At 43.5% G+C, this 144,179-nt stretch overlaps 3 protein-coding genes across 5 annotated transcripts; 1 reads left to right on the top strand and 2 right to left on the bottom strand.

Moving 5' to 3' along the window:
• Window positions 1–55,692: 55,692 nt before the first annotated feature.
• On the bottom strand, window positions 55,693–80,116 carry ATPSCKMT (ATP synthase c subunit lysine N-methyltransferase). Of its 2 annotated transcripts, XM_004059044.5 has the most exons (5): window positions 80,061–80,116; window positions 69,298–69,587; window positions 66,696–66,833; window positions 65,429–65,479; window positions 55,693–57,836 (listed from the first exon to the last, which is right to left on the bottom strand). In XM_004059044.5, the coding sequence occupies exons 1-5, from the start codon at window positions 80,074–80,076 to the stop codon at window positions 57,630–57,632; spliced, it is 702 nt and encodes a 233-aa protein (XP_004059092.1). In that variant the 5' UTR covers window positions 80,077–80,116; the 3' UTR covers window positions 55,693–57,629. The 2 variants fall into 2 exon arrangements, with proteins under 2 accessions (XP_004059092.1, XP_055223603.1); XM_055367628.2 differs by lacking the exon at window positions 65,429–65,479 and having other exon boundaries at window positions 80,061–80,109.
• A 17-nt stretch (window positions 80,117–80,133) lies between these two features.
• Window positions 80,134–95,175, top strand: CCT5 (chaperonin containing TCP1 subunit 5). Its single transcript, XM_004059040.5, has 11 exons — window positions 80,134–80,642; window positions 84,302–84,362; window positions 84,826–84,990; window positions 86,109–86,307; window positions 88,215–88,407; window positions 88,490–88,639; window positions 90,893–91,012; window positions 91,661–91,846; window positions 92,582–92,719; window positions 93,235–93,415; window positions 94,751–95,175. The coding sequence occupies exons 1-11, from the start codon at window positions 80,538–80,540 to the stop codon at window positions 94,876–94,878; spliced, it is 1,626 nt and encodes a 541-aa protein (XP_004059088.1). The 5' UTR covers window positions 80,134–80,537; the 3' UTR covers window positions 94,879–95,175.
• A 13,775-nt stretch (window positions 95,176–108,950) lies between these two features.
• CMBL (carboxymethylenebutenolidase homolog) lies at window positions 108,951–137,803 on the bottom strand. Of its 2 annotated transcripts, none has more exons than XM_004059047.5 (6): window positions 137,335–137,803; window positions 120,226–120,459; window positions 118,093–118,200; window positions 116,019–116,161; window positions 111,865–111,956; window positions 108,951–110,301 (listed from the first exon to the last, which is right to left on the bottom strand). In XM_004059047.5, exons 2-6 carry the CDS (start codon window positions 120,438–120,440, stop codon window positions 110,122–110,124), a joined length of 738 nt encoding a protein of 245 aa, XP_004059095.1. In that variant the 5' UTR covers window positions 120,441–120,459; window positions 137,335–137,803; the 3' UTR covers window positions 108,951–110,121. The 2 variants fall into 2 exon arrangements, with proteins under 2 accessions (XP_004059095.1, XP_018868775.1); XM_019013230.3 differs by having other exon boundaries at window positions 137,225–137,733.
• Between the last annotated feature and the right edge of the window lie 6,376 nt (window positions 137,804–144,179).

Below are 144,179 nucleotides of genomic sequence, written 5' to 3'. Positions count from 1 at the left end.
CCTGGTCTAGTTGTCCCAGAGCAGGCCTGTACAACCTCCCACCATACATCACAAAAGTGACAGAGAATACTTGTTAAATGCTACGTGCATACATATGAATGCACTGAATCATTACAGCAATTGTTATTACTCCTATTTTCCATATGAGGAAACTGAGGCACAGAAAAATTCAGTGACTTGCCTAGTCCAGCTCTCCTCAGGCATGGAGAAGAGGGACAAGCGAGTCCTCCAGCTGTTAGTCTGGGGCACCACAGCATGCATCCTGCTTTCAGAAATCTCCTGATCCAAAGACGTGCTCTTTCCCAATCTTCTTGAAATGCCCCTAAACTTCAGGAAGTTATGTCCAACATTCTCTCTCTCATGAAGTAAAAAGACGGCTGCTGAAGTCAGCCAACAAATTTGGCCCCTCCCCAGTTTTTGCTTTGACGTCCCTCCCCTAGTAGAGAGAAGGAATACTTGGTCCTTTCGGTTTCCTCCACAATCTTCATCTTCCCGGGCAAAGTTTCCACTGAGCCCACCCATCGAACATGGCCAGATGATAGCCACAGGTCTGAGCCCACCCATCGAACATGGCCAGATGATAGCCACAGGTCCAGCTAGCTGTTTGAAGCCTCAGATGACTGCCACAAGTAAAATGATGCCCTGCGGTCCAGCAAGGGTAAAGCCTTCTCCAGAGTACCTCTTCCAGAATGTTCTCATAAGGTTGAACCTTTCCTGGGTATGCTACGAGCTACCCGAGCAATGCAAGTGATCACCAGGAGTGGCTGGCAACAGGAGATAGGGAGACAGGAATGTTTGTGTTAAAACACCCCCCAAGAGATTTTGACAGCAACCTACCCCTGGGTAAGCTCCAGGAATAAAAATGTGAAATCTCACCTTCCCAGTCTGGTCTTCGTATTTTTTATTTTTTTCTGATGATAGAAAATAAAATATACTCATTATGAATTTTTAAAATTAAATTAAAAGTGAATAAAGTAGAAAGTGGAAAGCCTCTAAAGTCTAGCCTCCTCAAAAAAAAATCCTCAAGTAATAGATGAGTGCATATCTTCTAGAGCTTTCTATACCTACATAAATAGATGTAACATTGGCCACTTAGCCAAGCTATCATGTGTCTTAATGTTCCAGCAGTAACATGGGCTTCTAACACATTGAAAATGTAAATTAACCATTATAGATACTTAAGGTGAGTTGATTTTTATAATAATGGCTGGCTTCTGTATTTTTCCCTATAGTTTTGTTCTGCTATCTCCAGCACAACTCTTCCTGTTCCTACATCTCCAAGCATAAGGTAACAGTTCTGCATGAGTTGGTCAGGTGACACAGATTAAACTGGCCCAACCATGTCCCAGATGACAGGAATTTGTTCTGAATACTGGGATGTCACCCGCCTGGGTGCTTGCTTTAGTGAGATGACAGCATGATACCCTCAGGTTGATGACAAGTGATGGTGCTTATTGTTCGAGAGAACAGATCCAGGTGTCTTGGGTGAGGGAAGGAGGTCCTAGAATCCAGAAATTCCAGGAAGTCTCTTCTTCCCCTATTAAAAAACAAGTGCACAAGGTTTGACAGGACTCATGTGATGGCCATGGGCCCAGCTTGGTAAAAGCCTGCCCTGGAGAATCTAATGGGTCAGCTTAGGGAGATACCACAGTGCAGTCTATGAATCAGGAAGCAGGCCCTCGCCAGACACTGAATCTGCTGGTGCCTTGATCTTGGACTTCCCAGCCTCCAGAACTGTGAGAACTAAAAGTCTGCTCCTTATGAATCACGCAGTCCATGACATTTTGTCATAGCATCCAAATAAACTAAGATACCGCCTCTCTTGTGTACAAAACCTGCCTATGGACCTCTCGGACCTCCATGAATTCCAGGCTAAGAACCCCTGCCTTTAATTAGAGGAAAAAATATTCAGCAATTCTCTGCCATCCCACACAGTTGCCCAACTTTTCCTGGGTTAAAGTGCACTATTATAAAAAAAAAATCTGAAAGATGAAGAACTAAAATGAAGAAATAGCTCTCACTAGGAGAACACCCCATCTAACATCCATAAGTAAGACATGTTTTATCTGTACGGTTGCCATTTATTTTTCTAACTTAGGTAATTCATCTGAACATATTTTTCTTTTCATTTCCAGTCAGTATATGAAAGAAGTTTTAGTTTCATAATTTTAGTTCTTGGGGAATTTGGTAAAATGTACTAGCCATCATATTCTTGGGTTGAATCTTCTCCATAGCAATAAATCTCAGAAAAAAATAAAAGAAAGATGATGCACTGCATCATTTCTGATTCCAATACTATTTCTGGTTTAACATATGACTTTTAGGTCTTTGTTAACATTTTTGTCTAGCTTTGTGCAAATAGATGGGAAAATATCTAATGTGGTACAAAAATATAACTGTAAAATAAAAGCTGTAGGTAAAGCCATAAGCAGGAATAATCAGCTACAAAAATATCTCTCAAGTTGAATAATAGAGTTTTAGCTCAACTATCAATTTTGAGTACAATTACAACCCAGTACTTAGCAGATCATTCAGAAATGGATATTTTACTGTTCTACTTTTCAAATTACAATGTGGAACTTTTAGCAATAAAGGGCAGTTTGAAGAAGTGAAAAGTCATAAAATGGGAAATGGAACATATCTAGCAGGAGTAAGGGGAAAAGGGAAGTGTGAGGAGCGTTTAATGGGGCTGGCATCACTATGGCTTTAGGAAGAGAATCACTTCTGATCTGAATGTCCCAAGAGATTGGGTAATAAAGGAATGCTGGATGAGTTCAATTTAAAAAAAATAGAGTAAATGCTCTGAAATGAATATTGAGGAGAAAAATGCACACTATGTCTGCTAAAATTAAAATTAGTATTGGTAAATTGGAATCATCAATAGAAAAATGCTATGTCAACTGCAATTTAAGGATATGACCACCTGGAAGCAAATACATACTCAGGACAAGTTCATTAAAGTGATTATTTCTCTAAATCTGGTAAAATTCCTATCCAGAAGATATTCCCTATGCTCCAAGCCAAAACAGACAAAGTTGGGCTCAAAAACATCTCCTACCTCACACAAGAAAGAAATTTTAAAATTTCAGTTCATTGGGGAGGGCTGAAGTCTCTGAGGGAGACACTATCTCTAACCACCAATGCTCTGAGCAAACCTACCATTTGCTCCAGAAGAAGACAGCATCCCTATCTTGCCATACAAACAGCCTTGAAAAGTTGGTCCAGAACAAAGGCTGTCAGTGCTGCTTTTGCAAAGACATTCAGAAACGTAAATGATAATTGCACTGACACAGAGTCCTCTTCAACAACAATAGGTGTCAGAAGACAATGGAACAATATCATTGACGTAATAAGAAAAAGCTTACAATTTTATCCCCTCAAGAGTGAAGGCAACATAAAAGTATTGTCAGATAAATGTAATCATTATAACGAGCTATCAAAATTTGGGGATATATGGCTGGGTGCAGTGGCTCACACCTGTAATCCCAGCACTTTAGGAGGCTGAGGCAGGTGGATCGCCTGAGGTGAAGAGTTAGAGACCAGCCTGGCCAACGTGGAGAAACCCCATCTCTACTAAAAAATCCAAACATGCACACCTGTAATCCCAGCTACTCAGGGGGCTGAGGAAGGAGAATTGCTTGAACTCAGGAGGTGGAGGTTGCAGTGAGCTGAGATCACGCCACTGCACTCAAGACTGGGTGACAGAGTGAGACTCCATCTCAAAAAAAAAAAAAAGTGGGGATATAATCATAAAGCAACTGAAAATTACTAATTTCTGCTTCTCATTTTCCCTTTAAAACTACTAGTCGACAAGTCCTTCTACTCCTGGATAAAAACAGCCCTGCGAATTTTCTGGTCACTGTGAGAATGAAAAACTTTTAAAGACCTAAATCACAAAACAAAACATCAATTTCACATTTTAAATATTCAATAAGCATCAAAATTCAAAGTTTGATTCCCAGTTGAAGTTTTTCTCCCTCCCCCAGGTCAGGGTGTTGCAGGTGAAAAACTTGTAGTCAAGGAAGAGGGTAGCATAGGCTCTTCTCCTTTCCCCAGCTGTACTTCAATGCCTCCTCCCTAAATATGGCTTCTGATCCCTCCAGGTCAAGCAGGAAAAAAGAAGAGGCAAGGGCAGCAGGAAGTCTCCCACTGATTAGTATGGGGAAGTGAGCTAGCATCCGTGCTCTCAGGGTTGTGCAAGTGTTTATATCTGACTCTTTTTGTCATGGTGCTTTCAGGGGTCTTCTGAGACTTCCCTCTGCCATCCATAAAAACTATTCATGAAGTTCCCTTGATGAGCATGAGTCTTTTCCAGCAGGTAAAGACCCTTTCATGTCCATCAAGAGAACTACATGAGACTTTCCTGCTCATCAATGGAACTCCTGGAGACCCCTTCTCTGGTCTCTAGGAATATGGTAAGACCTCCATTTTCTCTCTTCTTGGAGACAATTTTCCTCTCCATGTGGCCTCTTGGGCAAGACTTAAAAGGCCACACACTGGCTTTCTTAGGTATATAGTCCATATCTAGTCCACAAAATGCATTCAAACATCCTTTGCCTCCACAAACTCTGGGAAAGTAATGATCTTCCAAAGACGCCCTCTCCCTTGTTGCCAAAAGCCACATCAGCCTGTCTTAGCATTGCAGTATCACCAACCTGACTCAGTCACCATCTATTCTATCTTCCAAAATGCAAGGCATTCATACTACTCTTTTTGGCAGTCCTCTCAAAATGCTTCTTAATTTGCAGTTAGGAAGTTATTTAATAATGTACAGCACTTTCCAAAAGTAAATTATGATCTTCAAAACTCTTCATTTGATTTTTATTCTTCCATTTCTTGTTCTCTCCAACTTCTTTATAAGACATTGATTAGTAGTCAAATTTGAATAGAGTCAAATCTGAATGAGTAGAAAAGCTGGTTTTCTGCCATTTTGTTTTACAGTCCTTTGGAATATAGCTTGTGTCATCTTCATGGCTGGGAAATGTTCCATTTTACCACCTTGTTACACATCAGGTAACTCTTCCTGAAGAGCTATGTATTCTAGCAGGAAAAAAAAAATGAACCCACAGAGAAAGCCTTGTATACAAGGAACAGAAATTGATAGTGTCAATAAATTTAATCATTAATTACCTCAAAGTTACTAATACTGCCATTTTTAAAAAGGATGGGAGTTCCCAGTTAAACATGTGAATTAAACAGATTTATTTATCTTGATTTGCTATTAAAACTCCACTATAGGGACAATAAAGACATTTTTAAGGTCATAAATACACAAGGACAGTGGGGAAGGCAATGACAGCTGAACAGAGATATCAACAAAATATTTGAAGCCAGAAAGCAGGTGTACGTGTATAACAAATTTAAAAGAGCAACTGAAACTGAAATTGATGTGCTTATGAGTGAGAACATGAAAAAGAAGCAAGCTGATTCAATACACACCTCCAAAGACAGGAATTGGGGGCACCTTTGCTGACAGGGCTTGGAGACAAGGATGAAAACAGAAAACTTGGTTGGAAGTCTTTAAAAAGGCCTGTAGACATGAAGTTTCTCTTTAACCCCAGATAACCAGGCAACTCTACCTCCCTTACATTGGCAGTACGCTACAGCTTTGCAGCTCTGACCTCAGTGGCACTGCTGAAAACAGAGGTGAGACCCCTACTGAATTAGGGGATTCAGTGCAAGTGTAAATCCTGAGTTGAGACCAGCCTCCTTCTCCATTTATCTATCAGATTGCTGGAAGTAAGGTTTCTAAACTCCAGTAAGTGACAAGGGTAACCCAGGAAAAGTGACAGCACAGTAGCAAGATCTGCAGACACTGACATTTGAAGGCTCCCAGTGAAATGACCATGTCACTGCATACTCACCATGAAGTCAACAAGCTCCGTCAATGCACAGAGTCCCAATTACCCCATCTTAAAAAATGAGCCACCAGTTTTTCCTAAGAAAACTAAGGAGGCTTTCCTTATATATTTAGAGATCCTTGTCTAGTGGTTTATATTTATTGCTACAGTAACCCTGCATGGCAAATAACCACCAAACCTTACCAGAACAAGGATTTGCTTTTCTTTTCCACAGATCCATAGTTCAGCCATAGTTGAGCTAGGCTCACCTGGGCTCAGGGGGATACTAGGCACTAGAAATCTCTGCCACGTGCTCTTTCTCAAAGGCTGCAGTTGCCAGGCGCAGTGGCTTATGCCTGTAATCCCAGCACTTTGGGAGGCCAAGGCGGGCCAATCATGAGGTCAGGAGTTCGAGACCAGCCTGACCAACATAGTGAAACCCCGTCTGTACTAAAAATACAAAAATTAGCCAGGCGTGGTGGTGTGCGCCTGTAACCCCAGCTACTCAGGAGGCTGAGGCAGGAGAATCGCTTGAATCCGGGAAGTGGAGGTTGCAGTGAGTCAAGATTGCGCCACTGCACTCCAGCCTAGGCGACAGAGTGAGTCTCCATCTCAAAAAAAAAAAAAAAAAAAAAGGCTGCAGTTGATACAGTACAAATCAATAAAGGGCAAAACATAAAATCTAGCAAAGAAAAAGGAAATTCCTAGGATGCTAACAGTTGGAAGTACAAGCCCAATAGCTGTAATGCAATAAGAATACAGTGGCTACAGTCAATAATAACTTAACTGTACATTTTAAAATAACTCAGTGTAATTGGATTGTTTGCACCTCAATGGATAAATGCTTGAAGATATCAATACATGTGTTATTATGTCTTGCATGCCTTTATCAAAACATCTCATGTACCCTGTAAATATATGTACCTACTATGTACCCACAAAAATTAAAAACATAAACAAATCACAGGATGCAAACAGACCTATTGGAACAGGAAGATAGGGCTTATTTTAACAGTTTGAACTAATGGAAACTTGAAATAAAAGGACTTTTTATAAAAGAGCTGATTGAGAGTGTGGAAAGCGAGGAATGAGAAAAGATGCAAGGGAAGAAGAAAAAAAACAATTCCTAATAGAAGGAACTAAAAAACGCACAGGAAAGGAAATGGAATCACTAAAAAATTATTTGGCTCATCTGTGAACCAGATTTACATAGCTAAAATAAAACGTTGAATATGCGAACCCCTCTATCCCTAAATGTGGAAGGTGGAGGGGAAATTATATATAAACCTAAACATGTAATATCTATAACCTCATATATACATAATCAACATTTTACAGAGAGAAGATGTGACGAGGGGAAATGCAGGCATGTGAGGGTTGTATAATAGTATGGCAAAGCTAAATCCTGATCTTTCATAGTATAAAGTCAACAGTAATAAAACTGTAACCTAAAACTGAAAAGCCAAGAAATAGCATTATCTGCATCATATTTAGAATTATAGAGGGAAAGACACGAGAAAACAGCAACAAGAATAGAAAGTGTTTGCTGATGGGAGTGGTAAAAGATGGAGAAAAGGAACACCTTTTTCATTATATAAATTATGCAAAATGCTAACTGCCTTATGTAAAAATTAAATTTAAAAAAAGCAAAATTAAAACCCCAGACAAAAGTAATAAGCTGGGAGGGTATCAATGAGTAAGCAATTTTGTGTTGTTGTTGTTTTACTAGGGAGGAGGAAGAAAATACAGAATAATTCTAACCTCTGTTAGAAAAATGAATAGTCAGAGGTGGCTGGCAAGATGGCTGAATAGGGACAGCTCCAGTCTGCAGCTCCCAGAGAGATCAACACAGAAGGCAGGTGATTTCTGCATTTCCAACTGAGGTACCTGGCTCATCTCATTGGAACTGGTTAGACAGTGGGTGCAGCCCGTGGAGGGCAAGCAGAAGCAGGGTGGAGCATTGCCTCACCTGGGAAGCACAAGGGGTCAGGGAACTCCCTCCCCTAGCCAAGGGAAGCCATTAGGGACTGTAACGTGTACTCCAGCCCAGATACTACACTTTTCCCACGCTCTTCACCACCCAGAGACACGAGATTCCCTCCAGTGCCTACACCACCAGGGCCCTGGGTTTCAAGCACAAAACTGGGTGGCCGTTTAGGCAGACATCGAGCTAGCCACAGGAGTTTCTTTTCGTACCCCAGTGGCGCCTGGAACACCAGCAAGACAGAACTGCTCACACCCCTGAAAAGGAGGCTGAAGTCAGGGAGCCAAGTGGTCTAGCTCAGTGAATCCCACCCCCACATAGCCCAGCAAACTAAGATCCACTGGCTCAAAATTCTCACTGCTCCAGCTTCGTGGAGGGAGGGACATCCACCATTACTGAGGCTTAAGTAGGCAGTTTTCCCCTCACAGCATAAACAAAGCCACCAGGAAGTTCAAACTGGGCAGAGCCCACCGCAGCTTGGCAAAGCCACTGTAACCAGACTGGCTCTCTAGATTCCTCCTCTCTGGGCAGGGCATCTCTGAAAGAAAGGCAGCAGCCTGAGTCAGGGACTTACAGATAAAACTCCCATCTCCCTGGGACAGAGCACCTGGGGGAAAGGGAGACTATGAGCGCAGCTTCGGCAGACTTAAACATTCCTGCCTTCCAGCTCTGAAGAGAGCAGCACATCCCCCAGCACAACATTCAAGCTCTGCTAAGTGACAGACTACCTCCTCAAGCAGGTCCCTGAACCCCATGCCTCCTGACTTGGAGACACCTCCCACCAGGGGTCGACAGATATCTGATACAGGAGAGCTCCAACTGGCATCTGGCGGGTGCCCCTCTGGGATGAAGCTTCCAGGCAAAGGAACAGGCAGCAATCTTTGCTGGTCTGCAGCTTCCGCTGGTGATACCCAGGCAAACAGGGTCTGGAGTGGACCTCCAGCGAACACCAGCAGACCTGTAGCAGAGGGGCCTGACTGTTAGAAGGAAAACTAACAAACAGAAAGGAACAGTATCAACATCAACAAAAAGGACATCCACTCAGAGACCCCATCCAAAGGTCACCAACATCAAAGACAAAAGGTAGATAAGTCCATGAAGATGGGGAGAAAGCAGCACAAAAAGGCTGAAAATTGCAAAAACCAGAACTCCTCTTCTCCTGCAAAGGATCACGACTCCTCGCCAGCAAGGGAACAAAACTGCATGGAGAATGAGTTTGATGAATTGACAGAAGTAGGCTTCAGAAGGTAATAAAAAATTCCTCCGAGCTAAAGGAGCATGTTCTAACCCAATGCAAGGAAGCTGAGAACCCTGAAAAAAGGTTAGACAAATTGCTAACTAGAATAACCAGTTTAGAGAACAACATAAATGAACTGACAGAGCTGAAAAACACAGCATGAGAACTTCGTGGAGCATACACAAGTATTAATAGCCGAATTGATCAAGTGGAAGAAAGGATATCAGAGATTGAAGATCAACTTAATGAAATAAAGCATGAAGACAAGATTAGAGAAAAAAGAATTAAAACAACAAACAAAGCCTCCAAGAAATATGGGACTATGTGAAAAGACCAAACCTACATTTGATGGGTGTACCTGAAAGTGACAGGGAGAATGGAACCAAGTTGCAAAACATACTTCAGGATATTATCCAGGAGAACTTCTCCAAGAGAGGCCAACATTCAAATTCAGGAAATACAGAGAATACCACAAAGATACTCCTCGAGAACAGCAACTCCAAGACACATAATCATCAGATTCACCAAGGTTGAAATGAAGGAAACAATGTTAAGGGCAGCCAGAGAGAAAGGTGGGGTTACCCACAAAGGGAACCATCAAACTAACAGCAGATTTCTCTGCAGAAACGCTACAAACCAGAAGAGGGTGGGGGCCAATATTTAACATTCTTAAAGAAAAGAATTTTCAACCCAGAATTTCATATCCAGCCAAACTAAGCTTCATAAGTGAAAGAGAAATAAAATCCTTTACAGACAAAGAAATGCTGAGAGATTTTGTCACCACCAGACCTGCTCCTGAAGGAAGCACTAAACGTGGAAGGGAACAACCGGTACCAGCAACTGCAAAAACATACCAAATTGTAAAGACCATCGATGCTATGAAGAAACTGGAACAACCAAGGGGCAAAATAACCAGCTAGCATCATAATGACAGGATCAAATTCACACGTAACAATATCAACCTTCAATGTAAACAGGCTAAATGCCCAAATTAAAAGACACAGACTGGCAAATTGGATAAAGAGTCAAGAACCACTGGTGTGCTGTATTCAGGAGACCCATCTAACATATAAAGACACACACAGGCTCAAAATAAAGGGATGGAGGAATATTTACCAAGCAAATGGAAAGCAAAAAAAAAGCAGTGGTTACAATCCTAGTCACTGATAAAACAGACTTTAAGCCAACAAAGATCAAAAAAGACAAAGAAGGGCATTACATAATGGTAAAGGGATCAATAAAACAAGAGGAGCTAACTATCCTAAATATATATGCACCCAATACAGGAGCACCAAGATTCATAAAGCAGGTCCTTAGAGACCTGCAAAGAGACTTAGACTCCCACACAATAATAGTGGGAGACTTTAACACCCCACTGTCAATATTAGACAGATCAACAAGACAGAAAATTAACAAGGATATTCAGGACTTGAACTCAGCTCTGGACCAAGCAGACCTAATAGACATCTACAGAACTCTCCACCCCAAATCAACAGAATATACATTCTTCTCAGCACCACATCACACTTATTCTAAAATTGACCACATAATTGGAAGTAAAACACCCCTCAGCAAATGCAAAAGAACGGAAATCATAACAAACAGTCTCTCTGATCACACTTCAATCAGCTTAGAACTTAGGATGAAAAAACTCACTCAAAACTACATAACTACGTGGAAACTGAACAACCTGCTCCTGAATGACCACTGGGTAAATAACAAAATTAAGGCAGAAATAAATAAGTTCTTTGAAACCAATGAGAACAAAGACACAATGTACCAGAATCTCTGGCACACAGCTAAAGCAGGGTATGAGGGAAATTTATAGCACTACATGCCCAGAAGAGAAAGTAAGAAAGATCTAAAATTGACACCCTAACATCACAATTAAAAGAACTAGAGAAGCAAAAGCAAACAAATTCAAAAGCTAGCAGAAGACAAAAAATAACTAAGATCAGAGCAGAACTGAAGGAGATAGAGACACGAAAAACCCTTCAAAAAATCAATGAATCCAGGAGCTGGTTTTTTGAAAAGTTAACAAAATAGACCACTAGCCAGACTAATAAAGAAGAAAACAGAGAAGAATCAAACAGACACAATAAAAAATGATAAAGGGGATATCACCACTGATCCCACAGAAATACAAACTACCATCAGAGAATACTATAAACACCTCTATGCAAATAAACTAGAAAATCTAGAAGAAATGCATAAATTCCTGGACACTTATGCCCTCCGAAGTCTAAACCAGGAAGAAGTCAAATCCCTGAATAGACCAATAACAAGTTCTGAAAGTGAGGCAGTAATTAATAGCCTACCAACCAAAAAAAGTCCAGGACCAGACAGATTCATGGCCGAATTCTACCAGAGGTACAAAGAGGAACTGGTACCATTCCTTCTGAAACTATTCCAACCAATAGAAAAAGAGGGAATCCTCCCTAACTCATTTTATGAGGCGAGCATTGCCCTGATACAAAAACCTGGCAGAGACACAACAAAAAATAGAGAATTTCAGGCCAATATCTCTGATGAACTTCAAGGCAAACATCTTCAATAAAATCCAGCAGCACATTAAAAAGTTTATCCACCACAATCAAGTTGGCTTCATCCCTGGGAAGCAAGGCTGGTTCAACATACACAGATCAATAAATGTAATCCATCATATAAACAGAACCAATGACAAAACCACATGATATCTCAGTAGATGCAGAAAAGGCCTTTGACAAAATTCAACACCCCTTCATGCTAAAAACTCTCAATAAGCTAGGTATTGATGGATCGTATCTCAAAATAATAAGAGCTATTTATGACAAACCCACAGCCAATATCATACTGAATGGGCAAAAACTGGAAGCATTCCCTTTGAAAACTGGCACAAGACAAGGATGCCCTCTCTCACCACTCCTATTCAACATAATATTGGAAGTTCTGGCCAGGGCAATCAGGCAAGAGAAAGAAAAGTGGGTATTAGAATAGGAAGGCAGGAAGTCAAATTGTCTCTGTTTGCAGATGACATGATTGTATATTTAGAAAATCCCATCGTCTCAGCCCAAAATCTCCTTAAGCTGATAAGCAACTTAAGCAAAGTCTCAGAATACAAAATCAATGTGCAAAAATCACAAGCATTCCTATACACCAATAATAGACAGCCAAATCATGAGTGAACTCCTGTTCACAATTGCTATAAAGAAAATAAAATACATAGGAATACAACTTACAAGGGATGTGAAGGATGTCTTCAAGGAGAACTACAAACCACTGCACGAGGAAATAAGAGAAGGCACAAACAAATGGAAAAACATACATGGTCATGGATAGGAAGAATTAATATCATGAAAATGGCCATACTGCCCAAAGTAATTTAAAAATTAATGCTATCTGTATCAAGCTACCATTGACTTTCTTCACAGAATTAGAAAAACTACTTTAAATTTCATATGAAACCAAAAGAGAGCCTGCAGAGCCAAGACAGCCCTAAGCAAAAAGAACAAAGCTGGAGGCATCACGCTACCTGACTTCAAACTATACTACAAGGCTACAGTAACAAAACCAGCATGGTACTGGTACCAAAACAGAGATATAGACCAATGGAACAGAACAGAGCCCTCAGAAATAACACCACACATCTACAACCATCTGACCTTTGATAAACCTGACAAAAACAAGCAATGAGGAAATGACTCCCTATTTAATAAATGGTGTTGGGAAAACTGGCTAGTCATATGCAGAAAACTGAAACTGGACCCATTCCTTACACCTTATACAAAAATTAATTGAAGATGGATTAAAGACTTAAACATAAGACCCAAAACCATAAAAACCCTAAAAGAAAACCTAAGCAATACCATTCAGGACATAGGCATGGGCAAAGACTTCATGACTAAAGCACCAAAAGCAATGGCAAGAAAAGCCAAAATTGACAAATGGGATCTAATTAAACTAAAGAGCTTCTGCACAGCAAAAGAAACTACCATCAGAGTGAACAGGCAACCTAAAGAAAGTGAGAAAATGTTTGCAATCTATCCATCTGACAAAGGGCTAATATCCAGAATCCACAAAGAACTTAAACAAATTTACAAGAAAAAAAACAAACAACTCCATCAAAAAGTGGGTGAAGGATATGAACAGACACTTCTCAAAAGAAGATATTTATGCAGCCAACAAACATATGAAAACAAGCTCATCATCACTGGTCATTACAGAAATGTAAATGAAAACCACAATGAGATACCATCTCATGCCAGTTAGAATGGCAATCATTAAAAAGTCAGGAAACAACAGGTGCTGGAGAGGATGTGGAGAAATAGGAATGCTTTTACACTGTTGGTGGGAGTGTAAATTAGTTCAACCATTGTGGAAGACAGGGTGGCAATTCCTCAAGGATCTAGAACCAGAAATACCATTTAACCTAGCAATCTCATTACTGGGTATATACCCAAAGGATTATAAATCATTCTACCATAAAGACACATGCACATGTATGTTTATTGTGGCATTATTCACAATAGCAAAGACTTGGAACCAACCCCAATGCCCATCAATGATAGACTGGATAAAGAAAATGTGGCACATATACACCATGGAATACTACGCAGCCATTAAAAAAGGATGAGTTCATGTCCTTTGCAGGGACATGGATGAAGCCGGAAACCATTATTTTCAGCAAACTAACACAAGAACAGAAAACCAAACACTACATTTTCTCACTCATAAGTGGGAGTTGAACAACGAGAACACATGAACACAGGGAGGGGAACATCACACACTGGGGCCTGTCCGTGGGTGGAAGGGCAGGAGGCTAGGGGAAGGATAGCATTAGGAGAAATTCCTAATGTAGATAACAGGTTAATGGGTGCAGCAAACCACCATGGCACGTGTATAACTATGTAACAAACCTGCACGTTCTGCACATGTATGCCAGAAATTAAAGTATAAGAAAAAAATATATAGTCAATTATAGTTTTTAAAATAACCACTAAAAAATGGAAATATAATCTATGGATTTCAAAATAACAGAAAGGTTAAAGGAAGACTATAGAAAACTTTATTGATTCAATAGAAAGAGGAAAGCAGCAAGAAAATGCGATAATAAACAGAAAACAGAAGACAATATGGTAGTAATAAGTCCAAACATGTCAGTAATAACAAATAATGTAAATAATATAGTCACTTATCAAGAAAGAGACTTTAGATTTTTAAAAATTTAACTTAACCTACCTAAAGGTAGGATTGACAGCAAATTAGAGTGTTGAGCAGTGGTTTTTGTGATGCCTGAGGCTATACCCATTCTTCTTAAATTACCTAGAATGGTAAAGACCAGTAAGTGGCCTTTGGCCCTTCCTCAATACATAGTAAGAGCAGAGATGCTGATACCCCAAGAAACAAGAGCTTAAAGGCCAAGAAAATCATTTTTTTCTTTTTTTTTTTTTTTTGAGGTGGAGTTTCACTCTTGTTGCCCAGGCTGCAGTGCAATGGCACGGTCTCAGCTCACTGCAACATCTACCTCCCAGGTTCAAGCAATTCTCCTGCCTCAGCCTCCCGAGTAGCTGGGATTACAAGCACCCGCCACCATGCCCGGCTAATTTTTGTATTTTTCATAGAGATGGGGTCTCACCACGTTGGCCAGGCTGGTCTACTCCTGACCTCAGGTGATCCACCCACCTCGGCCTCCCAAAGTGCTAGGATTACAGGCGTGAGCCACTGTGCCCAGCCCCCCTTTTTTTTTTTTTTAAAGACTGAGTGTCACTCTATTGCCCAGGCTGGAGTGCAGTGGCGCAATCTCAGCTCACTGCAACCTCCGCCTCCGAGGTTCAAGCAATTCTCATGCCTCAGCCTCCCAAATAGCTGGGATTATAGGCACCCGCCACCACGTCCTTCTGATTTTTGTATTTTTAGTAGAGATGGGGTTTCACCGTGTTGGCAAGGCTAGTATCAAACTCCTAAGCTCAAGTGATCCACCCGCCTCAGCTTCCCAAATTGCGGGGATTACAGCCGTGAGCCATTGCTTATTTTTTAAAAGAAAACAAACATGAAAACATACATTATCTGAAGCAGAAGGATTATTTAAAAAGATACAAAAATTTTAAATAGATGTAAGTCAATAAAAATAAGCAATGGGGAAAAGACTCCCTATTCAACAAATGGTGAATGGTGCTGGGATAACTGGCTATCTATACACAGAAGAATGAAACTGGACCCCCACCTATCACCATATACAAAAATTAATTCAAAGGCCGGGTGCAGTGTCTCATGCCTGTAATCCCAGCACTTCGGGAGGCCAAGGCGGGTGGATCGCCTGAGGTCAGGAGTTCGAGACCAGCCTGGGCAACGTGGCGAAACCCTGTCTCTACCAAAAATACAAAATTAGCCAGGTGTGGTGGCACATGCCTGTGATTCCAGCCATTTGGGAGGCTGAGGCAGGAGAATCACTTGAACCCAGGAGGCGGAAGTTGCAGTGAGCCGCAACTGTGCCACTGCACTCCAGCCTGGGCAATGGAGTGAGACTCCGTCTCAAAAATAAATAAATAAATAAATAAATAAATAACTCAAGATAGATTAAACGCTGGGTGCGGTGGCTCATGCTTGTAATCCCAACACTTTGGGAGACCGAGGTGGGTGGATCACTTGAGCTCAGAAGTTCAAGACTGGTCAGGGCAACATAGCAAAACTCCATCTCTACAAAAAATATAAAAATTAGCCAGGCACAGTGGCATGTGCCTGTAGTCCCAGCTACTCATGAGGCTGAGGTGGGAGGATCACTTAAACCAGGAATGCAAAGGCTGCAGTGAGCCGAGATCACACCACTGCACTCCAGCCTGGGTGACAGAGCGAGACTGTGTCTCAAAAAAAACAAAAGATAAATTAAAGTCTTCAACATAAGACCCCAAACTATAAAAATCTAGAAGAAACCCTAATATCATAATACTCTTCTCAATATCGGCCTTGGCAAAGAATTTATGGTTAAGTCCTCAAAGGCAATTGCAACAAAAACAAAAATTGACAAATGAGACATAATTATACTAAAGAACTTCTGAACAGCAAGAGAAACTATCAACAGAGTAAACAGCCTACAGAATGGGAGAAAATATTCCCAAACTATGCCTCCAACAAAGGTCTAATATCCAGAATCTATAAGAAACTTCAAACAACAGCAAAAAATAAACAACCCCATTAAAAAGTGGACAAAGGATATGAACACAACAGACACTTCTCAAGAGAAGACATACAAAGGCCAATAAACATGAAAAAAACATTCATGAACACTAATCGTCAGAGAAATGCAAATCAAAACCACAATCAAATACCATGTCACACCAGTCAGAATGGCTTTTGTTAAAAAGTCAAAAAATAGCAGATGTGCACGAGGCTACAGAAAAAAGGGAATGCTTATACACTATTGGTAGGAATAAGTTCAGCCACTGTGGAGAGCAGTTTGGCTCTTTCACAAAGAACTGAGAGTTAAACTACCATTTGACCCAGCAATCTCACTACTGATTCTTTACCCAAAAGAAAATAAATTGCTCTACCAAAAAGACACATATACTCATATGTTCACAGCAGCACTATTCACAGTAGCAAAGACATGGAATCAACCCAGGTGTCCATCAACAGCAGGCTGCATAAAGAAAAGATGGTACACATGTACCATGGAATACTACACAGTCATAAAAAAGAATGAAATCATGTCCTTTGCAGTAACACGAATGCAGCTGGAAACCATTATCCTAAGTAAACTAACACAGGAAAAGAAAATCAAATACTACATGTTCTCACTTCTAAGTGGAAGCTAAACACTGGCTATTCATGAATATAAAGATACCAACAGACACTGGGGACTACTTGAAGAGGGAGAGAGGGAGGAGGCAAGGGTTGAAAAACTACTGGGTACTACGCTTACTACCTGGGTGATGGGATCAATCATACCCCAAACCCCAGCATCAAGCAATATACCCATGCACCAAACCTGCTCATGTATCCCCCGAATCTAAAATAAAAGCTGAAATTATTTTTTTTTAAAGAAAGAAGATTTAGAAAAAAAGAATAAAGTTTTCCATAGGGAAAAATATATAGAAGTCAATTTCTTCCTCATGCTATACACAATAATAAATTTTGGGTGGATTAAATATCTAGCTGCAAAAAGCAGGAGGTGTTTTCCCCAAGGAAAATTTCTAAAGTCTATGTAGGCAGTTGCCTGCTCAGACTAGAATGTATGTCAACAATTCAGAATTACTTTTTTGAAGATCCCAATCTCTAGGTACATTTTTAACTGTAATCAAACAACTCATATACGAATGTAAATCTTCTCATTTGCTTATAACCAATAGCAGAGAAAAGCTTGCATTGGTTTTGAATCACAGAGCTCGTGAATCAGAGATAGGAGGGTTAGGCTGTGTAAGGACGAAAAAGTGGTATCTGCTCCTCACCCATTACAAGCGTCATAGCTGACACTCCTATAGCAAAATGTTAACAAGAGGAAAGCACAGCAAATGTATTTAATAAAAGGTCTACAGGACATGGAAACCTTCAGAAATAAAGACCCCAAGACCCAGGTGAGAGGTGAAGCTAGCTGGGTCGGGTGGGGACTTGTGGGTCAGGTGGGGACTTGGAGAACTTTTCTGTCTCACAAGAGGATTGTAAAATGCACCAATCAGTGCTCTGTAGCTAGGATTGTAAAACACACCAATCAGCTCTCTGTGGCTAGCTAGAGGTTTGTAAAATGGACCAATCAGTGTTCTGTACAATGGACCAATCAGCACACTGTAAAATGGACCAATCAGTGCTCTGTAAAATGGACCAATCAGCACTCTGTAAAAGGGACCAATCAGCAGGACATGGGTGGGGACAAATAAAGGAATAAAAGATGGCCACCCCCTCCCCCCCACCCAGCCAGCAGCAGTAACCCGCTCAGGTCGCGTTAGGTAGCGCGTAAGCTTTGTTCTTTCTGTCTAAACAATAAATCTTGCTGATGCTCACTCTTTGGGTCCCCACCACCTTTAAGAGCTGTAACACTCACCGTGAAGATCTGCGGCTTTATTCTTGAAGTCAGCAAGACCACGAACCCACCGGAAAGAACCATCTCTGGACACATAGGAAAAACCGTGTGTTTCTATGCTAAATCTGATGAAAGGAGTGGATAGTTGTGGAGAAACACAATTGGATAAAAGGGTATGACCTAATGCCAGTATACTAGGCGGAGGGGAGGAGAACCTAGCAAGGCTTGCGGGGATTCTTCTTGGACTCTCTGTGTGTTGCATTCTTTCTCCTGGATATGGGACAGGACTCCTCTGTAATGAGGGTTTTCTACCTTCAGGGCAGTGGCCTGTCTAGGTTTTAAGACTTGCTTTGTGGGAGAGAAGTTGTCTCTGTGACTTACACAGGAAAAGAGGAATTCTTAGGGAAGATAAGAGGAAGAAAGGAGAGTGAGGTGTCAGAAGGACCCTGCTTCTGAGGCCCTCCCAATCTCCTTCAGTCCAAAGTTTTCAGCACACCAAGATTACATAGTTTGGGGTACCATGTTTTAAGTCCGAACAGCCATTAAGAACTCTGGTTCTGGGCCAGGCATGGTGGCTCATTCTTGTAATCCCAGCACTTTGGGAGACCAAGGCTGGCTGATCTTTGGAGACCAGCCTGGCCAACATGGTGAAGCCCCATCTCTACTAAAAATACAAAAATTATTCAGGCGTGGCAGTGCACGCCTGTAATCCCAGCTACTTGGGAGGCTGAGGCAGGAGAATTGCTTGATCCCAAGAGGCAGAGGCTGCAGTGAGCCAATATCACGCCACTACACTCCAGCCTGGGTGACAGTGAGAATCTGTTAAAAAAAAAAAAAAAAAAAAAAAAAACCTCTGGTTCTGGAACCAGACATTTTTCAAGCCCAGTTCTGCCACTGTCAATTCTTGTGACCTTGAATGAGTTGTCCAATTTCTTTAAGTCTCAGTTTCTTAATTGTTAATATGGGGATAATAGCAGCTGACAGACCAAATGAGAAAATACCCACAAAATTCACCCACAGCCCAGCACATCCTGAACTCCTCAACAAATGTTAGCTCTCATCATTGAGCAATGGGAGCCGATAAAGACACATGGTCTCAGATGTTGTCTGGGGTCTGCTGAGGAGCAGAAGCTGAACACAAGCTCTCCAGGCCCCCTGGGGATGCACCTTTCTCACTCTGGGAATGCTACCAAGAGTCCTGATTGGAAACTTGTCCCTAATTCATACGGCGGCTGCCCACCTGGCCCTGAAGAACATCCAACAGATGCTTGGAGCTCAGGCCAGGAGTGTGGCAGCCACCACCTCCTGGGCCCCCACTGCTCTGTCATCTGCCCCCACCCCCCAGTCTACTTCCAGGTCAGACTTCCCAAATCACAGCTTTCATCAATGATTGCAGTTCTCTACTCAAATACCTGTTCCAGGCTGGGGACCGTGGCCTGTAATCCAAATGCCTTGGGAGGCTGAGGTGGGCGGATCACATGAGGCCAGGAGTTCAAGATCAACCTGGGAAACATAGCAAAACCCCATCTCTACAAAAAGTTCTTAAAAATTAGCCAGGCACAGTGGCACATGCCTGTATTCCTAGCTACTCTGGAGGCTGAGGTGGGAGGACCACTTAAGCCCAGGAGTTTGAGGTTACAGTGAGCTATGATCACACCACTGCACTCCAAACTAAGTGAGACCTTAAAAAAAAAAAAAAACAAACCTGTTCCATCTTGTCTTGTGCCTGATATCGAGGGGCTTCTATAGTATGGCTCCATCTTACTGAACCAGTCTTATTTATTCCCCTACTCCACATCATCAAACTTCTCCTTAGACCAATTACTCTTACTCCCTGCTCTGTGAATATGCCACCCTCACTTCTGCCTCTCAGCATTTCCCCAGCCTGAAGTCTCTCCCAATCCTCTGTCTCCCCAACCTGATCTAGTAGCATAGGTACTGCTAGAACCTATAGGCAGAATGTCTGGAATCTGTAACCTCCCAAAAGCATTAAAAAGAATAAAATCTAATGTAGAACCCTCTGCTTTTCTTTGATTCATTTGTAAAATATTAGGGTATATATCCACAATACTCATCATACCAAAGCAAATTACAAATGGATCAAAAATTTAAATTTTTTATACAAAAAATTGGCCGGGCGTGGTGGCGGGCGCCTGTAGTCCCAGCTACTCGGGAGGCTGAGGCAGGAGAATGGCGTGAACCCGGGAGGTGGAGCTTGCAGTGAGCCGAGATCACGCCACTGCACTCCAGCCTGGGCAACAGAGCAAGACTCCGTCTCAAAAAAAAAAAATTTTAAATTTTTAATGCACAAAAATAGTTGAAAAGGAACATGAGCAAATTCTCTTATGCTCTCAAAGTAAGTAAATCCTTTCTAAGCATGACACAAAATTCATCGCTCTACATTCCTTATCTGTTGTCGATTCTTTTTCACCACCCCTCCCTTCTAAAGATTCTTCATTCAATAGAGAAGCAAAGAGCACCTTGCCCCAGAACTCTCTCCCCACAGCACCCAGTGTGGTTCTGAGTTATCGTCCTCCAGGGAGAGGCCCTGTGGGGGATGAGAGACAGAAGAGAGGAGACATTATTTTCCAGAGAGGACTGGGAGCAGACGCACTGGGAGACGCGAGACTGGCGCTCCTGGCCAAGTCCTGAGAAGCAAGTGCATTGCATTGCATGCAGATACATGATGAAAGCTTCCTAGAGATTCCTGGGAATGAGCATGTCACAACCTTCCACTGCAGGGCTTCTGGCTGAGATTTTTGGTGCCATCTTCCCTGACCTTTCAGGTTTTTGAGCAGAGAACCGCAATCATTAGCCAGGCGCAGTGGCTCACGCCTGTAATCCCGGCACTTTGGGAGGCAAAGGCGGGCGGATCACGAGGTCAGGAGATCGAAACCATCCTGGCTAACACGGTGAAACCCCATCTCTACTTAAAAGTACAAAAAATTAGCTGGGTGTGGTGGCGGGCGCCAGTAGTCCCAGCTACTCGGGAGGCCGAGGCAGGAGAATGGCATGAACCCAGGAGGCGGAGCTTGCAGTGAGCGGAGGTCGCGCCACTGCACTCCAGCCTCGGAAACAGTGCAAGACTCTGTCTCGGAAAAAAAAAAAAAAAGAATTGCAATCATTGATGAAAGCTGTGATTTGGGAAGTTTGACCTGGGAGTAGACTGGGGGATAGGGACAGACGACAGATGAAGGCCTGACTTCCCGAGGCCTTCCAAGGATGTGTAAGCCCTCACTCCTTTTATTAAAACCTTTAACACCAGAACTACAGAGAGTAGCTTCTATTTTCCTGACCAACCCCTGTCTGATACATTTATCTTTTGGGAATTTATCCTACGGTACTCTCACACACGTATAAAATCACGTATATTAAAAAACAAAACAAAACAAAACAAAACAAAACAAAAACTCGGCTGGGTGCGGTGGCTCATGCCTGTAATCCCAGCATTTTGGGAGACCGAGATCATCTGAAGTCAGGAGTTCAAGACCAGTCTGGCCAACATAGCGAAACCTCATCTCTACTAAAAATACAAAAACTAGCCAGGCGTGGTGGTGCGTGCTTGTAATCCCAGCTACTCCGGAGGCTGAGGCATGAAAATCGCGTGAACCCTGAAAGGCAGAGGTTGCAGTGAGCCGAGATGGTGCCACTGCACTCCAGCCTGGGCAAAAGTGAGACTCCGACTCAAAAAAAAAAAAAAAAATCATTATTTATAATAGCAAAAGATTGGAAACAGTCTTAAAGTATATCAATGATGGGCAATTTAAAATATCATGATGCATCCGTAGGACAGAATGCTATTTGCCGTTAGAAAGGTACAGCGCTTCATGTAGCCATGTGGACTGATCTTCAAGGTAGGGGGAAACCCACAAAATTCAAATTAGCTTACATTGTATGCCACTATTTGTACAATGTGTACAATAAACAAAGGCACAGAATATCTCCCGGAATATATATAAGAAACCAGTGACCCTGAGTGCCTTGCGGGGAAAGTTATGGAATTGATGTCCAAGAGTGGGAGGTAGAGCTACGTTACTCCGTACACCCTTTTTCACTCCTGAAAATTCTATCATATGGATATATTTGCCAAAAATAAAACAACTAATTAGTTATAAGATTACATGATCTTTATGAAATGCCAGCAAGGCATCTATAGACAGAACAACATACTTTTCTTCCCTTTTTTTATTTCTCAGATTTTAAATTTCTTCCTGAAACTTAAAACAAATTAGAAATAGGGAATTTGACCTTCTTGTTAGAGTATGTGGGAATAATGCCTGTTTGCCTTTTGGAAGATTAATTTCCTGCATCCACTTACACTGCCTAAAGCATATGCCCCAACAGATGAGGGAGAAGCTGGATTGAGATTTAAATGCTTCCTTGTCTTGTTCCAATACAGGATTACTTAAATTTCAAATCCATGCACTTTAACTTATTGAGTGGAAGTGCCTACTGTCTTCTGGGTAATAAATTCTGGAGATTGATTTGGTTCTTCTCATATCTTCTAATTAAAAAAGAATAAACTAAAGCAGGGATAACCTTGATTACTTGGGAACAAAGTCCAATTTTTTTTAATTTGCCACTACTCTCATCCTTGCCTAAAAATTGGAAGTCCTAAGTGGATACCCTCCACTGAACAGTGACCATTTACATTCCAAGAACACTACTAAGGCTGGAGCTGAATATCATGAGTCCTAAAAATTCCAGATTCACTATTCACGATCCCAGAGCTGTAATAAAATATCTCACGATTCATCATATAAATATCGCTATTTTAACTCTTCTGTAAGACCTTTTCTAACTATTCCAGCAAAAGCCTCTTATTCCTTCTTTAAACCCCTGTAATATTATATATAATTACAGTAATTATCAATATTTTGGTTTTATATCACTTAAAAAATTGGCCATTCGCCAGTATACTCAAATATATTTAGATGGCCATTTTTTAGTATTATTACTATTAATAGTTTCTAGACTGTGATAAAGAGAAATTTTCTGGCTACTTCTGATAGTTCCACATAAAGACAACAGATATGTTTTCTTCTGCTCTGTATAAAATATCTCCTGTCTTTCCAGTTACATGTGTCAATAACTCCACCTGCCTTTTTTTACTTAAGTAGTTTTGAGCTGGGTTTCTCTTGAAAAGGCAGGATCCTTGACAGCTCCCACTCCCACCCTTCTTCTGTTGAACCAGAGGTGCGTGCAGCCACACACAGCTCTCCTTGGAGCCATTCTCCTCACTCAAATCCCAATAAAATAGTCCCCCAAATATTGATGATAACTTCTACACCTCACTTTGGTTGTTCTTCCTTCAAATTCTGCCTCAGGTGCCTTCCTGGCTTATCCAAGTGAAACTGCAAGGGACCTAAACCACTTTCAAGCACTGAAGGAAAAAGGTATATTGCAAGAGATTAGGGTTGAATTGTGTCACCCAAAAAGATATCCCCATGACCTAACCCCAAGACCTGTGAATGTGACCTTATTTAGAATTATGGTCCTGCTGGGCCTGGTGGCTCACACCTGTAATCTCAGCACTTTGGGAGGCCAAGGTGGGCAGATCATTTCAGGTCAGGAGTTCAAGACCAGCCTGGCAAAACCCCATCTCCACTAAAAATACAAAAATTAACTGGGTGTAGTGGTGCGTGCCTGTGGTCTCAGCTACTCAGGAGGCTGAGGGGGAGAATTGCTTGATCCAGGGAAGCAGAGGTTGCAGTGAGCCAAGATCACACCACTGCACCCCAGCCTGGGTGATAGAGCAAGACTCCATCTCAAAAAAAAAAAAAAGAAGAAGAAGAAGAAACAGGGTCTTTACAGATGTAATCAAATTAAGATGAGGTCATTAGTGTGCGTCCTAAATCCAACATGATTGGTGTCCATATAAAAAGATAAGAGACACAGATACCCACACATGTAGAGGAAAGACAATGCGAAGAGATGCTGGGAGAATGCCACATTGCAACAGAGGCAGAGATTGGAGTTCTGCATCTACAAGTCAAGGAATGCCAGCAATTGCCAGCCCTCACCAGAAGCGAGGAGAGGCATGGATGGGACAGATTATCTCCCTCAGAGCCCTCAGAAGGAATCAGTCCTGCTGACACCTTGATCTTGGGCTTCCAGCATTCAGAGCTGCGAAAGAATGCGTTTCTGCTGTCTTAAGGCACCCAGTTTGTAGTACTTTGTGACAGCTGCCCTGAGAGACTCATACACAAGGGTGCTGGGCTGCCTTCTCATGCTCAAAGGCAGTATGAACTTGTCCTTGACTATCACAAGACCAGGTGGCCACACACAGCCAGGCCCTTGAGCACTGCAGGCTGCCTTCTTTTCCTCTAGGCTCTATTCCCCCTTCCACATCTGCTTCATTCCTCCCTCTCTCAACACAACTTTCCAGAGGGGCAAGGCCATTCTGTCAACAACTCCATGCTTTGTCTCTTAGAACTTCTGCCACTACATAGAGACTGATTCAACTCTGTAAACACTGGGTAAAAAAATCTAGGGAAGGGCCCAATTTGGGTCAAGAGCCCTCTTGAGCCAACCAGTTGTGGCAGGGGAGACATGATCACACTGCACAAAATAGTTTCTTGAGCAAATGTGGCAGAAAACATCTTCCAGAAGCTTCTAGAGGAAAGGGACAATGCTTTTAGACTTCGGTGCTACCTTCTCCCTCATATGCAATCCTTCCCAAGAGTTCCCTCTTCAGTCTCTCCCCACCCCCTCACACACACACACACACACACACATCCTTGAGGTCCTTTGCTTTCTGAAGTATTGTTAGAGAGAGCAAACATTCAACCATACAAAGGACAAAAATGTATTCCATTCTATAGAATCTTTTAAGCTAATCTTAACTTTTTATTATAGCAGTATACCAGACTATATTCTTAGAATTTTATCAATAAGCTAGTGGAATTACATGTGCTAAAAGTTTTTTATAAATCTTATTACTTAAAAATGTATGCAGCAGGTATTTCTCCGGTCACTACACCTCGATTTTACAACTGTTGATGGCTGCCCTTGTTCCTGGTTTGTGGTTCATGTTTGTTCAAGCTAAACATGCTCTAAAGATCCACTGGAGGACTCTGCCTTCTTAGCATCAATCTTCCTGCTCATCTGTTGCAGTCCAAAGCGAATGGAACTGACATTGTGGATCTGAGGCTCAGGCTTGGCTCTGATGAATATATAACCCTTACCTTACTAGAGGCAGCCGAGTGGAGAGCCATGAATGGTTTTAAGAGAATCCATCACCACTACTGACAAATTAACTTGAAGCATGTTCTTCTGACAGAGATTCAATAGCATCACCTTTTAATACAAAGCACAGCTCAGTGATTGCTGGGCATCCTCGGATGTCAGCTCTACTTCTTTATTTACTGAAGGACAAAACCCAATACAGTGAATTAATTGATCACACCATACAACTGAATTCTATGAGGATTTTGGAAATTTTCCCTACCGTTAATATTGATTAGATCACTCAAAATAGACTAGATTATGCCACAGTAATAAACAATTCCAAAAATTCATTAACTTTAAACATTATTTCTCACCCATGCCCACAACTATTGCAGATTGGCTGGAACTCTGCTCCATGTCATCTGCATTCAGGAACACAGGCTGGCTCACACTCTACCATCTGGAATGTCACAGATTGCAGTGACAGGAGGAAGGGAACACGGCAAATTGTATTTTAGCTCTTAAGGGATTGATTCTGCCTAGAAGAAACACCTGTCATTTCTGCTTACATTTAATTGGCCAAGTGAGCCACATGACCGTTCCTACATCCAAGGGGACATGGAAGTATAATCCTGCCATGCTGGAATATTGGTGAATGTCTGGAGTCCTCATGTAGCTACAATCCACCTCTCCAGTCACCAAATGATCAGTTCAGTGTTTCTTTCTTGAGCAAAATTCATTTATTCTCTCCCCAGGAGAGACAACTCAAAAGTCCCATTCAGTCACAGATCAAGTACCTCTGGGTAATGCACGGTACTATCTTCATCAGGAGCATGTTAGTTTGCTAGGGCCCCCATAACAAAATACCACAGACCGAGAAGCTTAATAAAACTTTATTTCTCAAAATTTTGGAGGGTGGAAGTCCAAGATCAAGGTATCTTCAGGTTTGGTTTCTCCTGGGTCCGCTCTTCTTAGCTTGCAGACGGCCGTCTTCTCACCATGTCCTCACCTTATTTTTCTGTGTGCATGCATTACTGGTGTCTCTTCCTCTTCTTATAAAAACACCAGTCCTATTGGATCAGGGCCCCCCACCACTTATGACTTGACTTCATCTTAATGACCTCCTAAAGGCCCTGTCTCCAAATGCACTGGAGGTTAGGGCTCCAACATATGAATTTGGGGGGACACAATTCAGCCTGTTCAGGTGATACCCAGTCACTAAACTGGGCCTGGATGTGGCTCCTCTTGTTCTGGAGAGTTATGCAGTAAAAAGACAAGTTACCTACCCCACACACACCTAACTTACAAAGATGAAACAGGGAACAGATGACTCCAACAAACATTCCTCTTTGGAAAGAGGAAAAATGGGAGCTATACAGCAGACACTGGCCTTTAGCCACTCTGAAATAGCTTGAACCAATATTGGGAGGTCTACCCTAGGTCTGAGGATGTCAGCTCAGCCCTTAAATACGCTCTGTGCGCCTTGTTCTCCATAATTCTCCATGGCCCCAGCTTTCTTTTCCATCATACTGTCTGACACATCTGAAGTAGGCATCGGGGAATACATTTTGCTTGATGTCCATACAGCTTTCTCAGGCCACTTCCAACCCTAAATGTTTGGTGATCCAAGGGTTCTTTTAAGTCTTTAATACTTGGAATCTCTTTTAATTCAGTCTGGTGATTCCTTTGGAGGTACATCTCTTACAACAACTTAATCTACTTCTTAGCATTGGATTTCAGAAAATTCCAGGTGCCAACAGCCACATTCATGGTTCCCTTCAAGACATATTGTAATGGATAATGTTAGGCATCAACTTGAATTGAAGGATGCCTAGATGGCTGGAAGAGTATTGTTTCTGGGTGTGTCTGTGAGGGTGTTGCCAGAGGAGATTGACATTTGAGTCAGTAGACTGGGAGAAATAGACCCACCCTCAGTGTGAGTGGCACCATCCAGTTTGCTGCCAGCATGACTAGAACAAAGTAGGCAAAGGAAGGTGGGATTCGTTTGCTTGCTTAGTCTTCTGAATCTTTCTTCTTCCCATGCCAGATGCTCGCTTCCTTTCCTGCTGCCCTTGGACATCAGACTCCAGGCTCTTCAGCCTTTGGACTCTGGGACTTGCACCGGTGGCCACTCAGTGGGTCTTAAGCCTTTGGCCTCAGACTCAGGGCTGCGTTGTCAGCTTCCCTGGTTTTAAGGGTTTTGGACTTGGACTGAGACACACAACTGGCTTCTCTCCTCCAGCTTGCAGACAGTCATCATGGGACTTCACCTTCTAATTGTGTGAGCCAATTCTTAATAAACTCTGGTTTATATATACATATATCCTATTGTTTCTGTCTCTCTGGAGAACCCTAATACACATGTCTTATGTGGATCTTTACTCTGGTACATGTTAGTCTTTTCCGACGTTTTAATAATGGTGTGATGGCCATGGAAATATATTCAGTTGAATGGTTTTTAATAGTAGATATATAGATCATGCTCTTCTCTGCAAAACTCAGTTTTAATATTTTTTATTGCCAAATGGTTCTCTCAATTTTATCCTATACTGTTTGAAATCTAAAATCAGATTGCGCACAGTGGCTCATGCCCGTAATCCCGGCACTGTGGGAGGCCGAAGTGGGCAGATCATCTGAGGTCAGGAGTTTGAGATCAGCCTGGCCAACATGGTGAAACCCTGTCTCTACCAAAAATAAAAAATCACCTTGGCATGGGGTGTGTGCCTGAAGTCCCAGCTACTCAGGAGGCTGAGGCAGGAGAATTGCTTGAACCTGAGAGGCAGAGGCTGCAGTGAGCTGAGATTGCACCACTGCACTCCAGCCTGGGCAACAGAGCAAGCAAGACTCCACCTCAAAACAAAAAAAAGTAAAAAAATAAAAATAAAATCAGTCAATCTTTCCAACATTGCAATTCTGAAATGCCCCATTAATTCCTGCTTGGAATCCAGCTGATTCTTTCCTGAACATGTCTTTTGTAATACCTTGTCAAATGCAGCCAATAGAAACCAACACACATTACTAATATTGTGTTTTCCTGCCTCTTTCCCTAGAGCTATAAATTTATTAGCATATAATCTGCCTTCCAAGTCACTGTGGGCAACGTTTTAACCAAAGTTTTTGTCTTTCAGACTTTATAAGTTTCTTCACTGCCTACCACTTGTCCTGCAAGCCAATGACAAACTATAATTTTTTGTTATATTGGCACCCCACTCCTGGTAGCAATATTTGTATTAGAATAAGCTAAATTATACTAGTAAGAAACAACACCAAAATGTCTATGGCTAGAAATAATAAATAATTCTTTCTGTCTCAAGTTACATGTTCATTATACATCAGCTGGTGGGAAGCACAGAGCAGATTCAGCTCCACGTCACCTTCACTAATTGATGGAGTTAACCAAAGACTCCACAACCTGGAACTATTATGGCAGGAAGAAGTGAATTTAGTTGCTGCACTAGATCTCAAAGACTTCTGCCCACATTTTACTGACCAAATCAAGTCACATTGCCATACCTACTTTCAAGAGGTTGGGAAAGTCTAATCTTACATGTGCCTGGAAAATACAGTATCAAAATAGTAAACAGTCCTTATGTTTATCACCGTTGTTTTTTTTTTTTTTTAGATTGAGGTTCTTAAGAATAAGCTCCAAATGAACTTTCCACAAGACTACACCTAAAAAGGGAACACCAATTTTCATCTGTGTTTCTACATGTGTAAGGATACCTAGGACCATTTCCCGACTGATCTTAAAAATGCATGTTCCACTGGTTTTGAGATGCTATGTAAAACCAGAATTGTGTTTCCTAATAGTTTTTTTTTTTTTAAGGTGGGTAAAAATTTCAACAGACTTCTTCACTGCAGAACTACTCAGGAGCATCTCATGGAGCTAGAATACCTTGAAATACACTTTAGAAAAAAAATGGCTTTCATTTTGAAAAATATAATTCAATAAGTGAACTTAACCTGTGTTATATAATAAGTTTTGCTTCTCAGGTGACTTTACCCTGAGATTGGTTCTTTTGAAAGATACGATCCATGATGTCCAAAGAATTACCTATAACTAGAGAAGATCTCTCTGTGTGTTGTGGAGCCAGCTTTAGCATGCCAGAGTTACATATGCTGCACTTCTGTGACTTAAGCAGGCATCTGCCGGCTAGTGTAAAAAGACTTGATGTTTCCATATAGATAATTATCCCATGACAGATTCTCTATGCTGTCTACTTCTGACCATAGATGAGGCAACTGTGTGAGATTGAGCCTCTTCTCTTCTACACAATGCTGAGGTTGCCCTTTTCAAAGTTCTCTTCCCATAAAGATTACCTTACCATTTGTATTAATGAGATTTTATTCACTTAACAATAGAAGAAAGGTACACCTATATTCCATAAACTCCGTGGGCCTGACCCAAACTCACCTGTGCAGCCTCATTGATTCTAACCTACTCCACACATCTTATCTATTACTGGAGGCGTTCTTGGCTTTTGGCCACAGTGTAACTACCATGTACTGGATTTCTCTATGGAGCACAAGGAGGTTATCTACTCACTTAAAGCTAGTTACCATTGTGTTTATGACTTTAGAAATGCACGACTGATTTATCTCCTGATACTAAACTGCATTATGAACAACTTAATGTTTGACACATTTTCCAGAATGAATTTCCTCTCTTTCTGTTGTCTTGCTTTATTTACTTCAAGAAGAACATCGAGAGCTTACTCAAGAAGGATAATGCTCCATGGTTATGTCTTCTCTGGGAGTTGCAAACAGGACTCAGCCTGCCTGCCAAGCATATGCATATGGGTATTCCAATGTGAAACAGAAGCTTCACTGATCAGTGAACAGAATGAACCACAGCTGCTAGTTTAGATCTGGCTCAAATCAGAAGTTGTGACTTTTGCCATTTCCAAGGGCTGGTTAAAGCTCTGATTCATGCATGAACCACCCAGTCCATATGGGGTAGGCAACACAGCTTGAGCTGGAACATTCTATTCAAATTTTATTGAGTCCAGGAAAATAGTGCTTCTCATACCAATCCATCCTCATTTTTTGATGATTACGTGAATAGATGAATAGCATAATTTAAAGCTACATGCTTTTAATCTCTGAAGATACAATCAGATTTGCTTTAGGTAAAATTTGCAGACAGCTGCGAAAAATCACCCTTCCAACCAAATGACCCATCTTTATCTCTTTTAAATGAAGGCATTAGTCTCTGGCAGTCCCCTACCTTGCATTAATATGCCCTCAGGAATAAGTCATCAAGCCTATGCTTCTCAAACTTTCCCACTAAGGCACCCCTGACAGACAGTAAGGTGTATTAGTAAGAAGAGAGTATGGGTGTATTAGTCCATACCTGAAACTGGGTACTTTATAAAGGAAAGAGGTTTAATTGACTTAACAGTTCTGCATGGCTGGGGAGGCCTCAGGAAACTTAGAATCATTGTGGAAGGCGAAGGGGAAGCAAGACACATCTTACATGGTGGCAGGAGGTGGTGGGGGGGAACTACCACACTTTAAAACCATCAGCTTCAGCTCTTGTGAGAACTCACTCACTATCACGAGAACAGCAAGGGAGAAATCCACCCCCATAATCCTATCATCTCCCACTAGGCCCCTCCTCTGACATATGGAGATTATAATTCGAGATGAGACTTGGGTGGGGACATAGAGCCCATAAAGCCAGACCATACCAAAGGTAGCCAAAAGGGAACCCAGGAGGCATTTCTGAAGAGGGCAGAATTCCTCTGAAGAAGTTCCTCTTTTATCTTCTTTTTTTTTTTGAGACAGTCTCGCTCTGTCATCCAGGCTGGAGTGCAGTGGCATGATCTTGGTTCACTGCAACCTCTGTCTCCTGGGTTCAAGCAATTCTCTACCTCAGCCTCCCGTGTAGCTGGGATTACAGGCACCTGCCGCCATGCCCCACTAATTTTTGTATTTTTAGTAGAGACAGGGTTTCACCATCTTGGCCAGGCTAGTCTTGAACTCCTGATCTTGTGATCCACCTGCCTTGGCCTCCCAAAGTGCTGGGATTACAGGCATGAGCCACCGCGTCCGGCCCCCCTTTTATCTTATAAATGTAAATAAATTTTGTGTTCTACTCTGTAAATATTTATGATTATTTTAGTATGATATGAAATACTGACTGAAGTACATATATCACTCAGAGTCAGGTCAAGAAACAGAAACCATGCCCATTATTTTAACAGAAAATTTAATAGAAAAAGTTGATAACCAAGTATTGGTGACCTAAAAAAAATGTAGAAAGAGGGTACTGAGGTAGCAATGCAGAAAACAAAACAACTAACACACTAGGGCTGGGGAACAAAGGGAAGATTTAAGGATTATTAAACCCTGGAAGCAGAAAGGAGGGGCCCCTGAGGGCTGGGCCATGTCTCTGAGGAGGGGACGTGAATGACTGGTGTGGGTGTTTCTGTGGGGATCAATGAGGCTGGTTCTGAGCATGTGGGAAAAACTGCAATGTGAAAGCAACCGCTGCTACTGAAACATCTGATTTTTCCAGCGAGGTAAACAATTGTCACTGGGCTTTGGGGTCAGTCAGTAACAGGAAACAGACTAGAAGAAAGAGATCCCTTCCTCCTTTTTCCTCCAACTTGCTGGCACTATCTAGCGCCCCCTCTTGGCAGAACCGAAAAGGGAGCAGCTGGTAAAACAGAAGTGTATTTCCAGAGTGTCAGCTACAGTCTCACAAAGCTAAAACACAATAAAGCAAGGTTGAAGCTGAGAGGCAATAACTTAATCATCAGCCCAATACTCAGTTGTTTTCCAATAATAGTTCTAGTTGAATTGATGCACCATATTTATTCAGCCTATGCCTTCATATGCCTCTGCCAAACATTTTACAGACTTGACAATGCACTGGCTTTGTCTATTACCAGCCTAGCATGAATTAGCTTAGGAGGCGTTTAGCAAGGGCCAAGGACACCAGTATTCCCATTCCAGTTCAGCCACTTTTTTATGACCTGGGACACACCACTTTCTCAGTTACCTCTTATTGAACACGAGGGAGTTGCATCAAATTCTCTTCAAGTCTGTTCCAACTTTGTAATTACTGGAGATTATTATGGGAAAGCTCACCTTTTATAAGCATGACTTTTGTGGAAAGGGAAGTCCAAAACACTGAGATTTCTAAGACTTTGTTGCGCATCCAGACATAGCTAAAGGGTAGGGATTGGGAGGAAAAGAGCCTTAGAAAGGAGATGTGGGAGAAGGAAACAAAAGCGGGATTAGAAAGGTGCTGAAGAGAAACCCATAGGGGTGTTAAGGGGAGAGCAGGTATGGGAGCAGAGGAGAGCACCTGGCATTTCTGGGATTTGGATTACCCGAATTTTGCTTGATAGTTCATCTTATGATTTCTGGTGGTTGTGAAATGTAAGCTTTGTGTGCTCTGTAATTCTGTGCAGCAACAAGATAGAATGGCACAGGTCTACTCAGGTGACAGCCAACCTTTCTTCTGTAGTAAGGAATTAGAGTCCCAGTGTTGAACACCTAATCCTCTCTTCCCTTCAGGGCTGTAAAAATGGAGAGTGAGAGACCTGCACATCTTGCCATCTGCCACAAGGCATTTCTTAATCCAACTCCCTTCATCTAGATGAAATACTTTGTGCTTGGCAGAATGGTGTTATTTCAATGTAATGTACGTGTAACCTACTCCCTTGCCAAGGAAAGATTGCTTCTAACTAGATCACAGAAAAGACAGGTGTGAACCAAATGATAGACAACGTTTCGCCAGACTTTGTGTGTTTGGTGTTAACGCCTGAATGCTAACGATTCCCCCTAGAACTCTCCCTTGAACTTGGTTACAAAACACTCTGTAATTAAATATCCCCTTTAAGATATCATGGCTAATTTAATGAGGGCCAACCCCACTATAACAGATTGTTAATCTGAGCTGGTAGAGTTTTTTTCTCTTTGTTGCATCTTCAAGAATTTTTATTACTGTAAGATAGTTGGTAATATTCTTTATTAGGCTGATACGTTTTGAATTGCTTTTCATTTTATTATCACATTAGTTCCTTCTTAATGGTTTTACTAGAACTCAGAAGTCTCTGGAGTTTTAATAACCTCTCTTTTTTCTGTACTTATAGTCATGGAATTAATTTTATAAAATCACGATCCTTCATTGAATATGTCATTGGGCCAAAAGAATAAAATTCGATAAGAAGAATTAGACCTTGAAGAGTGACTGACGATTCATCATGCTACTGATTTTTCACTTTGAGACTTTCATTTGCTTTGCAGCAGCACATTTCTGTTCTTTCCACCTCTAAGAATATACTTTAGGCTGAAGAATATTTTGGAATTCTTTGAACTGAGGATTATTAAACTTTTTTATATAAGCTGAATTTTTTAAATATAGGAAAGTACATATTCTTACTCATCTAAGAATACAACTCTTTTGTAGCTGGCTTTGTTTAAAGAAGAGATAACAATAAGGTGAATTTTTAAAATCATCAAATTATCAATCAACCAATTTTCTTAGGATCTTATTTTCATGTTTATCTTCCTTGATCCATAGTGGTAGCAATTCTCTCAAAAATAAATATCTACTAATTAAAGTCCTGAGATCAAAACTCCTTTATTAAATATAATTTAATTGGTGTGAATTAATATTAAAAGAACAAAATGTCACCTATAACATAGTCTGAAAGAACAAAAATTGTAAATCACTTTTTATCTTAGCCATTGCCAAGCAATGAGACTATCAAGTGGAAATCAGTAGTCAAATTTTCAAAGAGGAATAAATAATTAAGTGCCTGATAACAATATTAAGAATTGGGTGAATTAAAATCATAGTTACAAAAGATTCATTATCAAATGAAGGATTATTTCAGGTGATAAGAAACTTCTTTTACAGGTATATAACTGAATACATACATTGCTGCTACAGTCTCTCTGGCACCAGCAAATTAGAATATTATTACCCTCGTGTCACAATTTCTCCTCTAAATCTAACACATAATGGATGTGCAATAAATGTCTACTGAATGAATGGTTTTGTGCAGTTAATGGGTTTAATCAGTTAAAAGAGAACTGAGCTCTTCAAACATAACCCCTTGATCAGACAAAGCCGCAAATTTTGCAACTTGTCAATTATTGATGGATTTGATCTTTTAACAATTCATTTGGGAAGCTGAATTATCTCTAAAGATATTTAAATAAGTAAACTATTAAGGTGATAACCAAACTAAGACACAAACTATTAATATGTTGGTTCTTGACACATATAAAACTAAACACAGATTTTAATTTCTTCAAAAGCATCAGGTATCCAAATAGCTTCACTGGTAAAAATCTACCAAATGTTTAAAGAAGAATTAACATCAATCCTTCACAAACTCTAAAATAAACTTCAAAAAATTGGAAAGGAGGGAACACTTCTGAACTCATAAGCCCAGTATTACTGTGATTCCAAAAACAGGTAAAAAAGTCATAGGAAAAGAAAACTACAGACGAATATCCTTTATGAGTCTATGCATAAAAATCCTCAACAAAATACAAGAAAACTGAGTCCAGCAACATATAAAAAAATTATTTACCATAACCAAATGGGCTTTATCTTAGGAGTACGAGTTGATTCAATATATAAAAAACAATCAATGTATTAAAAATACACTGTACTACTTAATAGAAGAAAAAAACACCATATGATCTTCTAACAGAAACGGAAAAAGTATTTGACAAAATTTAACACCCTTTTACAATAACGATGTCCCATAAATCAGGAATAGAAGATAACTTCCTCATCCACTCACCACTTCTATTCAACATTGTATAGGAAATTCTAGCCAAGGCAATTAGACAAGAAAAAGAAAAAAAGACTCCAGATTAGATGACATAACCTTATGTATAGGAAATCCTAAGAGATCCACAAATAAACTATTAGATCTAATAGATGTGTTTAGAAAGGTTACAGGACAGGGCATGGTGGCCTATGCCTATAATCCCAGCACTTTGAGAGGTTGAGGTGGGAGGATCACTCAAGCCCAGGAGTTTGAGACCAGCCTGAGCAACATGGTGAGACCCTATCTCTATGAAAAATAAAATAAAATAATTAGTCACGCGTGGTGGCATACGCCTATGGTCCCAGCTACTCAAGAGGCTGATGCAGAATTGCTTGAGCCAGGAGGTCAAGGTTCCAATGGGCTATGACTACGCCACTGCACCCAAGCTAGGGTGACAGAGCAAGACCCTGTCTCAAAAAGAAAAAAGAAAGGTTACAGGATGCAAGATCAATCTGCAAATTGCATTTCTATACACCAGCAATGAACGATCTGGAAAAGCAATCTGGAAAATAATTTACAATAGTATATATTTAGGAATAAACTTAACAAAAGAAGTGGAAGATTTGTATGGGAAGACTACAAAACATTGTTGAAAGAAATTAAAGACCTAAGTAAAGGGAACAACATCCAATTTTTGTGAAGCATAAGACTTAATACTATGAAAATCTGGTTATGTTTTAAAAAGTGTATAGAAGGTTATAGCAGTTAAGCAAAGATGAAAATGAAAACTCTAAAAATCATACTTTGATTAAAGTCACATCTATTTTACTTAGGGAAATAATTTTTATCATCACTTTTCTATATCATACAGTGTTAACATAAAAATGTATCACATCAAAGCTACATTTCTGTAGGGCAATGGCTAATAAAATGACCCCAAATATCACTCTATCTTCCTCTTTTGTTAGGATAATTATAATAAAATATTCTGCAATTTTATTTTCATTAGCAGGTAAATCACAAGTATTCTTTTGTTATTATTATTATCATTATTATTATTATTTAGAGACAAGGTCTCACTCTGTCACCCAGGCTGGAATACAGTGGTGTGATCACGGGTCACTGCAACCTCAAACTCCTGAGCTCAAGCAATCCTCCCATCTGAGCCTCTCAAGTAGCTGGAACTACAAGCATACACCACCATGCCCAGGTAGATTTTTTTTAGCAATAGGATCCCACTGTGCTCTCCAGACTGATCTTGAACTCCTGGCCTCCAGCGATCCTCGTGCCTCACCCTCCCAAGTAGGCGTTTATTCATTAATTTTGCCCCACTGACTCCCTTTTCTCAGCAAGTTTCACCATTTTACAAAATATTAATACTGGATCAGTGATGTTTAAATAAAGCGCCAGCCATAGTTATGACAGTATTTTCAGAGACGGAGTTCTTTTCTTCAGTTTCTGCACCTTGCATCTATTCACTGACTCACTGAAAATTTTACACATTTTACAAATTTTACCATTTACACATACTGTCTGTGTATGTATGTGCTTAATTTTGTAAAAACAATTACAATCAGGTCAAGGAAATAACTGTAATCAAATGTTCACTAAAGTGAAGATCGATCTCAAAATATAATTATAAAAATACAGCTTAATTCTCTCATAACCTCAGATGTACAAATTGACTACAAATCTAAAGACCAATCTTTTATTCTTCCCCAAAGGCAGTGAAAAAGACTAAAGAGGCTCCTGAAGCTTTAAAACACTGGAGGATAAAATTTCCATTATGTTTAATATCATTCTAGCAGTGATACTCTGGATCTGTGATAGATTTTAGAGGGCACTGAACGTATTGGATTTGAATTATAATGATCAAATCTATCAATCATTATCATAATAGATTTCTTAATTAAAACACATTATAACTATAATGGTTATCATACCTTTCTTATAAGAAGTCTGCTTTTCAGACTTCCATCACTAATCCATGTAAAAGGAGGGAGGCAACAGATACTATTAATAATATCTCCATTTCATATTTTAAATAGACAGAAATGAAATGCTTAGCACAATGTCACCTGACATCACAAACATTTTTAACACTAGGCCAAAGGAGAGAGAAAACAAGCATAACAAACTAAGTATTTGGCACCTGTCATTCAGGGACTAAAAATTTCTACTCTAGGTCAAAGATTTTACAGGTTGAATGTGAACATAACAGTATTAAAGTTCATACAAGTATCTCTGAACTGGAATGACATTTAGATGTTACTAATACAAATGGTATAAAAACACTGAAAATGCCCTCTTTGAAACAATAGCAATGAAAAATATAGCAGTTCCTACAAAGTTTAAGAAAGTTGTTCATAAGGGCCAGGCACAGTGGCTCAAGCCTGTAATCTCAGCACTTTGGGAGGCCGAGGGAGTTCGAGACCAGCCTGACCAACATGGAGAAACCCCGTCTCTACTAAAAATACAAAATTAGCCAGGCATAGTGGCGCATGCTTGTAATTCCAGCTACTGGAGAGGCTGAGGCAGGAGAATCGCGTGAACCCAGGAGGCAGAGGTTGCGGTGAGCCGAGATCCGCCATTGCACTCCAGCCTGGGCAACAAGAGCAAAACTCCGTCTCAAAAAAAAAAAAAGAAAGAAAAAGAAAGTTGTTCACAAAGATTTGAAGTTGTCAACAGGAGAATTTTTTGAAAATAAAGGAGATAAAGAAAAAAATATTTAGAGCTAGCACATACCTACATATTTTCTCACCATCCCACTATCTAGCATACAGTCAGAGAGCTTTTTTCTGCAAATGGAAAATTTCACATGAATATAGGCAAATTGGAAACCTAATTCAGTGATGACACTATTTTCACACTTTTTAAATTTCTTATGGTATTGATAAAAGATATATATTTGTTCTGGTAGTTGCCTTCATATATTTATAGTGCCTTTACACACCTTTCTTCTTACCATTTTACTATCCGCTTTTCAGTCTTCACTGGAATCCTTTGACTGCCACATATTAGCTATATAATAAGCAATGGTCTTTTACCATTTTCCCCTTTCTCTCTTTTTTCCTATATCTTGGTGACATTTTTTTCAACTTTGTCAGAACCTATGACTTTTGCATATTTTTTCTACTCACATTTCCACTCTAGTTTTAGTCTTAATTCTACAATAAAATATATTAAATTGGCATCATTAGTCCTTTTGCTAAAATTTCCCTAGTTGTTTGTAAGTTTGATGAAGCTCCTCTTCTGGTAGACACCTCAGAAAAGGCTCCTGAGTACAGTATTCCCTGAGTTCCTGTACATGTAGAACTATTTTTATACAGCTTTGATTCTTAATGAACAGCTCAACTGAATGTAAAATTCTTGGCTTGCACTTTCTTTCCTTGAGTTTCTTAAAAATGTTGCTTCACTGTTACTTTGCTTTGTACACTGCTATTGAGAAAGCTAATGCCAGCCTAATTTCCTTACCCTTCTAAGTAATATTGTCTTTTTGCATGGAGGCCCTGGGGAATTTTTTCTTTGTCTTTAAAATCTAAAAATTTTACTACACTATTATAGCCTAGAGTTGATTATTCCATTCCATTGTTCCAGGCATATCATGGGCCATTTCAATATTTAGATTAAGGTTTTCTCTTATTTCCAGAAAGTTTTCTTGAAATATAGTTTTAAGTATTAGACCTGTTTCATTGTTTTATTTTTCTTCTTCTTCAAATATGCTTTCATTTATTCTTCTTTCTTGAAATATAGTTTTAATATTAGTTCCAGTCCATGGGTGGTAGTAAATCTTCTTCTCTTTCTCCTCCTTTGCTTCCTCCTCCTCCTCCTTCCTCAGTATCATCTTCTTCATCTTCATTGTCTTCTTCTCCTTCCGTCCCTCTTCCTCTTCTTCAGTTTTACAAATGTTACATCTGCTTTGCCTCTCTTCCAATTCATTCACTTTCTATCTGACCCTTTTTACTCCTGTCTTTATCTCATTATATTCTTGGTTGTTTGCCTACCTGTTATATTCTTGGTTGTTTGCCTACCTTTATTTAATGGTCTTATTAAAATTTCCAGGTACAAATAGCTTCACTAATAAATTTTACCACTGCTTAAAGAAGGAATGATAGCATTTGTGTGTCTAATTCTACATAAACTCTATCAGAAAAGAGAAAATAAGGAAACACTCCTGAACTAAAATGGCCAGCATTGCCCTGATACCAAAACCTAAAAAAGACCTTCGCAAGAAAAAACTAAAGATCACTATTCTTTATGAATATAGAATACGAAACTTATCACCAAAATATTAGCAAATGAAATCAAGTAATCATAAGAAAGATTATTCATTATATCCAAGTGCAATTTATCTTCGCAATACACGGCTAGTTCAACATTCAAAAGTCTATTAATGTCATTCATCACGTCAGCAGACTAAAAAAGAAAACATGCGATCATCTTGACAGAAACAGAAAAAGCATTGTGAGGAATGCTTTTAATCAAATGATTGACATCAATTCATTATTTGTAAAACCTCAGCAAACTAGGAATATAATAGAACTTTCTCAAGCTGATAAAGATCATGCTCAAAAAAACTACAGCTAAAGTTAACATAAAGCTTCATGGTGAAAGATTGAATACTTTCTTCCTAATACACGATAAAAGGCATGGATGTCTTCTTTCCCCGCTCTTATACAACATCAAAGTGAAGATCTTCACCACGGCAATAAGGCAAAAAAAAAAAAAAAAAAAAAGAAGGCATACAGATTAGAGAGGAAGAAATAAAACTGTCCCAATTTGTAAACAAAATTGTGTATATTAAAAATCACAAAGACAGCTTGGCCAACATGGCGAAACCCCATCTCTACCAAAAAATACAAAAGTTAGCTGGGCATGGTGGCACATGCCTGTAGTCCCAGATATTCGGGAGGCTGAGGTGGGAGAATCGCCTGAACCCAGGGACAGAGGTTCCAGTGAACTGAGACCACACCACTGTACTCCAGCGTGGGTGACAGAGTGAGACCTTGTCTCAAAAAAAAAAAAAAATCATAAAGAATCTACAAAGGAACTACTAGTAAGCTTAGCAAAGTCATGCTCAATATATAAAAATATATAAATATGTAAGTATATAAAAATCAGTTGTAATTCTATGTACAAGAAATAAAACAATTCTAATTACAAACTGAAGTTTTTTAAATACCATTTACAATAGTACCCAAAACATAAAATACTTAGGTATAAATCCAAAAAAAGTGCAAGATTTATATACTGAAAACTATAAAACACTGATGAAAAATTTTAAAGACCTAAATAAATGTGAGATAGACCATGTTCATAGATTAGAAGACTCAATATTGTTCAGATATCAATTCTCCCAATTTAATAGATTTAATGTAAACCCTTTCAAAGTCCCAAAGACTTTCTGGTAGAAGTTGATAAGAAATGCCAATGAAAAGACAAAGCAATTTCAATATCGAAAACAATGTTTAAAAGGAACAAAGTTGGAGACGCACCATCCAATTTCAAAATGTACTATAAAGCTGCAATACTTAAGACTGTATAGTATTAAATAAAGGATAGACACATAAATCAGTGGTACAAAATATACAGTTCCGAAATAGACTCACATTTACTTTGGCCAATTAATTTTCAACACAGATGCAATGGCAATTCAACAGAGAAAGAATAGTCTTTTGAACAAATAGTACTGTACCAATTGGGTAGCCATATGCAAAGAAATAAACCTTAATCCATACCTTATCCCATAAAAACTAACCCAGAATGAATCATAGGCCTAAACCGTAAAACCTGAAACTCTAAAACTTCTAAAATTACACATAGAAGAAAATCTTTGTGACTGTAGCAAAGATTTCTTAGATACGACACCCAAATACAATTCATAAAAGAAAAGACTCATTAAATTTGACTTCATCAAAATTAAAGACTTCTGCTTTGCAAAAGACACTATTAAGTGAATGAAAAGAAAAACTAGGCTGGGCACAGTGGCTCGTACCTGTAATCCCAACACTTTGGGAGGCCGAGGCAGGAGGGTTGCTTGAAGCTAGGAGTTCAACACCAGCCTGGGCAACAAAGCATGACCCTGGTCTCTATTTTAAAAAGAGAAAGGAAGAAGGGAAACAAAAAAAAAAGAAAGAAAAGCCCACAAACTAGGAGAAAATATTGGCAAAACACAATGAGCCAAGCGTGGTGGCTCACATCTGTAATCCCAGCACTTTGGGAGACTGACGCGGGCGGATCACCTAAGGTCAGAAGTTTGAGACCAGCCTGGCCAACATGGTGAAACCCCATCTCTACTTAAAAAAAAATTTATATATACAAAAATTATCTGGGCATGGTGGCACACACCTGTAGTCCCACCTACTCGGGAGGCTGAGGCAGGAGAATTGCTTGAACCTGGGGGGTGGAGGTTGCAGTGAGCCGAGACTGGGCCACTGCACTCCAGCCTGGGTGACAGAGTGAGACTCCATCTCCCAAAAAAAAAAAAAAAAAAAAAAGTCTGATAAAGGATTTGTATCCTAAATATATAAGGAATTATCAAAACTCAATAGTAAGTAAACGAACAACCCAATTTTTAAAATAGTCAAAAGATCTGAACAGACACTTCACCAAGGAAGATCCATAGGTAGCAAGCAAGCATATGAAAAGATGCTCCACAGAGTATGTCATTAGGAAAATGAAAAATGAGACCCTAATAAGAAACCAGTACATCAGGACAGAAGGGAGAAAACTAAGAAAACCAAGTGCTGATGAGGAAGCACAGCAACTGGAGCTGTCGTACACTGCAGGTGAGAATGCCAAATGGAACAGCACACTCAGGCAGCTTGGTGGGCCAGGCCCAGGGGCCCCTGCTCTGTGCAGCCTGGGGTGGAATTGTATGGTTTGGCTGTATCTTCACCCAAAATCTCATCTTGAATTGTAATCCCCATAATCCCCACATCAAAGGTGGGACCAGGCAGAGGTAATTGGATCATGGAGGCAGTTTCCCCTATGCTGTTCTTGTGATCATGAGTGAGTCTCACGAGATCTGATGGTCTTATAAGCGTCTGGTATTTCCCCTGCTTGTACTCTCTCTCTTCTGCCCTGTGAAGAAGGTGCCCGCTTCTATTTTGCTTTCTGCATGATTGTAAGTTTCCTGAGGCCGCCCCAGTAACGCAAAACTGTGAGTCAATTAAACCTCTTTACTTTATAAATTACCCAGTCTTGGGTATTCTTCATAGCAGTGAGAGTGCAGACTAATACAGGCAGCAAGCAAGCATATGAAAAGATGCTCCACATAGTATGTCATTAGGAAAACACAAAATGAAACCCTAATAAGAAACCAGTACATTAGGATAGAAGGAAGAAAACTAAGAAAACCAAGTGCTGATGAGAATGCAGAGCAACTGGACTGTCAAACACTGTGGGTGAGAATGCCAAAGGGTACAGCACACTCAGGCAGCTTCTCATAACATTCACATACAACCCCACTTACTTACCCAACGTCAACAAAAACTCACGTTCACAACAGAAAACCTGTATGCAAATGCTTATAGTGACCTTATCCATAATCATCAAAATGGGGAAAATCCAAATGTTTCCCTACTGGTGAATGGATAAACAGACAGGTACATCCATACAATGGACCGCTACTCATTGATGAAAAGTAATTAACATGCAACAACATGGATGAAACTCAAATGCATTATACTAAGGGAAAGAAGCTGGACTCAAAGGGCAATCACATTCTGTGTGATTCCACTTATGCGGCCTTATAGAAAAGGCTAAACTAATTGCACTCCAGCCTGGGCAACAGAGTGAGACTCCGTCTCAAAAAAAAAAAAAAGAAAGAAAAGGCTAAACTATAGGGACAGAAAACAGATCAGTGGTTACCAGGAAGTAGGAGTTAGAGACGAGCTGACTTAGGGGGCACAATGGAATTTTGTGGATAATGGAATTTGTCTACCTCTTGATTGTGGTGATAGTTATGTGACCGTATGAATTGTTAGAACTCACAGCACTGTAAACCAAAAAAGGTGAATTTGTCTCTATGTAAATCATACCTGTTTTTTTAAGTATATGACTTTCATATTCTTCTGTTAACACCTAGAAACATTAAACTAAAACATTCCTACATAGCACTTACATAACTTATCATTATCAACCTACACTCAGAAGATATTTCTATTTTCTCAGGACAGAATATTGGTTTTTCTGAACAAAGGATTGAAAACTGAAAGCAAATACTATCAAGCCCACTTTGAAACTTTCTCCTGCTGTGGGGAAAAATTGCCTATAAATTGCAAATCACTGTCCTTCATCATTTCCCTTCACACACAAATTGAGCAGTAAAATCCTCTTTCTTGTTTTAATTTCAGCAATAGTTCATTTGCTTCTGGGAAAGAATTCATCATAATCAATCTGATTATTTTCATGTTTGCTAGCAGTTTGCATGATTTGACCAATAGTCATATGGATAATCTGAAATATTTGTTTGTTCATATCAGTCTAACAATAATCCATTATGTTCTGTAGCAAATTCTTTATGCCTGAAAAAAAAAATCAGAATCATCTGTTTTAATGCAAACTCACCTGACACAGGATAAAATTCGTCTTAAATGGCATTGAGTAAAACCAACCTGAAGAAATAATCACCAAATGACTGAAGACACAAAACACCTACTCGTGAGCCAAACCATGAAGCAGAATAAAATGTAAATCTATCACGTACTTATCTCATCTCAGAGAACAGCTGAGCACTCAAGCTTTTCTTCTTCTTTTTGCCTAAGTGGGTGGAAATGTTTTCCTTTCGTTTACTGGAAACAAAAGTGATGCCGCATCAGCAGATAGACTACAAAATAAAACATTAAAAAAAAAAAAGATGATGCCTAGTTAATGGAAACAAGGCACACGACAGGAGACTCCATTAGGGCATGAATTTTGCAATCAAAAACTGTATTGGGAGGCGGGCTCAGTGGCTCACACCTGTAATCTCAGCACTTGGGGAGGCCGAGGCGGGCAGATCACCTGGGATCAGGAGTTCAAGACCAACCCAACCAACATGGTGAAACCCCGTCTCTACTAAAAATACAAAAATTTGCCAGGCATGGTGGCACGTGACTGTAGTCCCAGCTACTAGGGAAGCTGAGGTAGGAGGATCGCTTGAATCTAGGAAGTGGAGGTTTTAGTGAGCCGAGATCGCACCACTGCACTCCAGCTTGAGTGACAGAGTGAGACCCTGCCTCAAAAAAAAAAAACAATTGTATTGGGGAAAATGTACATGTGGAAAGAAAAGGCCTATGATCCTATCAAGGACAGAAAGAGCACACAGCACATGCCAGGACCCACGGGGCCCAAGATGCAATATAGATAGGACAGCCAAAAATACACCAAGTTAGCGGTGGAGGGAGCATGAGAGAAGTCAGCTCAGCCAACCAGTGAACAGGAATAAAACCATTAAGTGGAAAAGAATTCATAAATTGTAAATAAAATCAGAAACATGATCAATGTGAAATAAAGAATTCTATTTTTGGAACTCACCCTCCCCAAAAGACATGTTTTGACACATCATAAATGAAAAATGTTAGTAGAGTGAAATGTTCTCTCAATCAGTCATTATGCTAAGAGAAAATTTGTTATTAAAAATTCCAGTTTGGACTAATTGGACTTTAGTTAGGTCCTTATAGTCAAAAGAGAGAAACAGAAGCTAGAAGAGAGCATCGAGTAGATTATTAGCTAAATAAACAATCAGCCAGGTGCGGTGGTCCCAGCACTTTGGGTGCCCAAGGCAGGTGGATCGCTGGAGCCCAGGAGTTTGAGACCACCCATGGGCAATATGGAAAAACCCTGTCTCTACAAAAAAAAAAAAAAAAAAAAAGTAAACCTTAGCCGGGTATGGTGGCGTATGCCTATAGTCCCACCTACTCAGGAGGCTGAGGTGAGAGGATCAATTGAGCCCAGGAGGTAGAGGCTGCAGTGAGAGGCTGCATGATCACACCACTGCACTCCAGCTTGGGCAACAGAGGGAGAGCTGTCTCAAAAAAATAAATAAGTATATAAATAAACAATCTCCTAAGAGTGCTTAACAATAGCACAAATCTGATACAATTTGTCAGCTAGGGAGGTCTCAGGTGTCTGATCACAGCCCTGTCTCAACGTTTGTGTCTGTTCCTCTCAAACAACATAGACAAGAACACTGATCACATGGTTATTAAAGTCGCATGTGGCATAAAGTACACAGAGATAATCAAATGATTGATTAAATTTACACCCCAAAAGCCCTAAATAACCCATAGCAATGGGGCAAATCTAACATGATGAAATTTAAAAAGGAATATATTTCAGGTTCCTCACTTGCTTCAAAAACATAAAACCCACTTGGGTCAAAAATAATTCCACTTAACGTGGTTTATATAAGATATATTATGTGGCATATGTGGCTTATCAGAAGCATAAGCAGAAATTCCACATAAGTTGAGAGTGTGATGTCCCAGCCTCATTCAAGAGCAAGGAAAGGGGTGGTCTGTTCTCCTCTGCACTAGGTGGGCCACACCAGCGGCTGTGTCTGGCTCTAGGAGCCACATTCCAGAAAGACTATTTACAACCTAGCTTCTGTTAAGGAGAGTTACCAGCCTAGGGGACCATTGGGTTATGTAAAGAACTGTAAGAACAGAAGATTGGGGACACGAGAGACCTTCCGGCATTCCAAGTTCTAGCCCATAGTGAAAGTGTTAGATTTGCTCAGCGTGGTCCCCAAAGGGTGAAATTAGGGCCAGTGGGTGGCAAATGCTAGACAGCCAGGTTTTAGCCAGGTATAGGAAGACATTTCCAAGCTAGGTGTGGTCCCTGTAATCCCAGCACTTTGGGAGGCCGAGGTGGAAGGATCACGTGAGCCCAGGAGTTCAAGGCCAGCTTAGGCAACATAGTGAAACCCCATCTCTATAAAAACTTTTTTTTTTTAAATTAACCAGATATGGTGGTGTGTTCCTGTAGTCCCAGCTACTCAGGAGGCTGAGGCAGGAGGATCTCTTGAGCCCAGGAGGTCAAGGCTGCAGTGATTGCACCAATGCTCTCCAGCCTGGGCAACAGAGCAAGACCCTTTCTCCAAAAAAATAAAAAAGAAAAGAGAAAAGAGGACGACATTTCTGACAGGGGTGCCTCAAGGTAAAACAGGCTGCCTTAAGAATTGGGAGCAAATTGCCAGTTTCTGGACACATTTCTGCAGAGGCTCCAAAACCACAAAAGAAATATTTTAGATGAGGGCTGATGGTCATTTGGGGTTAGGAACCTAAAGGTTCCTCTAGGTGCTGTTTGTGTGTGTCATTTGCTCTTCACCCAATATGTCCACTTTAGACAATACAAAAAGCAAAAGAGAACGTGTCTTGGCTTTTATCCTGCTGTCAAAATCTGGTGCGGGGCATAACCAGTTCTAAAAGGTAGCATTAAACTTTCAGAGAAGGCAAGAAAGGACAATGGGGGCCAGGGGACAGGGAGGGCCACTGGAAACCAGACATCACCCACCATGGCCAGGGGATGGGAAGGACCCACCGAGAAGGGGGGTTCTGCCCAAGGCTGCTCCCTCGCTCCTCCACGCTGAGTCTGAGGCCTTTCCCTGCCCACCCGCTGTCTGCCTCTTGCTAACTTTTTTGATTCTTTAAGCTGCTGCCCTAAATCTCACAAATAGTGTGTTTCTGTCTTTTTATTTTATTATAAAAACATAACAGAAAAAAAAGGGAAAAGAATAGTTTTTTAAAAATCAAATCATGAACTATTTGCCCAGTGCAAGTCATCTGAAATGCCCTTCTCCATCTTCAGGAAAGCTTCGCTCTGAATGCTAGTGGATTTGCCCTGAACTACCCCAGCTCTGATTTCTGGAGCATTATTTACTACTGTACATGGTCACGACAGTTCAGTCTATTTCAGTCCCACAGCAACACTGAGTATTTCTCTCTTCCACACTTGCTTTAAAAAGTTGCAACTCATATGTGAATCAAAGCTAATCTTCTATGTAAATGTGCAAGCCTTCAAAACTTTTTATTGAAAAGTCATAAACACAGTAAAAAATGCAGAAAATATTTTAAAATATATAATGAAGAAGAAGTCTTCCTCTCAGGTCCCAATCCCCATCCACCTTCCCCAAAGGCACAAGTGATGACCAATTTCTTGTATTAACCTATGCATAGATTATTTCTTTATTTTATTTATTTTTGTTTGTTTTTTTTTGAGATGGAGTTTTGCTCCTTCACCCAGGCTGGAGTGCAGTGGCATGATCTTGGCTCACTGCAACCTCTGCCCCCCGGGTTCAAGCAATTCTCCTCCCTCAGCCTCCTGAGTATCTGGGATTACAGGCACTTGCCACCACACCTGGCTAATTTTTGTATTTTTAGTAGAGATGGGGTTTCACCATGTTGGCCAGGCTGGTCTTGAACTCCTGACCTCAGGTGATCCGCCCGCCTCAGCCTCCCAAAGTGCTAGGATTACAGGCATGAGCCACCGCGCCCAGCCTGCACAGATTATTTCTAACATGATATGCAAGTGCATGTGTATGCTCACACACACACATGTGTGCATGCATCAACACATGAACACTCTTTTTCACATAAATAGAAGCAACTCTCACAATGTTCTGCCCTTGTTTTTGCACTCAACAAGGTGTGCTACACTTGTCACTATAACACCAATTAACTCACACACCACTGGCATGCAGAGGAATGATGTCAGAGTAACCTGCAAGTTGCATTGGTTCACAGGCAATTTTTTCTAGGCAAGGGAAGCTTAGCTTTGAATTACGAGTGTAGAATAAGAACCTTCAGCAAGAAAGGAAATGGCTCTCCACATGAAGCTCTTTCAGTAGTGTCTTAAGAAAATGTAAAAGGAGTGCCTGCAAGGCCCCAGAGAGGGGCACCCCACCTTGCCAGTCCCTACCTTGTCGGTCCTGGGCTTGCAACAAGGTGTAAATCCTTCAGTGCTCATGTGCCTGTCATCTCCAAAGCAGCATCCCCACGCCATTATTATTATTAATAGTATCATCATCCCCTCAAGCAGTTTCAGCTCCACTGAGCTACCTGCCTGGACTGCCCAAGTTACCTCCTTGTGTACCAGGGTTGCTTCTGTCAGTGTTCAGGTTTGGAAGTTGCACATGTCTCAAGAGGGGTCCCAATAACGCTGCCTTTTCTGTAGAGCTGGTTGTTTAATGTGTGCCGGGCAGAGTGCATGTGATAGCAGAGAAGGCTGTATCTTGGGAATCCCATGTGAACTGGTGCAGGTCACTGGACAGTCTTCCTCACAGCTGCTCCATACACTAGCTGTGTACTTCACTAGTCTCCAACCAATGCCCGTCTAGGCTGCATGCAGTGACTTACTAATTAAATGATGCTGTAATTAACCTGGAAAGACATGGTTATGAACTGAATTGTGTTCCCCTCCAGAATTCATATGCTGAAGTCTTAACTCCCAGGACCTCAGATCATGGCTGTATTTGGAGACAAAGTCTTTAAAGAGGTAACTACAGGGCCGGGCACAGTGGCTCACGCCTGTAATCCCAGCACTTTGGGAGGCCAAAGCGGGTGGATCATCTGAGGTCAGGAGTTCGAGACCAGCCTGGCCAACATGGTGAAACCCTGTCTCTACTAAAAATACAAAAAACTTAGCCAGGCACGGTGGCAGGTACCTGTAATCCCAGCTACTCGGGAGGCTGAGGCACGAGAATTGCTTGAACCTGGGAGGTGGAGGTTACAGTGAGCCAACATTGTGCCACTGCACTCCAGCCTGGGTGACAGACTGAGACTCTGTCTCACAAAAAATAAAAATAAAATAATAAAGATATAATTAATATATTAAATATAATAAATAAAATAAAAATAGCAATATGTAATCTAACACTTAAATCAAAGATCAGTGGACATGTGGAAAAAAAAAAAAAAAAGCCATGTGATAAAATCACAAAGAGTAAGTGCCTGGGATGAGGCGTAGGAAAGCAGAAAGGGAAAATCCCCTGCAAGGTGGCAGCTTTACCTGCCTCACAATCCTGCTAACTGCTAGCTGTGCTTTACCTGGATTTAGCCTAATGCATCACGTCACCCTGTCGCTCCTTTAACGCCCACAGTCCACACGAGAAACACTACAAAGCCACTTTACAGCAAACCCTATCGGACCGTGCACTTTCATGTACCACCCAGTGTGGGATGCACATGCATTCTGTGAAATTATTCTGACATTTGGATTCTTTTAAAAAATAATTGTGCGGTCCACTTTTTCATCCCACGATATTACAGAGAAGAAAGCTAACTTGATTCCTTCTTTCCGGCTTTGAATTAAACCTAGTGATCAATGAATTATTGTTTTATCAATCTTTCCTGGATAATGTTCACACCATAATATTAAATGAGAAAAAGACATCTAATTTCCCTCACCTATAAAAGTTATATGATCTTTCTGCTCATGTTCAATTTGCATCAGTCCATTGAGTCACAAGTGTTCCAACTCCAATACAATCGTGACGTGTCGTTATTACAGAAGCAGCTCATTCTGAAGGAATAAGGTGTTCTGCCTAAGAGGAGTCCCAGATAACTCAAGTTTGCTATTGGAGCACAGGAACTTGATTGTGTTATTTAAATGCAGCTATCCTTACATTTATATCAATGTACATTTTTCTATTTAAACATATAGCCCGCATTGTCTTTGGGAGATAATAAGTTCCTTGTGTTTAATAATTGCCATGGCAAGTGGTATTTCCATTCATCATAAAATCACTTATTTCATAGTGGAGTTCTTCCAGGAACATGACACTCAATGTAATCAGATGAGGAGACAAGCCAAGACGTTCTGAGGTTCAGTGGCAGCTCTGCTCCTGCTGAACTCAGGGCCAAGGCCCCACTGGCCAGTGGATGGAGTGAGCCCCTAGCTTAGTCTTATGCCTCAGGACGGGGGCCTGCTCCCTGGACTCAGAGAAAAGCCTGACTGTTATTCTCCCATCTCTCTCACAGCCATTGCCATTCCTCTGGCCTCAATCTCATGACCTTAATTCTATGTGCCCAATCTTTCTGTTCCCTAAATTCTCAACATGGAAGCTGACATCTCATCTCTTCCTGCCAGCCACTTTGCTGGCCAGCCTACAGCCTGGCCTGCTTTGGCTCAGAGGCCCAACACTGATCCCATCAGTTGGGGAAGGGCTGGAAAGGGGCAAGGTTTGGTCCTCATAAGGCTGCTCCCTTGGCAATGAAGCAGTGTCACTTAAAAGAGGATAAGACACCACTAGTGACATATTCCCACCAGGGGCTTCAAGAACAGTCCCCCAGTTCTAATTGGCATGGAGTAAGCATCACTGTGTTAGCTCCAGCTAAACCCTCTGGGATCTGACAGACGCCAACTTTCTCTTCTGAGCATCCACACTTCCTGGCTGGATTCTGATACAGTTTACCTTCATCCATCACCTTTGCCAATATTTTGCCTACTTTGTTAGGCAATACCAGAGTGAAAAATTGCCACAGCCCCCTAATGTCTGGGGGGATGCTAGGTTTAGATGGAGTTATGTGACACACTTTTATTGCCAAAGGCTGCTTTAGTGCCTCACAGATCTTCCGCGGAGGTCTGCCGAAAGGATTCAGGTGGCCCTGCTCAGACTGGAAAACTCCTCAGGGTAATTTTAGGACTCCATGCCTGCCTGTGGATGGATCCCTTCTACAACATCCCCACCAAGTGGCTGTCCAGCCTCTGCTCTGCATCTCCAGGAAGAAGGAACTACACCCACAGGCAACGCATTCTAACTTTTAATGACTCTGTTAAGACGGTACTTTGTACTGAGCTTAAATTTCATATCCCTTCAACATCCACCCAATGACCCTACTTTGCCCCCCAAAGCCAATCAGAACAGGTTTACTTCCAGGGGAGCAACTGAGTGTAACAAAGACCTGGTGCTCCTGTGTCTGGCTGTGATTCTGAGCAAGTTAACTACCCTTGATTTAAAAAAAAAAAAGGAAGACAGGGCTATGTCCCTGAGGAGGAGAAGGGTATACAGTGCATGGAAACCCCTGGCACACAGTCATGTCCACTACCTTCCTTTCATCTGCATGGCAGCCCTGCAGATATGTGAAAATATCTGCCTCCAAACATCCTCTCGTCCAGAGTAAACATTCACAGCCTCTTTAATTGTGCCACCTAGGATATGTTTTCAAGGCATTGACCATCCGGAATGTATTTCTGTTGATCAGTGTGGCTTCTGTTCCTTTTTTCTATTTCTAGTTTTTTATGTTATCCATTCTAAACCATTATTAGTTTATGGACAGGCCATACCAAAGGCATCCCCCATTGTGAACCAGGAAGGGGAGGCTCAGAGGAGACCCCACCCAAGAAGACCCCCCCATGGAGGGATGGTGCCAACTCTACCCCCAGTTGCCACCCACAGGACAGTGGAACTTCTGGAGCCTCTTTAGCCAACCAGCTGGACTGTCATGCTAGAGGTATGGTTGGCCTCTTCCCGGCCATCCCACTGGAGAATCCTTTGGAAGTATGGCTCCCTCCACTTCCCACCCTAATGAGGGCTAAGGAGATGTTGACTAGAGCTGGGAGAAGAGTGGATTGTGCCAGTGCTCAGGACTGGGGGTGGCTCTTCTAAGTTACCAGCTCCTATACTTGGTAACCCTATCTGCCAAGAACGGCAGTCTGAAAGTGACCTTGGTTTCCCTAATTCCTTTCTAATCCTGAGAAATAGTCTCCTCACCTATAAAGCTCCCTGTGGTATGAGGACATGGCTGAGGCTATGCTGTGGCTTGCCCATACCCCTAAGAACAGGAAGACCTCCTGGGGTGACTGGTGTTCCTCAGGAGCCATCTGATCACCTGGGAAGTCTGGTCCAAATGCACAGCCCTCTTGACTTGGTAGAGTTCCCCCAGACACCACTCCTAGGAACTACTCTGTGAGTGGGGCTCCCTCCCCCGGGAATTCTCCATCCCTCACATGCTCCAGACGCACCTTCCAGTCCTCTAGTCCTCTCTGGGTGGAGACAGTAGCCTCTCCATGCCTGCACTGCACACTGTCGGCTCCCCTTGCCCCAGGTCAGCCTTACAACCCTCCTTCCTCCTTCAGGATGATGTAGGGTGCAAATAACACAACATTCATGTAAAAGCAGCATAAAACATGGGCTTATTACTTCACATAACAAGACGTCTTGCAGTACGAGGCTCAGGGTCAATGCAGCAGCTCAGCAGCATACCCAAGACCCAGGGTCGTTCCATCTGTCTGCTCCACCAGCCTCGGTATCTTGGCTTCCATCTTCACTTTTCCCCGTATGGTTACAGAGTGGCTGCTAAAGCTCCAGGCATTACCGTCCTACATAGCATGTCCAAAAACAGGAAGGATGCTTGCTCCTCATGTAACACCTTCTATTAGCAACAAAAGCCTTTCCCAAAGCTCCGAGCAGACTTCCCCTCAAATCTCATTGGCAGGAACCAGGTCACATGCCCACAGCCCACCCTAACACCCATGGCAAAGGGGAATGGAATTGGGTAATTGATAGGGCCTCTCTTCACTGAGCACATTGATCCTGACACCTGAGAAACGGAGGGCTCTGCTGGCAAGACAAAGAGGCGGGGGTAGGAGGCAGGCAGTGTCTGCACACCGCCTTCCCAGCCCCCTAGTGTCCCTGCTCCAGGACAGGCGAGCTGGGTCAGAGGCCTACAGATGTTACTGCACAGCCAGGTGAGAACAGCTCCATGGTCCAGATGACTTCAGGCATCTTAATGAAAGGCTGGTCAAACTAAGGCACATAGGGCCCCAAGGGTACTTCTTGTTCTTCTGTTTGTTGACTTAAGTAGACTCCCGAAGTATGCACTGCAATGACTATGGTTTTTCCCAGAATGTGCTCAGCCAGTGATAAGCTAAGAAATAAATGCAACAGCACAAGCTCAGAAGACTCCTGGACTTCAGAACACTTATTTCTTCACAGCCAGGTCTTTAACACCTTTGGCCACCAGGGAAAGTACTTTGGGAGGGGAATGGAATCCAGCTGCATGGCTTAAATGTCAAAAATCTTGCATTTCTTCTATTCTGTTGAGCTGTAATGTATGTTGTGCATACCATCTCCCAGCAATGATGAACACAGTGTATCTGGAAGAAAGTCTCATTTCTTAACTCTTTTGAACTTGCTCTCTCCTGCACTTAATGGAGCTCAGCATCTGAGGGAGTCTGAACACCAGAATTAACCGAGGGTCTGAGGAGTCCACCTGAGACACCTGGGGAACACAGGGTTGCATTCCTGGGGGTCATGCTTTTGGAGGAAGATGCATTCAGATGGGAGATTGCTTAAGTCATCAGCCCAAGTGTTCATGGAAACCCCCATGTCTGTTTATCACAGGTCCTATTAGGCTACATCACCCCTAAACTACACTTCTTTTGTTTTCAATTTTATCGAGTTAGCATTGGCCCCTGATTTCAATCTGTACCTGCATTTATAAATCCTATTTTTGACAGCCAGCACAGTAGCTCTCATTCCCTGATTCATGTCATGTACAAATTTGATCGATGTCCTTAACCCAATAACTGATAAAAATTTAAATCAGAGAAGCCACACTAACCTCTGCAGGAAAATCCTTACTGTACAGTTTACTTAACAAGCCACAACTTCAAAAAGCAATTAAAGATCCTGCAGACTCCAAATCACAACACTTCTATGAAACAGCCCATTTGAGGTTGAGAGACAAGCATCATCTAATTCTTGTGAAACTAAATGCTAAGTTATTAATAACTTAATTAAAAACAAAAATGCTAAGTTATTAATAACTCTGCACATAGCTTGATGCCTGTATTAGCCTGTTGCCATGCTGCTGATAAAGATATACCTGAGACTGGCCAATTTACAAAATAAAGGGGTTTAATTGGACTTACAGTTCCACATGGCTGGGGAAGCCTCACAATCATAGGGAAAGGCAAGGAGGGGCAAGTCACATCTTACGTGCATGGCGGCAGGCAGAAAGAGCTAGTGCAGGAAACTCCCCCATACAATAACCATCAGATCTCGTGAGACTTACTATCATAAGAACAGCATGGGAAAGACCTGCCCCCATAATTCAATTACCTCCCACTGGGTCCCTCCCACAACACATGGGAATTCAAGATGAGATTTGGGTGGGGACACAGCCAAACCATACCATTCCATCCCTGGCCCCTCCCAAATCTCATGTCCTCACATTTCAAAACCAATCATACCTTCCCAACAGTCCTCCACAGTCTTATCTCATTTCAGCATTAACTCAAAAGTCCACAGTCCAAAGTCTCATCCAAGACAAGGCAATCCCTTCCACCTATGAGCCTGTAAAATCAAAAGCAAGTTAGTTACTTTCTAGATATAATGGGGGTACAGGCATTGGATAAATACAGCCATTCCAAATGGGAGATATGGGCCAAAACAAAGGGGCTACAGGCCCCATGCAAGTCCAAAATCCAGCACAGCGGCAAATCTTAAAGCTCCAAAATGATCTCCTTTGACTCCATGTCTCACATCCTGGTCACACTGATGCAAAAGGTGGGTTCCCATGGTCTTGGGCAGCTCCAACCCTGTGGCTTTGCAGGGTATAGCCTCCCTCCTGGCTGCTTTCATGGGCTGGTGTTGAGTGTCTGTGGCTTTTCCAGGTGTACAGGGCAAGCTGTCAGTGGATCTACCATTCCGGGGTAGGCCCTCTTCTCACAGCTCCACTAGGTGGTGCCCCAGTAAGGACTCTGTGTCGGGGCTCTAACCCCACATTTCCCTTCCGCACTGCCCTAGCAGGCCTCACTGCCCATGAGGGCCCCGTCCCTGAAGCAAACTTTTGCCTGGGCATCCAGGCATTTCCATACATCTTCTGAAATCTAGGCAGAGGTTCCCAAACCTCAATTCTTGACTTCTGTGCACCCAGAGGCTCAACACCACATGGAAGCTGCCAAAACTGGGGCTTCCACCCTCTGAAGCAACAGCCCGAGCTGTACCTTGGCCCCTTTTAGTCATGACTGGAATGGCTGGGACACAGGGCACCAAGCCCCTAGACTGCACACAGCACAGTGACCCTGGGCATGGACCACAAAAACATTTTCTCACAGGCCTCCAGGCTTGTGATGGGAGGGGCTGCCATGAAGACTCTGACATGCCCTGGAGACATTTTCCCCATCGTCTTGGGGATTGACATTCAGCTCCTTGTTACTTATGCAAATTTCTGCATTCAGCTTCAATTTCCCCTCAGAAAATATGTTTTTCTTTTCTATTACGTTGTCAGGCTGCGAACTTTCCAAACTTTTATGCTCTGCTTCCCTTATAAAACTGAATGCCTTTAACAGCACCCAAGTCACCTCTTGAATGCCTTGCTGCTTAGAAATTTCTTCTGCCAAATACCCTCAATCATCTCTCTCAAGTTCAAAGTCCCACAAATCTCTAGGGCAGAGGCAAAATGTCACCAGTCTCTTCGCTAAAACATAACAAGAGTCACCTTTGCTCCAGTTCCCGACAAGTTCCTCATCTCCATCTGAGACCACCTCAGCCTGGACCTTATTGTCCATATCACTATCAGGCTTTTGGTCAAAGCCATTCAACAAGTCTCAAGGAAGTTCCAAACTTTCCCACATTTTCCTGTCTTCTTCTGAGCCCTTCAAACTGTTCCAACCTCTGCCTGTTATCCAGTTCCAAAGTTGCTTCCACATTTTCGGATATCTTTTCAGCAACATACCAATTTACTGTATTAGTCTGTTTTCACGCTGCTGATAAAGACATACCTGAGACTGGGCGATTTACAAAAGAAAGAGCTTTAATTGGACTTACAGTTCCATGTGGCTGGAATATCTTACATGAATGGTAGCAGGCAAAAAGAGCTTGTGCAGGAAAACTCCCCCCTAAAATAACCATCAGATCTCATTAAACTTACTCATTATCATGAGAACAGCACAGAAAAGACCTGCCCCCATAATTCAATCACCTCCCACCAGGTCCTTCCCACAACATGTGGGAATTCAAGATGAGATTTGGGTAGGGACACAGCCAAACCATATCAATGCCTCTATAAACCCACCAGAACACTTCTAGAAAATGTTGAACACCTCTGAGGCCCCACAGAACCCTCCTCTACCCACATCTTCATGGCAAGGAGCTACCATGGATCCCCCTCCGAGTGTACCCAGACCAGTTACAGGACTGGCTACAGTGGAAGGCAACTGAGAAGCATAGAGCAAGAGCTGCCCTCCCACTAAAGCCACACACCACAGAAAGAACTCATTCTTCATAAGGAGACTGGAGCTACTGGAAAAGGGACAGACACTAGCTGCCAAAAACCTGGCTGAAGTCCACAACATCACATCCCCTCATCTCAGACTCACACAAGTGCTCTCTACACCATCACACTGTTTACTTCAGAGAACTCCACACACACAAAGATTCCCTTGCTTATTTGTTTGTCTCTCCTTTCCAGAATAGGAATTCCATGAGGCCAGGGGCTTTGCATGTCTATTCACCGCAGAATCTCAGAGCTTCTTCTACAGTAGATACTGATTACATATTTGTTGAATGAATGAATGAATGTGTCCCCAGATGTTTCTCATTTAAATGAAAATGATCAAACTGACCAATTTTTATAAGTTTAGTTAAAGATGTGACCATCTTACTTCATTACATCTCCATTAAGACAGTTTGGTATTTCAGTTACAGGTGTATGACTGGGAGTTCAATTCTTTTCCGTGATAAGTACGAATGACTCAAGCTACCATTCAATATTCACTTTACAGATATATGAAGCTTGTCTACTCACGTTCAAAGGTTTTCCTTAATTCATCTTTTATCTAAATCAGTCAAGTCTCTTCCCATAAATGAGAAATATTAAATAAGTGGCAGCTCTCAAGAAATAAAAAAGTGACTAGCAGAAATAATCTTCAACTTCTGTGAATAAGATTTTTCTCAGTGTCTAAAATAACAAACACCATTTATGAACCAAAGACTAGGTGCCATGAGTTTTAGAAATTGGTCCCCACTCCGCTGTTGTGTGTACCATTATCCCAGTGGCAGAGATACACAGAAAGCCAAGGCTCAGAGGCAGTAAGTCATGGGTCCGAGGCCTCTTGCTGATGACAAAACTGGAATCTGAACCCACGTCGGGCTTACATTTACACATACATGTATACAAATGTACACATATACAGCTTAGATTCCATAAAATACAGTAATCTAGTGGTGGAACAAATTATTTCTAATAAATGTTATAAAATATAAACACCTTTCTGAATCCTTTAGAAAATTAATTTTGCCATGAAGTACAAAAAGGAAAGAGATACAACTTAAGTATGAACAAAGTTATAGGATACTGCAAACAGTTGGTAATATATACTGTCTTTAAAAATCATTTCTCCTTATCAAGGCATTAAGCCATATTGTTTATAATGTGAAGAGCTATTGGCATCTTATTTTCCTACCCATAACCATGACCATCACTTATTCATCTTTTCATGCATCCAGGTGCATGGAAAGGCAGTAAGTACAATTTTAAGAAAATAGCATCAAAAGCAGATTTTAAATCTACCTGTTTTTCTTCTGTTTGTTTTCTCCAACAGTTAAGGAAAATAATAGTAATTTCTCATTCCAAACCAAAGACAATTACGCTCCTTTGCTAAGGACACAGCTGTAAGTCTCTACAAGATCAGGGAAGACTACAACATTTCAGAAAAACGCTCCCAGTAAAGTTTATGCTTGAATGGGCGGCTGGAAATGCATCGATGTACAGGGCCTCTTTTCACAGCCTCTAAAAGTGCTCGCATCATATGCCCACACTGTGTCTATCCCCTCCCCCGTGACGTGGTCTGGAGTCCAGTGTGGGAAAGGGAACCGGCAAGCAATAACTCGTGCATCATCCTCAAGTTCACGTTCAAGTTTCTTCTCCAACTGCAGCATCTGTGGAGAGTAACAGCTATTATTTCAGTGAGCAGTGAGTCAGAGGAAATGATCCCAAAATTTCCTCTGTTTTTAAGAGTCCCTGAAAATACCTGGGCAAAAATGACTACTTGTTAAAAAGAGCACTCTGGGACACAAACACATGAACAAACAATCCATTGAAATACAGAAGATACACTGACAGCAGTTGTAAGAACATCTTCTAGTATTTATTATAAAATATGCCATTTTTAGCAGATGTCTATCATAGATTTATAGTTTTCTAAATAAAATCAGGATGTGGCAGTAATTTTAATAAGAAGCAGTTTTAAATAACGTACTTCAACACTTCAATATACCTAGTCTCATATATTTAAGACATTATTTTTCCACCATTTTTTAAGAGAGAGGGGTCTTGTTATATTGCCCAGGCTGGTCTCAAACTCCTAGGCTCAAGCAATCTGCCCACCTCGGCCTCCCAAAGTGCTGGGATGACAGGCATGAGCCACTGCGCCCAGCCACAGTTTTGCACATTTTTAACATCTCTGAAATCAGGACACATCACACAACACTAATTGTCTTAGAATTATAATTAGCAATTTTTTTGTTTCTCAATAGCAATGGTGCATCCTAAAATCAAGATCTACAGTCAATGAAATGTGGTATAGTTAGACCATGAAAAAAGATACACAATTCCACCAACTGGAAATATCATGAAATATTTCATAATTTTTAAAAATGTATCCATAATATACTGATAATGAATTTCTTGATAGCCTAACTTATACCACCATTGCACCATTTTATTATCAATCTACCAATAAAGAGTTTTTATTATTTGCTAAAAGTATTGATATTTTAATTACATCAGCAAATTAACAACTACTTAAAAATTTATCTGCAGATCCTAAAAATATATTACCACCTTCACCACCTTCACCACCTTCACATCCTAAAAATAAATTTTTTTCTACTTTCTTCTTTTAACTTGCTATTTTGGGATAATTTCAAACTTCCAGAAAAGTTGCAATAACAGAACAAAGAACTCCTGTATACCTATACCCAGGTTCAAATAATTTTTTTTTTTTTTTTGAGACAAGATTTATCGCCCAGGCTGGACTGCATTGGTGTGATCTTGGCTCAATGCAACCTCCACCTCCTAGACTCAAATCATCCTCCCACCTCAACCTTCTAATTTTGTAGAGATGGGGTTTTACCATGTTGCCCGGGCTGGTCCGGAACTCATGAGCTCAAGCCATCTGCCCGCCTCAGCCTCTCAAAGTGTTGGGACTACAGGCGTGAGCCACTGCACCTGGCCTACAGGTTTACCGATTTTCAACATTTTGTCACATTTGTTCTCTTCCTCTCTCTTTGAACATTTTTTTCCTAAACCATCGGAGAAAAGGTTGCATACAATACGCTCCTTTACTTCCTTAATACTTCAGTGTGTATTTTCTAAGAAAAATATTTTCATACATAATCCCAGCACAGTTATATTCAGGAAATTTAACATTGTATTCCAATATAATAATTCCAAATAACACTGCGATTCTGTCATTGCCCCAGTAATGTTCTGTATAACATTTCCCAAGGGTATGATCCAGTCCAGGACCATTTTTGCATTTAGCCATAACATTCCTTTGGTCTCCTTAGACGGAAAACAGTTGCTCAGTCTTTCTTTGGTTTTCGTGACAATAACATTCTTCAGTTATTGGACCGAGTGGCCCCGGCGGTGGGTCCTCTGATGTATGCTCATGAGCAGTGCGGTGTGTGGTCTTTGGCAACACCCCACCTGTGAAGCTGTGAACTTACCAGGGCTCCACAGACACCCAGGAGGCCCTTCTGCTCTTGATGATGGCAGTAACCACACAGTGAAGGTGGGATCCGGTGTCTCCATTGTGCAGTTGCTATTTTTGCTTTTATAATGAGTAGTTTGTGGGGAGATGCTTTGGGATGATGTAAATCCTGTTACTCATCAGACAGTCCCTACACTTGAAATAGCACTCACGGACGATTCTGGCCTGAATCAATCTGCTAATTCTGTCCTTTCTTCTAGATGCACAGTTGGCATTCTACCGTAAGGAACGGCTTTCCCCTCACCTGCTCTGCCTCTCTCTGTCTCCTTATCTACCGATCTGCTATAAGGACAAACACCTATATTCTTATTTCATTTGATGGGTTACAATCCATTATTGTCCTTGTGTATTCGAATGCTCGAATTCTCCTAATTTGGCCACTGGGAGGCTCTTGCCGCTGGCTTCTCTGTCCTTTGGACATGCTGTTATCAAATACTGTGAGCACTCCCTTACATTCAGGCTCAACAAAATGTTCCTGGCTTTTGTATCTTCCCTTCCACAGTCCTGATTCAGCCTTTTTCTCAAAGATTCCTGGTTCCTCTTAGTGAGAAGTGATATTTAGAAAACAAGATCTAAGCAAAAATTACTCCTCTAAAAAGAAACAGATTAAATCAAGATGAAATTGATAGGGCTTCTATGATGGTTTTATTCCTGGCCTATATCTTATAAAAGTGCTTAGAAAAACTCTTCTACATGACCTATGGCTGGAATGAACCAAATTCTAATTCTTCATTAGAATCAATGGCGAAGATAACACAGAATAAATTCTATTAAGGATGGAGGAATTTCTATTCTTTTAACAGCCAGTATAGGATTAAAAAAAAAAAAGTTTTGTTCCTTGAGGGAAAAATTAAATAAGCAAAGAATGAAACAATATGTGTTTTTCCAAAATATCAGAGATTTCTTATGGTAATTTTGTTCATAAAAAGGATAATTGTAAACTTATTCATGATGCTATTATTCTTTTCTCTTTTATAGTTTCTTTTATTTCCAAATGATTGTCATATGCTAAGTCAAGATAAACCTAAAAATGAAAGGAGCTATTTCCATCATAAGAAATTAACTGACTAAATTACACATAAATATGCAACGAATCTGGTGCTTGATATCACACACAAAGAGAAGCCGTGATGTGTCATGTCTGTGTAATGGAATTCAAAATTATTCATACAATTATAGGTTTCAAAGTGGCATGAACTCATCCTATTCTAATTACGTCTACAAAACTTTAAACATAGTTCTGAAAGGTATAAGATAACCCAGCCCTGCCACACACACAGGTCCCGCCCCCCAGGAACCCCGGTTTCACTGGGCTGCCAGGGTAACTCACTCCTGGCACTTCCTCCTCCCCAGGCTCCCCTCTCAAGTCCTACCTGTTGCCCCTAATTTCCCAGACCTCTAATGCCAGGGTCCAGAGCTCAGGCCCTCAACAGCTCATCCTCGTGCTCCCCAGGGAATCTCAGCTACTCCCAGGCTCCATCTGTGCGGATGCCCAACAAACCTACATCTCCAGCCCACCCTCTGGCCCGAACCCCAGACTCCTTCTCACCCACCACTGCCAGCCTGATGTCATGTACACCCAAACTTCACATGCCCATGCTGACTTTCCCAGCCAGCTCCGCCTGCACCTTCCCCAGCATAGTTCAAAGCAACTCCAAGCGTGTGGCAGGATGGCCCAGTGGTCTAAGGTGCTAGACACAAGCTTCCACTTCCCAAGGCAACTCCAAACTTCCAGTAACTTGGGCCAACACCCTGGGGTTGCCTGTGACCCCACTTGTGTCTCTCTCCCCAACGTTAGATCTGCCAGCTAGTCCTGTGGATTTTATCTTCACAATGCACACAGAATTTGACGCTTCTCACCAGCTACTCTGTGGCCTGGACACCTGCAAGAGCTTATAACCTGTCTCCCAGCTTGTACCCACCCCTGCCTCCACATGGCAGCCTGTGACCCTCCTCAAGCCCAGCCAGCCCTGCATTCCTCTCTGCTCACCCAAGGCTCCTGCCCTTCCAAGGGCTGGTGTCCTTCCCATCCTGCTTCCTCTCTGACCTCCCCACGCACACTCATGCCACACCTGCCTGCTTGCCGCACCGCCCCCCACCCTGCCTGAGGCACTCTTCCCTGCACGCCCCCTCCCTAACCTCAGAGGTCACCTTTGCAGGGATCCTGTCCCTGCCCCACCCCGCCCTTGCTTTGCTTTGCTCCACAGCACTTTTGCTTCTGCTTTATGATGCATCTTCTACAGGCGTCTCATGTAATATCTGCTCTCCCCACTAGCATATGAGCACCTGGGGCAGGTGTGTTTTCTCTTGTATTCACTGAAGTATTCCAAGCGATTAGAACAGAGCTTGCTATAGTGGCCACACTTGTCAAATGAATGAAGGAAAGAAGGAAGAAAAAGTGATTCAGCTATGAGTTATTTTTCTTCACTAGAACATAACGATAATACTTTTGTTCATCAGTTCATAAAAGCCAAGCATGGTGGCTCACACCTGTAATCCCAACACTTTGGGAGTCTGCAGCGGGAGGACTGCTTGAGCCCAGGAGTTTGAGACCAGCCTGGGCAACATAGTGAGACTCTGTCCCTACGAAAACTAAAACCATTAGCTGGACATGGTGGCATACGCCTGTATTCCCAGCGACTTGGCAGGCTGAGACAGGTGATCGCTTGAACCCAGGAGGCTGGGGCTGCAGTGAGCCAAGATCACGTTCTACTGCACTGCAGTCTGGGCAACAGAGTGAGACTCTGTCTCAAAAAAAAGAAAAAAAAAAATTCATAACAGAATTTGTAACTAAAATTGGTCATTCTTTGAAGTTATGAAAGTAGATAGCTTTCTGGGAAAAGTATAAATAATGGGTATACTTAGACCACATTCATTCATTCAACAACCGTCTACTGAGTGATGCCTGTGCCAGTGCTGCGGTGCTGGAGGCCTGGGCCAGCTAGAAGAAGAAAGGCCTGGTCCCTGCCCCTGAGCTGATGGTGCAGTGCACACAGCTAGCACTGTCGAAGCCTTCAGACAAAGAAATGCACAATAACCATCTAAGGACAGGGCAACAAGGTACTATATGAGAGTAAAGCGGGCCGCTGGAGCTCGCCTCATTGTCATTAAGGACTGCCTTGCAGAGGAAAAGACAGCTGGCCCATGAGTGGTCAGTGCTGTTCGACGAAGTCCAGAGCCACGGGGACCACAGTCAGAAGGAAGGAAACACCCCAGGCTCTGGAAAGAGCAGCAATGGCGAGGTCCAGGGGGCCGAGAGAAGGACGGAGGGCTGGTGCAGAGAGCTGAGGGCAGCATGGCCCAGGGGAGGCTGGAGGGGAGCAGGGGCCACTGCACACCAGCCTCAGGGCCACAGTGAGTGTTTGGGCCTTATCCCTAAAAAGAGCAAGAAGTCACAGAAGGGTTTTACACAAGAGCAAGGCTGATCTGCTCTGCACTTTGAAAAGATGCTCTCAGTGCATAAGCTCATGTTAAACATGGATGTTCACAACCCCACAACTGGCTTGACCAGATCCAGATGGGATTCCTGCTCCTTTTTAGATAGATACATACTTGTGTGGAAATGCTAGGGCGCCTCTGATTTTGAGCTACAACTGCACAGAGCTGTTAGGGATCATCAGTCTGGTATCAGAAGCAGGGGTGAGGGTTTACAGCCCCAGAGATTCCTGGCTCTGGACCTCCCCAAGGCTCCCCTGGCTCTCTGAGTATCTACCTGGGCATCAGCAGGGAACGTCACATGGCATGCTGGCTTTGTGGAGTCACCCAGCCACGGCTGGGATGGTCGACTGGCACAGCACACGTCCCCTCCCCTCATGGCCTCCACTGAGACACAGCTTGATGAAGGCTGAAAGTAGGGGCCTCCACACACAAAACTTAGCCTTGCAAACCAACAGAAGCCATCCCAGCCTCCGCACCCCTGACCGACCCACCAGCATGAAGACAGCAAGCTGGCCAAATCTCTATTACAGGGAACGTGTACACTTTGTATCTTTCATCTGCTCCCCTTTCTCCTTGGGAATAGTGAAATGGTACATGTTCCTTATTTCAGATTTCTCTACATACAGAAGAACGGACAGTAATCACAAAAGTATTCATAAATAATAAGACTCTTATTTCCCCTGATTGAACAGCTCCATAAAGTGAGTCAGTCTACTTCAAACATGGTAAGAAGCACCCGGAGTCGGCTCCACAGGTCCTGGAGTGACGATGACTACCAAAGGCCACTGCTGCCCCCCGCTGGGACAAGTAATCCTGATTTCATCATCCTGCCTCTCCACAATGCATGGAATTTCCAGTAAATGCTAACGTTCTATTTTTATAAAGCACAGATTCAAATTAAAGTTACTTGTCTCCAAAAAGCTAACAATTCCATTTTAGAATGAAAGCCCAAACATCACAGGTAATAAATCACCATCAAAATTACATATCAATCTATGATCCCAATCAGTTTTTTAAAAATGACCAGGGAGTGTGCCCTTCTACCTCATTTCACTCCTATAAGAAAAGGCTGAATACCAAAGTTTGGTCTTAATTTTAGGCCTAATGAGAATTATAAATGTACAGGATACTGTCACTTTCAAGAACATTTTACAAGACTGGGCACAGTGGCTCACACCTGTAATCCTAGCACCTTGGGAGGCCAAAGCAGGCAAATCACTTGAGGTTAGGAATTCAAGACCAGCCTGGCCAACATGGCAAAACCCCACCTCTACTAAAAATATAAAAATTAGCTGGGCGTGGTGGCAGGTGCCTGTAGTCCCAGCTACTCAGGAGGCTGATGCAGGAGAATTGCTTGAACCAGAGAGGTAGAAGTTGCAGTGAGCCAAGATCATGCCACTGCACTCCAGCCTGGGCAACAGAACAAGACCCTGGCTCAAAAAAAGAAAATATTTTACAAAAGCATTTCTAAATTATATTTTAAAAGTAAAGAATATGGCATTATACTGAAGGTCTTAGTAGTAGAAATACATTTCTCAAGCACTGAAATGTCTTATACAAAAATGTGGGTATTAATTAAAAAACAAAATTAAAAAAGGTAAATTGTCTTTTTAAAAAATTAAAACCCTATCAGCTATATCACAGCATTTTAGCAAACATTCGATTCTGCCAATTTTATTATGGCTACAATGATAGACTTTGAAAAGTGAAAAGGGATTTCTTTCCATGGTCTGTGCACCAGCAATATAGTAAAATCTTCCCACCATGACCATCCTTCCAAAGGCTAAGGAGGGCCATTTTCAGTACAATACTGTGGCATTTTCACTTTTGAAAGTACATAATCAAAGTTCAATACGCCATCCTTTAGCAAATCAGTAAACTGAGGTAAACTGAAACTACTCAATGCTCATCCACCCAGAAAATTATCTTCCTTCCAAATGGGAGGAATGATCAATTCAGAGGGAACGTCCCATTAACTTTCCGGAGCGATTTCAGCGAAGTGGAAGTGAGCGGCTGTGAAAACTGCAAACTACATTAGACACGGGACCTCAGAAAGCAGTTTCCAAACTGGAATGTTTAAGGCTTAGGGAAATCATTGAGAATTTAATCTGAAGCCAAAGTTTAAAAGTATGACTGAATCTTTTATGATTAAACTTCTAAGACTCTGAAGTATTTTATTAAATCAATGAACTGAAATCCAGTGTTCCCTAAAATCTCTGGGAGGCCATCACCCTCACACGGGTGAGTGGTGGTGTTGTGGCTGGAAGGGCCTTCAACATCATCTAACCCCAAACAGAGAGCAGGAAAGTGCATACTCACCATCTGAGGCACACCGAAAATAACAACGTTCGAGTACTGCGAAAAAGTAACCTGAACAAGGTGGGAAAACAATCGGTAGATTAAGTGCAAAAAGCCAAACGTGAAGCCTAACTTGTTTCACAGAAATGGGTAGCAGTTTTCCATTTTACCAAACGGTGGGTTTTGATAAACTCCTAAGAACAGCGGCCCTCCTTAAGATTTCACAAGGAAAAGAACAACATGTTCATGCTTTCATTAATTTTAATTCAATCCATTACAGTTTTCCAAACGCTTCCCTGTAAGTCATCCCATCTCATCCTCAGGGTGACTCCATGCAGGGCACGCCCCAGTGGTCATGCGTCAGACAGCTAGTGACCACACTGTGACCCCACTGTGACCAGCTGGTGGCACCGGGGCCACGTGTTCCCGCACCAGTCCACTCTATACCACCAGCTTCACCAGAACACAGGAGACTTCAGAACCATCTGTTTTTTGTTGTTGTTGAACCATCCTTAAAATTTGAGTCCCCCTTCTCTTCCCTAAAATACTATGTAAAAAAGTGCAATGAAATGGTCTTTAGTTGAAAAACTGGGGGGAAATATGCTTTGCCAGTTAAAATTCTTATTGCCCAATAAGTCTTATTTACTCTATAGAGAGATCGTTTATGCACATATGGCATAAAAAAACAATGCAAGTAAAACTCAAGTGAATTTTTGTAAGCTACTGATGACAATATTACAATGGAAAATTCTTATTTAAGAAAAAGCATTTTATGGAACATTCCTAAAGCAAAATTACAGGGCATTTTTAGAGTTTTTAGAGTACAAATAAATTTGGAAGTATCTTATACTTTATGAGGATAAGAAATAACCGTGACAGCACGATTCTCCAGCAACCATCTCTGTGTCTCTCTAAATATACGAATATGCATACACACACTCACACAGGCACGCTAATGGAAAAGTCTAATATTTATCAATAATAATTTATAGGATTTCCAAATGAGATGAAAAATCTCATTATTTTGTAAGAAACAGAAATGACAACATTTTAATTCAGTAAATAAATTCTTGGAATTCACAAGACCTATCATATAAAAACTTTAAGCTTCCCTCTAAAGGAGACTATTTGTAAAATGTATCAATTTTACATATTTCATTATGCCAGAATATTCACTTGGATTTTAATTATTTTTCTTTTAATACGTTTTTCAGTTCTCAGTCATACTAATTTTGAATAATAAAATTTTCCCTTGGATTTCTCTAGGGCCATTCTCTGCCTTACATACCTTCCACAAATCTGAAATATAAAATTTGGCAGATCCATGCACACCTTCTCGCCAAGCGCGGTATCTGGAATACCAAACTAGCCATGGGTTTAATTCATAACCAACTGCTGTGAACCCTTTCTTCGCAGCCGCTATGACCTGTGGAGAGAGGCAGGATTTATTCAAAATAAGAAGAAAAAATGAACATACATGGTCAAACGATATGAATATTTCCTATCGATGGTTTAAACATCCAATCAAAAAGCACCTCCCATGACTAAGACATCATTTTAAAATGTGTCTCTAAAGCGATATAGCTTTGTGGACAAGGTAATAGTCAACCCATGTGACTTAGTTTTCTTGATTGGTTAAAGACTTCACCTCAAGTATCAGAATAGACATTCAGGTTCACTTGGAACACCTCTATAATTGATTCTAGGTCAGCCAACCCCCGGGGAGGTCGAACAAAACATTGCTGAAAATCCACTGCATCTCTCCATCAATGGGCTAGCACAGCAGCAGTGAAATGAAAGTGTCTGGGAGGATGGTTTTGTGAACAAGTAATAATATGCAATAAAAATAACCTGTCAATGAAAAATCTGCAATTAGTTACATATTTCCTTTGTAGTTAATGACTGTTCACTCAAAACTGAAAACAGGTAAAAGTAAAATGAAATGAATCCCAATAACATCAACTGTGGAATCCCACTGGCCTCCGGAGAGTGGGAGGGATGTGGGGCAGTCCTGGGTTCCCTCTGCCTGTTCTGTCCTGCCCCATTCTTTAAGGTAGCATCCCTTGACTCAGCTGTCCCACCTAAGATAGTTCCCAAGTACTACAGTGCTGCAAGAAAACATTTTCTCAGAAACCACAAAGATACTTTTCAAATATGTAAAGCATTCAAATATGGATTTTAAAACTTTCTCCTTGACTTATTGATATGGTTTGGCTCTGTGTCCCCACCCAAATCTCATCTTGAATTCCCATGTGTTGTGGGAGGGACCTGGCGGGAGGTAACTGAATAATGGGGGCAGGTCTTTCCCATGCTATTCTCATGACAGTGAGTAAGTCTCACAAGATCTGAAGGTTTTATAAGGGGGAGTTTCCCTGCACAAGCTCTCTCCTTGCCTGCCACCATCCATGTAAGACATGACTTGCTCCTCCTTGTCTTTCACCTTCCACCATGATTGTGAGGCCTCCCCAGCTGTGTAAAACCGTAAGTCTAATCACCTCTTTATTTTGTAAACTGCCCAGTCTCGGGTATGTCTTTATCAGCAGCATGAAAACAGACTAATATATTTCTTTTTTTTTTGAGATGGAGTCTCGCTCTGTCACCCAGGCCGGAGTGCAGTGGCGTGATCTTGGCTCACTGCAGCCTCTGCCTCCCAGGTTCAAGCGATTCTCCTGCCTCAGCCTCCTGAGTAGCTGGGATTACAGGCATGTGCCACCATGCCTGGCTAACTTTTGTATTTTTAGTAAAGAAAGGGTTTCACCATGTTGGTCAGGCTGGTCTTGAACTTCTGACCTCGTGATCTGCCCATCTCAGCCTCCCAAAGTTCTGGGATTACAGGCATGAGCCACCGCACCTGGCCACTAATAAATTTCTTAGAAACAAATAGTGGCTCCCAGAGGGTGAGGGGAGGAGGGGAGTAAAAGGTTATTATTTAATCAGGGCAGAGTTTCAGTTTTGCAAGATGAAAAGAGTTCTGGAGATGGGTGGTGGTAATGATGGCACGGCAACGTGAAAGTGCTTCACACCCTGAACTGTACACCTGCACATGGTTAAGATGGTAAACACTACGGTATGTGTATCTTAACACAATTTTATAAGTAAAAAAAAAAAAAAGTTAATTAAAAATATCTTAACTTTCTAACCTCCTCCTGATTATTCCAGCTCAGAATCACAAAACCGTCTCTATGTCTGCAGGAGCCAGTGAAAGGTGATAGAGCCCTGCTGGCCTTCACACTAAATGCTTCCATAGCACCAGCCTTTCCCACTGCTGCTGGAACTTTTCAGCTCATCACTGGGATGAGGCTAAGGATGGTGCCACCCTGCCCACAGAGGAACCTGCTCTGAGACACCCACTTGCCCCTCAGTGGCCTTTTGTCTTTATTTATAGGTGCCCAACTGGGGTCAAGTGAGAGAAGTTCATAAAAAGACTGATCTTCGGCTTAGTGAGGGTTAATCACCAGCTCTTTCTTATTTTAACTCTATATTACCCCAGGAATTATTACTTATACATGGATAAATACAGACAAATGTAGAAGCAAACAACTATGGGGCAAAAATGTAAAGGAGCAAAATGCCATGATTTAACATATTTCTTCTCATGCCACCTCTGTCGGCCCACGTATTTTAACAGACAATTTGATAATTACCAGTTAACTGTTCTTTTTCACCTGGCATGTCTACAGCACACTTCCTCCTTTAAGAACAAATTAAATCTGGGAAAAATGAATTCCAAATACGCTGGTAGTTGAATAGTTTGGTCAAACAAACACAAAATGAAATGAGCACTCTTTCAAGCTGTCAGATTTAGTAAGTCTTTGTGTAATCCTTACTAAATGTAAAGCAGAAATTTTAAGTTCTGGTTCCAAACCTTAAAATATTTTAGCAGAACTCACAATGCGTCCGTCGCCACTACCGATGTCTACAAGGGATCCTCTTCGGCATTGCAACATTTTCACAACATTTTCAATCTGCTTCGTAGTTGCAGGTACAAACGGCAAACAGACTTTTCGAAGGGCTGGCGTTACAAACGGCGTGGCTACAGCGTACACAGCCACCAGGGTCCCACCCACAAGCCCAGTAAGTAAGAACCCCCAGTTGCTTTTCTGCAAACTGTTGACTTCAAAACTTGCAGGTAGAACATGTCTTGACTGACTTTCTTCTTTAAGTGTTTCTAGGGGTATACCTAGATTGAAAGCAAGCAGAAGAGACACATGTAGCACCAAATCTGAAATCCAAGAGAGTATTTTTTTCTACAATTCTCATTGACAAATAAACTCATGCTTTTTAAAGGATAATTTAGCTGAATACAAGCTAAATGTCAACTGTAGAATCCCACGATAAGTTCTAAATCCTATTAAGATATTTTGAAGAACATTATTCAATACTATGAGAAGACTAAAATCTTTTCTTTTCAACGTACTGATTTTTTGTGTGTCTAGGAGTCATCCTTAGAAAACAATGTATTCAAACTTATCGAGTAATTTATTAATTTAATATCCATTAGTACAAGTTTTAATCATGCACTACATATTTTTATGTTCTGAACTAACAAAGCCTCATAAACAAATAAGCATAAAGATGTCTAATTATTACCCAATTTCAAGTAGAATTAAAGGATTCCACATCAAATCTGGTCTGGCATCTACAATCCAGTTTCACCAATACAATTTTAAAGTAATAGAAGAGACAAACATCAGGTTTAACCAAATATCTTAAATAAGTATGGTAATAAAGAGACTTTTACGCGGATCCAAAAAGAACAAAAAATAAGGCCGGGCGTGGTGGCTCACGCCTGTAATCCCAGCACTTTGGGAGGCCAAAGCGGGCCGATCACGAGGTCAGGACATCGAGACCATCCTGGCTAACATGGTGAAACCCCGTCTCTACTAAAAATACAAAAAAAAAAATTAGCCGGGCGTGGTGGTGGGCGCCTATAGTCCCAGCTACTCAGGAGGCTGAGGCAGGAGAATGGCATGAACCCGGGAGGCGGAGCTGACAGTGAGCCGAGATCGCACCACTGCACTCCAGCCAGGGTGACAGAGCGAGACTCCGTCTCAAAAAAAAAAAAAAAACAAAGAATAAAAAATAAGATCATCATTTTAGTACTACCATAAACATAAAATAATGCAGACCCCAATCACTGATTACAAAGAAATGAATGGTACCTTAAATATCCTTTTGAGATTTGTCCTTTAAAATGCATTTAAATGGGATCTCAAGATTTTGAAATTAATATTGACGAAACTGATTTTAAAATTGATTAACGAGGATCACAGTACAGGAGGTAAAAGCAGGACTCCTCCAGAGCCAGCCGAAGTTAGGCTCCCAGCTCTGCCACCTCACTAATGATGGGACCCTGAATCCCTTGTCCTTACTGAGCCTGTTTTCTCATCTGCCAAGTGGGGGTCACAGGGATATTGTGAGGATGAAATGAGTGGATGGAGGTAAAGCACTTAGAACAGGGTCGAATGCAGTTATAGGTTTCCTATAACTGCTGTAAGAAATTGCCACAAAATTAGTGGCTTAAAATGACACCACTTATGGCCAGGCGCAGTGGCTCACGCCTGTAATCCCAGCACTTTGGGAGGCCAAGGCGGGCAGATCACCAGAGGTTGAGAGTTCGAGACCAGCCTGACCAACATGGAGAAACCCCATCTTTACTAAAAACACAAAATTAGCCAGGCGTGGTGGTGCATGCTTGTAGTCCCAGCTACTTGGGAGGCTGAGGCAGGAGAATCGCTTGAACCCGGGAGGCAGAGCTTGCAGTGAGCCGAGATCACACCATTGCACTCCAGCCTGGGCAACAAGAGTGAAACTCCATGTCAAAAAAAAAAAAAAAAAAGAAAAGAAAATCACGATTTATTATCATACAGTTCTGGAGGTCAGTCTGAAATGAATTGGCAGGCCTGCGTTCCTTCTGGGGGCCCTCGGGCAGGTTTTCTTGTCTCTTCCTGCTTCCAGAGGCTGCCCACATTCCTAGGCTCTTGACCCCACATCACTCCAATCTCTGCTTCTGTCCTGACATCACCTTCTCTCACATGCCTGGCTCCCTCTTAATTTATAGGAACCCTCATGATAACACTGGGCCCACATAAATAATCCAAAATAATCTCCCATCTCAAGACCATTGATTACATCTGTACAGGTGCAGGAATTAGAATGTGGACATTCCTGGAGAGGACATTTTTCTTCCCACCACACTCATGAACTATGGCAATCTATTCTAGTGCAGTACAAATTTGAACCCAAGACACACAGAAAGCTGGCACACAGCAGTGGGTCACCCTCAGGGCAGCCAGCCAGTCGCCAGCATCCCCCACTCAGCGCAGCTTTGTTCTTGATTCCTGAAGCCCCTTAAAATGAGTTGTAAAACTGATTTCACAGTGGAAAACCAACTGGGTCAGGGGAGGGGGCGGTGGGAGGAAGAATGCTACTAATGCTAGTGCTAGTATTAATGCTAGTGATGGGGGTAAAGAAAATTAACTTTAAGAAGGCGATGGCATTTGATAGAAAGCAAAAGCTTTAAATAATTTCAGTTATAATTTTGGCATTTTACGGAGGAACTTACAGGCATACCTTGGAAATATTTAGTTCCAGACCACTGCAATAAAGTGAGTATTGCAATAAAGCAAGTTACACAAATATTTTTGGTTTCCCACTGTATATAAAAGTTATGTTTACACTATACTGGAGCCTATTAAGTGTGCAATTGCACTGTTCAAAAAACAATGTATGTACCTTAATTTTAAAATCCTTTATTGCTTGACATTTTGGTCTGATTTATCTTCGAAAAATTTTTTTTAATTTTTAAAAAAGAGTCTATTGCTAAGAAATGCTAATGATCATCTGAGCCTTCAGTGAGTCATAATCTTTTCACTGGCGTAGGATCTGGCCTTGACGTTAATGGTTGCTCACTGATGAGGGTGGTGGTTGCCGAAGGTTGGGGTCGTTGCGGCAATTTTTGAAAATAAGACAACAATGAAGTTTGCTGTATTGATAAGACTCTTCCCTTCATGAAAGATTGCTCTGCGGCATGTGATGCTGTTTGATAGCATTTTACCCGCAGTGGAACTTCTTTCAAATTTGGAGTCAATTTTCTCAAACTCTGCCCCTACTTTATCAACCAAGTTTATAAAATATTCTAAATTCTTTGTCATCATTTCAACAATGTTTACAGCATCCTCACTAGTAGTAGATTCCATCTCAAGAAATAACTTCCCTTGCTCATCCATAAAAAGCAACTCCTCATCCACTGATATTTTATCATGGGGTTGCAGCAACTCAGTCTCATCTTCAGGCTCCACTTCTAACTCTCTTGCTATTTCCACCACATCTGCAGTTACTTCCTCCACTTAGGTCTCAAAGTCATCCATGAGGATTGAAATCAACTTCTTCCAAACTCCTATTAATGTTGATACTCTGACCTCCTCCCATGAATCATGAATGTTATTAATGGCATCTAGAATGGTGAATCCTTTCCTGAAGGTTTTGAATTGACTTTGCCCAGATCCATCAGTGTAATCACTATCTATTGCATCTCTAGCCTTAAGAAATGTATTTCTTAAATAACAAGACTTAAAAGTCAAAATTACCCCCTTGATCCTTGGGCTACAAAATGAATGCTGTGTTGACAGGCATGAAAACAACATTCACGTCCTTGTACACCAGAGCAATTGGGTAGTAACTAGGTGCATTATCAATGAGCAGTAATATTTTGAAAGGAATCCTTTTTCTGATCAGTAGGTTTCAACAGTGGGCTTAAAATATTCAAAAATCATGCTGTAAAGAAAGGTGCTGTCATCCAGGCTTTGTTGTTCCATTTATAGAGCAAGGCAGAGTAGATTTAGCATCATTCCTAAGGACTCTGTGAAGTAAGCATTGGCTTCAACTTAAAGTCACCAGCTGCACTGACCCTTAACAAGAGAGTCAGCTTATTCTTCGAAGCTTTGAAACCAGGCATTGATTTCTCTCTAGCTTCCAATAGAAGGTTGTTTCATCCATATTGAAAATCTGTTGGCCAGGCACAGTGGCTCGCGCCTGTAATCTCAACACTTTGGGAGGCTGAGGTGGGCGGATCACAAGGTCAGGAGTTCAAGACCAGCCTGACCAACATGGTGAAGCCCAGTCTCTACTAAAAATACAAAAATTAGCCAGGCGTGGTGGCACACGCCTGTAATCCCAGCTACTCGGGAGGCTGAGGCAGGAGAATCATTTGAACCCGGGAGGGAGAGGTTGCAGTGATCAGGCCACTGCACTCTAGCCTGGGTGACAGAGCAAGACTCCATCTCAAAAGAAAAAAAAAAAAAAAGAAAATCTGTTTAGTGCAGCAACCTTCATCAACAATCTTAGCTAGATCTGCTGGATAACTTGCTGTGGCTTCTCCATCAGCACTTGCTGCTTCACCTTGCATTTTCATGCTCTGGAAATGGCTTATCTTTCCTTAAACCTAATGAACCTACCACTGCTAGCTTCAAACTTTTCTTCTGCACCTTCCTCACTTCTCTCAGCCTTCAGAGAACTGAAGAGAGTTAGGGCCTTGCTCTAGATTAGGCTTTGGCTTACAGATATGCTGTGGCTGGTTTGATTTTCTATCCAGACCACTCAAACTTTCTCCATACCAGCAATAAAGCTTTTTCACTTTCTTATCATTTGTGTGTTCACTGGAGTAGCACTTCTAATCTCCTTCAACAATTTTCTCTTTGCATTCACAACTTGGCTAACTGTTTGATGCCAGAGGCTTAATTTTCAGTCTATTTCAGTTTTCCACATGCCTTCTTCACTAAGCTTAATAATTTCTAGCTTTTGATTTAAAATGGTAGAAGTGTGACTCATTCACTTGAACACCTGGAGCCCACTGTAGGGTTATTAATCAGCCTAATTTCAATGTTGTTGTGTCTCAGGAAATAGGAGGGCCCAAGGAGATGGAGAGAGATAGAGGAATGGCCAGTGCAGCAGTAGGAACACACACATTTATCGATTAAGTTCACTCTTATTTGGGCATGGCTTGTGGAGCCCCAAAACATTTACAATAGAAACATCAAAAATCCCTGATCATAGATCACCATAACAGACATAAAAATAGTGGAAATTTTGAAATATTGCAAGAATTACCAAAATGTGACACAGAGATAAAAAGTGAGCATGATGCTGTTGAAAAAATGGTGCGAACAGACTTGCTCCACGTAGGGCTGCCATAAACCTTCCATTTGTAAGAAGCACACTACTGAATGGGGCATGTTGGTTCATACCTGTAATCTCAGCTACTCAGAAGGCTGAGGCCAGAAGATCGCTTGAGCCCGGGAATTTGAGACCAGCCTGCGCAATAATAGCAAAATCCTATCTCTAACAACAACAAAAAAGTGCACTATCTGCAAAGTGCAATAAAACAAAGTATGCCTCTGTTTGCTCAAGTGGTAGTCGTGCATTTATTTAAGAAAAGTCAGCCAGGCATAGTGGTTCATGACTATAATCCCAGCACTTTGGAAGGCCGAGGCAGGAGGATTGCTTGAGGCCAAGAGTTCAAGAGCAGCCTGGGCAACATAGCAAGACCCCATCTCTACAAAAAATAAATTAGCCATGTGTGGTGGCATGCACTTGTAGTCCCAGCTGTTTGGGAGGCTGAAGCGGGAGGATCACTTAGGCCCAGGAGGCTGAGGCTGCAGCGAGCCGTGATCGCACCATTACATTCCAGCCTGGACAACTGAGCAATACCCTGGTTGTCAAAAAAAAAAAAGTCAAGGCACATTTGTACATGTGTCATGCCCTCTATAAAAAATTATCTTGTGGACATTCCAATTGTACAGTACAGCAGTTAAGAGGATTTGGGTTACACAGTTCTGGAGTCTCAGAACTTAATTAGTTGTTTAACACAAGGTAAGTTGTTACTAAGGCATGGTTTTCTCCTCAGTAAAATTTGGAAATAATTTGTTTAAACACAATTCAAGCTGGGCATGGTGGCTCATGCCTGTAATTCCAGCACTTTGGGAGGCTAAGGCAGGCGGATCATGAGGTCAGGAGATTGACACTATCCTGGCTAACACAGTGAAACCCTGTCTCTACTAAAAATCAAAAAAATTAGCCGGGTGTGGTGATGGGCGCCTGTAGTCCCAGCTACTTGAGAGGCTGAGGCAGGAGAATGGCGTGAACCTGGAAGGCAGAGTTTGCAGTGATCCGAGACCGCGCCACTGCACTCCAGCCTGGGTGACAAAGTGAGACTCCGTCTCAAAAAAAATAATAAAATAAAATAAATAAACACAATTCAAAATTGGCCAGGCACAGTGGCTCATGCATGTAATCCCAGCACTTTGGGAGGCTGAGGCGGGTGGATCACCTGAGCTCAGGAGTTTAAGACCAGCCTGGGCAACATGCCAATACCTCATCTCTACCAAAAATGCAAAAAATTAGCCAGGCCTGGTGGTGTGCATCTGTGGTCCCTGCTACTTGGGAGGCTGAGGTGGGAGGATTGCTTAAGCCTGGGAAGTGGAGGTTGCAGCGAGCCAAGATCACACCACTGTACTCCAACCTGGGTGACAGAGTGAGACCTCATTACAAAAAAAAAAAAAAAAAAGATTTTGCAATAATACTATCCTCATAGGATTCTTGGAACAGGTAAATAATGTAAACAAAGCACTTAGCACAAGCCTGAGAGGCTAAGTAATGACTATTAATTGCTATTATTATTCTCAATACTATCATATGCAAGGAGGGGCTCAATTTTTAACAGCTTTGAGATACAATTCATATACATACAATTTGCCTGCTTAAAGTATATAATTTAATGTTTCTTTTTATATTCAGATATATGCAACCATCACTAGAGTCAATTTTTGAACATTTTTATTACCTCAAGAGGAAACCCCTTATCCTTTAGCTATCACCCCCACATCCACCCTCTATCCCCCAGCCCTAAGCAACCACTAATCTACTTTTTGTCTCAAGAATCCCCTATTCTGGGGCCTGGCACAGTGGCTCACGCCTGTAATCCCAGCACTTTGGGAGGCCGAGGTGGGCGGATCACTTGAGGTCAGCAGTTCCAGACCAGCCTGGCCAATATTGTGAAACAACAACTCTACTAAAATACCAAAAAAAATTAGCCAGGCATGGTGGTGCACACCTGTAATCCCAGCTACTTGGGAGGCTGGGGGCAAGAGAATCACCTGAACCGGGGAGGCAGAGGTTACAGTGAGCCAAGGAGCCAAAATTGCACCACTGCACTCCAGCCTGGGAGACAGAACAAGACCCTGTCTCTCAAAAAAAAAAGAAAGAAAAAAAAAAAGAATCCCTATTCTGGACTTAAAGGAATGGAATTGTATAGTGTGTGGACTTCTGTAACTGACATTTTTTACTTAGCATGTCTTCAAGATTCATCCAGGTTGCAACTTCTATCAGTTCTTTATTTCTTTTTATGGCTTAATAATATTCCATTGTATGGATATGCCATATTTTTGCTTACGCATTTGTTCACCAAGTTTATTAAACAAACACAAGTCAGATGACCCAAATTTCATTTTTCACCTGTATAGATATGTACCTTTCAATTCAACCAGCAAAAGATATAATAAAAAGTTTCTGTTCTTCACGGCCTCCCATCTAGGCAGATGAGGGGTGGGGTCCAGGAGAGGCAGACACAGGGCTGGTTGTGAGAAATGCTGTAACACAAACAAAACACTACAGGCATATGGGAGAGGCGGAGGAAAGACTGATTCCAACAATGGGACCAGTGAGGTGTTGGCAGAGAGAATATTTGAGCTGGAGCCAAAAGCAGCAAGCCTTGGAACCAAGGTGTGGAAGGCAGAGAAAGCCTTTCTGGAGCACAGAGTGAGAGACAAACAGGAAGGCAGGCCTCTGAAGGCCAGGCTGAATGTGTATTTTATTCTATGTGCACTGTGATGAAACTTTTTGAGCAAAGTCACTATAATATTTGTGTTTTTAAGAAAGGCAACACAGGGGCAATGAGTCTCTTGATGAAATCATTCTATTTTCTGTCCCAAGTTTTGATGCCTGCAAGTCTTGCAACGTAACAAACATTTGCATGGGGAAATCAAGATCCATACCCATTGCTGGAGCTTTGGAAGAAGTTACTATGTACATCCAATATAGGATGTACAATATAGGATATACATTGTTAGCTCCATTCAGCAAAAACAATTGATTCCTTTTTGCGATGGGGTCTCACTCTGTCGTCCAGGCTGGAGTGAAGTAGCACAATCACAGCTCACCACAGCCTTGACCTCTCAGGCTCAAACGATCCTCCCACTTCAGCCTCCCAGGTAGCTGGGACTACAGGCACATGCCACCACACCCAGCTAATTTTTTAAATTTTTTTCTTTAGAGACAGGGTCTCCCTATGTTGCCCAGGCTGGTCTCAAACTCCTGGGCTCAAGCAATTCTCTCGCCTCAGCCTCCTAAAGTGCCTCCATGCCAGGACCTGTATTGATTCTTATCAGTAAAAATCAGGCCCTGAATATTCAAAACTAAAATCAAGACTGTTTCTACAAATCCTTCTAACGGAACATGTTCAGACTCCCAGACTATCCTATATATAAATGGCAAGAACTTTCTTTCAGGTGTTCTTTGGAACAAGGAGCCATTCTATTAAATAATGGCTGCAGTGGCCACTGGCTACTTTCATTGAGCACTTAGTAGTCCATCCTTGAAAGTCAAACACAGAATGAGGTTAACTTCTACTGTGTCCAGGCCCTGCTTGCTTATTGACTTCTAATATTGGTTGAAAACTTCAATTTTTAGTGGCAGACTTGGATCAGCTGAAGCTAGAGGCAGTGACAGATGTACAATAAGGTACCCAAGGTTCTTATCCAAGTTCAAGCCAAAAGAAAAAGGCCAAGAAGAGAGAAGGAGCCTGTTTGGAATAGTAACTAGCCACGTGTTTAAAGCGGGCTTATATCAGAATGTCACAACTCATAAGGACTGTTCATTGTGCACTTGTATGTGCATACCTGTTTAATAACTACAGCATATGTTATGTCCCTTTAGCATATATTCTTATGTCCTTAAGAAGCCTTTCTTATTCTAGTCTAATGTCATTTGTGTCCTTTTGACATACATGAGCTATTGATATTAGGAAAAATCCTCTCTCACTCCCCAGTGTTTTGACAGGGAATAAACTACACAGAGGATGCCATAGGACATTCTATTTTTCACAACAATCGAAGGAGCCAAATGAATTGCAGAAGTCACCATTTTTAATGAGGAAACACTGAATTGGCAAAGCTAATGTGAAATAAGACCTGACTCCAAAATCTAAAATGTCCTTGAAGCATTACCCTAGGTCTAGCGCGTAACTATGCCAAGCATGAAGAGTTAACAGATCACCAACCACCCCATGACAGTCAGTCCTCCCTGTTTTTAGAGACAGAATCTCGCTCTGTCGCCCAGGATGGAGTGCAGTGGTGCGATTATAGCGCACTGTAAACTGAACTCCTGGGCTCCACCCATCCTCCTGCCTCAGCCCCCGGAGTAGACGGGAACACAGTCGCCAAGTCTGTTCTTGAGTTTCAGGCCAGGGTCAAATGTTATAGTGCATGTATTCATTTCAGCACTTATTGAGTGCCTAATAAAGTCTGGGAATAATACAACTTTATTAGTTAAGTCCCTGCCCATGGCAGTAGGGGAGAAGCAAGGATGGAAACCCTCAACAAATAAATCTAAACCTATCAAATATTAAGTCATGATCTTGGAGGGCGGGGAGGAAGGCAGCATAAGAGATTTAGAGGACAGCTGCGGTTGCCAAGATCTTTCTGAGGCAGCATAATACAGGGCTTAAGAGTGAGACCTGCCGGGCACCGCGGTGGCTCATGCCCAACACTTCGGGAGACCTAGACGGGTACATCACTTGAGGTCAGCAGTTCGAGACCAGCCTGGCCACTACGGCGTTAACACCGTCTCTACTAAAAATACAAAAATTAGCGAGCGTGGTGGTCTGTGCCTGTAGTCCCAGCTGCCTGGGAGGCTGAGGCACGAGAATCACTGGAACCTGGGAGGCGGAGGCTGCAGTGAGCCGAGACCGCGCCACTGCACTCCAGCCCGGGCTACAGTCTTGTCTCAAAAAAAAAAAAAAAAGAGTGTGGGACCCATTGCATCAGGCTGTGTAACTGTTTCTTACTAGCTGTATAACAGTGGCAAGTTACTGAACCATTTGTGCAAAATGTTAATTTATTTACCAACACTGTGTTCAGCTTGCCAGGCACCGTTCTCCTTGAATCTCACAGCAGCCCTGTGAAGGTAGGCACTACTGTTACTACCGTCACTTTGCAGACAGGGAACCCGAGGGACAAAGAAGTTAAGGGATTTCCTGAAAGCCACAGCTAGGAAGAGCGGCAGAACTGCGATTCCAATCCATCAGTGTGCCTCCACTATCCCTATTCCTTAAGATCGTGCCAAAGGCTGAGTCACTTGCACTAAGTAGCCTAGAACAGTCTCTGGGGAAACGCGCCCGCCGACAAGGATCGCCAGAACCGGCGCGGGCACGGCGCGGCGACCAGGAGCTCTGGTCACCGAACGCCAGGCTGGAGGCCAGAGCAGCCGCCCGCACCCGGTCACCGCCTCGACGGTGGAGACCTCAGCTGACCGCGAGCCCCCGGCCCGCCCGCACCCCTTCTCATGCCCCCAGGAGCCCGCCATGCCGCTCCAGCCTCACCTCCTCCTCCCTCCATCGCGAGATTTCCAACAGCGTTTTAAAAAAAAAAAAAAAAAAAAAAAAAAAAAAAAATACGGAAATGGGTCCTACCATCTTCTCGGAGCCGGAGTGCGAAGAAATGAAGAAATAGTGCTTTAAGTCAATGAATTCCTCCTTGGGACCCACTATCGAGAAACTATCAGTGGTAACGTTTTAAAAAATGACAAATTCAATCTGCGCTTGACTTGTGTGTCCTAAGATTTCCACTAAGTGTCTTCAAACCTCCCCCCACGGCTTCCTGGATAATAGAAGTTCCCGAAGGCCGCCGATTCCAGAAGATACTGTCTGGCGTGAAATTAGTCTCAGTAGAAACATAAGTCCCGCGCGTCTTGTGCTGCGCGTGCGCAAGCTTTTGGGCCCTCCCGCGAGAGGAAAGTGCGTTCTCGCTTCCGTAGCGGTTTCCGCCGGTTGGGGGAAAGTAATTCCGGCTGTTGCACCATGGCGTCCATGGGGACCCTCGCCTTCGATGAATATGGGCGCCCTTTCCTCATCATCAAGGATCAGGACCGCAAGTCCCGTCTTATGGGACTTGAGGCCCTCAAGGTAATGGCACAGGGACCTGCTCGCGGTGGGCTAAGGGGAGGTGGCCGAGGCCGTGGCTCTGCGCCTGCGCGAGCTGAGGAGCGGCTCTGCCATGTGCTCCCCGGAAAGGTCGAAAATCTTCCTCTCCCTGCGGTCTGCGGCAGCTCAGCCCGCTTACTGAGCTTGGGAGAGGCCGGCGCCTAATCCTGGGCTCGGAATGTGGGGGCCAGCCAGGCTGGGCCGCCAGCGCCCTTCGGAGCTGGGCGGGGCCGCTCAGTCCGGTCGCCCGCGGGAGCAAAGCGGGACCGCCTCCCCGCCCGGCTCCTCCAGCCTGACGGCCGCGTGGGACTGCGCTCCAGTGGGAAGGCGCCGGGGAGATGCTCTGTCACCTGTCGGTTAAGGCGCTGCTGCTTAACCTTTCGCTGGTCCACCCGCAACGGCCCTTCCGTTTTCTTTGTCACTCGTAAGGGTGTGGTCACTTAACAGGGTGTTTCATTTCTGAGTGCTTTTTGCCCACCCTTGAGGAAAAATAGCGAAGAGTGAAAAACGGACGCACATAACCGTAATACAAGGTGATGTGCAGTGAGAAGGACAGCTACGGAGAGGGTGCAGATAAGCGTGGTGCTGGAGGACAGCTTTAGATCGGGGTGAGAGGTAGCATTCTAGGGAGAGGAAACGGAAGAAGTAAAGGCTTGGGCAAGAATGCGCATGGCACGTTGTAGAATGGAAGAGCCATCCGGTTTTAATGGAGCACTGACTTCTTTAACTTACAATAGTTCCCGAAGGTGGAAGCTATTGAATGCCCAACATGGAAAATACGACGTTATCTTTGGGGAAGAAGGGGAGCCATCGAGGGGGTTTTGAGCAGAATTTCAGTAGAGCTGCACTTCAGGCAGCAAAGCTTGAGATAGACCGAAGGGAATAAGGAAGACCAGAGGGGTTAAAGAAACCAGGGCAGGGGTGCAGGTAAGAAACATCTGAGCACCAGACGTTGACAGAAAATGGAGAGGAAGGGACACTCCGAGAGGGCCTTCAGGGTTTGTTATAAAGTGAATTCATAATAGACCATTCCACTAGGTCTCTCAGGTGTCCCTGTTCACTTAGTGTCTTGGAGGTTTACTTACGCAAAGTCAGAAACAATACAGTTCCCTCATGGACTCTTTGTTTGACTTAGTGCTAGTTACACAACCTCTCGGAACCTCCTTTTCCAGGGGAGGTGATAGGCCTCCGTCAAGCTGAAGACTTGACAGTGATATTAAATGGAGTGACTTAGAGGGGCTGCACAGTGGTTGACCCATGGTAGGCACTCTGTATTTGTTTCCTTTCTAGAAAGAAAAAGTTTCAAGCTACTTGTATTATGTATTCCATTTTATTTTCCACTTAACAGGGACCTGCAGAGAAAATAACATCCAATACACACACCTGGTGTAACAACATAACTAAAACTAGGTTGTTTTGCATCAGCCATTTTGTTCTAACTGCATGCATTTGTGCCCAGAAGTCGCACACTCTGAGACAGGGTTATTTTACAAGACTGGGGACTTGGGCCCAGAGCAGTTGAGAAATTGTTCTAAAGAGCAATTGCTACTAAAGAGCATTACCATGGTCAGGGCCACCGCTGTCAGAGTCAAAGCCAGTGGTCTAGAGCAGCATTCTCAAGTTTGGCATATTGACATTCGAGGTCGGATCATTCTTTGCTGTGGGAGCTCATTTGGACAGTAACCTGGGTGTATAAGTCTCTTAAAAGAGTTGGATGCTGTTGGTAGGCATCCTGTGAGTGTTGAGGCTCAGCAGTTTAGGGATATACACTTGCTCCCTGACCTCATAGAACGTCCAGCTAACTTGAAGAACCAAAATATATGGAAATTGAAGGCAACGGTTAAAGAAATGTATAGGCCAGGACGTGAACGTTTTAATGGTAACGGTCACAGTTCTTTCTCTCTGGTCATTTAGAGCCTTAAAGGTAATATGTATTTTGTTGAGATTCTTCACTTATTTAACACTTAACTGTATAATATTTCACCTTAAAAATGCAGGCATTGACCGGGCGCGGTGGCTCATGCCTGTAATCCCAGAACTTTGGGAGGCTGAGGCAGGAGAATCGCTGGAACCTGCGAGGCAGAGGTTGCGGTGAGCCGAGATCACGCCACTGCACTCCAGCCTGGGTGACAGAGTGAGACTCCGTCTCAAAAAAAAAAAAAAAAAAAAAGGTGCAGGCATTAGTTGGCTTAGGAAGGAATCATATTCTAAAATCCTGTAACCTAAAACAGAGCAGGCTAAGTTTCCAGGCCAGCCAGCATAATTCTGTTTTATCCATAATATGTATTATGCCTTGATGTTTGAGACTCTTCCCTCTGGAAACACACAGAACTAGCAGAAGGAAGAAAAAGGTTTTTTCCACGTTGCCGAGCAGTAGGGCAAAATAGATCTCGGGATTTCGGGATCTCTCCTATTTGCCAAATTCTTTACATCCTTTTCTTTCTGCCTCTTGCTTTCTCCTTAAAAATAATAATAATAATAATTCTATTACTCAATTTGGTAGCTAAATGTGAAAAAAAAAAACAGGTAACTTTTTTATTATCACTTTGACAGCTACTTACCTTCCTTAAGAGGGCCAGTTGCAGGCGGGTGTGGTTGCTCAAACCTGTAATCCTGGCACTTTGGGCAGCCAAGGCAGGTGGATCACCTGAGGTCAGGAGTTAAAGACCAGCCTGGCCAACATGGCAAAACCCTGTCTCTACTGAAAATACAAAAAAAAATGAGCAGGGCGTCATGGCGCGTGCCTGTAATCCCAGCTACTGGGGGGCTGAGGCAGGAGGATCGCTTAAACCCGGGAGGCGGAGGTTGCAGTGAGCTGAGATCATGCCACTGCACTCCAGCCTTTTTGAGACACAGCAAGACTGTCTCAAAAAAAAAAAGGCCAGTCAGTAACTTTGATCTATAAATATAATTATTGGGATTTCAGGTGGGTGGAGGAAGATTTTTAAAGCAAGAGCAGTTTTTCTTTTTATTTTGTAATGGGGTCTCGCCATGTTTCCCAGGCTGATCTCAAACTCCTGGCCTCAAGCAATCCTCCTGCCTCAGCCTCGCAAGTAGGTGGGGTTGCAGGCTCTAGTACTGCATCCAGCTCAAAAGATTACAATTCTGCAGTAAATCATAGTGTGACAGTAAGGTGTTGTATGTTTACAGTTGGACTGTTTCTCATGAGTACAGGCCCCTCCTTATCTGCAGATGGGGAACCCGCAGATGTACAAGCCTAGATGCAAGGGACTTGAGCATCTGTGAATTTGGGTATCCTCGGGGGCTCCTGGAACCTGTTCCCCATGGATGCTCAGGGAGGACTGTGTTGCACAGTGGTCTTGCAAGGCCTGTAAGGTCATAGTCATACTGTCCCTCTTCTCAGCTGTAAATGGGCTGGTAAAAAAATCTGTCTCATTAATGTGTTGAAAATTCAGTGAGATAACACAAAGCACTTGGTTCTCTTTCTTTACGTAAGAATTGCTTATTAAAACTGGAGTCGTAAATGTTATAATACTTAAACCTGTCTGTTGCCCCTTAAATGTAGAAGCTTCTAGACAATAGAAACTAAGTCATAAGCGATTTTTGTAATCATCAGATGTGTGCTTTTAACCATTGAAATTATATGTAACAGTGTTTGCTTTTTCTGTTTGTTTCATTAGTCTCATATAATGGCAGCAAAGGCTGTAGCAAATACAATGAGAACATCACTTGGACCAAATGGTAAGAGTCCACCATTCCGTGTTTTTTAGCAAAAGATTTAAGTCATAAAACTGTCAATACAAACCTCTGCAGAAAGGTGGAGTATTGAGGGGAGGCATCTTACTTCCTTAACACAGCCAAAATTTTTTAGTGTATTTCAGATTTTTTAAACATGGTTATAATCGTGTGCAATATTAGGTCAGACCTTTTTTTTTTTTTAACATGTAACATCATTTCATTAGCATTTTCCAAATCATAGTTGTCTTTTGAGATTAACATTATACTTAATGATGCTCCATAATTTTTTGCCAATTATGTTAGCCAATCTAAAAATGCCTTCATGCAGCTACTATTTTGTGTATGTTGAATTATTTGTATATAATAAATTGCACAGATAAGAGCTGGGTCAAGAGGTCTTTTTTTATAGTTTGTGATATTGGTTGCCAGTTTTTTGCCCAAAGCCTACTAAACGTTGTTTTTTTAGGGCTTGATAAGATGATGGTGGATAAGGATGGAGATGTGACTGTAACTAATGATGGGGCCACCATCTTAAGCATGATGGATGTTGATCATCAGATTGCCAAGCTGATGGTGGAACTGTCCAAGTCTCAGGATGATGAAATTGGAGATGGAACCACAGGAGTGGTTGGTAAGAAAAGACAAAACATCCTTTCTCATTTAAGAGATGTCATTTAAGACCACAGGGCTAACATGCCTGCCGAGATTGTTGTCTCTGAATCAGAGCATGAGGAGACAGACAAATCCAAGTTGAAAACATGCTACAAAACAAATGTCCTGGACTTTCAAAACTGACAGTGTTACAAAAGAACAGAAAGAGGGCTGGGGATTGTTAGGCTTGGAGAAATGTGTAATGATTGATTGGACACTGATTTTGTTTGTCTTTTAAGCTATAAAGGATGTTTGGGAAACGTGGAAGAATTTGATTTTGGATCATGTACTGCAATGCTGAGTTTCCTGAGTGATCTGTGACCATTATATTGCAGATGTGTAGGAGAATGCCCTTCTTCTCAGCTGTATACCTAAATACTTAGGAGTGACATGTCATGGTTTCTGTAACTAATTCTCAAATAGTTGAACAGAAACAGTATGTACATGTAGAGAAAATGTGGCAAAACGTTAATAAGTAAACTGGTATTCATTTTAGTATTGTACCTTTTTTTCCTGAAGATTTGAAATCTTTAAAAAGTTGGGGAGATTGAAGACAAAATATCAGTAAGGTTACCTTTTCTGCAGATGAAATTTGAATTCATTCAACAAATATTTATTGGATACTATTGTATGCCAAGCACTGTTCTCGGTGCGCTTGGAGAGCTGTAGATTTAAACAAAATTCATCTTTGTGACCCTAAAATGAGGAGAAAGGAGGATGGGGGTGGGGGGAATAAATAATAAACACGTTTTAGTCTTATCACCAGGGTGAATTTCACTGAATAGACCCTGGCCCAGGAAACATAATAGCGTTTTACCTCTTAGAAAAATGTTCTTTTTACATTATATTCTTTAGTTACGTTCTTCACATCACTGAGGGTTGAATGTTCATCCGTAAGAGGACACATGTCCTATTCAACCTTCACTAGAACTAAAACGAGGCTTTCTTTTAAAAATAGAGGGCTTCTGCCTCTAAGATGACTTGCAGCTTAATTCTAGAAGCTGCTTCTTTCCATGATAGCATCTAACTTGTGCTGATTATACTGAAAGTGAAGTTTTGTTGTTTGCCTGAACTGATTGTCTGCTGGCTTATTTGCAGTCCTGGCTGGTGCCTTGTTAGAAGAAGCGGAGCAATTGCTAGACCGAGGAATTCACCCAATCAGAATAGCCGATGGCTATGAGCAGGCTGCTCGCGTTGCTATTGAACACCTGGACAAGATCAGCGATAGCGTCCTTGTTGACATAAAGGACACCGAACCCCTGATTCAGACAGCAAAAACCACACTGGGCTCCAAAGTGTACGTTTCAGTAGATGATATGATTACACATTTGTAGAGGAGGCAGTTTGTTTGCCATTTCTTAAAGGCAACACAAAATGACCACTGGTGGATTTGTATCGATTTGATTATTTCTTTTGATTACTTGGTTTTGCTTTGTTTTTAATGTAGATGTAGACAGATGCATTTTGTATTTAAGTTGAGAACTGAATTTCTAAGTTCAGGTATAAATCCCCTTGACAATATTTGCAAAATACAGTTATTTTAATTTAGCAGAATAGGTTGTGTTAAAAATCAGCTAAGGCTGGATGCAGTGGCTCATACTTGTAATCTCAGCACTTTAGGAGGCCAAAGCAGTAGCTTGCTTGAGCTCAGGAATTGAAGACCACTTCAATTCAGCAACTCCAGCAACTTCAGCAACTCCAGAGGCTGAGGTGAGAGGTCGAGGCTGCAGCAAGCCGTGATCATGCCACTGCACTCCAGCTTGAGCAACAGAGCGAGACCCTGTCTCAAAAAAAAAAGTCAACTAGAAAGGGTCCTACCTGGAGGATATGTGAATTTTCTTAACACTTCTTTCTATAATTTCTTTGCTGGGGAGCCATTGGGGGTGGGTTCCACTTTTTATTCAGCAAATTGCCGATCCAAAATTATAATTTAGTAAAGAGAGTCTTGAAAGCGACTTGTCTCTGGTGTTTTCAGCGTTCGTGTAATGTCCGTTTGCCAGGCTTACTGCCAGGTCTTATGGGCACTAAGACACAGCTCTTCTCCCAGGAGACTCTAAGCAACCTCAGCCAAGGGGTGCGCTGAATATGTACAATGCCAAAGACTTAAGGTCTGTTGCCATAATATAACATAAAAATCCAGTGTAAGCTGCTTTATTACATTATATTAAATCAGTGAGAGAGGTTTTCAATTGTGTGCTTGTGGTGGTTTTAGCAAAAAGGAATGAGGGATCTTCTAAACTCAGAGTAGTCAGGGAAAATGCAGGAAAAGTGTCTGCTTCTGTTGCCTTTTCCCCTGAGCAAAGCCTGTGTTAGAGCAGAAGCCTTCAGCAATGCCTGCTGTCCTCGTCTAACCACACATCTCAGCAGAGACTAGCTCCCTAGGCAAGAGTGAGTACCCTAGGGGTAGCCTCTTGTCACAAGTATAACACTTATTTTCTCATGAAAGGAGGACATCATTACTTGAAGTGTACAAATCTCTTTTCTTGTTGCTTTATAAGTTGGCCTTGTTCTGTTTGCAAGTATTAAGTCATCTACTTAAGATACAACATGTTTACTTTCATGGTTCTCTTTTATAGATAACCTATGATTTCAGACATTATTTCAAGTGCTAGGTTTCCCTAGTTGTTTTTCTTGGCTCAAAAATTAATTTATTGAGCTGTCTATTCACATGTTTCAAAGCTTTCAAAAAGGTAACACCCTCCATCTATAATGGATGTTGTGGTGAATTCTTGGAAAGTTTAAATGCCCTGTCCAGTCCTTTCAGTTCCTGGTCAGTGCTACACTTCACTGAGATAAGAGTGACTCTTCGTGAGTGATTACTTACCTTTCCCATTCTGTTCTGAACTTGTAAAATAGTAACAGTATTCTGTAAAAGTGCTGCATTCTAAGAAGACCTTAATTCATGCCAGACTACAGTGGTTTCTTGAGTACATTCATAATGGAAGGAAATAGTAAATTTCAGAGTTAGCGAAAATAAAGATGTAATTTTTTCCTATCTAAGTATACAGTCCTCTTTAGGGCCCATGGATCACAGGTTAAGAATCTGCCCCAGACTGTTGAAAATGCAGGTTGAGATGGCATTCCCCTCTAGAAGACTCAAAACATCATTTGATTTATATCTTTGAGTAACATTGTGTTATGTGGCCTGCTTTGGTTGCAGTAATTGTGAAACCAATGAAGTTTGTTTTGTGGTGTTTTCCTCAGGGTCAACAGTTGTCACCGACAGATGGCTGAGATTGCTGTGAATGCCGTCCTCACTGTAGCAGATATGGAGCGGAGAGACGTTGACTTTGAGCTTATCAAAGTAGAAGGCAAAGTGGGCGGCAGGCTGGAGGACACTAAACTGATTAAGGGCGTGATTGTGGACAAGGATTTCAGTCACCCACAGATGCCAAAAGTGAGCCATTGCATCTCACAGCTTCGCACTGTTGGTTAACTCTTAATTCCACCAATTAAAATGTCTTTATGTTCCCCCATAGAAAGTGGAAGATGCAAAGATTGCAATTCTCACATGTCCATTTGAACCACCCAAACCAAAAACAAAGCATAAGCTGGATGTGACCTCTGTCGAAGATTATAAAGCCCTTCAGAAATACGAAAAGGAGAAATTTGAAGAGATGATTCAACAAGTAAGTCTTACCAGAGTCCTCAGTGGAATTTAAACTCCCAAAGGATACAGTTAGTTAGGTTTGGTTAGTAAATATGTGTAGTCTTTCTTCGGTTCTAAAACATACACAGGAAAAAACCAAATTGCATAGAAAGGCATAAACAGGGAAGAATTCTAATTTTGTCTTAAAATGGTAGCGTGTTCAGGCCAGGTGCAGTGGCCATGCCTATAATCCCAGCACTTTGGGAGGCTAAGGCAGGCAGATCGTGAGGTCATCGAGACCATCTGACTAACACGGTGAAACGCCATTTCTACTAAAAACACAAAAAATTAGCCAGGCATGGTGGCAGGCACCTATAGTCCTAGCTACTCAGGAGGCTGAGACAGGAGAATCGCTTGAACCCAGGAGACAGAGGTTGCAGTGAGCTGAGCTTGCACCACTACACTCCAGCCTGGGCGACAGAGCAAGACTCTGTCTCACAAAAAATGGTAGTGTGTTCAGGGTCCTGAAAGAAGTGACCCTGTTACCTAAAGCTGTGCTTTCAATTGTACATATTATATTTGCCCTCCTGGACAAATTTAACGTAGCTTACCTTGCCTTTAAGATTTCTGACTATACCTTTTAGGCAAGAGTTAATGAGTAACTGGAGTTAAACCAGAATGCACTCATAGTAATCCCAGTTCTTCGCTCATTTAAGTCTAGTTTGGGTTCATGAATACCTTAGCGTAGGTGTGCTTTCTCTCTGACGTAGCAACTCCTCTTTGGGGGCTCCGTCCTTGGGAGTTGAAAACACCAGTACTCAAGAAGACAGGAACGTGGGTTGGTTAGGGTATTATTTATCATAGCAAACCAACTAGAGACTATTTTCATGTCTGTTCTTGGGAAAGTTGTTGAATGTACTCATTGATGATACGGTTCTTTGTGCCTACGACATACCAGGCTCTGTTGTAGGCACTAAAGGTACAGCAGGGAATGAAGCCAAGCTCGTGCTCTTGAGACACAGATAAGGGAAAGGTGGGTACAGCTCCATTACAGACACTGGTCAGAGACGTGACCTGTAAGGAGAGGCCAACATTGGGTGAGAGCAGTGCCCCTGGGGGAGGAGCATTCCAGGCTGAGGACAGATGGGGATGCTCTTGAGCCAGGAACATTGTTGGCTTGTACAAGGAAGAGCCAGCCTCAGGGATTGAAGCATGCTGGTAGGAGCTTATACATAAAAGGCCCTCATCTGGGCCGGTGGGACAGTTTTCATGAGAATGGTGCCTCAGCTGTGCTGGGGGGTCACAGATAAATTGAGAGTCCAGGGATGTTACTGGATCATGCTGGTGAGGCGCAGGTGGCTGAGAATGAGAAAGGAATGATGATGGGGCTAGATGCTAAAATGTTAATGAGAGGCAGGGACCCAAAGAGGAACATTGTAGGTGACTGAGGAGCAAGAAGGACCCCTCTCCTGTTCTGAGCACGTGAGAGGGAAAGCAGCTGCCATCTGAGGAGGGTTGCAGGGGCAGGTTGGTTTTCAGGGGTTGTGATGGAGAGATTGTATAAGGAGGCTGCTGTTCTGGACTGAGTTCCAGAGGGTCAGGGAAGGAAGAGAGGGAGAGCCAGGCAGTAGCAGGTGGTCTGGGAGGCCTGATGGAGACAGGTAAGCCAGAGTTGTGGGGCACGGTGTGGCAGTCCCAGGTGAGCACCAGAGGTGGGGTGGGTAGCCTGATCGTTGCCCTCCTAATTGGGAAAAGTGACTTTGCCATTCGCAGGTCGGGGTGAGGGTGCTTCTTACTGGAAGCAGGGTTGCCTCTGTGAGTGCCCGATTAGTTTATGGATCCACTGAGGATTGTCCACACAGGTGAGACAGGCAAGTTGCAAGTGGTTCATAACATTGTTTGTTTAAAACATACTCAGGTGAAACTACTCTGTAGGTGTTTGTGACAGGACAGAGCTGTTAGCTGTTTCCCCATGGTTGGGGAAGGGTGTTAGCTTTGTTGACGTTTCTGTGGGTTTTGCCTCACTGTAACAATAGGATTCAGCATGAATTACTGCTTGTGGTTTTTAAAGCATAAACAATGAGGTGATCCCCACTGATAAAATATTCACTATTTAGAATTTGGAACTGACAGAAAAGTGGACACTTGTCTATTTCCTTCCTTCTCTTTCCTTTGCTTTTGTGTTTGAGTGCACCTGCCTTACACCCAACTGTGCCTCTCCTTTTTTCAAACATTGTAATGAAGAATAAATACCCACTTTCTCTTAATACGATTGTGGTGTTTCTTTTCCCAGATTAAAGAGACTGGTGCTAACCTAGCAATTTGTCAGTGGGGCTTTGATGATGAAGCAAATCACTTACTTCTTCAGAACAACTTGCCTGCGGTTCGCTGGGTAGGAGGACCTGAAATTGAGGTAGGATGTTCCACGTGAAGAGACTTTGAGAAGTAGGGGTTCAGCTTATGTGTTGAGGGGTGTTTTGATAGCCCTGCCTTAAATAACTGCATCACGCCAAGGCTGGCAGATGAGGGGAGGGTGAGCTGGGAGAGAGGAAAGCGCTGGAATCTTTGTTACTGTTTGGATAACAGTGCTGTGTGTTTCTGGTGTTCCCTGGCATTTTGAAATTCTCTCCCTGTGTTGTCTCACTTGGCCCTGTCGTTGACTTACTAAGGCTGGAAGACCTGGTCTCATCCAAATACTAATGGCAGTCCCAGGCAACGGTGCCTCGGTGGTTCTCACTGCAGCACAGTGCAAGGAACGTGCAGGCTGGGTTCCCAGAGTGAGGGAGGGCTGCACAGAGGGGAGATGAGGGTATGAGCTTAGGGGACGGGCGCCGGGTGATAGATCCGTTCAGCACCAAAGCCCCAATCAAGACGTCCAGCTCAAGAACCTTGTTACCTAGCAAGGTGCTTTGGGTTGAACTGGAGATGTCTTGGTCAAAGTGGGGCAGCAGTTCTAGTGAACAAGTTGGTCTTAGATCAAGTTTTGCTCATTTGTGGCCCAGTTTTGAAAGTTAACTTCACCAGTACTGTCTTCGTCCTTCTCCCTGACCGCCCCAATTAGCTGATTGCCATCGCAACAGGAGGGCGGATCGTCCCCAGGTTCTCAGAACTCACAGCCGAGAAGCTGGGCTTTGCTGGTCTTGTACAGGAGATCTCATTTGGGACAACTAAGGATAAAATGCTGGTCATCGAGCAGTGTAAGAACTCCAGAGCTGTAACCATTTTTATTAGAGGAGGAAATAAGATGGTGAGAATTCAACTATTTGTCCTATACTGTTGCTTATTTTGCTTCATGGTCTGGCTTGTTTGCCTGTGTGTATTTAACAGAGACACAGTCACCATAAGAAAAATAATCATGTTTCTCAAACAATGATGTATCATGGTGTAAAATTACTGAAGACCATGTTAAATTGTTAATTTCACAAGGCACATTTGTCTTTCTGCTGTCCCTTAGAGTATACAATATACACTATGAGATTTTTATATCTTTTTAAATACTTAAACACAGTTTAAATATTCAAGTCCTGGATTTTAGAATGTTTGATACAGTTACATTAGGGGTTGGTTAAACTGCTAGTCCTAGCAACATAAGACTCATTTTAATTACAATATGGTATTATTACCAAGGATGACTTACATCTGTCCCTTAGGTAGAAAAAGGGAACCCAAGTGAATAACCATTGACGATCTCTGTTCTTTGAGAATGAGTTTTTAGCACATTGTGATAAATCTTTGCGAGGTTTGTCAGTTTTTGACTCTTGCTTGACCGTGTATCCTAGAACGAGTCACTGGCCGCCTCTGCCTCTTGAATTTTGTTAACTACATTGCAGGAAGGAAAGCTAGAAAGATAAATATTATCCGATAGTGGAGGCCATCTAAATATTAGAGCACAGCCTCTCTGTCTTTAAAAAGGTGCCAGATACTTGGCTCTAAATTGACTAGATCTTGATCACATTAATTCAGGCAAAGCTGTTTTCCTTAGATCATTGAGGAGGCGAAACGATCCCTTCACGATGCTTTGTGTGTCATCCGGAACCTCATCCGCGATAATCGTGTGGTGTATGGAGGAGGGGCTGCTGAGATATCCTGTGCCCTGGCAGTTAGCCAAGAGGCGGATAAGGTAAGGGATATGTGCAGACTTAGTGAAAGACTCAGGCCTCGCTGATGGTGGAGACTGTGAAGCTGCGGAACAGCGAGGTGCTGGATGCAAAACAAGCATCATGAGCTGTGTGTAGGTGACAGGTGTTTTAATCTAAGTTAATTCCCACGTTCCTGTATTCAGATTCTGGTTACCATAAACTAGCATTTCTCAGCTGTTTTCAGCCAGTTCGTCCTTGAAATAATAAATCTATAGTCTTTTAATGTTATTTGAAATTCAAAATTAATATTATAACTTAAAAATAAAGCCATAAGAGCTGCTGTATTTTGAGACATCTCTCACATGTATGTATACCCTCTGCCTGTATTCTGTGGTGACATTATAATATTCTGATAGATACAAAAATAAAGACACCCTATTCTTACAATTCTTTGTGAGCTGACTTTTCAAAGTATGTGGTACAGTTGTGTTTTCAAGGTGCTGCTGGGTTGTTTTGTTTCGCCAAGTGCACTCACCATACCTCTGTACCTTTCCAGTGCCCCACCTTAGAACAGTATGCCATGAGAGCGTTTGCCGACGCACTGGAGGTCATCCCCATGGCCCTTTCTGAAAACAGTGGCATGAATCCCATCCAGACTATGACCGAAGTCCGAGCCAGACAGGTGAAGGAGATGAACCCTGCTCTTGGCATCGACTGTTTGCACAAGGGGACAAATGGTGAGGAGCTGTCACGCCTCTGCGTGGGGTGTCTGATTTAAACTGAATAATTATCCACTGTATGTGCTGTGAGATGATGGTGTCTTTTTAAATATGTAAGCCCACTTCAGGTGTTCAAGTCCTGAATTTTAGAATGTTTGATTGCCGTAGGAATTGGTTAGGCTACTAGACCTAGCAACATAAGACTCATTGTAATAACAGTAAACTGCATATGGTACTATCACCAAAGATGGCTTAGGTTTTAATCTCTGGTTTTTGGGAAGTAATGTCTTATTGCTGTTTTTACACAAATGTCTGTCAGTGGGCAGCATATATATAACAGCTCTGAAGTGGGCTTTAGTTCACAGTTCACTGTGTGGTTAATCCTGCACACTGTGGAGTGTTTTCTAAATGTAATACTATAACCTCTGTAGCCACTTGTGTAGCTCAGCTCCCAAAAAGATATGGTGGCTGTAGCTTGTTGAAACAATGGTCTCAGGCATTTCTGTACTAAATCAAGCCATGTCTGTAATCCATCCACAGAATGACAGCTTTTGCTTAAAGGTATAGGTACATTCTGCTTTCCATGCTCATATTCCAAGGGTTTCAATAGTAGCAACTCTTTGTGAGGCAAACATGTAATGTTTCTAACTTGAATGCCTGGTTGTGCTCAAATTTAGCATTTCTAGGGCCGGGCGCAGTGACTCATGTCTGTAATCCCAGCACTTTAGGAGGCCAAGCCGGGTGGATCACCTGAGGTCAGGAGTTTGACACCAGCCTGACCAACATGGTGAAACACCATCTCTACTAAAAACACAAAAATTAGCCGGGCCTGGTCAGGGCAGGCACCTGTAATCCCAGCTACTCGGGAGGCTGAGGCGGGAGAATCGCTTGAACCTGGGACGCAGAGGTTCCAGTGAGCTGAGATCGCACTGTTGTACTCCAGCCTGGGCGACATCCGTCTCCAAAAAAAAAAATTAGCATTTCTAGATCTTTCTTGGAAATATCTTACATTTCAGCTGTGGTCAGATTCACTTACTTTAGATTTCCTAAGTTAGGGTATGGATACTTTGTGGGATAAGATGTTCCTGAAAAATGTCACCCTGTAGCTAGTCATTGAAGACAGTGCCCTCCCAACAGCTCTCTTTACCAGGTGCGAGTTCCAGAGTGTCCTTGGAAGTAATGAAATTACATTCATCTGAAAATGAAATATAACTGAAATTAGTGGCTTCCTGCTTGGCTTCCAGGAGTTTGTATTTCTTAAGTCTTACTGTGATTCCCTAAATCAGAAAGAGCTGGTTATTGATAGTTTATTGTATGCTATTTTAGGATAATCAATGTCCTTGTATTTTTCAGATATGAAGCAACAGCATGTCATAGAAACCTTGATTGGCAAAAAGCAACAGATATCTCTTGCAACACAAATGGTTAGAATGATTTTGAAGATTGATGACATTCGTAAGCCTGGAGAATCTGAAGAATGAAGACATTGAGAAAACTATGTAGCAAGATCCACTTCTGTGATTAAGTAAATGGATGTCTTGTGATGCGTCTACAGTTATTTATTGTTACATCCTTTTCCAGACACTGTAGATGCTATAATAAAAATAGCTGTTTGGTAACCATAGTTTCACTTGTTCAAAGCTGTGTAATCGTGGGGGTACTATCTCAACCGCTTTTGTATTCATTGTATTAAAAGAATCTGTTTAAACAACCTTTATCTTCTCTTCGGGTTTAAGAAACGTTTATTGTAACAGTAATTAAATGCTGCCTTAATTGAAGGGGTTTGGGTGGATTTTTTTTTCTCACAATAAGCTGTAGGGACTATTTTAACAGCTTAAACATGAGCTCTCAAGATGCACTTTCGTATTGAGAGGAATATGGGCTTGATCCTCTTCCTATCTAAATGGGTGGGCCATTTGATTGTAGAGGGTCCACCACAGAATTATGGGATGCCTTAAGTGCTGTTACTAGGTTGCTCACAGCCTAACCTAGCATGTTGTTTAGGGCTGATGGAGACCCATGTGAGCCTTTGCTTTCCTCTGGCCCCGGCCCCACCCTGAACACAGCTCATGCAGAATCAGGACCAGCATGTGCAGAGCTGGCCACCAGCACAGGCTTAGGGCAGTTCAGAACCCACTTGTTTTCCTATCAGAGGGACACAGTTAAGTGGAAGTTAAAGTAAATTACAGGAAATAAGGGAGAAATCTTGCAGTTACCATGTTCAGATAGAGTGACTGAAATTAATTGTACTTACTGAAGTATTAACTAGCTAACAGTGATGGGCCAAGACACTCTGAGAACTCGACCGGGATTGTCTGTTCTCACAACCCAGTGAGGCAGATACACTTTCTTACTGCTCACATCTTACAGGTGAGTACTAATAATTTGCCAGCATCTCACCACCAGCAAGTAGTAGGGCCAGGTCAATCCCAGGCAGTCTGACCCCAGAGTGGCCCAGCTCATCCCCTACCCTATTCTGTTATTTGCTTGTTAATGAGTCTCTAGATTTTCTAAAGTAATGTTTTTTAAAGAGCATCGTGATGATAAAGTTCATGATGAACTTTATCACTAGTTATGCCACCTTAACTAGTCAGATTTCCTAGAATTAGGAAATGGTGACTTGTCTAAATTTGTTTAAGTGATGAATTTGGGTTACCTTCTCATGTGAACCTGGAGATTCACCAGTCTTAACTTTTGGGTCATTGTGTTTTCTCTACATTCATGCATTGGATGTTTTTCTAAATAACTCCTGTGGATTTAGGAATGTGTGCTAATAGCAATCTTCCTAATTTTCATGTTTATATGGAACTATGCAGTTGAGTATTGAAAGCTTTAAACTGAGTTTATTTATGAGGACTGAGTCTAGCCTGCAGAGAACATACAGCAGCCTTCTTTGGACCACAGTCTTATCCGAGGGGTCTGTAGTTGTATCAGAAGAGCCACTAAACCAATCCCCCTTTCCAAAATTGAACCTCACAGACGTTCCTGTTTTTGGAATTGAGAAACTGGTCAATGAACAGGAAGACTTAGAGATGTTTCACAAGCCTTTGATTTTTGTTTCATTTATTTGTAATAAACCTCTTCCCCGTGATGTCTTTTATTTTTCACGTTCCAGATCACTCACGTTTTATTTTGCTCAAGGGTATTTTGGCCACACCCTCTCCTTCCCCATGTGGAGCAAAAGCAACTTAGGGTGCTTGACCCAAAGGCTAGATTCCCACGTAAGTCCTCATGTATTACTGCTGGTTCCCGATTTCTACACCTGCTGGATTCATTGGAGGTTTGTTAAATGTCCTGTTTTTAATTTCAGCCTACTCAATTTCTATGTGGGGGTGGTTCCAGGATGTCCTATAGGTACCAGATTTCATGGATGCTCAAGTCCCTGATAAAAATCATGTGGTATTTGCACATAACATACATCCTCCTGTATACTTTAAATCATCTCTATATTATTTATAATACCTAATATAAATGATATGTAAATGTCATACTGTATTTAGGGAGTAATGACAAGAACAAAATCTACACGTTCAATACAGATGCAATTTTTTTCTCTGAATGTTCTCAACCTGAGGTTGGTTGAATTCAGATGAGGGTCAACTCTGCAAGCAGCCGCTGTGAGGCACAAATGTCACAGGGAGGGCTAAGAGGCCCGTGTCTCTGTTACATTGGACTGAATTTCTTGACTCTCATATTCTTTCTCTAGGTGAAACAGCTCCAACAGACTGAGGGTTGGGGGGTGTGGCCAGAGGAAGGTGACATGGTAGTAACTGACTAATCAGTACTTTGTAAGCATGGAGAAGTTTCTCCAACCTAGGTGTTCCTTGCAGGCAGCCTTGGCAGAATGGGGTCATCTAAAAGCACCAGAAAAGTGGGGACCAAAGGCAAATGGCCGAGAAAGTGTTGAAGGGCAGGAAAAGTGGGGGAAACACGACAAGGTAGTAAAAATATAAATGTGTGTGCCCTATCACTGCTCTAAATGGTTTATGTACATTAAAACTGCTTTTCAAAGTCTGCTCCATGGATCCCTCGGGGTCCTGGGTCTTTCCAAGGGGCCTATGAGGTCAAATGTATTTTCCTACACTGAAGTTACTGCCCTTTTCACTGTGTTGACTTCTGCACTAATGGTGCAAAAGCAGTGACCATTAAAACCACACCTTAGTGTGAGTCAGGTAGTGGCACCATACACTTTCAAAAAGAAAATCATTTTTTTGGCCAGGTGCAGTGGCTCGCACCTGTAATCCCAGCACTTTGGGAGGCTGAGGCAAGAGGAGTCACTCTAGCCCAGGAGTCAGAGACCAGCCTGGGCAACATACACCCTGTCTCTACCAAAAATAAGTTAGTTGGGCCTGATGGCATGCTTATGTGGTCCCAGCTACTTGGGAGGCTGAAGTGGGAAGATCCTTTTGAGTCCAGGAGGTTGAGGGTGCAGTGAGCCATGGCCACACCACTGCAATCCAGCCTGGATGACAGAGCGAGACTCTTTCTCAATAATAAAGGATGAATCTTTGACATTGCATAATGAAATGTGTCAACAACCGGAAGATCTGCTCACTAGACCAATATTTGCCAAATATGCATATGATGTTACAGCATCATGCACAGGTACCAGACCTTTTCAAGATGTAAGATGGACCAGTGTGACAGAAGAAAGTGTATTCAGTCTATCACTTGTTGGGTTTTGGCGCAACATCGAAGAATATCCAGTTTTGTGAAAGGCAATTAAAATACTTCTCCCTTGTCCAACTACATACCTGTGTGTGGCCAGATCTTCATATTCCAGAACATGCTGTGGCCAGGCACAGTGGTTCATGCCTGTAACCCAAGCACTTTGGGAGGCTGAGGCAGGAGTATCGCTTGAGCCTAGGAGTTCGAGACCAGCCTGGGCAACAAAGTGAGACTCTGTCTCTACACAAAAAAAATTGTTTAATTAGCAGGGCATGGTGATGTGTGCCTGTAGTCTTATCTACTTGGGAAGCTGAGAAAGGAGGATCCCTCGAGCCCAGGGGGTTAAGCTGCAGTGAGCCATGACCATGCTGTTACTGGCGTTGAATCTGTACAGGTCTGCAACAGCCTCAATTCTCGCCTCCTCAGAAGAAAGAATTCGGCTGAGGGGCATAACACAGGAGAGACCAAGGCAAGTTTTAGAGCAGGAGTGAAAGTTTGTTAAAAAGCTTTAGGCCAGGCGCGGTGGCTCACGCCTGTAATCCTAGCACTTTGGGAGGCCAAGGTGGGCAGATCACTTGAGGTCAGAAGTTTGAAACCAGCCTGGCCAACGTGGTGAAACCCCGTCTCTACTAAAAATACAAAAACATTAGCCGGGCATAGTGGAGGAGCCTGTAACCCCAGCTACTCAGGAGGCTGAGGCAAGAGAATCGCTTGAACCAGGGAGGCGGAGGTTGCAGTCAGCCGAGATCACATCACTACACCCCAGCCTGGGTGACACAGCAAGACTCCGTCTCAAAAACCAAAAATAAAAACAAAAAGCTTTAGAGCAGGAATGAAAGAAAAGTACACTTGGAAGAGGGCCAAGTGGGCAACCAGAGATCCAATGCAGGGTTGGGCCTTTCAACTTGGGGTTTTATATGTTGGCGTACTTCCGGGGTCTTGTGTTACTTCTCCCGATTACACCCCTGGCATGGGCTGTCGCATACACAGTGGCCTGCCAGCACTTGGGAGAGGAGCAGGGCAGTGTGTTTACTGGAGTTCTATACATGCTCACTTGAGGCCTTCTTCCCTTACCAGTCTAGCATTCCAGTTAGATGACGCCATTTTGCCTCTTAATGCGCATGCTTGAGCCCACCTGTCCAACTCCTGAGATGTTGTCAGGAAGCTGCTCATCACCAGTTTCAGGTGTTTTCTATCTATTGGGAGCCTGCCCTTCCCAGGCACCGGCTGTGACCAATTATTATTTTAGGGAGACAGTTAACATCTGCCTGACCGTCACCTGAGGGTCAGCTGGCATCACCTGAGGGGGCAAAGGGTTAGGGGCCACTCTTTCTGCCCTGCTCATGCCTGACTAGCTACCTACTGTTAACAGTGTCACTGCATCCTAGCCTGGTCAACAGGGTGAGACCCTGACTCAAAAAAAAAAAAAGTTTAAAAGAATCCTAAAACCAAAACATTTGATCCTCATCATAATCCTAGTCATTGACAAGTCCAAGAGACACTGCATAATTTGAATGGACCACTCCCTTATGGAAATAAACTTTTTAACTCTATATAGTTTTCAGTATAAGCAGCTGAAAAGGTGCACTTAGCAGGATGTCTTATTTGTCACATGATCTTGACGCCTACTGCAAAGACACAACTGAAGCCAGCAGTGTGGTCTTTCAGCTCCTCGGCTCCCACTTCGTTTGCAGCAGTTCATCGTCCCTCACCTCCTGTGAGAGGCAGAATTCTCAACCTGTGCTCCCAAGAGCCCATCTGGTTATTCCTTGAGGCACTGATCTAGATACTGAGAAGGGACTTCACGGATTTCATTAAGGTTACCAATCAGCTGACCTTAAAAGAGGGCAATTATCCGGGTGGGTCCAATGCAGTCACACAAGCCCACAGGGGCTCACAGATAAAGGTGAAAGATACAGCAGGAGACTCAAGAGATGGCGGCCTTGGCCAGGTGCGGGGGCCCACACCTGTAATCCCAGCACTTAGGAAGGCCGAGGCAAGTTGATCACCTGAGGACAGGAGTTCAAGACCAGCCTGGCCAACATGGCAAAACCCTGGCTCTACTCAAAATGCAAAAATTATCCGGGCATGGTGGCAAGTGCCTGTAATCCCAGTTACTCAGAGGCTGAGGCAGGAGCATCACTTGAACCCTGGAGGCGGAGGTTGCTGTGAGCTGAGATCACACCACTGCCTGGGTGACAGAGGGAGACTCTGTCTCAAAAAAAAAAAAAAAAAAAAGAACACCGTGAGGATTCCACATGCCATTGCTGGCTCTGAGATACAGGGACCATGTGCAACGACTGGAAGCTCTGGGAACTAAGTGTGGCCTCCAGCTGACAGCCAGAGAGAAAACAGGAACCCTGATACTACAGTCGCAAGAAACTGAATTCTGCCAAAAACTCAAATACACTTGGAAGAGGCTTTTTCCCAGAGCCTCCTGACAGGAACCCAGTGAACCAACACCTTAATTTTGGCCTTGTGAATCCCACAGCAGAGCAACCAGCCAAGGCTTCTGAGGTACAGAACTGTAAAGATAATAAATTTGTGTGGTTTAAGTTGCTATGTTTGTGAAAATTTGTCACAGCAGCAATCGGAAACGCATATGCTTCTGTCTTGCCTCAGTCGGGGAGGGGAGAGGGAAGGGTACCCTCCTCCTGCCCGAGACAATTCCAATGTCCCATTGATTCCATCTCTCAGAGCTTGTTTCTCATTTCTGCATCTGAGATTGTCTTTAGTGCTCCTCAGGATGCGTTCTGGACTTATAGTAGGACTGCACTGCCCAGATTCCTTGTGGTTGGATGTGGTTCTGTGACTAGTGAGGGTCTCAGAATACAACATCCCAAAATGAAGGCTTCAGAAGCAGCTCTCTCTGACCTCCTTCCCTCCTGTTTCTGGCCCTTCATTCTGCCCTGAAGCTGAAAACCAGAATCCCTCTTCCCCTAGGTGGTCATAGAAACCAGAACCTCTTTCCCTCAAAGCCAGCCACAAAACCTAAAACTATTACTCTAAAACCACCCCCTGCTGCCACTTCCCTGTAAAAACTGGCCATAAAGAAATTATCTGACCTATCTTGTTTGCCCGTAATTCATAAGACCCCCATTCCAGAGAGGGTCCTGTCTGATAACCAGAAGGAAGAAATGCTGCCCTGAGAGGCCAACAAGAGTCTCACCAGGCCTTGCTGGGGCCCCCACTCAGTCCACTGGCATTAGATCAGACCCTTTTTCTCCAACCGTATTTCCACGTGCTCCCCACACTTTGTTGAACCTAAGCAAAAAAATGGACAGTTTTGTGGCTCATGACTGTAATTCCAGCACTTTGGGAGGCTGAGGTGGGAGGATCACTGGAGCCCAGGAACTCCAGCCAATCTGGGTAACATAGTGAGAGTTCATCTCTACAAAAAACTTAACCGGGTGTGGTGGCACGCACTTGCAGTCCCAGCAACTTGAAAGGCTGAGGCTGGAGGATTGCTTGAGTCCAGGAGTTGGAGGCTGCAGTGAGCCATGATCACACCACCACACTGCAGCCTGGGTGACAGAGCGAGACCCTGTCTCTAAAACAACCAATCAGTAAAGGACAATTTCCCCTGTGTCTTTGGGTCATCGTTCTGATGGCTCCCATGTCACATAAAACTATGATCAAATAAATTTGTATGCCTTTTTTCCTATTAATCTGCCTCTTGTCAGTGACTTTCAGAGGGTGATACGGAAGTTTTCCCTTAACCCCTACACTAGTACAGTCCAGTGTCTGTGGCAGCAGTATGATTTCCAGGTTAGAGCATGTACATGCCAAGGCAAGACCCTTCAAGGCTCGCTCTTCTGAGCACACAGCACAGTGCACTATTCAAGGCAGTGGCTGCCCCATCCGCTGAGGCTCCCCGGAGGTGAAGATGATGTAAGTCCTCTGGCAACACGCAAGAGACATGGAACATGGTAAGAATCCAGCTCTTTGCTGGTTTAGACCCTGAGAATAGGCTCCTCCTGTCTGGAAATCTCTCTTACCTGCACACACAGCCTCCCCTCCTCTGTTAGCACTTTCCAGCATGAATCTCACCTTAAAAAGCAAAAACCAGCCAGGTGCAGTGGCTCACACCTGTAATCCTAGCGCTTTGAGAGACTGAGGCAGGAGGATCACTTGAGTTCAGGAGTTTGATACCAGCCTGGGCAACACAGTGAGACTCTGTCTCTTAAAAAAAAAAAAAAAAAAAAAAAAGCCAGGTGTGGTGGTATGTACCTGTAGTCCCTGCTACTCAGGAGGCTGAGGAGGGAGGTTTGCTTGGGCCTGGGAGACAGAGGTTGCAGTGAGTGGTGATTGGAATACCGCACTCCAACCTGGGCAACACAGCCAGATCCTGTCTCAACAAAAAAAAAAGAAAAAAGAAAAAACCAAAGCATAGGAAAACAAAACCCTTCAACTGTGTCCCCTGGAGCCATCCCTTCCTGTTCACTCCGTTACTCTGCAGCACTGTTGTCAGCCCCCCTTCCTCTCCTGCCTTCCACCTTCTGCTCCCTCCACCCACAGCGATGGTCTGTGGACCCCACCCTTCATAGAAACCACTCGTGCTGCAATCACTGTGTCCTTCTGCTGCAAATCCCTGGGGTGCTCTCTGAGTTGGAGTCCTCTTTCTCACACACACAACCTTTTCCTGTCTTTTTTTAAAAAAAAATTCTCTTCCTTTTTGAAGCTCCTCTGGTGACTTTCCTGGAGCTCTGCCCTCTAGTTGCTCCTGCATCCCTGGCTGCTCCCCACCTCTGGCCTTCCCCCTCTGCGGTTGCCACTTAATATGCATTCAGGGAGAACTACCCTGGGTCCACCAGCATTTACTCAAGGGTGAGGCATGCTGATGACACTTCACCTACTGTTACCGGTGTGAATCTGAAGGGTCTACATCAAATCAAATCCTTGCCTCCTCAAATGAAAGAATTCAGCTGCGGGTCGTAAGGCAGAGGGACAGACTGAGGCAGGTTTTAAAGGAGGAGTGAGAGTTTATCAAAAAGTTTTAGAGCAAGAACGAAAGAAAGCAAAGTACACTTGGAAGAGGGCCAAGTGCCCCGTTTGGTCCATGACTTGCAGTTTTATACACTGGCATGGTTCTGAGGTTTGCATTTCTTTTCCCTTCCAAGGGAAAACTCAAACTCTTCCCTTGGAGCAGGCTGTCCACCATCTTGCCTCTTAGGGTGCATGCTTGGGTCTGCTTGCCCAAATCCTGAGATCTTATCAGGAAGCTACTGATCACCAGCTTCAGATGTTTCTATAGGGAGACTGCCTTTCCCTGGTGCTGGCTGTGACCAAGTATTATTTTAGAGAGACAGTTTAACAATCACCTGACCATCGCCTGATGGCCACCTGACATTCCTGGGGAGGTAGACCTCTCCTGCCCTGCCTATGTCTTCCTGACTACCTACTCTAACAATGCACCCCTGCAGAGTTATGTTATTTTACTGAGTTTATAGCTTTTACATTGAGAAAAACTGAGGGTCAGAGAAGCACATTGCCCAAACCCACAGCAAGCTAAACATGAAGCATGGATACATCCAGCTTTTCCCTCCTGAGCCTCCTCTTCTCACCCTCGTCTTCCTCGCACTCTCCCTCTGCCATACCTGCCACAGCCACCTCATGGATGACTCTCAACATTACAGAGCCACATGGGTCTCATACAACTGCCCCCCACAACAAGCCTCCACACTCCTCTTCATAGCCCACCAAAGCCCAGCTCTGTCCAGAGGGAGCGCACCCCATCCCTGGCTAAGTGAGTCAGGGTCTAATCCAATCCCGTCACCAATTCCCCTTCAGCTGATGCCCAGGTCCTCGGCCTCTCCCATAACACACGGGGCACACAGCTGGGGGATCTCCCTCCCTCGCTAAAACAGAGGTGCAGGAAAGAGCTCCTTCCTTCCCTTCCTGTTGTGGCTGGGATTTGTAAGGCCCTAGGGCCCAGAGAATGCAGGCACCAACCCGGGTCCTGACACCAGGAAACCCCCAAACCACCTGGGATCCCTGGAGGACTGTGTGGGAGATACTTAAATGTTACCCTCTTAGACACTGTGAGTCGGGTTTTCTGTTATTTGCAGCCCAAGAAAACTCAACTGATATTCCAGGCTGAACCAAAATTAAAATCTGTTTCCTCACAGCCCGCTTCTCTTCAGGATTCTGTGCTGGATAATCTCTAAGCCAACCTCAGGGTCTTGCTTCTTGGTGTCCTCTCAGTCTCTGCAGTAAAAGCAGTTGCATCTCTCAGCAACTCTCCACTCTGCTGCCTCGGTCAGTGTATTAGTCTGTTCTCACGCTGCTACTAAAGACATACCTGAGACTAGGTAATTTATAAAGAAAAGAAGTTTAATTGACTCACAGTTCAGCACGGCTGGGGAGGCCTCAAGAAACTTACAATCATGGTGGAAAGGGAAGCAGGCACATCCTTCTTCACATGGCAGCAGCAAGGAGACATAGAGTGTGAAGTGGGAGGAAAGCCCCTCATGAAACCATCAGATCTTGTGAGAACTCACTCACTTTCATGAGAACAGAAGGGAGGTAACTGCTCCTATGATACAATTACCTCCCACCAGGTCCCTCCCACGACACGTGGGGATTATGGGAACTACAATTCAAGATGAGATTTGAGTGAGGACACAGCCAAACCACGTCAGTCAGGCTCACATCTCTGCTTTCTGTTACTGTGCTCCTTCCCTCTCCAGAGGGGCCGAACTTTAATCTTTCTAAAATGCAAATACCATTGATAAGTTCTGCTGCTCTCATCTAAAGGCCTGAAAAGCACATCCCCACCCTGGGACTCAGAGGGGCCAGCCCTACCGGGACTGGCTGCCCTTCTACAGAAGAAGGGGTGGGGTGATCCTGAGGCCGCAGGCATCCTTCTTGCTTGGTCTTCCAGAACAGGAATGCACTGAGTTTGCAGGTTGCTGGCGCCCCAGGACTGATAAGACTTTGCCCACATTGGCCAGGCATTGGGATGAAAACAGCCCCAATCTGGAACTTAAGGAGAATTAAGGTCTCACCTGATGGAGGGAGCTGCCTGTAGGGCCCAGGCCTGCATGTGAGGGAAAAGAAATGGCCTTTTTGGTGTCTGCAGACATGGAGAGGGGCTAAGCGGAGGCACAGATCTAGGCTTGAGGAGTTTGCCAAGTAAATAAATGATCTGGCTGTAATTGAGAAAAACCATGTTAACCAAAAAGCGACCAAGGCAGCTGTCAATCCACAGAGGTTTATTTCGCCAAGGTTGAGAACACGCCCACGAAAACAACCACAAGCCACAGAAACATCTGTGAGCTGTGCTTTTTCCAAAGGGGGTCTGGGGCACGGCAATATTTAAAAAGGCAAGGGCAAGCAGGAGGGAAAAGACGGGGGAGGGAGGCAGTGAGGCAGATGCCCGCATTCTTGTGAGGCTCTGAGTCTCAGTAAATCTACATTTTACACGTGAAAAAAGGAAGCACAGGAAAAGTCAATTATGCATTTGTCTCAGGGATGATTTCTGGTCTTGTCTTTGTCCTCTCTGTGAGGATCACCTGGTAACTGACATCGTCAGGGTGAGATCCAAAAAACTTGTTTCAGGGCTAGTTTATAGGGGGTGGATGTAGCCTGAAAGATCTAGCTGCTCACAAGGAATTTCTGTGTGAGCACTCTGGGAGCGAGGCCATCTGGGGAGATGTGTGGCCTTCCATGGTTGTGGGATCCTGGCTTACGGACGAGGCTCTAACACAGGGTTGTGACATTGCAGCTGTCTGTTTGGGAAGGAAAGGAAGGCAGTATTGCGCAGTTCCCAGGCTGAACTTTCCCTCTGGCATAGTGACTTTTGGGTCCTGAGCGTCTATTTTCTTTCACAACCAGCTGCAGGGCTGCCATAAGGCGGACAAACAGGATTAATGGAAAGTCAACAGGATGCAGTTGGGGATGCGAATCTTCCTCGCCAGTATAGACTTGCAGGTGTGGCCAGTGACTACCCTGCTACAGGGTTAGCACTCCTGGGGAGGTCAACTTCTCATTTCATTTTAATTCACTTAAATTAAAAAACTGAAGCAGTGTAAAATACTTCTCCTGGGCTGGGCGTGGTGGCTCATGCCTGTAATCCCAGCACCTGGGGAGGCCGAGGTGGGCGGATCACTTGAGGTCCACTTGAGACCAGCCTGGCCAACATGGTGAAACCCTATCTTTACTCAAAATACAAAAATTAGCTGGGCGTGGTGGTGGGCGCCTGTAATCCCAGCTACTCCGGAGGCTGAGGCAGGAGAATCACTTGAACCCAGGAGGCGGAGGTTGTAGTGAGCCAAGATAGCACCACTGCACTCCAGCCTGAGCGACAGAGCAAGACTCTGTCTCAAACAAACAAACAAACAAACAAAAAACTTCTCCTGAAAAAACGACAAGAAAAAATATTGTGGAAAGCTCTGTTGATCCCACCACACTCGGATCTCTGTTCAGTGTGTGCTAGACCCTCTGACCTCGATGCTGTCAGTACTGCGATGACAGTGACACAGCCAGTAAATTCACTTAATTTAGATTGACGTCATTTTGAAACGGATACGCTTTTGCTTCAAAGTCAAACCAATTATTCTAAAACAAATGAAGCAGTTTTGTCAATGTGGGAGGTGAACTGTAAAGGAAATGACTTTTGATGCTAGACTCAGTTATCGGAAAACTTAAATATGTAAATCTACTTTTCTCAACTGTAAATTTTGTGAAATCTAAACACAAATCAAGTACTTTTTTTTTTTTTTTTGAGACAGGGTCTTGCTCTGTGGCCCAGGGTGGAGAAAAATGGCACCATCTCAGCTCACTGCAACCTCCACCTCCGGGTTTAAGCGATTCTCCTGCCTCAGCTTCCCAAGTAGCTGGGATTACAGGTGCCCACCACCATGCCTAGCTAATTTTTGAATTTTTAGTGGAGATGGGGTTTCACCATGTTGGCCAGGCTGATCTTGAACTCCTGACCTCAAATGATCAGTCCACCTCAGACTCCCAAAGTGCTGGGATTACAGGCATGAGCCACTGTGCCTGGCCAAATCAAGTACTTCTGATGAAAAGTTAGCATCCAAATTGAGATATGCGTAAGCAGAAAATACACACCAGATGTCAAAGATAGAGGACCAAAAAAAAAAAATACAAAATATCTCACTCATGATTCGTTACATTGATTACACACTGATGGAACATTTGTGATAAATTGGGCTAAAATGCATTATTAAAATTAATTTCACTTGTGTCTCTTCCCTTTTTTTAATGGGGCTATGAGAAAATTTAAAATTACATACACGGGGAAAAAAGCTAAAGTTGCCATTTTTTCCCTTTACCTTCATTTATCTGTTTGTCTAATAGTCACTGAAGAACAAATCTTTTTAAAGAAGTATGTGTGTGACTTACATTATACTTCTATCTGCAGTGCTGGTTCAGAACACCATGACATTTGACCAAAGGACTCAGCAGAGGGAAGGCTGCCCAGGCCCCAAGCTCACCATGAAGGATACAGCCACACCCTTGGTTCATTCGCGCACGAATTTTAGACCTCCTATGTTGAAGACTCTGGCTACTGGCTACATGCTCACTGACACCGTTCCACGGCAAAAGCCCAGCACATCTCAGGGATTTCCTGGGAGGCCGGATGAATGTGTGAGGCCTCCTGGGAGCAGCCCTCAGCAGGCAAGGGCTTTGGCCTGTTGGGGTCCACAACTAAGTGTCCACAGTAGACCAGCCCTGCTCAGGCTTGGATTCTCTCAACATTAGGCAAAGGGTCTCCCCATACCCATTTGACAGATGCAAAAACAGGCTCAGGAAGCTCAAGTTTGGGAATTCTTTGAATTTTATGTTTCCTGAGCATCTATTTGAATGTAAGTTGGACTTTCTCATACTAGAAGCAGGGATTAGTAACACAATTTCCAGTTATCCAACTTCTCACAGTTCCCCAAGGTGGTCGATCCAGATATCTGCCTTACAAAACCGCCTCCTGGGACCACCTTCCCATGGACAGCTGGATACCACCTGCTTGACTTGTCCCACTGACCCCCACACCCACATGGGCCATGCCGATATCCTACCCACACTGACCCCTCTCAGTCACAGCGTGAGTCCCCGGGGCTCATGCCTGCTTGCTCTAAACCCCCCAATTAGAACCTCCAGGGGAAACCTGCTTAGATGACACCCTGGGCCCCAATGAAGGCTTTGGCTCATAGCTCCCTCTCTCTCTCGTTCTCCACCTTCTGGTTGAGCCCATGTGTCCTGAATGGCTCCCCCTTTTTGCTGGCCCTGCGAAGCGTGCTGCCCTCTGTTCTCTGGATCTGTAAGCAATAAACTGCTTCTGTCATTTCTTGGGTTCTGATGAGTTGCCTTCTCTACCCCATCCTAACTTCTTTCCTGGTCAGGGCTCTCCGGGAGAGTGGCTGTCTCAGTAGGAATAAACTGGACACAGGTCAGATGACAGCCACAAGGGCATGTGCCAGGATAAACAAGCTTCCTGCGAGAGGGACACCTGGCCACAGGTTGGACACTCAGGAATCAGGTCGTCTGCCAGGACAAAGAAGGATCCCATGAAAGGCACGTGGGAAACACCCACGACCACATCCCCAGGATCCCCGTCAGGGCAGGGCTAGAGTTTACAGCCACTCTCTCCTGAGAAGGATGTCAAGACAAAATTAGGAAAAAAACTACAACATCAAGTCACTTGCCCAAAGTCACATGGACGCACCCCGTAGGTGCAGGTGCAGAGTTTCTAACCGGCTCTCCCCTTTACGCCACCATCAGAAACACAGGAGATATTTCTGAGGTAGCCTCAGGCCCTGGGACCCAAAAATGCCAGTGCTGGAAATCCACTGCTTAGGAGACAACAGCTGGGTGACAACTCTAGCCCACCGTTCTCTGCTATCTTTTTAAAAAAGCTGCAAATTCAAACATTCAAAAAATTAGTTTATTAGCTTAATATAATTAGGTCAATGGAATCCTGTTTTGATCTCAATACTTCCCATATTGCAATATATAAATGTGACAAATTCAGCTGTTTTGTGGCATAGATAAGTGTCTAAGCCGGGCAGTTAGTCTACCCCAATTTATAGTTCATGTTCTTCATGGCTTTGCAGCATTTGTCACTTTCTATGATGTGTTCAAAGACCAGAAAAGGCCACACTTGACCTGTCAGCTGGTCCTTGAACAGCTGTAGGTTTTTTTTCTGAGACAGAGTCTCCCTCTGTTGCCCAGGCTGGAGTGCAGTAGCGCAATCTCGACTCACTGCAACCTCTGCCTCCGGGTTCAAGTGATTCTCCTCCTCAGAATCCTGAGTAGCTGGGATTACAGGCACATGCCACCATGCCCGGCTGATTTTTGTATTTTCAGTAGAGATGGGGTTTCACCATGTTGGCCAGGCTGGTCTTGAACTCCTGACCTCGAGTGATCCACCCACCTTGGCCTCCCAAAGTGCTGGGATTACAGGCGTGAGCCACCGCACCCGGCCTGTAGGTTTTAACTAATAATTAGGGTATTACTCTATCATTCTCTATCATTCAAATTCTCCAGGTACTGACCTGGTTTTTATTTTATTTATTTATTTATTTACTTATTTATTTTTGAGACAGGGTCTCACTCTGTTGCCCAGGCTGGAGTACAGTAGTGGCACAATCTTGGCTCACTGCAGTCTCCACCTCCTGGGTTCTATTGATTCTTGTGCCTCAGCCTCCCAAGTAGCTGGGACTACAGGCGTGCACCACCACACCAGGCTAATTTTTGTATTTTTTGTAGAGATGGGGTCTCGCCATGTTGGCCAGGCTGGTCTCAAACTCCGGACCTCAGGTGATCCACCCACTTTGGCCTCCCAAAGGGCTGGAATTACAGGCATGAGGCACTACACCTGGTCAGACCTTGTTTTTAAATTATGATTCGATGTACATGTCAAAAATTAAATTATTTCATGCATTACGTCCTACTGAATTTGTGTTTCAAATGAAATAATCAATTTTAGGGTTCCTACACTTATTTTATAAAAGTGAAAATTAAATCAAATGATCTAACTATTTCCAAGCAAATTTTGGGATGAAAGCTATTCTAGGAAGGCTTGCCCTTGATTCTTGCTACATGTACTTGTTCAGCCACTCAATTAAATTCCTTCTCGCCTCGTCAATGTAGGGCTTGTCTGCAGGTGAGCAATCTTCTCTCTTCCGATGCACGAACCCATGAGTCTGCCCAGAAAATGTTTTAATTTGATATTCAACTTTGCAGTGTTCTTTCAACTTCTGAGTCAGCAAAGATACCTGGTGTGCAAAAGATTTCATGATTTTAACCCTTTAGTGATACTTTCCATTCTCCAAATCTTTAGTGAGTGTTCATAACAGAAATTTAACATCAATGCTTTAAATTAGAAACAAGTTCCACAGTTACACTGAATTCTTTCCCACTATTTTTTTTCTTTTTAGACAGGGTCTCACTCTGTTGCCCAGGTTGGAGTTCAGTGGCGCCATCTCGGCTCACTGCAACCTCTGCCTCCCATGTTCAAGTGATTCTCCTGCCTCAGCCTCCGGAGAAGCCGGGATGACAGGCACCCGCCACCATGCCCAGCTAATTTTTGTATTTTTAGTAGAGACAGGGTTTCACCATGTTGACCAGGCTAGTCTCAAACTCCTGACCTCAAGTGATCTGCCTGCCTCTGCCTCCCAACGTGTTGGGATTACAGGCGTGAGCCACGGCGCCCGGCCTCTACTGCTAATTTTATAACTAACACAGTTCTTATGTCTGGCAAAGGAGAGATTTCAGGGCAATGGAAAAATGATACATCTATTATTTGAAATCATTTGCATTAATATATTAGTTACTAATATTATAACAATAATTTCTAAATGACTGCTTTTTTTTCTTAAGAGTCAGGGTCTCACTCTGTCACCCAGGCTGGAGTGGAGTGGCACAATCGTGGCTCACTGCAGCCTCCAACTCCTGTGCTCAAGCAATCTTCCTGCCTCAGGCTCCCAAATAGCTGGGACTACAGATGTATGCCACCATCCCAGCTAATTTTTTTATATTTTTGTGGAGAAGGGATCTAGCTAGACTGCCTAGCCTGGTCTCAAACTCTCAGCCTCAATCAATCCTCCCACCTCAGCCTCCTGAGTTTCTGGAATTACAGGCATGAGCCACCACGCCCAGCTAAATGACTGCTTTTGAACCATACTTTTCTTCTGCTTTTTCCTTATCAACTGACTTTGTTTAATAAATCCTTGTCTTTAAGGTCACAGACTTTATTGTAATTTGTGGGTTAGCAAAGAGGTGGGGCAAGAGGTCCTGTTTCTCCACCAGGTAACCAGGCCATGCTGAGAATACTTCCCTCAGACATTTCCTTAAGCGTGTTTTGGGAAGGTTATACTTCCACAGTGGAATTATATAAGTGGAATTGAATAAAACCCATCTTTAAAATGTTAATGTTGGAAACATTTGGAGCAACAAATGCATCCTTCAAGACTTCCCACTCCCCACAGAATGTCAAATCGTGCTATTAAATATATAAATGAGGCCAGGCGTGGTGGCTCATGCCCATAATCCCAGCACTTTGGGAGGCCAAGGCAGGCAGATCACCTGAAGTCAGGAGTTCAAGACCAGCCTGGTCAACATGGTGAAACCCCGTCTCTACTAAAATACAAAAATTAGCCGGGTGTGGTGGTGGGCGCCTGTAGTCCCAGATACTCGGGAGGCTGAGGCACAAGAATGGCTTGAACCTGGGAGGTGGAGGTTGCAGTGAGCCGAGATCGCGCCACTGCATTCCAGCCTGGGCGACAGAGCGAGACTCCATCTCAAATAAATAAATATGAAGAGAAAAGATGCCAACTTACGTCCTTCAGTGGAATCACAACATCATTTTCAGCAAAAATGAACAAGGTGGGGTTCTTTAAATTGTAAATGTCTTCAGAATCCTTGACGATGCCTGAAAAGCAAGCACAGAGGCATGATGTCTGATCCCCACACTCATGCCACATGATCCCCACACCCATGCCACATGATCCCCACACTCATGCCACAGAAAACTGCAACATTTGGGTTTGATTTTTCAAAGTAAAATCTCTGCTTTGCGGACTTTATTTTCTTTTTTAGCCATTCCACAGAAGTGGCCCCACTTGTAAGATCAGCGTAAAAGAAGGCCGGGCGCGGTGGCTCACGCCTGTAATCCCAGCACTTCGAGAGGCTGAGGCAGGTGGATGGCTTGGGCTCAGGAGTTTGAGAGCAGCCTGGGTAATATCGCAAAACCCTGTCTCTACAAAAAATACAAACATAAGCCGGGTGTGGTGGTGCGTGCCTGTAGTCTCAGCTACTTGGGGGGACTAAGGTGGGCGGATTGCTTGAGCCTGGAAAGTTGAGGCTGCAGTGAGCCATGTTTGTGCCACTGCACTCCAGCTTGGGCAACAAAGTGAGACCCTGTCAAAACAAAACAAACAAAAAACCCAAAGCCTGGGCGCAGTGACTCAAGCCTGTAATCCCAGCACTTTGGGAGGTCGAGGAGGGCGGATCATGAGGTCGGGAGTCCGAGACTAGCCTGGCCAACATGGTGAAACCCTGTCTCTACTAAAAATACAAAAATTAGCCAGGTGTGGTGGCAAATGCCTGTAATCTCAGCTACTCGGGAGGCTGAGGCAGGAGAACTGCTTGAACCCGGGAGGTGGAGGTTGCAGTGAGCCAAGATCATGCCATTGCACTCCAGCTCCGGGCGACAGAGCAAGACTCCGTCTCAGAAAAAAAAAAAAAAAAAAAAGAGGATTATAAGAGTACAAGAGAAATTTATTTAGTCAGATCTTCCTACTCTCTACCTCCCCACTTTATGGACTGGGAATCAGGCCATTAAATAATTGAATGAGACCTCGTCCGCTGCTTAGTATGGAAAGATGAGGAGCAGCCTGAGGAATGTCCCGCTGGGATGTACCTTCATTTACAAAGAGGATCAATGTCAAACCTTCGCTTGAGAAGTTTCTCAGGTCTACACAAGTCCCACGGGTTCTGGCTTGAATGCACTGAGTAGTTTTGTTTGTAAGAGGAGCTGTCTTTTGAGTGGGTATTTACACTCGCACCAGACCATGAGTGTGGAAGTGTGGAAGTGTGAAACTGCCGGGGCCTAGCAGGTCAGTCTATAAAAATCAGTTTTTGGCCAGGCGAGGTGGCTCACACCTGTAATCCCAGCACTTTGGGAGGCCAAGGCGGGTGGATCACTTGAGGTCAGGAGTTCGAGACCAGCCTGGCCACCCACGCAAAACCTTGTCTCTACTAAAAATACAAAATTAGCTGGGTGTGGTAGCCCCAGCTACTCAGGAGGCGGAGACAGGAGAATTGCTTGGACCCAGGAGGTGGAGGTTCAGTGAGCCAAGATCGTGCCACTGCACTCCAGCCTGGGTGACAGAACAAGATGCTGTCTCAAAAAATAATAACAATAGTTTTCATCTTTCATCTCAGCATTCATTCGAGATTAATTCTGAAATTAGAAGCATGCTCTGCCTGACCCAGGTTGTCTGAAAACAACCTGTGGGTGTGTCCACTTCTATGCAAAAATAAGTAAGTAAAAGATTTGCAGCAAGTTACCATTTTAAGATAAGAAGATGTAAATAACATAACTTTTTTCCACTTCCTGCTGGCAGCAGAAGAGCTAAGTAACAGAGAGAGCCTCCTTCACCTGTAACTCCTCTTCAGGAGGCAGGGAGCCACGGGAAAGGTGGCCACGCTCCCTTCCCCACTCTAGCAAAGCTACTTCATGTGGATGGGCCTCTTTTGATATCCCTGGGCCTGAGCCCGGCCACGCTCTGCAGCTCACGCACTGCACAACAGCGGCCAGAAGGTGGCGCCGGGGAGGCATCCACTCCCGACCGCCTTTTGCTAAATCGCGCAAAAGCATGGTCTAGACAAAGCATCTCTCAGCTCCATTGTTCCCAGAGGCAGCTGGCCACTGCTTTTTAAGTTTATGTCCTTCTGTGTTGTCCTAAGTCAATATTTAAAGGCGTTTTTAACTCTAAAAGTAGTTGAAAATACCACAGTGAGGAACCATTAACCCAAGAAGGAATCATTAGTATAACTTTATGATCCACTTCAGATGGTCCCAGGCCTAACGATGGTTCCACTTTCATTTTTTGACTTTACAATGGTGCACAAGCGACACTCATTCAGTAGAAACTGTTCCCCAAGTACCCAGACAACCATTCTGTTTTTCACTTTCAGTAGAGAATTCAATAAACTGCATGAGACATTCAAGACTTTATTATAAAATAGGCCTTGCGTTAGATGATTTTGCCCAACTGTAGCCTGATGCAGGTGTTTCGGGTCGGCCAGGTGAGGCTATGATGTTTGGTAGGTGAGATGGATTAAATGCATTTTCGACTTCAGATATTTTCCATTTATGATGGGTTTATCAAGACTTAGCCCCATTGTAAGTAGAGGAGCATCTGCATTATTTTTAAAGGCTATATTTCCTATGTGTCTTTTTTGTTTTCGTTTATCTATTGGTCTGAATGCTTCTATATCATGAATTTAGCAAGCAGTTTCTATATACAGATATAATGTTATTTCATTGCTGTGGTAACTTTGGTTTGTTTTGGCCAAAAATGTATAAATGGCTATTTAGATTTTAGAGTGTGTTTTCCTTGGCTTTCTTTCCTTTTTTTAATTTTATTTTATTTTATTTTAAGAGACAAGGTCTCACTCCCTGTCATCCAGGTTGGAGTGCAGTGGTGCATTCATAGCTCACTGCAGCCTCAAACTTCTGGGCTCAAGTGATTCTCCTGCCTCAGCGTCCTGAGACGCTGGGACCACAGGCACGTGCCAGTACACCCAAGTAATTTTTTTCTTTTTCTTTTGACAGAGTCTCACTCTGTTGCCTGGGTTGGAGTGCAGTGGCACGATCTTGGTTCACAGCAACCTCCACCTCCCGGGTTCAAGCAATTCTCCAGCCTCACCCTCCTGAATATCTGGGACTACAGGCGCCCGCCACCACGCCCAGCTAATTTTTGTATTTTTAGTAGAGACGGGGTTTCACCATATTGGCCAGGCTGGTCTCGAACTCTTGACCTCATGAGCCACCCACCTCGGCCTCCCAAAGTGCTGGGATTATAGGCGTGAGCCACCACGCCCAGCCTTAAAATTTTTTATAGAGACAAGGTCTCTCTATGTTGCTTAGGCTGGTCTCGAACTCCTGGGCTCAAGCCATCTGCCCATCTTGGACTCCCAAAGTGCTAGGATTACAGGCGTGAGTCATCGCATCTGGCTGCCTTTGCTTTCTTTCTTAGTGTGTGTGCATGTTTGTGTACAGTTAGAGCAATTTGTATCTTGGAAAAATCAGTCCTTTCTTTCTTTCTCTTTTTCTTTTTTTTTTTTTTTTTTTTTTGAGACAGGGTCTTGCTCTGTCGCCCAGGCTGGAGTGCAGCGGCATGATCATGGCTCACTGCAGCCTTGACCTTCTTGGGCTCAAGTGATTTTCCCAGCTCAGCCTCCTGAGTAGCTAGGACTACAGGTGCACGTGACCACGCCCAGCTAATTTTTGTATTTTTTGTAGAGACAGGATTTTGCCATGTTGTCCAGGCTGGTCTTGAACTCCTGAGCTCAAGTGATCTGCCTGCCTAAGCCTCCCAAAGTGTTGGGATTACAGGCATTAGCCACCACCAGAAAAATATTTTCATAGATGTTGCTCATAAAAATCTTGTGTGATATTGATCATCATTACATTAAAAAAAAGCTATCCCCTTCATCCTAGGTGAAGAAATGGAGAGTTTAGATTAGGTGGCTTTCCCAAAGTCACACCACTGGGACCCAGACCTCTTGACCCTGGTGACATCCTCTGGTTAACTGCATGACAAACCTCCACCTCTATTTTCAGATTCTTAAAGCCCATTTCCATAAGATGGGCAGTCTTCACATTATTGGGGGTTGTGTTACACTGGATGGGGAGGCTTGTGATTGCTGTCACTCTTCCACCCCTCCCTTCTGCATGGATTAAAAATGCACAAGGCAGATTTACCATAGACGGACACCCCTGCCCTGAATTCTGAGTATTTCATCATCAAATGATGGACAGCAGTTCCACCCCAGCAGAATCCCACGATGCCAATTTTCTGGGCATGACACTGTTGTTTCAGATACTTCAAGATAGCACTGATCTCTCTAGAACAGAAAGAAAAAATATTCAAGAATCAGGCTTATTTTGTGAACCCCTCAAAGAGCTGTGCTGATGATAACAGGGCTGTATCATCAGCAACTGTTTTTGAAGTTGCCAAGGATTCTTCTTTTGGGAGCTCCATCCTTACTACCTCTGGCCCAACTGATGCATCATCCCAGCACATCTTCCTGCCAAGCCCAGCCCTCCTCCAACTGCCTGACAGCTGCAGGCAAGCTGGGCTCTTCCCAAAACGTAGATCCAACTGCCTCACTCCCAGCTGAGAGCTGAGCAGTCTTCCACAGCCTCGGGATGAAGGCCACAGCCCACAGCACGGTTCGTAAGATCCGAGTCCATGATCTGCTCCCTGCAGAGTGCCCCAGTCTCCTCTGTCCCCTGAGTCTCCCAGGAGAAGAGTCTCCTCTCTCCTCTCTCCCATGAGCAGCCATAACTACGGGCAGACGCCCAGACACTCTCTGACTTCACACGTTCACTCTCTCCCCAAAACTCCCCACTATGCATTGCTTGTCTCCTCCCCCTGCCACCCAGTGAAGCCAAATTTGGAAAGCCATCAGGACTATTTCAGCCATGAGGGGACCAAGAATAGTGGCCCTCGTCTGGCAAATGATTCATGTGCAAACTGATTGTTTGGAACTCAGAACACATTTTCAACTAGAAGCAATGTACCAAAGTGGAGGTGGGCTGCACACGTATGTTTATTGCAGCACAATTGCAAAGATATGCAACCGAAGCGCCCATTGACCAATGAGTGGATAAAGAAAACGTGGCCTATATACACCATAGACTATACTCAGCCATAAGAAAGAACAAAATAATATCTTTTGCAGCAACTTGGATGGAGCTGGAGGTCATTTCTCTAAGGGAAGTAACTCAGGAATGGAAAACCAAATACTGTATGTTCTCACTTATAAGTGGGAGCTAAGCTATGAGTAGGTTCACAGAGGCACATAGAGTGATATAATGGACTATGGAGACTCAGAAGGGGGAGGGTGGGAGGGGGTGAGGGCTAAAAAACTATATATTAGGTAAATTGTACACTTCTTGGTGACAGATGCACTAAAATCTCTATTTTCATAGATGGTGCTCATAAAAATATTGTTTGATATTGATCATCATCACATAAAGAATGCTATCCCAGCTGGGTGCAGTGGCTCACGCCTATAGTGAGACCCCATCTCTATTTTATTTTAAAATTTTTAATTAATTAATTTTTTTTTTTTTTTTTGAGATGGAGTCTCGCTCTGTCCCCCAGGCTGGAGTGCAGTGGTGCCATCTTGGCTCACTGCAATCTCCGTCTCCCAGGTTCAAGCAATTCTCATGCCTCAGCCTCCCAAGTAGCTGGGACTACAGGCGTGCGTCATGACACCCAGCTAAGTTTTTGGTTTGTTTGTTTGTTTTTTGTATTTTTAGTAGAGGCAGGTTTCACCATGTTGGCCAGGCTGGTCTCAAACTCCTGATCTCAAGTGATCAGCCAGCCTCAGCCTGCCAAAGTGCTGGGATTACGGGTGTGAGCCACCATGCCCGGCCTAAAAATTTTAATTACAAAAAAAATCCCAGCACTTGAGACCAGCCTGGCCAACATGGTGAAACCCCGTCTCTACTAAAAATACAAAAATTAGCTGGGCTGGTGGCAGGCGCCTGTAATCCCAGCTACTCGGGAGGCTGAGGCAGGAGAATTGCTTGAGCCTGGGAAGCACAGGTTGCAATGAGCCGAGATCATGCCACTGCTCTCCAGCCTGGGCTCCAACAGAGCAAAAACAAAAAAAAATTTTTTCTCCTTTGTGCCATGGGAAGGATTCCATTGGCCATGGAGAAGTCCTACCCCAAGGTAAGGAGTAGTGTCTGAAAGGTGAAGCCCACCCAGCTCTCACCTCCCTGGGCCACGCCGCGCACATGGCCACGTCTACGGATAACTCACCTATCGATCTTCTGGGCATTTCTTGTTTTCAGCCACTCAGGGAAGATAGACCAGTCGCCAGAGGGGTCCCAAGGCTCTTGCCCTACAAAGAAGTCTGGAACAATGGTTCTGCAAAATATGGACACGAATTGATCTTAGTTTCAGAGTTGCTTGACTCAGTATTTTGCTTGCATTTATTTAAAAACTTGCTACGTTGGCGATTCTGGCTCAGAGAAAAGGAAAAGTAGTGGGTGTGAAGGCCAACTTTGATCGCAGCAAAGCAGCCACCTGGCACAGGGCCAAGCCATCTTAGGTTTCACAACCGCAGGTGCACAGCGTCTGGCAGCCTGCTGGTAACCCAGCCCTGGCAATGAGGCTATCCACAGGGCACACTCCCATGGGATAGGCTGGCATGGGATGTGGGGGCACCTGGGGGAGTGGGCCTGATGCGGGTGGCTTTGAGGGCCCCTCCTGCCCCTCTCAGCCAGCCTGGGGGGGACTCCTGGCCTTTCACATGAGCCTCAAGCCAGAGGGCACACCTGGCTAACTTGTCCAGTCACTATGACCAGGCAATGTTCCCAGCCTCCACCAAGACGCCGACGAAGCACAGTTTCCTATCCAGAGGGTATGTTCTAAGACGGGCAGCAGAGCGCAAACAAGCCTGGCCCCAGTCCAGGTCGCTCTTCCATGCAAGTCAACCCAGAGGGATAGAGCCAACCGCTGGGGTTGAGTCCTGTTTCCCAAAATAGAATTGCCACCTGGTTGGAGGAACAGGGCTCCTCCTATAGGGGTAGAAGAACACTGAAACTGGAGTGAGAAAATCCAAGTTCGAGGCTCGGTGCACCCCATGCTGCTGTGTGGCCTTCACAAGTCATGTCACCGCTTCTAGCCTCATTTTCTCATCTGACAGATGAACAGCACACTTGCACTGCCTAACCCCAGAGGATCCTCTCGAGGGCAAAAAAAGTTGTATACCTGTGAAAGGGCTTTGTAAAATAGGGGTCTTTCCTTATCTTTTATGTCCTGACCCCTGCTAAAGGACCCTCCGTGAAACAACAGAAACAGCAATGCCATTTGATCGGCTGCTTGGGCCAGTGATCTGGGGCAGCCGCAAAGCGCTCTCTTTATGGCCTGGTTTCCTAATCTGCAAAATGAGAGCAATAACAGCTCCTCCCTCAAGGGGCTGCCAGGAGGACTAAGGGCAATGAGCCCAGTCATGTCCTTAGCACTGCGTCTAGCTGAGCAACTGAAACTAGCTATTTATTTACTTATTTATTTTTACTGGGCTTGCCCCTAGAAAGTTAAGTCCCCTCATATGGGGACGTGAAAAAGGAAAACTTCAAGGAAGTTCTTTTCATTTAGCACCGACTCTGCATCCCACCAGGGTGGGCATGATTCCTTTAAGCCAGTTTCTCTTCCTAGAAAAACAAGGTAGGCTCATCCTCGGGTTTCCAGCTTCTCTTACTGTGAAAACAAAGGAAATCCAGCCGTGCACCAACCTCAGGGCTTGCTGGGTTGATGCTTTCCGACGCTGGAGAGGAAGGAAGGTTCTGGCCCTCCTCTGCGCTTTACACCGGGGCAAATAAGAAGCAATCAGGTATCAGCCTTGGCCAAAGGTGGCCACGGCCACTTGGCCAGACAAAAAGGTAAACTTGGGGAGGGGAGCAAGGTCTCACTGTGCCACTTCTGAACCCCAGTCTAATTCAGAGGGGGCCACGACCGTACGTGTATGGACCAGGAGAAGCCTTGGACACCCTGCCGTCCAAATGGGCCGTGAAATCTGACACGAGGCTGAGCTGCTTGAAGGGCCAAGTCACGGGTCCATTTGACAGAAGGTGAGGTTGGCCTCAGATGTCCAGTGCCTGCGTCTGGCTGAGGCCCCACACGGGAAAAGAATTCTCAATGTCCAGCAAGTCTAAAGGCCAGGTACTCCCAGGAGGACAGGAAACCCAGGGATGGGGTTAGGAGCACCAGGTGGGTGTTTAATTTCCCAAGACGTTTCCCATCTATCTTCACGGCAGTGAGATAAGGAAGTTTCTAATGTACAGTAGATACTGTATAGTCAGACCGCTGTGGTTTTATTTTTTAAAGGGAACAAAATAAACCACTGAAATTTATATGAATTTAAACAAAGAAACACAACTTTATACATACGTGTATCCATTTCCTGAGATCATGTCAGCTATATATCTGGTATTGGGCAACTGCCAGCCAAATATATCTTGAATGACAATCACAGCTTTGCCTGCATCAACGGGGGATTTGGTGACATAAGCCTTGATGTGCTCGACTTGAACTTCACGGCCTAGCCCTCCATACTCAAGTCTGTGGCCAATGTCACACGGACAAGGATAAGCTTCGTTAGCCATTGCAGAGATTTAAGTCGGGCTATGGAGAGAGAAACATGCGTTATATTCTGAATGCTGCAAATCTAAAGGCTATAAATGGTAAGTAAACCTCAAATCAAGATTATAGAAAAAAATTCATTTTAGCCAAATCTATAGTATTATGTAAGAAACCAATGGTAACTTCTGGTTCTGGCAACACTGCAGAGTAAGGCTATAAACACTAGAAATGCCAAATTGAATAACAACAAAACAACAAAAAATAGCGATGAAAGAACTCATAGGGAAAAGGGACTCTTCAGGGGGCAGGATTGGAGAGGAAACAGAAAGCCAGAGTGAGGGTGACACCCACAGATGCTGACGGGGCCCAGTGATGCTGGGGGACGGGGCCCAACTCAGGAGCACACCCTAACAGTCGGGTGCTTAGGATTTTGTGTCGACGTGTAGAAACAGCCATCGAAGCACATGAGACGGGAATTTGTAAGAGACCCACGCCTGCAATGTCGAGCCCCAAAGGTTCATGTCTCAGGGAAGGGGGCCAAAGCAAAAGGAGAAGAGCTCCATCCGCCAGGCTCAGGGGTGTGCGAAGAAACCAATCTCCGTCTAGATTCTGAGTGGAAGGGAAAAAAGAAAGCAATCCTCGGCCAGGCGTGCTGGCTCATGCCTGTAATCCCAGCACTTTGGGAGGCCGAGGCGGGCGGATCACGAGGTCAGGAGATCGAGACCATCCTGGCTAACACGGTGAAACCCCGTCTCTACTAAAAAACAAAAAATTAGCTGGGCGTGGTGGCGGGCGCCTGTAGTCCCAGCTACTCGGGAGGCTGAGGCAGAAGAATGGCGGGAACCCGGGAGGCGGAGCTTGCAGTGAGCCGAGATCCCGCCACTGCACTCCAGCCTGGGCGACAGAGCGAGACGCCATCTCAAAAAAAAAAAAGAAAGAAAGAAAGAAAAAGAAAAGAAAAGAAAAAGAAAGCAATCCTCAAATGTATACCATGCTTGCAAAGTAGGAATACCTGGCTGAGAAATTAATACAATTGACCCTGGGCCAGTGAACTGCCTGGAACACCAGGCAGAGGCAAATGCAAATCCACTTTACCACAAGACTTCCACAATCCAGGCCAAAAATACGACCCGCTGAAGAGCAGCTCATCAGGAAAACCTATACACAAGGAGGCGATCCAAATAAACAAGAATCAGCAGACACAACACCCTGGAGGAATTTACAGTGGGAATGGGGTTTGAAATTCACCTAGAAGCCCTTGGTGAATCAAAATAGAAAACAGGAAGGAATTAGGAAATTAAAAACCTGTTCATTAAAAAGCAGGAAATGAGGCGGGGAAAGTGGGAGTAGTAGAACAAGGAATTTGATTTGTAAATGACTGTGAACAATCAACTGAGATAACTCACCGCCATCAGGCCTGCCTAAATTTAAATAAATGGAAACAGATTAAACTCACTAGCTGAGACAGATTCTCAACTTGGATTTTTTTTGTTTTGTTTTTTGAGACAGGATCTTGCCCCGGCTGGAGTGCAGTGTCACAAACACGGCTCACTGCAGCCTCGACCTCCTCCCTGGGCTCAACTAATCCTCCCACCTTAGCCTCCCAAGTAGCTGGGACTATGGCACACACCACCACAATCAGCTCCTTTTTTTAGAATAAAAATTTTATATAGACAAGGTCTCATTATATTGTCCAGGTTGGTCTCAAACTCCTAGGCTCAAGCAATCATCCCACCTCACACTCCCAAAGTGCTAGGATTACAGGTGTGACCCATCATGCCTGGTTCAAATTAGACTTTTTAAAAATTAAGGTTCCGGACCAGGCATGGTGGCTCACGCCTGTAATCCCAGCACTTTGGGAGGCCAAGGCAGGTGGATCACAAGTTCAGGAGCTCAAGAGCAGCCTGGCCAATATGGTGAAACCCCCGTCTCTACTAAAAACACAAAAGTTAGCCGGGTGTGGTGGCAGGCGCCTGTAGTCCCAGCTACTTGGGAGGCTAAGGCAGGAGAATCGCTTGAACTCGGGAGGTGGAGGTTGCAGTGAGCCGAGATCACGCCATTGCATTCCAGCCTGGGCAACAAGAGCGAGACTCTGTCTCACAAAAAAAAAAAAAAAAAAAAAAAAAAAAAAATTAAGGTTCCATCAAAAAAGAGGAACTAGGAACACTAAACCCAAAGACATATGTAATTCCCTTCATGAACAACTGGAGAACACAGTCTTTACAAGCAGATGTGAACTGCCTGCATATTAACCCACAATCAAAGTTTCAGTAAAGATTTTATATAACAAGTGCTATACAAATACAATGAAGAAATTATAATAAAACTCAAAAGATTTAGAACTGGATTACCATGTTACCATGAAAACACTACATAGCAAAACTTGATACAATCAATACAGCAGTACTTAGAGACATCTTTACAGCCTAGACTACATATACTTGAACAAGAGGAAAGAATAAAAGTAAGCTAAATATCAAGAAGTTAGAAGAAAATAGAATGAAGCCTTAGTCCATTCAGGCTGTTATAACAAAATACAGTAAACTGGGTAGCTCATAAATGCAGAGGTTTATTTCTTACAGTTCTGGAGGCTGGGAGGTCGCAGTTCAAGGGACTGGCAGATGCAATGTTAGGTGAGGGTCCACTTTCTGGTTCATAGGTGGTGCCCTCTCCTTGTGTCCTCACGGGGTAGAAGGAACTAGCTGGCTCTCTGGGGTCTCCATTATAAGGACATTCCCTATAGTAAGAGGTCTGCCCTCAGACCTATTCATTTTCCAAAGACCCAACCTCCTGGTACCATCACCTTGAGGGTTAGGATTTCAACATATGTTAAAACTAAAAAAAAGAGGTAAGAAACAAGAATAGCCACAATAACTGAAAGAAAATGAAGAAGGAGAAATTAATTTACCAAACAACAAAACCTATTAAAACAGTATGGTATTGCTGGATAGATGAATACATCAATAGAACAGACCAAAGACTCTAGAACCAGACTCATGTGTATTCATCCAGTCATCCACAGAATGTTTACTGAGGCACCACTCTGTGACAAACACTGTCGAAGGTTCTGGGGAAACAGCAGAGCATGAAACAAATAAAAAACCCCTGACCTCAGGAAGCACATTCTAGTGGGATGAAATATACAAAAACAATATGCTTTTCAAATGGTAATCAATGCTAAGAAGAAAAACAGAGCAGAGAAGGAAAGAAGACAATGTTGGTTGAGGGTGTGAGTTGCAATTTACAATGGTGTATTGGGGAACAGCTTGTTGGAAAGGCACCATTTGGGCAAAGGAGGCGAGGGGTGGTGCCCTGCAGATATCTGGAGGAAGAGCAGTTGAGACAGAACAAACAGCAAGTGCAAAGGCCCTGAGGTAGAAGCATGTCTGACATGTCTGAGGAACAGCAAGACCAGTGTGGCTGCAACAGAAAGAGCAAGGGGAGAGAACAGCAGAGAATAGTGTGAGTTCCCAGAGTTTTACTGGAAGAATTTAGTTTTTCCTCAGTGTGAGATGGAAGCCACTGGAGAATTTTGGGGAAATGAGTGGCTTTATTTGACTTGATTTACAGTATCATTGGCCTGACACAGTGGCTCATGTCTGTAATCTCAATACTTTGGGAGGCTGAGGTGGGAGGATTGTTTGAGACCAGCCTGGACAACACAGCAAGACCCCATATCTGCAAAAAAAATTCAAAACTCAACTGGGCATGGTGGCACATGCCTGTATTCCCAGCTACTCAGGAGGCTGAGGTAGGGGGATCCCTTGAGCCTGGGAGGTCGAGGCTGCAGTGAGTCATGACTATGCCATGGCACTCCAGCCTGGATGACACAGAGAGATCCTGTCTCAAACAAAAAAAAGGATCATTGAAGATGCTGTTTTAAGAAGAGATCATCAAGTAGCAAAGGAAGAAAAGAAAGTCCAGTTGGATGGCTCCAGCAACAATCCAGTCAAGAGATGAAGCAGCTCACACCACGATGGTGATGGTGAGAGTGAGGGAATGGTCAAGTGTGGACAGATTTTACGGCAGAGCCACTCAGTTCTGCTGACAGATTGTATGTGTGGGGACATCAGACAAAAGGAGGAGTCCATGATGACTACAAGGGTTCCTGCCTAAGAAACTGGAGGATGGAGTGTGTTTAAATGAGAAGGGATGTGGGAAGAGTTGGTTTGAGGAGATAAGGACTTCAGTTTGGGGCATATTAAGGCTGAGGTATCTATTACACATCCCAGAGAAAAGTTGGGTAACATGATAGAAGTTCAAGGGCCAGGGGCCCAAGCTAAAACTAAAACTTTGAGAGTGATGTGAGTATACAGCTGACCCTCATTGTTTGCAGATCCTGTATTGATGAATTCTTCTACTTGCTGATTTTTTTTTTTTTTTTTTTTTTTTTGAGACAGAGACTCGCTCTGGTTGCCCAGGCTGGAGCGTAGTGGCATGATCTCGGCTCACTGCAACCTCCACCTTCTGGGTTCAAGCGATTCTCCTGCCTCAGCCTCCCTAGTAGCTAGGATTACAGGCACCCACCACCATGCCTGGTTAATTTTTGTATTTTTAATAGAGACGAGGTTTCACCATGTTGGCCAGGCTGGTCTCAAACTCCTGACCTCAGGTGATCCCGCCCACCTTGGCCTCCCAAAGTGCTGGGATTACAGATGTGAGCCACTGTGCCTGGCCATACCTGCTGAATGTGTTTTGTAACCTCACCGTCATTCATGGACATTCGAAAAATGTGAACTGTCAATGTCCACATTCCCAGCTGAGGACACACAGGGTGCAATAGACTGAATGTGTCCCCAAAAAGTCACATGTTGAAACCTTAATTCCAGTGGAATGATATTTGGAGGTAGGGTCTTTGGAAGGCAAGTAGGTCACAAGTGCAGAGCCCTCAAGAATGGGATGAGTGCCTTATATAAGGGGCCCAGAGAGCTGGCTTCCCTTCTTTCTGCCGGGTGAGAACACAGCCAGAAGATGACCATCTACAAACCAGAAACAGGCCCTCAGCAGACATTGGATATGCCAGCTCCTCGATCTTGGACTTTCCAGCCTCCAGAACTGTGAGAAATGTTTGTTGTTGAAGCCACGTATGTTAGAGCAGCCCAACTGCCCACAACACTCTGCTTCTCATTTGAGCTCTCACAGTGTAAACAAGTGTCCTTTGCATGGTCTTAGTGCACATTTTTGTGCTTTTTGAGGGGTTGATTTTGCTGTTTAAAAGGGCCCCGCACTTAGTGCTCACATGCTGTCTAGCGTTGCTAAGCACAGGAAGGCTGTGATGTGCCTTATGGAGAAAATGCGTGTATTGGAGAAGCTTTGTTCAGGCACAATTACAGTCCTGTTGGCCATGAGCTTCCTGTTAATGAGTCAACAATATATACTAGAATGGTATCTTCCACAAAAACACACATAAAACCAGGGTTATATATGGGTCAACTGAGGAAACCGCTGTGACCAGGCCACAGGTTTACAGGAAGCTAACCCTGTATTTTCCCCAGGAGGAATGGTTTAGAATTTGCTAACTCAGTGTTTGTAGGGACTTTACTACTACAAATACCAAGAATGACTGTATGTGGGTTTGGTTTGTTTGTTTGAGACACAGTCTCACTCTGTCCCCTAGGCTGGAGTGCAGTGGCACAATCTCGGCTCACTACAACCTCCACCTACCAGTTTCAAGCAATTCTCCTGCCTCAGCCTCCCGAGTAGCTGATACTACAGGCGAGCACCACCATACCCAGCTAATTTTTGTATTTTTGGTAGAGATGGGTTTTCGCCATGTTGGCCAGGCTGGTCTCAAACTCCTGACCTCAGGTGATCCACTGTGCCGGGCCTGTAGGTGATATTTAAACTTTAAGAATGAATGACATCCTTCAGGGAATAATGGTGGATGAAGAAAAGAGAAATCTAGAAGACTGAGCCCTGGGGTCCTTCAACACTAACACTTCAGGGAGATCGGAAGGAATCAGCGAGTGAGGAATGAGCCTGAGAAGGAACAGCCAGTGACGGGGGAGGAAGACCCCAAGTGTGGTGTCCTGGACCCAAGTGAAGAATGGGTGTTGAGGGGAGAACAATGAATGCTGAGTGTTGCCCTCCGCGTTTGGCAAAGTGAAGGTCATTGGTGACCTCCACAAGGACAGGCTTGGACGAGGGCATGGGTGACAGCATAATCATAGTGGGCTTAAAAGAAACTGAGAGGAGACTGGGCGCGGTGGCTCACGCCTGTAATCCCAGCACTTTAAGAGGCCAAAGTGGGTGGGTTGCTTGAGGCCTGGAGTTCAAAACCAGCCTGGCCAACGTGGTAAAACCCCGTCTCTACTAAAAATACAAAAATTAGCCAGGCGTGGTGGCGCATGCCTATAATCCCAGCTACTTGGGAGGCTGAGGCAGGAGAACTGCTTGAACCTGGGAAGCGGAGGTTGCAGTGAACCGAGATCACGCCATTGCACTGCAGCCGGGGCAACAGAGTGAGACTCCATCTCAAAAAAAAAAAGAGAGAGAATGAGAGAGGAGAGAACTAAAGACAGTGAACACAGAGAACTCTTAGAAGACTTTTGACAGAAAAAGGAGCAGAGGCCGGGCGTGGTGGCTCACATCTGTAATCCCAGCACTTTGGGAGACGGAGGCAGGTGGATCACTTGAGGTCAGGAGTTCGAGACCAGCCTGACCAACATGGGGAAACCCCGTCTCTACTAAAAATACAAAAATTAGCCAGGCAGGGTGGTGGATGCCTATAATCCCAGCTACTTGGGAGGCTGAGGCAGGAGAATCGCTTGAACCGGGAAGGCAGAGGTTGCAGTGAGCTGAGATCGCACCATTTCACTCCAGCCCGGGCAACAAGATTGAAACTCCATCTCAAAAAAAAAAAAAAAAAAAAAAAAAAAAAAAAAAAAAAAGAGCAAAGAGACTGTGCAAAAGATGGAGGGAACATACAGGGAAGAAAGTGGAAGAAATCTCAGCCTATTTGTACGTGGATGAGAATGATACCATAGAAAGGAAAACAAACAAAACACAATCAATGACCCCGGGAGAGAGGGAACTGGGGAGTGTGACAGAAGGGTCTGGCGCATAGCGGAGGAGCTGCCTTCTTTGGCAGCGTGGACAGTCCTCACGCACCCAAGGGAGGCTGAGGACGTGGACACAGCCACAGGTGGTGGTGGGTGTGGGGCGGGAGAGTGTGGATGCTCCCTGTTGGCATCTGTTTGCTCACAGAACTGAGAAGCAGAGTCAGCAGCTCAGGGTGAGAGGCGGGACGAGGGCTGGGAAGAGGATAAGCAGGAAAACAGGGGACCAGGGAGAAGTACTGCGGTCGGGGAAACGTATGGCTGTTTCCTCCAGCCAGGTCCAGCAGTGGGAACAGGCGAAGAGCAGGCGCAGAGCAGGCAGAGAGAGGCGGTCAGATACAATGGGCTCTGTAGTCATGAGAGGGGGCAGGAGGGACCTGTGGGGGGAGGAGGGACTGGCCATCAATGGGGCACGGCTGCAGCACTGAGCTACCCAGGTGAGAAAAGAAATCACCATGGATCCCCACATACCCCAGTGCGTGGCTAGAAATCTAAGTAGGAAAGGCGAAATTTCAACAATCAGAAGGAAATACTGAATACTTTTTTCTTGTACTTTGGAATAAGGCAGAATTTCTTAAATTAGACCGAAAAAACATAAACCATAAAGAAAAGGATTATAAATCCCATTTCATGGTAACCAATTTAAAAAAAAAGGAAAGACAACTGCAGAAAACTGAATACTAAGTGGATATTTGAAGAAATTGCAAATTATTGTGAATTTTGGCAGGGGAAGGTGATGGCATTGCAGCCATGTGTTTTTGAGTCCTTGTCTTTCATAGATGCATCATGATATCATGATGTACACACAGATGACATGACCAGAGGTCTGGGATTTACTTCAAAATAGCCCCATTTGGGCTGAGTGAGGTGGCTCACACCTGTAATCCCAGCACTCTGGGAGGCCAAGGCTGGTGGATCACCTGAGGTCAGGAGTTCGAGAGCAGCCTGGCCAACATGGCAAAACCCCGTTTCTACTAAAAATACAAAAATTAGCCAGGCATGGTGGTGAGCGCCTGTAATCCTAGCTACTCCGGAGGCTGAGGTATGAGAATCACTTGAATCCAGGAGGCAAAGGTTGCAGTCAGACGAGATCGCGCCACTGCACTCCAGCCTGGGCGACAGAGCGAGACTCCATCTCAAAAAACAAACAAACAAAAACCCAAAATAGCTCCATGTGGGGTAGGGTGGACAAGGTGTCCACGTGCTGATGGTGGTGCAGCTGGAGTGTCCTGTGTACTAATCTCTCTACTTTTATATATGCTTGAGATTTTCCATGACAAAAAGCTCTTAAAATTGCATTAATAAGATAGTAACTAAGATGAAAGATTAATAAGATAATGATTAACATTAATATCAAGATAAAAGTCTCCATAAACAAAGTGAGAAAACAAGATAGACTAGGAGAAGGTATTATTTTAGGAACAGAGGACTTAGTGTCTAGACAAAATATATAAAGAATTCTTATAAGTCACCAAGAAAAAGACAACCCAATAGAAAAATTCATATGAATGGGCAATTTACAAAAAAGTACACCTGAATGGCCCATAAACATATGAACAGATATTCAACCTCACTGTTCTTAAGGAAACTATAATAAAAACAAGAATGAAATACTATTTTCCATCTTGCAGACTGGCAAAAGTCTGCTAACACCGAGATGATGGTACACTTGTAGGGAAATGGGAGGGCATGTGAAATGATACAAACCCTGGAAGGAGTCTGGCAAAGTTAAAGAAGCAGATGCCCCGCACCCCAGATATCCCACCACTAGATGTTTCCCTAGAGAAATTCATGTCACATGTGGTGGGACATGGTGGCTCATGCCTGTAATCCCAGCACTTTGGGAGGCCGAGGCGGTGGGGGGATCACTTGAGCCCAGGAGTTCGAGACCATCCTGGGCAACATGGTAAAACCCCATCTCTCCAAAAAAAAAAAAAAAAAAAAAAAAAGCAGAAAAATTAGCCAGGCATGGTGGTGTGTGCACCTGTGGTCCCAGCTACTCAGGAGGCTGAGGTGGGAGGATTGCTTGAGCCCAGGGGGTCAAGACTGCACCACTGCACTCCAGGCTTGGTGTTAAGAGTGAGACCCTATCTAAAAAAAAAAAAAAGAGAGAGAGAAATTTGCACATGCCCACACAGGCACATGCAGTGATTATGGAAAAATGTTCTTGGCACCACTAATATGATGACAACACCTGGAACCAATCTAATTGACCATCAACAGGAGAATGAATAAACTGTAATTTATTGATTGATGTAGGTTGGATTGTGTTCCCCCAAAATACATGTTTAAGTGTTATCCCCCACTCCCCGTGCATGTGACCTTAACTAGACACAGGGTCCTTGCAGGCGTCCTGTAGTTAAGATGAGGTCATGCTGGAGTACAGTAGACCATAAATCCAATGACCGGTGTCCTTCTAAGAAGGGGAAAATGTGGACGAAGACACAACAGACACACAGAAGAGAAGGCCGTGTGAAGATGGAGGTGGAGACGGGAAGGATGCACCTGCAAGCCAAGGATTGCTGGCCCCCACCAGACGCTGGAATAGGCAAGGAAGGGCTCTCCTCTACAGGTTTCAGAAAGAGCAGAGCCCTGCTGACACTTTCAATTTGGACTCGGGGCCTCCAGAACTATGAGGCACTGTGTTGCTTTAAGTCACCCAGTATCTGGTAATGTTATGGCAGCCCTAGAAAACAAATACATTCATAAAAAGAATATTACACAACAGTTCGATGAACAGGCTGCACCTGTAATTTATCAATATAATAAATCTCCAGACCCACATGGTGGCTCAGGCCCGTAACCCCAGCACTTTGAGAGGTCGAGGCATGGTCATAGCTCGAGGCCAGGAGTATGAGACCAGCATGAGCAACATAGGGAGACCCCGTCTCTACAAAAAAACTGTTTTAATTAGCCGGGCGTGGTGGCATGCACCCGTAGTCCCAGCTACTCAGAAGACTGAGAGGAGGATCACTTGAACCCAGGAATTCAAGGCTGCAGTAAGCTATGATCATGCCACTACACTCCAGTCTGGGCAACAAAGCGAGACATTTTTATTTTTATTTTTATTTATTTATTTTTTATATATTTATTTATATATATTTATATTTTTATATATTTATTTTTATTTAAAAATAAAAATACAAAACTTAAAAAATCTCAAAAACATAATGCTATGTAAAAAGACATAGCATTTTGATTCTAAATAACAACCAAAAAACATACATTTTGATGCTAAATAACCAAAAATATACATTTTATTAATAAATATACTGTAGGAAAAGTATCACGCATGAGAATGAATTATCACCATTAGGACAATGGTTACTGGGAAGAGAGGGGAGAAAAAATGGAGATCGTGGGCTTTATTACATTTTATTTCCTTAAAAAGTTTTGATTTGAAGTATATAGGGCAAAATGGTATTATCTTTTAAATATGGGTGATGTGAAAGGGTGGCTGTTATATAATTCCCTTCACATTACTGAATATTCTTAGTGTTTCATAATTAGAAATAAAGTAATTAGATTTTGAGAGGAAAGAAATTAGTAACTAGTTATCCAATCAAGGACAACTGGACTGTAGTTTTCTTGGTTTGGTTTTCATAAGCTACGTTATAGAACTATAATTAGTAAGACTCAATAATTCAACATTGTCATTTGACACCATTTCAGAAAAACTCTCAAGCCATGTTTCCCTCTGCTCTCACAATACAGCGATCATCAACACTATGACCAAAGGTAAGGGGGTGTGGCGGCGGGGGGGCAGTGAGGGCTCAGTTCCAAGACTGCCCCACCCCTCAGACACAAGCAGCAAGTTGCAGGCCTGTAGAGCTCTCTTTTTTTCTTTTTCTTTTCAGTTTTTTTTTTTTTTTTTTTTTTTTTGGAGACGGAGTCTTGCTCTCTCACCCAGGCTGGATTGCAGTGCACGATCTCCACTCACTGCAAACTCCGCCTCCCAGGTTCAAGCGATTCTCCTGCCTCAGCCTCCCAAGTAGCTGGGACTACAGGTGCCCGCCACTATGCCCGGCTAATTTTTATATTTTTAGTAGAGACGGGGTTTCACCATGTTCGCCAGGCTGGTCTGGGCTGACTTCTTATCTGGGCTGTTTGTTCTATGAGGACCTAGGGATCACAGAAAATCCTGGCCATTCCAGGAAGCCTCTAATCTGAATGTTTTTACTTTATTTTCAGTTGACATCCATTTTGCAAAAGGAATGCTTACAGCCAGGCGAGCAGCCCTCTAGGCTGATCCTGCAAGGTTATTCTCCTACAGGAGAGGCCCGTGTGTGTCGAAGGCTGGACTCCTGCCCAGACCCTCCACGTGGGCACAGCAGCCAGGCCACGCCTTGTGCCAGGGGCCAAGTCCACAATGGGCAGGGCGAACAGTTTCTACCCTGGCAAGTCTCAGGGAACATACCCTTGACTCTCAACTAACTGTACTATATTTTCTGTATATACCTTTCAGGATTTTAGCTTCCTCCTGCAAATGCACTGTAAACCAAAAATAAAATTCCAAGCGTCCCAACTAACTGAATGGACCTCTCCTCTTGGCCAAGGCGATTCCAAAGAAACCTGTAAAACTAATTCAGGCCATGACAGGAAGGAGGGGCTAGGCTCGGTGGTTCATGCCTATAATTCCAGCACATTGGAAGGCCAAGGCTGGTGGATCACTTGAGGCAAGGATCCAAGACCAGCCTGGCCAACATGGCGAAACCTTGTCTCTACTAAAAAAAAAAAAAAAAAAAAAAAATTAGCCAGGCATGGTGGTGCACACCTGTAATCCCAGCTACTTGGACGGCTGAGGCAGGAGAATCGCTTGAACCCAGGAGGTTGCAGCGAGACTCTGTCTCAAAAAAAAAAAAAAAAGACAGGAAGGAGGAGTCCAACATACCTCATTATTCCCTCCTCTATTGAAGTTCAGGCACAAATGACCAGCATTAACATTCAAACAGAGGTCTCAAGACTGATGAAACAGACTTTTTGTAGAAATAAGGTATGAAATTCCAACCTGACTCAAATACAGCATCCAAGGATATAGAGAGCAGGCCCTGAAACAAATCAAGTATTTTACCCCAAAATATTTTTGACGTATTTTGAAACAGCCCTGCAAAGCTATCTCTTGTAGGGGAAACTTACATTCTGTAGAGAATCCCCTTCCCTTTCCAGGTCTCTTTCTGATCCTGAAAAGATTACCTGAGAGTCTGGCAGCTTTTAAAGGTCTGAACAGAAAACATTTGCTATCTATTGCCTCTAAGGGTAGCCATCTATGAGACTTCACCTACGTAATAAGAACTTTGGTCTCTCAAACCTCTTATCTTAACCCAGACCCTCCTTTCTATTGATTCCAGGTCTTTCATTATTAATTTAACTCTTTCAACCAAGCACCAATCAGAAAACCTTTGAATCCCCCTGTGACCTGTAAGCTACCACCCTGACCCTGCCATCCCCGACCTTTGAGTTGTCCCACCTTTCCAGACTGAACCAATGTATACCTCACATGTATTGATCAAGTTCCTATGTCTCCCTAAATGTATAAAACCAAGCTGTAACTCAGCCACCTTGGGCACATGTTCTCAGGCCCTCTGGGGGCTGTGTCATGGGTTATGGTCCTCACATTTGGCTCAGAATAAACCTCTTCAAACATTTTACAGAGTTTGACTTCCTTCTGTCAACAACACATGTATTTATTAAAAGATAATTTTCAGAAAGAAGTAAAACCATCACTCTTCAACAGATATAAAAACAAACAACATTGAGGATTGTATTCTACTTGAACGACAGGAAAAAACTAACAGATGTTCTAACAGGCTGGAAGGAAAATCAAAAGAGCACAAATGCATGCGCTGGAAAGTGTAAACTAAAACTCTAAGCCCCCAACCAACTGACTGGATCATCTCTTCACCAAGGAGACCCCAGAATAACCTTAAAAACTGAGTTATTGGCCATATAACTCAGTTATATAGTTATGGGTTGGGGGATCACACACCTCTCATTATCCGCCCCCGACTCACTAACCACCATGAGGCTTTCTTTTCTAAAGGCTGAACAGAAACTAGCCTCTTCAAACAACCCCACACTGATATCACCCAGCCGCATGACGCTGCCCTCCTTTTTGCCTGATAACAAAACACCAACCATGACATGGTTCTGGCCTGTCTACAGAGGGTGCACAGTAAGGATTTTTGTGTCCTCTGCTTCAGCTTTTAACAACAGAGGGCCAAAAATACCACCCTTGGATCATGCTAACGCAGTCATTTTTTGAACATGGCTCCCATGAAGAGGCAAAAAGCTCAATTGCCCACGTACACGGTTCTCCTTCAAAAATATTCATGGCTGAGAACAGTGGCTCATGCCTATACTCCCAACACTTTGGGAGGCCAAGACAGGAGGATCACTTGAGTCCAGGAGTTCAAGACCTGCCTGGGCAACACAGGGAGACCCCATCTCTACAAAAAAAAAAAAAAAAATTTAGAAAATTAGCCAGGCTTGGTGGCACACACCTGTGGTCCCAGCCTTTTAGGAAGCTGAGCTAGGAGGATCACTTGGGCCCAGGAAGTCAAGACTGCAGTGAGCCAATGATCATGCCACTGCACTCCAGCCTGGGGGACAGAATGAAACCCTGTCTCAAAAATATTAGCTAATTCATTATTTAAAAAATTCATAACCCCTCCTATAGCTTATTGAATCTGTGTGTTTGGCCACACTGTTCAGCACAGATCCCTGTACTATTCTTCCCACACTGGAAGGGTCTGTTTCCAGCTTCTGGCCAGAGACTACACTTCCCAGCCTGTCAGAATGGCCGCTTTGCAGGCTGCAACACTTCATGAGAAATAAAGCTCTCTTTTTCCAAATTTATGAAACTCATCATTCTTTAGTTGACAAAAGAAATGTTGAGATGAATTGCAAATGAAGACAAAATATCTTTTTGGCCAAACGCAGTGGCTCACACCTGTAATCCCAGCACTTTGGGAGGCTGAGGCAAGATGATTGCTTGAGACTGGGAGTTAGAGACCAGCCTAGACAACATGTTTTTTTTTTTAACTTTTTTCCACAGGAGGGGAAAGAGTCCATTAATTCTGCATGGAAACGGGATAGAATTTACAGATCTATCAGATCTGCCACTTACTCCTAAAAATGGCTCAAGTACAATGAATGGAGCTGGAATCAGACAGCCCACAGGGTGTGCTATAGACATGGGTACTTTTCCACTGAGGCACTTTTTACACATGATGAGGTCCTTTATTGTGAGTAAGAAGGTTTCCTTTTCCTCCTGTGCTGGGGCAGGACTGTGTGTCTGAGATGCATGACAGAGTCCTCGTTACACATGCTGTCAATAAAGGCTTTTCTGTATCATGGCAGATGTGTTTGGGGCCACCTTCTGGTCATCCCCAGGTCAGTTCTGTGGTCTCCACTGGTGAGGTCTCTGGAAATCAGGACGCTTTTCCTAGCTCTGGGGAGTGCCCTGCAGGACACCCTGGTGGCCATGTTCATCGGCAATGCCCACACTGGCCACCGGCACAAATGCATGATTCCCCATAGACATTGCTGCAAGGTGCTGCGTATGTGTGAATGACTTCTATGTGATGGTACACACAGGAGAGGAGCATATGGATTTGGAATTTGCAGATCAAATACTCAACAGTGATCCCCATGGGTTTTGACGTGTAATTTTCCAGAGAGACTTGCTTGTGTGAGGCAGAGCTGAAGGGGCCACAAGAGTCACTCTGTAGGGGTGAAGGAGCCTCACTCTGCCTAACACAAGCATGTCCCTCTGGAAAATTACACATCAAAACCCATGGGGATCTCTGTTGAGTGTTTTTTGTTTTTTGTTTTTTTTTGAGACAGAGTCTCACTCTGTTGCTCAGGCTGGAGTGCAATGGTGCAATCTCCGCTCACTGCAACCTCTGCCCCACTGGTTCAAGCGATATTCCTGCCACAGCCTCCTGAGTAGCTGGGATTATAGGCACATGCCAGCACGTCTGGCTAATTTTTGTATTTTAGTAGAGACTGGGTTTCACCATGTTGGCCAGGCTGGTCTCAAACTCCTGACCTCAGGATACATCCACCTCGGCCTCCCAAAGTGCTAGGATTACAGGCATGAGCCACTGTGCCCAACCTTACAGTTGAGTGTTTGATCTGCAAATTCCAAGGGTATGCTCCTCTCCTGCGTGTACCTGCACGAGGCACTCCTTTACTCCGTATACATTTGCACTTCTTGACTTCTTTTTTGAACCAGTTACAACATCTGCCTATTTCTCTCTTTAATGAATAAAATAAAATATTTATCACTTTTATATCTGTATAAAAGTCATGATTTCACCTTTGGCTGAAAATTATCTTTTAACAATGTAATCAAACATTCCCTTTCTAACACTGGCAGTCAGAGAGGTAAGAGAGGTGGTAAAGTATGGTGAGGGTGTGGTTTTCCTGATTTCACGCCCTAAGGATTCAAACAACTCACAAGTCAAACTTCCAGGCACAATGCAGTTCTCCAACAGAAACAGAGAAAACAGATTTTGACAAGCAAAAGGGACTTGTGCAGTTGGGATTATAATAAGCAGGGAAGTCTAGGAATACATCTCCTGCCTCCTGGGAGAGCCCAAGCCCGGAGGGGGCGGAGAGGAGGAGGAGGGAGGTCTGGGGGAAGAGAGGTCTGCAAAGTAGGGGAAGGGAAGGCCAGGAGGGAGGGAGGCGCGGTGGGGAGGAGAGGAGAGAAGGAAGGAATACATTTCTGGAAGCTTTAGAAATTTAGAAATAGAAACCACGTGGAAGTGCATCCAGGGCTCAGGGTTACAGAGGACCCCAAGACAACACAGGAAAGTGGGGTCTAATGGGAAAGGCATGAGGTTTCTCCTTTACTGCTTAAACATTGTAGGAACTTGCATGGCAAGTGATTTTCAATCTTGCAGCAGGGAAGGCAGGGCCAGTACTTATCCTTAGATGATTCTACAAACATCAAACTTCTCCAAATATTTATTTTTCAGCAGCCATGCTTGTATTTTCCAAGTGTCTGTGGTCGAGATAGCATGAATTAGGAAGCTACCTGGATGAGCCCACAATGGCCCTCTTAGACATGCCAACGACGCCCCTGCAGAATCTGCTTTTTCTCTGGCTGTTCCTAGGCCTGGATAGGGTTCCCAGGCCTGGACAGGATTCCCCGGATACCGGCGAGGCTCATTACTAACCACTTTATTTTAAATGGGCTTTGAAAACAACAGGTGGCATCTTCCATCAGCAAGTGGACATAAATCTCAGTGCCCAGTGTTTCCAAGGCCTACCCGACCCACATGGCTGTGGGGTGTAAACTGTCCAGTCGTTCCTGGCACACCTACCCAGCATTTAGGATGTCCCACTCTTAGATCTATAGACCCAGCACCTCTCTTCTTAATACCCACCCTAAAGAAAAGCTGTCGAATGTGGATACTGATTTAGTTGCAAATACGCTCAGTTTTTTAATAGTTTTATATTAGTAAAAACGTCTCACTACAGGAAGAGAGTTACAAGGAGTATTTAACGGCATGGAGGAAAGGCTCTTCCGTGCTAAATGGCCAAAACGAACGCAAGTTTGCATACGGTGTGATTTCCACTATGTCTTTAAAATGCATGGCGAAACACCTACAGGAAAATACCAAAATGTAAACAGCGGCTGCTTCGGACGCATGGGATCGTGGAGGCTGCTGTTCTGCAAGGACAACGTATCACTTTTATGAAAGTCAGCTTCTGAAAACGGACTGTGGGAAGTTCCTTACCCGTGCACGCGGCAAAGACCTTCTTTGCCATAGTCAGAACACACGCGGGAGTTCAGAGGAGCGGGGCCCGGGCTTGTGTGGGCTTGTGTGCCCCGGGGACGCGCACGTACCTTGTCCCGCGGCCTGAGACTGCGCTGCACCGCGCGGAGGCCGAACCCAGAGGAGGCGGCGTGGCGCCGGGCGGGGACGCGAGAGGGACGTGGACGCGGCGACCGAGGACGCGGGGATCCCTGCGGGACCAGTGGCTCCAGTCGTAGCCTCCTGGGAGAGCCAAGCCCGGAGGGGGCGGAGAGGTGGAGGAGGGAGGCCTGGGGGAAGAGAAATCTGCAAAGTCGGGGAAGGGAAGGAAGGCCAGGAGGGAGGGAGGCGCAGTGGGGAGGAGACGAGAGAAGGGAGGGAGGGAAGTGTGAGGGGAGGGGAAGAAGTGGGGTGGTCGGAGGGTGGGGTAGGGAGGAAGAGGGAGGGAGAGATGGGAGAGGCTCCAAGATAAAGAAAGGTGCAGGGAGAGGGGGTGAGAGGGAGGGAACCGCAGAGAGGAAGGGAGAAGAGAATCAGGAAGCCTTGAGGGAGGAGGCAGGGAGGCCAGGAGAAGGAAGACAGCCAGCCTTCTGTGAGATTTACGTGCGTGCCTGGCTTCCAAGACAAGTAACTTCTGTTGTAAATACAAATTAAGCTATTTTTTGTTTATTTTATTTTATTTTATTTTATTTTATTTTATTTTATTTTAGAGATAGGGTCTTATTCGGTCACCCAGGCTGGAGTGCAGTGACACAATCATAGATCACTGGAGCCTCGAACTCCTGGCTTCAAGTGATCCTCCCCTTCAGCCTCCCAAAGTGCTGGGATTACAGGTGTGAGCCACCATGCCCAGCCACAATTTTTTTTTTTTTTTTTTTTTTTTTTGAGATGGAGTCTCACCCTGTTGCCGAGGCTGGAGTGCAGTGGCACGATCTCAACCTCAACCTCACTGCAACCTCCACCTCCCGGATTCAAGTGATTCTCCTGCCTCAGCTTCCCCAGTAGCTGGGATTATAGGCACGCGCCACCACGCCCAGCTAATTTTTGTGTTTTCAATAGAGACGGAGTTTTACCGTGTTGGCCAGGCTGGTCTCGAACTCCTGACCTCAAGTGTTCCTCAGCCAAGTGTCAGATGCTATAACCCCATGGTAACCTCCTGAGAGACCCTCCCAAAGTGCCGAGATTACAGGCGTGAGCCGCCGCACCCGGCCCCAGCTCCAAATTAAGCCTTTTTTAAAAAAAGAAATTAATACACGTTTCATACTTGCCTCCTCCTTCGTATTTTCTCTGGTCATCTGCCCAAGGTTATGACAACAGCTTCAACTTGGCTGCCGAAGCACACCTCTGTGGCTCACTCAAACTGGAAACATACAGGAAAAGGGAATTCTAGGAATATAGCTCAGTCTGGACAAATGGCACATTAAAAAGCCATTGCACCATTGTGGCCGCACTTCCTGCCATCCCCACTGCAAAGGTGTTGTTATGGACTGAATGTTTGTGTCCCCTCCAAAATTTGTACGTTGAAATCCTAACCACCCCGCCCATGGTGGTATTTGGAGGCAGGGCCTTTGGGAGATGCTTAGGTCATGAGGGTGGAGCCCCCAAGAATGGGATTTGTGCCATTACAAAAAGAGGCAAGGGAGCTTGCTTCCTCATCTGTATGCCAGGAAGAGGACACTCACCAAGAACCCAATCCTGCTGGCCCATCCCAGACTTCCAACTTCCAGAACTATAAGAAATAAATGATGTTTAAGCTACCCAAGTCTATCTATGATGTTTTTGTTGTTGTTGTTGTTGTTGTTGTTGTTGCTGTTTTTGAGACAGAGTCTTGCTGTGTCGCCCAGGCTGGAGTGCAGTGGTGCCATCTCGGCTCTCTGCAACCTCCGCCTCTCGGGTTCAAGCAGTTCTCCTGCCTCAGCCTCCTGAGTAGCTGAGACTACAGACATGTACCACCATGCCCAGCTACTTTTTGTATTTTTAGTGGAGATGGGGTTTCACCATGTTGGTAAGGATGGTCTCAAACACCTGACTTCAGGTGATTCACTGGCCTCGGCCTCCCAAAGTGCTGGGATTACAGGCGTGAGCCACCTCGCCCAGCCTGGTGTTTTTGTTATAGCAGCCCAAACGGACTAAAACAGTGTTTTCCTGCTAGAGATACACTAATTTTCTTTCAGACAGGATCTTTCAAAACCCAGTCTGAAACATCTGCAGTTGAATTATTTTATGGGCTTGGAATTTCTCTAAAATAATGGTTAGGGATTTTTTAAACATCAGAATAATTTTAAAAGTTACCAAAGTGTTATTACCCAGAACAAATTCAGGGTCAGCGCCAAAGAAAAAAATTTATTTACTTTTTTTGAGACAGGGTCTCACTCTGTCACCCAGACTGGAGAGCAGTGGAACGATCACAGCTCACTGCAGCCTCTACTTCCCTGGGCTCAGGTGATCCTCCCACCTCAGCCTCCTAAGTAGCTGGGACTACAGGCATGTCACCCAATTAAGTTTTTGTTTGTTTGTTTGTTTGTTTTTGTTTTTGTAGAGACGGGCTTTCGCCCTGTTGCCCAGGCTGAAGAAAAATTCTTGTTTCCATCCTACAATGCGCAAATTGCTTGTGACACCTAAAAGGACAATTTTTCAACTTCACCAATTTTAGTGCCAAACTCCATGGAAAATTACTCACACAAGTGATTATTTAACCTAGGCTCTTAAAAAAATTAAGTTTCCTTCTTACAGAAACTCTCAGCGAAATGAACTCTAAGATTTCATGGAGTTCCCTATAAATTAAAGAGCTATGACTCAGCGTTTGCTGCTCATTACCCCTCCAAAGTTATCTTTATTTTTCATTATAAAATAGGTAACTAAATTCCAGGGACAGAATGAGTCCAAGCTGAATTAACAAACAGGGCAAGGTCAAAGTTAAACAAAATTGCTGACTCTGCTCAAACTCCTGTGATTTCCACTGACCTTGAAGGCAAGGCCAGGAAAAGTGTTCCTTGGAATTGCTCCTCTAAAGACGCTTGGAACAAAATCAGAAAAAGTGCTGCTGTGTTTCAGAACATCTCAAAATAATACCTGAGGGCAAACATATTCTATGTCATCTGTTACCATTTCCTGGCCGTGCTGCTGACTCAGCCTCCAGCACTCCTTGGTGGAGCTGCAGGGAGCCTTCTGGGAAAGCGCTGAATCCTGTGCACAGGGCAGGCACTGCTGGTGAAGACAGGTGAGAGGCTGGGTAGGTGATCTCTAGAAGGTTCTTGAGCACCAGTCAGCCATCTTGTCATCCCCAGATAGAAAGCTTAAATTTGCTTTTTTTTTCACTTTTTATTAATGAAAATGTACAAACATATAGAAAGGTAGAAAGAATACAATTAATTCCCATATACCCCAGGCCTAAATATAATTATCTTTAGTATTTTGCTAAACTTGCTTCATCGATTTTTTTTCAAAAGTGTAGAAATTATAGACAACCTGACCTTTTACCCCTTAATCATTTTGTAGTAGTCAGCCTCCAAGATGACGCATAACGTGCCTTGCCTCTGAGAAATCACAACCCTATGTAGTCTCCTACACTTACCATGGTTGGTCTGTGTGACCAATAGTATACCAACATAGTGATGGTGTATTAGTCTGTTTTCATGCTGCCAATAAAGACATACCCGAGACTGGGCAATTTACAAAAGAAAGAGGTTTCATGGGCTTACAGTTCCACGTGGCTGGGGAGGCCTCACAATCATGGTGGAAGGCAAGGAGGAGCAAGTGACATCTTATGTGGATGGTGGCAGGAAAAGAGAGCTTGTGCAGGGTAACTCCTTCCTATAATACGATCAGATCTTGTGAGACTTACTCACTATCACGAGAACAGCATGGGAAAGACCTGCCCCCAGGCCAGGTGCCGTGGCTCACGCCTGTAATCCCAGCACTTTGGGAGGCCAATGCGGCCAGATCACCTGAGGTCAGGAGTTTGAGACCAACCTGGCCAACATGGTGAAACCCCGTTTCTACTAAAAATACAAAAAATTAGCTAGGCATGGTGGTGGGTGCCTGTAATCCCAGCTACTCAGGAGGCTGAGGCAGAAGAATCTCTTGAACTGAAGAGGGGGAAGTTGCAGTGAGCTGAGATCGCACCACTGCACTCCAGCCTGGGTAACAAGAGCAAAACTCCATCTAAAAAAAAAAAAAAGAAAGACCTGCTCCCATGATTCATTACCTCCCACCGGGTCCCTCCCACAACACATAGGAATTCAAGATGAGGTTTGGGTGCGGACACAGCCAAACCATACCAGATGGTACGTCTCTTCCAACATTAGATTAGAGAAGACTCTGGGACTTCCGCCTCTCTCTTCTCTCTCTCTCTCTTTCTGTGTGTGTGTTTCTGTGTGTCTGTGTGTGTGTGTGTCTAGCTTTCTCTCTCAGATCACATGCTGTAGGAGAAGTCAGGTCCCAGCCATGTCTTGAGTAGCCTCTGGAGCAAAGAAATCTGTGACCCACAGCCATGTTCCTGGGCCATCCTGGACAAGAATCCTTCAGCCTCAGCCAAGTGTCAGATGCTATAACCCCATGGTAACCTCCTGAGAGACCCTGAGCCAGAAACTCCAACTAAGCCACTCCCAGACTCCTGAACCTCAAACTGTGCAAGATAATAATGTTTATTGTTGTGAGCTGCTAAGTTTTGGGCTAAATTGTGACACAGCAATTGTTAGTTCACACAGATGTTGATACCTTTGATACCTGGAAGTGGGGTGCTGCTATGACAACACCTCATGTGTGATAGTGACTTTGGAACTGTGGCTTTGGATTATCGAGAGTGTTAGCGAAAGCCTTGATTTACCCGAAAAAACCTGTTGATAAAAGATTCACGTCTTTTGTTTTTGTTTTGTTTTTTAGAGACAGGGCCTCACGCTGTTGCTCAGGCTGCGGTGGCATGGTCATAGCTCTTTGCAGCTTCAAACTCCTGAGCTCAAGGGATCCTCCTGAGTCAGCCTCCCAAAGTGCTGGATTACAGGCACATGCCACCACACTGGGCCTAAGACTCGGATCTTTAAAGGTTGCAAGTGAGCACTTGTAGGAAAGTGAGGTCAATGAACTAGAACCTGGAGGAAGGGGGTCCTTGTTATGCAGTGGCAGACAGTTTGGCAATGCTGTTGACTGCAGTTATGTAGACAGAAGCAAATTAGCTGGGTAATCTGGCCAAGGAGATCTTCAATTGGTGTTGAAAGTGCTACCTAGTTTTTTCTAATTCCTTCTAGTAAGATGCTAGAAGATAGGTCAACAAAAGGAAAGACAGTTAAATATAAATGAATTAGAACTGGATAGTTCTGGAAATTCTCAGTCTGCCTAGATGGCAAATGTATTAGGCCGTTCTTGCACTGCTATAGAGAAATACCTGGGCCAGGTGTGGTAGCTCACACCTGTAATCTCAGCACTTTGAGAGGATCACAAACAAAACAGGAGGATCACTTGAGCCCAGGAGTTTAAGACCAGCCTGGGCAAGGTAGTGAAACTCCGTCTCTACAAAAAAGTGAAAAAATTAGCTTGGTGTGGTGGTGCATGCCTGTAGTCCCAGCTACTTGGAAGACTGAGGTGGGAGGATTGCTTGAGCAAAGGAGTTCAAGGCCACAGTGAGCCAAGATCACACCACTGCACTGCAGCAACAGTCAGGCTCTGTCGCTCAAGATGGAGTGCAGTGGCATAATCTTGGCTCACTGCAGCCTCAACCTCCCAGGCTCAAGTAATCCTCCCACTTTAGCCTCCCAAGGAGCTGGGAATACAGGTGCGACCACCACACTCAGCTATTTTTAAAATTTCCTTGTAGAGAGAGGGTTTCACCATGTTGCCCAGGCTGGTCTCGAACTCCTGGGCTCAAGCTATCTGCCTGCCTTGGCCTATCGAAGTGTTGGGACCACAGCACCTGGCCGTCAGACACTTACACAAGCAGATCTCGTGGGAACTCAGAACAAGATCTCACTTATCAGCAAGAGGATGACTCAAGCCATCCATGAGCTTCAGTTTTGAATCACCCTCATGATCCAAACTCTTCCCTCCTACCAGGCCCTACCTCAAACATTGAGGATTATATTTCAACATGAGATTTGGGTGGGGACAAATATCCAAACTATATTAGCAAATTATGAAACAATTAAGAAATGGCTTCTAAGCAAAGATCAAATGCAGGTCCTGCCAGAAAAACTGTGGTCCAAGATGAACCCTTAGGTGTGACTGTAAGATTCCAAAGAGACATAAGGTGGCATCTCAGAGTAACACTGAGTCAGACAAAGGGCCTGCTCTATACAGTAAAGCACCCCACAGGCTCTCTCAATCAAAGGAGAGTGCTTCTAGGAAGCTTAGGGGCTTTGTCCCTCAGCTGTCTGCAGAAGCCAAAGGTAGAGAACAGATTTGTGGGTGTTGCATTTGTCTATGGAGTGAACCCCAATAAAATTCACAGAAAATCCATAGTTTAAGAGAATTGTATATACAGAAATGTTACCAGCTTGGACTGAAAGGAACAGAAATAATACAACCTAAAAAGAAGACCTTATTTGTTACTTATTTTTGGGGGAGGGGACAGGGTCTTGCTCTGTCAATCAGGCTGGAGTGCAGTGGCACGATCTTGGCTCACTGCAGCCTGGACCTCCTGGGCTAAAACAATCCTCCCACCTCAGCCTCCCCAGTAGCTGGGACTACTGGCACATGTCATCATACCTAATTAGCCACGTCATCATGGCTAATTTTGTTTTTATTTTTTGTAGCAATGAGGGTCTTATGTTGCCCAGGCTGGTCTCAAACTCCTGGGCTGAAGTGATCCTTCCACCCCAGCCTCCCAAAGTGCTGGGATTACAGGAATGAGCTACAATGACTGGCCAAAAAGGAGACCCTAAAAATTCTACTGTCAAGCAGTGGACTGAGGCTGCTCCTCAGCCACACACATGACACCTTTTTT

The sequence above is a fragment of the Gorilla gorilla genome, chromosome 19 (assembly GCF_029281585.2).
Source record: "Gorilla gorilla gorilla isolate KB3781 chromosome 19, NHGRI_mGorGor1-v2.1_pri, whole genome shotgun sequence".
In the NCBI taxonomy this organism is placed as follows: domain Eukaryota; kingdom Metazoa; phylum Chordata; class Mammalia; order Primates; family Hominidae; genus Gorilla; species Gorilla gorilla.
Note: the sequence above shows the minus strand (reverse complement) of the source record. Positions and strands in the feature narration are given on the sequence as shown.

Bases quoted from the DNA above. Each gene is read 5' to 3' on its own strand.
- CMBL (XM_004059047.5), bottom strand. From the start codon at position 120,440: ATGGCTAACGAAGCTTATCCTTGTCCGTGTGACATTGGCCACAGACTT. The intron at 118,201-120,225 runs GTATGTATAAAG...CATATTTTGCAG, and splicing joins ATCTCAGGAAATGGATACAC to AACCATTGTTCCAGACTTCT. The intron at 111,957-116,018 runs GTAAATCTGCCT...CTTGCTTTTCAG, and splicing joins GGCAGGGGTGTCCGTCTATG to GCATCGTCAAGGATTCTGAA.
- ATPSCKMT (XM_004059044.5), bottom strand. The intron at 65,480-66,695 runs GTATGTAAGGCA...CACCTTGTTCAG, and splicing joins ATATTTCAGATTTGTGGAAG to GTTACTTTTTCGCAGTACTC. The intron at 57,837-65,428 runs GTGAGTATGCAC...TACTCTCCACAG, and splicing joins TTTTCGGTGTGCCTCAGATG to ATGCTGCAGTTGGAGAAGAA.
- CCT5 (XM_004059040.5), top strand. From the start codon at position 80,538: ATGGCGTCCATGGGGACCCTCGCCTTCGATGAATATGGGCGCCCTTTC. The intron at 80,643-84,301 runs GTAATGGCACAG...TTGTTTCATTAG, and splicing joins TGGGACTTGAGGCCCTCAAG to TCTCATATAATGGCAGCAAA. The intron at 92,720-93,234 runs GTAAGGGATATG...GTACCTTTCCAG, and splicing joins TTAGCCAAGAGGCGGATAAG to TGCCCCACCTTAGAACAGTA.